Source organism: Vitis vinifera, chromosome 10 (assembly GCF_030704535.1).
Source record: "Vitis vinifera cultivar Pinot Noir 40024 chromosome 10, ASM3070453v1".
Classification (NCBI taxonomy): Eukaryota; Viridiplantae; Streptophyta; class Magnoliopsida; order Vitales; family Vitaceae; genus Vitis; species Vitis vinifera.
Genome location: NC_081814.1, coordinates 11,046,013 through 11,190,191, shown reverse-complemented (window position 1 = coordinate 11,190,191; position 144,179 = coordinate 11,046,013). Strand labels below are relative to the sequence as shown.

Below are 144,179 nucleotides of genomic sequence, written 5' to 3'. Positions count from 1 at the left end.
CTGTTATACAGAAAATACTTCAGAGTTGGGTAACATTGGAAATCGTCATCACCTACATCCTTATACGATTACTTGTCCACTGTGCAACATCCACCAACAGCAATGTGCAGAAGATGAGCATAAAGCTTCAGATGCGTAATGTACATGTCTACATCAATATGCCTCTGGGAATTGGGAAAAAGTGCAGCCTTAACCAAAGACATTAAGTTTATGGTTTTTTTGTTTCTTGTCCCAGAATATATGGCTGGAACTTAGACCATCTAAAAGAAAAATGGAACATTCTATACGGTACTCAAACTAACAACAGAATGTAGCTAATTCTCCACAGGGCACATCTGAATACAAGTAAAATGCATTTTATTAGTGACATCAACAGAAGTGCAGTGTAGCTACATTGCACTAACCTCTCTTCCGCATTTTCCAAGGCATCTATTAGAACCTAGTGTCACCACTGCCCATTGGCAGTGCTTAGCAAGAAATTCAAGAGCAACCTCAGGACTAGCATTTTCGTCATCTCTACAACCATCATAAGAGAAATTAACACCATTTACCACAAATTGCACCAAAAATTTTAAGCTGGATGAGGAGGATTAATTCTCTTTCATCACCGATTGTTTTAGCATGATAGGTTAGGAAAAATCAATTGGCAATCACCTTAACAGCTCTCTTGTTTCATCCTCATTGGCAAAGCAAAGATCTATATCCCCTGAACTCTAGAAGAGGTCCTCTAAAGTTCCGAACCATCTGGCCAAGGTAAAAAAAGAAAAAAAACAATGGTTAAAAGAGACAATTCCTCACCCAATAATTCAGAACAAGTCTATTCCAGTGCATGAGTAGGATATTGCAGTCAAGATTTATTTCCTTAGCAGTGGCTGGAGCATAAAAAAGAACATGTCAAAGTAGCAAATGCAACAAACATATTATCTTCCTAATAATGCATTATAAAATGAAGCCAATAAAATCACTAAAATCCAACAAATGGAATGATAACTAGTATCAGCAATTGAAGGGGCATAATAGCTAAAAATTTTAAATCCTAAATATCAGTAGTAACAAGTAAATCGCATCTCTAGAATGAGCATCCAATCTGACATAATGCATAGTTCTACAGTGACTGCTTCACAAAATGACAGCATCATTATCTTATCTGCCAAATATTATCATCATAACTGGGCAAAGTGGTTTTAATACAGTTACCACAGCCTGATTCTGTCAGAATGAAGATGTAAAAACATGCCGCCTCTATAAATGTCACATAGATGCCACTTAAGCATTATTCATTTGGGAAGCCAAAGTATGGCTCCACTTTCAAACAGGATTATATTATGTAGAAAAACAGGGTGCCTTAAGTATACTTAATTGTTAAACATCACATTATGCACTCAAACCATCTAACAATAAGTACCTTCTAGCTTCTTCATCTCGTACTTTTGCATCAAACTCTTTGCTGTGAGGATACTTAGGCAAGCTTGAAGGATCACAAGGAAGTGGCTTTACTGTAAAGAACTGGGAAACATAAATCAAAACAAGTCAAGAACTACTACAAGAGAGAGAGAGAGGAGAGTGAAGAAAATTTAAACAGCATAAGATCACATGTTGACATTTAAGCATGCATTGAACGACAAAAACGGAAATGTTCACCTTGGTTAATTCCGTGAAAGGCCATTTCTTGCTCTTTTCTGGTATTTAGGAAGCTCCTCCAGTGCTTGATGGTGCGAGAATTACGGGTTAATGAGCTCTTCCCTTCTACACCCAGATTCAGTCCATGACGAGAGTGCGTGCTCTCTTTCAGCCAAAGGAGGAAGAGCAGGGAGCCAGCCACACAGAGAGAGCCCTTCATTTTCTTTTATATATATATATATAAATAAATAAATATATTCATATATATATATCACACACATTATTTGGACCACCACTTGACTTAATGGGCCAGTCAAGTGAATTAGGGTGAGCCCATAAAAAATCAAGCAACAATATGTGTCCAGTCCCATTATGGACCACAATGCAAAAATAAATAACACTGATTTATGACATTATTAAATTGATTATGTAAGTCCACACATAAAAATTCCAACAATCTCCCACTTGGACTACATAATCAAACATTACAACATACACATAATCATAAATCAATGTCCCATAGAATCTCATCAGAAATAAATAATCAAAAGCAATCATATATGCTTCATTGCTTGATTCATAGGGAAATGTACAATAATAGCAATCCTTTCAACAATAACATAGTATTACAATACCAAAAAATGGCTCCCACTAACTTAATACAACCTAGGCTTCCAACAACCCCATTTGAGATACATGTTCCTGAAACACAATTATGGGTAAGCCTTTTGTTAATGGATCCGCCAACATACTTTTTGTGGACATGTGTTCAATATCAATAAGAGACTCTGCCACTTTCTCCTTAACAAAATAGAACTTTACATCAATATGTTTGGAGCGAGAAATACTCCTAGTGTTCTTGGAGAAAGCAACAGCTGCGGAATTATCACAAAATAATTTCCACGGTCTAGAAATGGAGTCAACAACTCCTAAAGCTGAAATAAAATTCTGCATCCACATAGCATGACAACAAGCCTCATAACATGCCACATACTCTCATAACATGCCACATACTCTGCCTCCATAGTTGAGGATGCTGTAAGTGTCTGCTTGACACTTTTCCAAGATACAGCTCCTCCTGCCATCATAAAAATATAGCATGTAGTGGATTTCTTATCATCTATGCAGCCAGCAAAATCAGCATCACAAAACCCAACTACATCAAGTAAGCTGGTGCGCTGATATGTCAACATTAAGTCCTTAGTTCCTTGCAAATACCTAAGGACCTTCTTAGCTGCTTTCCAATGTTGACTCCCAGGATTGCTCAAGTACCTTCCCAACATGCCCACAACAAAAGCAATATCAGGGCGTGTACATACTTGAGCATACATAAGGCTGCCCACCACAGATGAATAAGGAATGGTCTTCATTTCCTCTATCTCATCATCATCATTTTGAGGACACTGAGCCTTTAAAAATTTATCACCCTTCACAATTGGCGCTTTAGAAGATTTACAGTTGTGCATATTGAACCTCTTCAATATCTTTTCAATATAGGCTCTTTGAGACAATTTAAGCACTCCATTAGCCCTATCACGAAGAATCTTTATGCCCAAGACATAAGAAGCCTCACCAAGATCCTTCATGTCAAAATGGGTTGACAACATGTGCTTTGTCTCAAACAACAAGTCAGAATCATTTGATGCGAGTAGTATATCATCAACATATAAAACAAGAAAATATATAACTACTCCCACTGACCCTCAAATATATGCATCTGTCAACTGTATTCTCTTTAAAACCATTTTGGGTGATAATACTATCAAACTTCAGATACCACTAGATCTTTCATCAATAGAGCTCACATCTTCAAAATATACAACCCTGTCTAACTCAATGATCCTGGTGGTATGAGATGGACAATAGAATCTGGAACCCCTTGATCCAATGCAATAACCAACAAAGAAACCACTAATGGTTTTAGGATCAAGTTTCTTTGACTGTGGATTATATGGCCTAACCTCAGCCTTACATCCCCAAACATGGAAATGATGAAGGTTTGGTTTCTTCCCTGACCATAGCTCATAAGGTGTCTTAGGCACAGACTTACTGGGCACTTGATTCAAAATATATACCGCAGTCCTTAAGGCTTCACCCCACAGAAATTCTGGTAAGGAGGAATTAGACAACATGCACCTCACCATATCCAACAATGTGCGATTCCTCCTTTCTGCAACCCCATTCTGTTGAGGAGTGTCTGACATTGCATATCTAGCATCAATGTCGCATTCCAACAGAAACTTAGCGAATGGTCCAGAATTCCGTCCAGTCTCATCATATCTCCCATAATACTCACCATCTCAAACCAATCTCTCTAATCTTTGCCTAGAAATATGACCTAGGCGTTTGTGCCACAATATGGAAGAACTCAAATTTACTTGGCTTATCAACTCTCAAAGCCCAGTCCAAAATGTGCATAGTCATATGCACATTGAAAGACTCAAAACATTCCTCAAAATTATTCCAGTAAGAAGTTTGATGACAGACAATTGCAGAGTAATACCAGGATTGCTAGTAGCTGGAAAATAGCAAAATTCAACAGTATGCATGTTATTACAATATCATGCATTTGCTAATTTCTAGAATTTCTCAATTTAGCAACAGCTTGGAATTTTGAAAATTTCACGGCGGTAAGGACAACCAATTAAATATCACAACCAAGATGCACTAATTTTATTACCGAAAGGGCAAAGAAAATTAGTACGATTCATAATATAAAATTAATTTCCTTCACCTATCCAAGCATCCTACCAAATATTATAATCATCGATAGGATAATCACAATACCCGTATGGACCTTAGTTATCACAATAATAAAACAATCAAAAGAAGGAGATAAAATATCTCAACAAAGACAATTTGACACATATAGGATCACGATAGGCAACCACACATATGTTCACTATTGTCATGAATAAAATTCAAAATATCTTAATTTTCACAATTTGACACACTTGGAATTGCGATAAGCAATCACGCAAGTGTGCTTCATTGCCTCAATAAATTGAAATATTTAACAAAATTGACATAGGACAACATTATTGATATAAGGAAAAATTATACCATAAAGAACAATAATAATAATAATTGTCCCAATAAAGTCAAATTTAACAAAAGCATAATAATTCTAGTATATGCACAATCAATCCAAGAATACCAAGGCAACATACAAAAAAAAAAAAATTTGGTTTTTTTTTTTTTTTTTTTTTTTTTTGACGTCATGATGACGTCATCACGTCACTATTCATCTCCTTCCCCAGCTGAACACGGCCTGGTGCAGGAGAAAAAAAAAATTTCCTTTTTCGGCAAAAAATTTGGGCATTTTCCGACAAAAACACTTAGATTTCCATCCTCAAACATCAAACCTTCAATCTAATCCCAAAATTTGCACAAAAAACCCATAATAGGAAGAACCAAAGCAAGCCCTAATTCTCGAAATCACACCAAACAAGCTCCAAAAATCAAATAAAATGATGGGTTTTGCTCCAAACAATATTCTCTACAAGTTTCCAACAACAATCGGGCTTGAAAACAGAGAATCAACATCAAACGAGAAATAAAATTCCAAAAAAATGGCTTCCACAACAGGAAACGGGAAACGCAAAATTAACCCAAAATTGCAGCTCAAATGTCATCCATGTTGGCTTTGATACCAATTGAAGAAAATTTAAACAACATAAGATCACATGTTGACATTTAAGCATGCAGTGAACGGCAAAAACGGAAACGTTCACCTTGGTTAATTCCGTGAAAGGCCATTTCTTGCTCTTTTCTGGTATTCAGGAAGCTCCTCCAGTGCTTGATGGTGCGAGAATTACGGGTTAATGAGCTCTTCCCTTCTACACCCAGATTCAGTCCATGACGAGAGTGCGTGCTCTCTTTCAGCCAAAGGAGGAAGAGCAGGGAGCCAGCCACACAGAGAGAGCCCTTCCTTTTCTTTTATATATATATATAAATAAATAAATATATTCATATATATATCACACACATTATTTGGACCACCACTTGACTTAATGGGCCAGTCAAGTGAATTAGGGTGAGCCTATAAAAAATCAAGCAACAATATGTGTCCAGTCCCATTATGGACCACAATGCAAAAATAAATAACACTGATTTATGACATTATTAAATTGATTATGTAAGTCCACACATAAAAATTCCAATAGAGAGATCAATTAAAAAAGAAGGAAAGGGCTCCCAAAGGACCCAATTTCTCCAGAATTTCATACCTCACTTTTAAGAGCAGAGGCTGGAGATCCACGATCAGCAGGATCTATGGAAAGAAGTGTTTCCATAGGCCCTAATGCAGGTGTAGGAAAGTCTTTAAATGTTTCTGCAACACAACGCCTATAAGGCTGTTGGGGCTTAAATATGGTTGCATGTGGCAACTTTGATTTTCTCCAATAATCCTCAGATGGAGAGCCACAAAGCTTGAAAATTTTATGCAACTGTTCCACCTACAAAGGAGAAGAACCAAACTTAATGAGGACATGCTAAAGTTGAAGAAGTAGATGGAGATGTTACTTGATTAGTGGCAGGCCCAACAAAATAATTAAATAGAAAGAATGAGGGCATAGATTCAAAATTCTTCAATGAAGATAAGCAAAAATAGAATGAACAGACTCACAATAGAATATAAGAATGAAAATTTTTCCCTTCAATTCGTTAGTTATAATGGGCTAGACTATAATTTAAACCAGCCCACATCCTATAGAGTCTACAGCTGCCAATTCCACCATCTCCACCAATAATAGCACCCCCACTAACAGAAGCATCCTTACCATTATCAACCACCAACCACTGTATTGCCACCATGTCAACCCATAACATGAACTTCCTTCACCACCAGGCAACCACCACCAACCATCATACTACCAGCACCACCAACATTGCACTACCTCTAAGCCCACTTCCCACCTACACACCATCACAACCTTAGTTGTTAAAATCCTACAATGTACCATTCACAACCTATAATTGCAAAGTGAAACTCAACTGGATTATTTGATTCCAGATCTAAATCGTTTTTTTCCAAGAACTACTTCAAACCCCTCCTTAATTTTACAATGATATAAATCCTAACTGCCATCAATAATTCTGACTTTAATTGAAAGCCAAGTGGTATTGTTTTGTACAAAATAATAGACTCTAATTCTTTTTTTTTTTTTTTTTTTAACTTTTTCCTTTTTATAGCAAGAACATGGATTAATTGACAAAACCGCATGTTCATGCTAATAAATTGTAAACTCCAAACACTGAAATCTGTTCCTAGCATCCAATGAGAAATAATTCCAAAGCAACTTCAATGTAAAGTGATGAACCCAATGATAAGCCAAGTCTTTGGAAACTATCTCCGATTTGCACCATAATTTGCCACAATTTTTGCATTTTGGAAACCATTCCAACATGAGAATCTCACTTTCAATCTGAAATTTATAACGGAAATTTTCATAATGATTGAGGCACTATTTCACAGTTTATAAATGTGATATAAAAAAATCTTCTATGCAGATTTTGTACCACTAGAAACTTCAAGGTGTTGCAAGGGAAATTCATCACCCAGCAGGGTAAGTGAGGGCAAGTTTGGGGCTTGGACTTTATCGTTTAAAATCACATAGGTAGCAAACTTCAGCTGGATTGTTGAGCCTCATTTTCAGTGAGACTAAAAAAAATGAGTGATTATTATAACATGTTACCTAACACAAATTAAAATGGAAAGTTTCAGTGTTCAACACTAGTTTGCCATCAAACAGCCATTAAGAGTAAACCTCTTTTCCAACATTTTAGTCATGATCCTGAGATGAATGTCACCATTTTTATTTTTATTTATTTTTTCATATGCCTGAAAGTAAGCAGGTAAAATCAGACTCAATTACTGTTAGTATTTTACATCCAATATTATGTTCAAAACAAAACTCTAATAACAACAAATGCTAGGTGTTTTTTCCAAAGAGAAAAAAATCTATAGATTGCACAATCATGATTCCATGAATAACAGGCAGTACTCTGCACATCTTGTGGGAAATAAATAAGCATAAATGATACCTCTGTTCTTCCTGGCATTATAGGCTTGCCAGCATATAGTTCAGCCAGTATACAACCAGTGCTCCATAAATCCACAGCAGTCCCATAGTAAGTGGCTCCAAGTAAGAGCACACAAGCCTGTTACCATCCAAAGCACTAAGAGCACACAAGCCTCTCAATAAAGTTAATGCCTAAGGCTTTAAACCCAATCCAACATATTAAAGCACATTTTTACAGTCATATTGAAATCATTCCATCATAAATTATTCTTCAACAAAATTGCTTCTGAAAACAATGAAAACAATAAAATAAAATAAAATAAAAACTTCAACCTGATTTGTTGTTGCTAGTGTTCCTCAAAGATTCTTAGGTGTTATTTCAGCAATAAAGACTGGTACCTGTTCATCCAGAGGAAGAGAGAGATGTTTAATGCTTCTTAAGTTGCATAATTATTGGAACTTCATATCCAAGAAGAGAAACTTCTCATAAAAGCATACCACATAAGAAAGAACACCAAATCCATATAAGATGAAGAAATCTCCTAAAATAAAGGGAAAAAGATCCCTACATTGAAACATCCAGAGGGTAAAACATGAAGAAAAGCATATACAAATATATCAAAATTATAATTGAAAATTGGAGATATCCTACAAAAGATAAAGTAGATTGTGAGCCATCCTGCTATACAAATCATGGATGACATCCCCATGGCCTGATTCCACCCACAAATAAAGCAAGTTGTGAGAGAAGGTTTGTGTAGGAAAAATGCTCAAATATGAACAATCTTGACAGAGTATCCTCCATCTTACCCCTTTTCGACCATAGTAATCTGCCCACTTGTGATAGCACCAATCATTACCCCTTTTTGACCAATAGAGTGGGTTAGAATTCGAATGAATAGGGCATAGAAAATAATAACAATAATGTAGTTTCTGAAACGAAAATGATCACAAGTTCTTACCTCAGGTGCCCGGAAGCCCTTGGTTCCAACACAAGGGCCCTCTCTCTTTTGCTTTCCATCTCCTAGGAACAAATTAAATGTGATTGACCCTAGAAGAAAAGATAGATTTATCAACCCAAATCATCCAAGTTATTTAGGCAGTATACCTTTGTTCTTTAATAATCTAGCACCAGCAACAATAATTCCGAGAGGCATTGGAGAAATATAAACACTAATGCCCCAACAAGCAGCCCCAACGTCTTCATTTACTGCAATTAGGTCAGCACTAATGCCTTCTTTGCCAAAAAATACAACTTTGATGCTTAATACCATGGATATAACAATATAAATTATAACATTAAGATAAAAATGAAAAATAAATAAATATCACAACTACAACATATAAAAATAGAAAATCTCCATGGATATGGCAACATTAAAAAAAAAAAACATTAAATATAAAGTCTTCCCAACATATTCATACATATAACCACATTAAGATTAAAAAAGAGCATTAAAATAAAAAGTGTATCTTGGGTCCCAAAATATATCTCCAATACCAACTTCACTTCAAGAAAAGAACCTACAGCAAGAGTGATTCATCATCTTCATCCATGATTGTGAGTTTGCCCCCTGGGTTAACAAGCAAAGAATCACCCAATAAAAGTAAGAATAACAAGAAACAACTTTATTAAAAAATTCAACATAGTTGTTTCATAAGATTGAAAATATTTTAGATTAACTACCTTCCATTTCATTTCCCAACCAACTTTGAGCACACATTAAGGCCTCCAAAGTATTTGGATGGAGTCTACTACGATGTTTTGATACCATCCTACCACCCGTACTGAAGGCTGACTCAGATGCAACTGTAGATACTGGAATGGCATAGATATCTCAAACAATCATTTGTAAAGTCGGATACTTAATACCATTTGTTTTCCACCAACTCAAAACATCAAAATCTGAAATCCTTGGCAAAACAGTTTCTTCTAAGTAGTAGTCTAACTCCGACTTCGCATGACCTTCTTCACTAGTACTATGAACAAATAAGTCAAACTTCGAAAGAGGATCTTGTTCGTCATAGGTCAACTCAAAGAGATTTGAAACTGATGAAGCACCATGAGATGAAGTTTGTTGACCCATCTTAGACTTTGATTGGTACTCAGAAAGCAAATCATAACATAGTTGACAAAATTTTCCAATCTCACTTGAAGCTTCAGACCCATACATTATCGGAAAATAAAATTCTAAAATCTTCATCTTGTATCTTGGGTCCAATACAACTGCTATTGCCATTACAATATGACATCCACTCCAATACTTGTCAAATTTTTCTAACATACTTGATGCCATTGTGCTTACAACTTCATTTGAGCAAATCAACCAATCATACAATGCTTCTTTAATCTCACACACTTTGATGAAAAAGGTATTCGCAGTGGGATAATTTCGCCCTGAGAACAACTTTGTTATATTATAAAACAATTTCAGCCTTTCACATATTTCTCTTGCTAAATTCCATTCTTCCTCTGATGGCACTGTGGTGTAGAGCTTTTCACGTTGCTTCAAACGCGGGAACACATCTTTATAAGTTATAGCTATTGATAGCATCAAGTATGTAGAATTCCATCGTGTTTTACAATCAAGGCATAGCTTCTTGTTGCATGGAAGGTGCAATTGGCGAGCTGCATCTTCAAACTTTTCCACTCTTGATGGTGTTGCTGACCAATATGCAACACTCTCACGAATTTTTTCAATTTCTACTCTAATGACATCTAGACCTTCCTTCACAATCAAGTTCAAGACATGTGCTGCACATCGCATATGAAAGATTTTTCCATTTAATAAAAGTGAACCACTTGAAGATAATTTCTCTAAGAGGATATCAATCATGCCATCATTACTTGAGCAATTATCCACGGTGATTGTAGATAGTTTCCTATCCATATTCCAATCCAATAAAAAATCCAATAACACATCAGAAAGAACTTCTTTTGTATGTGGAGGAGGCACATAAACAAACCTACATTAAACGATATATAAAAACATATTATTAATATAAGTGACATCATTAAATGATAATAAAATAAAATAAAAATTGAAAACTTGAACAAATAACATATCTAACCTTACAATATGATGATGTAGTAACCAAGACTCATCAATGTAATGCACAGTGATAGCCATGTAACCTTTCTTCTGATTAGATGTCCACATATCAGTTGTGATAGCCATTCTAGTTTCAAGCTTTTCCAAGTAGCTACTCATTTTTCCTTTCTCAAACTCATAAATCTTCATTATGTCATCCTTAATTGTATTGTGGGAAACCATCTTAAACAAAGGTTGAAGGCTACTAGCAAAATCTCTAAAGCCTGCATGGTCAACAATTGAAAGAGGGAACTCATGCAATATAATTGCACGTGCAAGCTTCTCTCTTGAGATATCTTGATCAAATGTGAAACCACCAATTTGCACTTTTCCATAGCCTTTTCTCTCTATTGCTAAAAATTGTTGCTTAATATCAACATTTCTCCGTTTGATGCACCTATCTAAATGTACATGCAAATGTTTAGTCCTATTCTTACTATCGGTCTTGAGTTTTGATTTACAATGCTTACAAATAGCATAATCTTGTCCATCTATTATGACTTTCTCAAACTCATTCCAAACAATTGAAGTCAGCTTTCTTTTTTTACATGTCAATGATCCATCAGTAGTTGAAGTACTACCTGTAGCTGGATTAGAACCAGTACTTGGCATGAAAAAATTTTCCTCCCCTTCTGATGTCATTTTGTTGAATCCTTAGGATATTCTGAAATAGTTTGAAACCAATTTAACCACAATAAAATTCTATTTGTATGTTTCTGGAAGCATGAATAATATGTTTCCAGAAGTTGTTTAGAAAAAAAAAAAAAGGGTTTTCATCTATGAAATTAGATCATTCTCTTATAACAACTTGTTTATGCAAAAACATGAATACCAAAATTGAACCCTAAAATAATGAAATTACAACAACTTGTTTCTGCAAAAACGTGAATACCAAAATTGAACCCTAAAATAATGAAAAACCCATAAATCATCATTCTTATTTGTATAAACCCCAAAAATCAGTTTATATGTGGATGAAATTGATTTGGACAGGGTGAAAAATAAAGTCAGAAACATGAACAATAAGAGCCAAAGACGAAAGTTGATTCAACTGAAAAATACATATAAAACGAAAACCAAGAGTGCATATAAATTACAAATCTACTGATAAACAATTGAAAAAACCTCAAACTCATAAACTAAAACCAAAAAAAAATTGAAAAACAAGCCAAATTTTTAACAAAGCTTCAAAAGTTAAGGTTTTCTTACCTGGAAGGAAGAAATCCACAAGAACTCCAATAATCACTTGTTTACAAGATTGAAAATCTGGTTTTTAGAACAAAGATTTTGATTTTAGGGCCACTCGAACTGAGAAGACAAAACCTTTCTTCCGAGAGAGAAAAACCCTAAACCCATAAACTAAAACCAAAAAAATTTGAAAAACAAGCCAAATTTTTAACAAAGCTTAAAAAAATTAGGGTTTTCTTACCTGGAATGAAGGAATCCACAAGAACTCCAATAATCACTTGTTTACGAGATTGCAAATCTGGTTTTTAGAGCAAAGATTTTGCTTTCAAGGCCGTTCGAACTGAGAAGACGAAGTCTTTCTTCCGAGAGAGAAAAACCCTAAAAATCTAGGAAGGATAAATTATATATACAGAGGAGATTTTGGGTATTTTATAATATTTAAGGGCAAATTGGTAATTCTAATTCCGGGGCGGGGCAGGTAACTACAAACCCATACCCGCCCCGAACCCGATTCGGGTTTCACAAAGCTTTCCCATACCCGTCCCATACCCGATTAATTTATCCCATACCCGTCCCAATAGGGGCGGGGCGGGGCGGGTTACCCGATTGACCCGCGAAATTGCCATTCCTATGCGAGAGAGTAAAAGGGAAGAATTCAAAGGGAACAACAGCAGCATCTACGACCACCAGCAATGCAAGTCATAATCACATCCCTAGACTGCCTTCTGAAAATGGCCATCCTGGTGTACACTCTCCTCTTCCTCTTACACCTCTCGTTTTCATCATGCTTCTACATGTTTTAAATTGTGCTTTTCCAAATTGTTTTTATCCAAGTAATCCTTACTTTAAAGAAACATCCTCAATACTTCCTTAAGTAGTAAGATCCAAATTTTAACAAACTCGTTGATGCCATTTTTCTTCTTGGCATGCACTTTCAGTATTTTCTTTGACTTTCAACCATTTTCTTGATTTTCTTGATTTTCCTCAAGCATGAACAAAATTCATGATTCCAAATAATGGGATTTATAGAGTCAACTCATGCAAAATTAATTAGGGCTTTGGAGGGGGGCCCGACATTCATGATATTTCCTCAAACATTTTTTTGTTCGATTGATTGTGCTTCATTTTGTGGTATATATGAGATTATTTTGGATATGTTATTTGGCTAATTTTGTTTCCCATAAAGGAGTACTAGCTTGCTACCCAGGTATGCTCTTCCTCACTTATTTTCGAGAATTATGTGAGCACGTATGCTATTGGTGATTAGATCCATACATGATGTGATTCTTAGGTGTCCAGATACATGCTTGATGTGCTTAGATAAAACACATGTAATGTGTCATATTTCCAAACTAATCTCTTATGTTTTATGATAGCGCTTGAGAAGCTGTTCAGGTACGCACTTCGACTCTCTCTTATGGTTTGTTTTCTTGTTAGGCATGCAATGTTTGAAATCACCTAGCCTACTTATGTATCCATAATTAACTGACTAATGGCCACACTTCCCTTAATTTTGTTAGTAGAGACCTTTATAGGGCTTAGAGGGGTGCTACCTCCTAGAGGTACCTTCCCAATAAGTAACCTGATCCCCGGACCTAGACTCGGATTTCTCAAAGACATGCTTTTTCCAAAACTATGGAGTCACTTTTTAGGGTTTTTCTTTCTTGTTTTATTTTCCCTTTAAAATAAAGATAAAATAGGTGGTGACTCCAACTTTTCTAAAATTAATTTTTCACAAATAAAAAGCGAATCTCGCCGATCGAGTGGGGACGCATGTGAAAAATGCGGGTCCACAGTAGTACCTTAAATTTGAGATGATTATAAGCTACCGATGGAGTAACCAATAAGCACATAACAATGCCATGCTGTAATATGTAATGCAATGAACTAATTGTGGATTAAGTCACAGAAGAGCAATATTTCTCAAAGGTGCATTAAGGTAGTACCTAAGGTACATTAAGGTAGTACCTCAGGGTCATAAAGGTAGTACTTGAAGTGCATTAAGGTAGTACCTTAAATTTGTGATGATTACATAAGTTACTGATGGAGTAACCAATAACAACATAACAATGCCATGTTGTAATGTGTAATGCAATGAACTAATTGTGGATTAAGTCACAGAAGAGCAACATTTCTCGAAAGTGCATTAAGGTAGTACCTAAGGTACATTAAGGTAGTACCTTAGGGTCATTAAGGCAGTACCTGAAGTGCATTAAGGTAGCACCTTAAATTTGTGATGATTACATAAGCTACCGATGGAGTAATCGATAAGCACATAACAATGGCATGCTGCCATATGTAATGCAATAAACTAATTGTGGCTTAAGTCATAGAAAAGCAACATTTCTCGAAAGTGCATTAAGGTAGTACCTGATGTACATTAAGGTAGTACCTCAAGGTCATTAAGGTAGTACCTCATGGTCATTAAGGTAGTACCTGAAGTGCATTAAGGTAGTACCTTAAATTTGTGATGATTACATAAGCTACACGTTGAGTAACCAATAACAACATAATAATGTCATGCTCTAATCTATAATGCAATGAAAGAATTGTGTCTTCATTGACGAAAAATGTACACTCAAAATCCAACAAATATTACAAATTCACAAACACTACCAACAATTTCTACTAACCATCACATAATTTATGCATTTTAATTCTTATTATTATTATTATTGTTATTATTGTTATTATTCTCAATAAATATGATTGAATTGTCAAGTTTTTCGCCAAAAAATGATCTTGCCTAATTATAGTCATCAATAATTACCATCAATATAAAAATCTCAAAAAATACACAGGTATTCCACCCAATTTCTATATATCTCCACAACATTCTTTTCATAATAAAAAATAAATTATCACTTTTATTTTTTCATTTCATGAGTCTCCAATCCACAAAAAAACTGAGATCGAACATCCGATCAGGTGCTCTAAAATCCACATGTGCCTCAAACTATGGCCTCACCAATGCACAAAAAATTTGGAATACAACAACCACTCGAAAATCGCTCTTGTGCTCCATTTTAAACAAAACAAAACAAAATAAAAAACAAAACAACCCTAAATACAAATTAATTACCTTCACATTTTATGTAGGGGTTAGAGCAAAATGCCATCCAATGAGACGAATACGAGATTTCTTCTTCATGAAGCCAATATATCACAATTGTCGTTTCCATTTAGGTTCGCTATCCTAAAATAGAATTTCAATCAAAATGTACCCTCCTCAAGCTGTCTTCTTAACTAGACGATGTTTCGATGAAGTGCTCCATTTGGTTCTATACAATTTCCATAAGCAACAAAAATTTAGATTAACGTTTTCGATTAAAGGTTTACATTTTTAAATGTGTGAAAATTTGCACATTTTGACACCGTCTTCGATCAAGACGGGTGAGGAAATTGTCACCATCGGGTTCAAATGGTTAGGACTTTGAGAGGAGAAGGGACTGAAGATAGAAAACTGTAGATTGGAGTTTACACCGTCTTCGATCCGGAGGGGTGAGAAAAATTGGGACAATCGGGTTCAAATGGTTAGGATTTTGAGATGAGAAGAGGCTGAAGATAGAAAACTATAGATTGGAGTTTGAGATTAAAGGCTTCTGAAATGAAATGAGAGAAATTGTTGAAAAATATACAGGATTCTCAAATCGCCTTAGTGATAGAGTGAAGAAAGATGAGAGGAATGTGTATCAAATGAGAGAAAAAGAAGAAAGAACCGTCGGCTAGGGTGTTTTTGTGGGAAGCTCAAATTTTTATTTTGGAGTTTTCAACCAGTTTAGTTTCAGCCCGTGCTGACATGGCCTACGAATGTTGCTGACCTGGATACCCAAAGAGGCAAACTCGACATAAAAAAAGGCAGTCGACTCAAAGTACATGAAACACATGTAACTTTCCACATTAAAAGCTGTTTTTCATATTTCATAAACATGAGTTCCAAAAACCATATATTTCACAAATTGGCCCGTCAAAACACAAGTTCCCCATTATCAAATTGGTTGGCAGATGGAGGTTTGATTTTGTGGTGACCATTCAATTACATTTTTATTTTTTTCATTATAATTTTGTTTTCGGAGTAGTTGAGAAATTAATTATGTCATTGTCAGGCTTTAGTTCAATGGATCTTGGAGGGCATGTGAGAATGTTTTCAATAAAAACATTCCTAAAAAAAAAAGGTTGTTGGAGTTTTACCTTTGTAAAACAGGTTATGTGATTTTTACTTGCTGTAGTGAAACAAAATTGAGGATCCTTCCTTGAATATTCTAAATTTTTTAATATTTTAATTTTTTAAAAACAGTTTTTAAAATGATTAAAGAGTTCTTATATTTTATATAAAAATTATTGTTATTTTTAAATTTTAAAAATAAAAAATATAAAGTATATTAAAAATGATAAGTAGGCGGTATTTGTATTTTTAACTTAATATTTAATAGAACTTAATTTAATTTAAGATTAAATAGTTCTTAATTAAATAAAGCATTAAGTTGTTTTTTTTTAATATTTTATTTTTATTAAGTGTTAAGTTATTTGTTTTTTATATGCTAGAAATCAACATCTTAATGTATTAAAAAAAATTTTAATTAATTCTTATCTCAAAAAAAAAAAAAATTTAATATATTTCTAAAAAATTTAAGATAATAAAAATTATTTTAAAAGTTGTTGAAGTTAAAGTGGTGAAAAAAGAGAAAAATGCGGTGGCCTATAAAGATGTTGATAGAAGACGAAAATGATAAAGACAAAGATTTATCATGATAACAAGAATTGAGGGTTGAGATTTTTTAATGGATTTAAAAATGTTACCTTTTAAGTATTTTGTCTTTTGTGATTAGTTAAAGATATTAAAAAATAAGTAATAAATTAAATAAAAAGTTAAAAAACAAATAGCCTATTACTAATAAGTTTTAAAAAATAAACACTCTCTTGGATTATTTTCTCCTCAATTCTTAATGGACAAAAATAAAAAAACAATTATAATTTTCTTCTTTCTTTTCTCCTTCCTTTCTTTTTCTTTTTCTTTTTTATTTTTTTTATTTTAAACTTTTTAACAACCAAACATGGTTATAGTTCATTAATCCCTAAGTGGACTTAGTTACTACCTCAAGAAATTCAACTAGGGCTTTTTCAATTGTATTTTTTGTATGATCAGTATTCTTAACTTAATTTTTCATTATGAGGCAATCCCTAAAAGTCAAGATACTTTCCTTAAACAAATTCAAAGCAAATAATATTGGCAAATCACTCTAAATTGTTTTTATTTTTTATTTAAATAAAAAACCTATTATAACCACATTTTTGTTGGGATATGAGTTTCTTTGTCAAGAAACATTTTTTCATGGCTATCACCTAAATAATGATAAAACTTATCTTCTTAGTGTCTCTTTTACCATTAGAAAGTCTGCTCAAGATGAGATTAGAGGTGATGGAATGGAAAGATGCTGCCCTGATAGATGTTCCCCTTGTGCCCAATCAACCTTTTAAAGCCCTAATGTGAAGTGTCTATATGTGCAAAGTTGGTGGATTTTGTCCAAGTTAATTATAATTTCTAATGAGAATAATGCAACAGCGAAAAAATTTCCATACCTTTATTGATTGCCACTTTGTATTTAGTGCCTTTATTCATCAAATACATTTTTTTTTCCGGTCTTTTTTGTAATATGCGAAAGTGAAAGGCGGTTGTATGACTTTATTTTTGGGTCAATTTCAGTGGTGGGTTGTAATTAATGCTGTTGGTGTAGGGGATTAATTTGGAAGGATATCCACCACTCAATTTAAATGCCATAGATACTTTATTTGCCTACATCTAATAATAATATATTTTACAACCATATAGTTCCACATCCATAACTTATTTTTTATAGTAAATATTTTATGATTATATTAACTATTTACAATATTTTAATTATAAATGTTTAACAAATAATAAGAATAAATATCAATTAAAATCAACTTAAATTATTAAATAATAAATAAAAAAAACTACTTATTAAGAAACCTTATTTTAAGTGACAAAAAAAAGAAAAAAAAAGTCACAACAATCATGAGAGATAACAATGTTCCCTCTTGATAATTGAAAACAAAAACTTTAAAAACATTAAACTTATATTTTATTTAATTATAATATAAATAACAATTATATTTATTATCACTCCAATAAACACGAGTTTTTACAATAAATAAAATATGGTATTTTATGGTAAAAAAAAATCATAAAAGCTCATGACTCATGAGCAATTATTTTTAATCATAAAAAACAAAAATAAAATTTTGCCACAACATAATTTGTGACATTTAATGGCAAAACAAATTTGCGATCACATGTCACTTTTTGCTGTAAAACAAATTAATTGATGAAAGTTGATTGTTACAACCATATTTAATGTTAACATGTGATGGAAGTTTACAAAACACATAAATCTAGGGTTTACCAAATGAGTCATCAAAATGGGGGTTTTCATTAAGGTAAGTACAACATTGATAACGAACCAACTCTTTTAGCTATTAAACTTGATCATCTTTTCATTTTATTTTATTTTATAGGTGGGATCTTCAACTTTTATAAGACTTATGCAATTTGAGTAAGAAACATCAATTGTTTTCCTTCTTTTTTTTTTTCCTCAAAAATATCAATCATTATCTAGAAAATGAAGTCCTCATAATGGGGGTTTTCACAAAGGTGAGTAAGACATTGATAGCTAACCAACTCTTTTAGCCATTAAACTTGAACATTTTTTCATTTTATTTTCTCTATGTGGGATATTCTACAATTGAAGTAAGAAACATCAATTTTTTCCTTTTTTTCCTCAAAAATATCAGTTACAATCTAGAAAATGAAATAATCATAATGAGGGTTATGACATTGACATTGATAGCCAACCAACTCTTTTAGCCATTAAACTTAAACAACTTTTCATTTTTTTTTTCTCTAGGTGAGATTTTCAGCTTTTACAAGTCTTCTACAATTTGAGTAAGCAACATCAATTCTTCTTTTTTCTTTTTCCTCAAAAAGATCAATTACCATCTAGAAAATGGAGTCATCGGAATGGGGGTTTTCACGAACGTGAGTAAGATATTGATAGCCAACCAACTCTTTTAGCGATTAAACTTGATCTTCAACTTTTACAAGGCTTCTACAATTTAAGTAAGAAACATCAATTTTTTTCTTTTTTTTTTTCCCCTCAAAAATATCAATCACCATCTAGAAAATGAAGTCATCAAAATAGGGGTTTTCACAAAGGTAAGACATTAAAGCTAACCAACTCTTTTAGCCATTAAACTTTAACATATTTTCATTTTATTTTCTCTATGTGGGATCTTCAACTTTTACAAGGCTTTTGCAATTTGAGTAAGAAATATCAATTCCTTTCCTCTCTTTTTTTCCCCCTCAAAAATATCAATTGTCATCTAGAAATGGAGTCATCCGAATGGGGGTTTTCACAAATGTGAGTATGACATTAGTAGCCAACCAACTTTTCTAGTCATTAAACTTTAACATCTTTTCATTTTACTTTCTCTACGTGGAATCTTCAACTCTTACAAGGCTTCTGCAATTTGAGTAAGAAACATCAATTCCTTTCCTTTTTTTTTTTCCCCCTCAAAAATATCAATTGTCATCTAGAAATGGCGTCATTAGAATGGGGGTTTTCACAAATGTGAGTAAGACATTAGTAGCCAACCAACTCTTCTAGTCATTAAACTTTAACATCTTTTCATTTTACTTTCTCTACGTGGAATCTTCAACTCTTACAAGGCTTCTGCAATTTGAGTAAGAAACATCAATTCTTTTTCTTCTTTTTTTTTCCCTAAAAAATATCAATTACCATATAGAAAATGGAGTCATCAGAATGGGGGTTTTCACAAATGTGAGTAAGACATTAATAGCTAACCAACTCTTGTAGTCATTAAATTTGAACATCTTTTCATTTTATTTTCTCTTCGTGGCATCTTCAACTTTTACACGGCTTCTACTATTGGGAAGATAAAGGGAGAGATCTAGAGTATTCACTTGTCAAGGTTAAAAGATTCATCCATAATACTAACCACCACTCAATAATAATAACCACCCTTAACAATAATAACAACCCAACAAGAATCAAGAATGATAATTAAGAATATTCAACCAAAAAGGACACCAAATATAACATGGAAAAACCCTCCAAATGGAGATAAAAAAACTATGGAAAAAATTTCTTCCACTTCAATAAATGGGGATATAATAATTAAGTCCTTAGATTTCTTCACCTTGAAAACTTATATAAATATCTCAATGCTTAAGGCGAGAATCCATCATTGATCCTAGGAAACATAAACAAAAAGAAATTAGGGAGAAAACATACCATGGGGACTTCCTCAAAAGGTTGATGAAAGAACCTGTAACTTCACCTTAAGCCCCAAAACAATGCCCAGAAAACAACCCTAATTTCCTTTCCTTTTCACAATCAAATCTCTCTTCTCTCATTATACCAAAGACCTAATGTTATATATATATATATTTGAGTTTAGGGAATATCCAAATATAAAATAGCCTAACACATGGGCTCATGGGTTGAACAAACTTAACCCAACAATTTCCCCCTCCAGGACATGAGAGAGGAATATCAATCTATAACTTCATCACATGGAGTTCAAACCTACTATCCCAATGCATAACTGAAGCTTTTGCTTAGGATTAACCTTTGTCAACATGTTTGAGGCATTCTTCTTTATGTGAATCTTCTTCAACTTAGCCACATTTTCTTCAACCACATCCCTCAACCACTTGAACACCCATTTGTTTTCCAATGATTTTCTTCCTTTAGGAAGTTGTACCAACTTATAGTTTCCATTTTTCTACAAGGAATCCCTTTCATCGTGCATAGCTTCTTGAAAACTCTGTGGCTCTCCCTCATCAATTACTAACATGTACTCAGAAGAGGGATATCTAGTAGAGGGACGATGCTCTCTAGTAGACTTCCTAGCCTGGGTTACCAAATCATCCTGATGAAGTGACTGCTCATCATGCTAAATTAGCTCCTATACAGGTATGTCACTAGCACTATCATCTCTTGGTATCTCATTAATTTCCTCATCTTCATTTCTAGGTTGATTTAATGATAGAGGAATAGGTACCAATTGAATGAAGTCATCACTTGTACCTTTAGATTGATTAGTTTTGTCAAAATCTCCCAAGGTTTGATCCTCTTGGAAGACCACATCTTTACTTCTCACCAATTTTTTCTTGGTTGGATCCCACAATTTGAATCCAAACACTTCATCACCATACACAACAAAGAGATGTAGAACTGTCTTATCATCAAGTTTGGATCTCTGTTCTTTGGAAACATGCACAAAAGTTTTTCACCTAAAGACTCTCAAGTGGGAATAGGAAACATTTTTTTCCTAGCCATGTCTTCTCTAAAACCTCAAAGTTCAATGGACTTAATGGAGATCTGTTTATCAAATAGTAAGCAGTTTGAGTAGCTTCACCCCAAAATGCCTTAGACAACTTTGCAATCTTTGGTATACACCTAACCCTCTCAATGATGGTGCGATCCATCCTTTTAGCCACACCATTATGTTGTGGAGTGCCAGGAATTGTTTTCTCATGTTTTATACCATTCTTAGTGCAATAAGTTTCAAACTCCCTTGAGGTGTACTCACTTTCATTATCAGACCTGAGACACTTCAATTTTCTTCTAGTCTCTCTCCTAACCATGGCATGAAATTGTATAAAATACTGAAAGACTTGATCATTTGATCTGACCAAATAAATCCATACCTTCTTGGTAGCATCATCAATAAAAATGACAAAGTACTTGTTGCCTCCAAGAGTTTCCACATCCTTAGGGCCATAAACATCAAAGTGTACCAACTCTAACTTTTTTTAACTTTTTCTTAGATCACTACTAAAGAAAACCCTATGTTGTTTTCTAACCAAAAAATGATCATAAGAAGATAAAGATTCATTTTTAGCTAAGGGAATTAAGAACTTCCTTGCCAAAAGTTGCAATCCTTTCTCACTCATATGTCCCAACCTTTTATGCCACAACTCTAAGGAAGTACCCTCTATAGCATATAACTCATCATTACAAACTTTCCTTTAAGTCTTATACAAAGTGTAGCATGCTTTTCTTTTTGAAACAACCAATGAGCTCTTAGTGAGCTTCCATTTGCCTTTGCCAAAGTGGTTTTCATAACCTTGTTTGTCCAAGATAAGACCTGACATCAAATTAAGGCATAAATCTGGAACATGTCTTACATCTTTCAATGTCATCTTTCACCTCATGTTGGTTTTAAAGCAAACATCACTCATCCCTACAATCTTGGAGTAACTAGAGTTTCTCATTTTAATTGTGCTAAAGTCTCCAACTCTATAATTAGAAAACAACTACAAGTGAAGAGTAGCATGGTAAGAGGTTGTAGTGTCTACAATCCACTTAACTCATTGCTCATCTACATGCAAGCACTTATTTGAGAGCATTAAAACTTCATCATTGTTGGTTGCAAAGGCTATAATATTCTTGTCATTTTTTTTTTCCCGATTTTGCTTATTTTGTTCCACTTTCCAAATTCAACAATTCCTTTTCATATGCCCCTCTTTTCCATAATGAAAACATTTGATTTTATCTCTAGACTAGTACCTTCTCTCAAACTTGTCATGACCTTTCTATCCTCCATTCCTGTTTCTTCCTCTACTTTTTATGATGAGAGGTTGTGCATTTTTTGTTCATAAGCCTTCCTCTTTGTCTCTTCATTGAACAAATTTTCCCTCATAAGCTCCATACACAATGCACCATTCGGAACAAAGTTGCTAATGGTCACAACAAAAGTTTCCCAACTGTCTAACAGTGAACACAACAACAAAGATGTTTGCATCTCATCATCTATAACCATTTTCATAGCAGCCAACTAATTAACAATACTCTGAAAAGCATTCAAGTGATTTTTCATTAGTGTTTATTCCTTTAACTTCATGTTCACTAACTTTGTTAACAAGAAAATTTTATTCCCAACAATTTTTTGTTCAAACACTTATTCCAATTTCTTCCAAAGATAATGGGCATTTGTTTCATTTGCCATATGGTGATGTGAGGATGTGTCAAGCTATTGCCTAATATAGGCAATTGCCTTTTTGTTCATCTTATTGTATTCCAAATCAAAAATTTCTTTGGGTCTGGCTTATTCACCCTCAAGAGTATCTAACAAATATTTGATGGTGAGAAAATATTGCATCATGAACTTCCACATAGCCCAATTTGAATTGTTAAGTTTTATTATGGAGGTTGAGTTTTCTTCTATCTCTGTTCCTTTTAAGAATAAGGGTTCCCACAACTAGGCTCTAATACCACTTGTTGGGAAGACAAAGAGAGAGATTTAGAATATTCACCTATCAAGGTTAAAAGATTCCTCCACAATAATAACCACCACTCAACAATAACAACCACCCTCAACAATAATAACAACCTAACAAGAATCAAGAATGATAATCAATAACTTGTTTTTTCACCTTGAAAACTTATATAAATATCTCAATTCTTGAGGCAGGAATCCATCACCCTAGGAAACATGAACAGAAAAAAATCAGAGAGAAAACATACCATAGGGACTTCCCTAAAAGGTTTATGAAAGAACCTGTAACTTCACCTTAAGCCCCATAATAGTGCCCAAAAAACAACCTTAATTTTCTTTCTTTTTCTCAATCAAATCTCCCTTCTTTCATAATACCAAAGCCTTAATGCTATTTATATATCTATATTTGGGCTTAGGGAATACCCAAATATAAAATAGCCTAACACATGGGCTCATGGGTTGCCGGACAACATTAGGACATCTACAATTTGAGTAAAAAAACATTAATTCTTTTCATTTTTTTCCCTCAAAAATACCAATCACCATTTAGAAAATAGATTCATCAAAATGGGGATTTTCACAAAGGTGAGTAAGACATTGATAGCCAACCAACTCTTTTAGCCATTAAATTTGAACATCTTTTCATTTTATTTTCTCCATGTGGGATCTTCTAACTTTTACAAGGTTTATGAAATTCGAGTAAGAAACATCAATTCTTTTCCTTTTTTTTTTCCTCAAAAGTATCAATTACCATATAGAAAATGGAGTCATTAAAATGGGGGTTTTCACAAAGGTGAGTAAGACATTGATAGCCAACCAATTCTTTTAGCCATTAAACTTGAACATTTTTTTATTTTATTTCCTCTACGTGAGATCTTTAGCTTTTACAAGGCTTTTGTGCACAAAGATATTAAGGTCATGTTTTATTGGCCGAACATAGTATGAGATAGTATAAGAGATGTGATATTATATCATATTCCATGTTTGGTTGGTAATGGGATAAGATAAATTATCTATCACTTATCATATCTTATGTTCAACCAAATATGATATAGGATAAGTAGTGAGATACATTATCCACCATTTATTATTTTTTTTTTTTATCTCTTTTACATTAAATATGTTAATCTCATGTTATGATATAAACTATGCATATCCGATGTATCATAATTTTTTTTTTATCAATTTTAAATTTTTTATACTCATTTTGCAAAATAACTTTTTTTTATTATAAATTAAATTTATAGTTAAAAAGAAAAACTAAAAAAAATTATAAAGTAATATTAATATATAAATTATTAATCATGAATATTGTTAAATATAAGAGAAATTTCAATTTTTAAATAAAAAAAATTGGAATGTGATATAATTTTCATTTTAAACATTTAAAATAATATATATTTCATTTTTTTTTTACTCATTTCAAAAATTAAATATAAATATAATATAACATGATTTATCTCATTGGATATATATGCTACCTTAAAATATCATATTTGTAAGATATATATCTTATCCTATCTTATCCCGCCAACCAAACGTAAACTAAAAGGTTTTTATTTTTAATTTTTAAACATATTTAAAAATAGAAAATTAACACCTATTTATATGTTTTTTTTGTCAAATCAATAATAATAACGTGTTGTCTATAAAATAATATAAATGGTTAAAAAATTGTTATAAAATTATTTTTTTTACTTCTTATTATAGAATTACAAAATAAAAAAAATTATAAATAAAAAACAAAATTAAAAATGGAAAACATAATTAAAAAAACATTTATTTACTTTTATTCAGTTTCAAAGTCTTTTAAGTGAGTTTAAATTAAAGAAACAATAAAAAAATTCATGCAAATATAATGGAAGACTATTAGTACAATATAATATCATAGCTAAATATGACTTTTTGTTCTGAAAAAAAAAAAAAAAGAAGTCATTTTCTATGACTTTTTGCAAAGTTGAATGAAAAACTATTTGTCTGGAACTTAAAGATTTGAATAAAGTAGCTACCTTAAGCATAATTATTTTAGGTGACATTTTCTATCATACCACAAAGTACTACTTTTTAGTACTACATAAAAGAATGTTAATCAGATATTGTCATATGGTCTTTTGTTCTTTGCAATGATATCAATTGTTGTACTTAGAATTTTGGATTTTTTCAAATACTTAAACTTTGTTGAATGACTCAAATTTTATAATATGGATGAAGAGCTCAAATTGAGGGGTGAGCATGCTATGGAATGGGTGACTTGGAATTTTGAGTGTCAAAATTGACTTTCATCCTTTTGAAATAAGCATCACATGGTACTTGAGGAGGAAAGTTGAGGAAAGTTGAGCTAGGTTGTTTTCAACTTCAGATTCATAGCCAATTCAATTATGAGTCACTCCACCCTAACCAATTTGCTTCATTCTACACACTCAATCCCTATACCTATGTCTTTCCAAATTCCATGTTTTAAATTATTATAATGAAACCAATGCACCTTCTTACCTATCATCTTTACAAAAATTAAGAACCCTTCTAAGGTTTTGACTAAATACATCCAGTCTATATCAGTTTAAAATTTCATCAAATATCTCCCCCATCATTTGCATTTAAAATTTTTACACCTCCCTTTTAATTCAAAATAAGGGAGGTATTTGACGAATTTTATTAATAGAAGCTAATTGTATTTAGTCTAAACCTCAGAAGATGAGTGAAATTAATCTATATATATATTTGGATAATCATGTTAATGCTATAATTAGGTTTTAATGTAGTTTAATGTAAGTGTAATCTAAATTTGATTTAAAATTTATGTTATTTTATAGAATAATATTTATTTTGTTTGTTTTCTTGAATCAAATTATAGTTATATTATGTATTATTTCATTTTATAATAATAAAAATATTTTTTTTATTGTTGTTTTATATGCTATTTAGGCTTTGGTATAAAAGTAAGTTCAATCCAACCCAATATTATTCAAAAGAAACGGGGTTGAATTGGTTAAGGTCACGTTAATGGTAGGATTAGTTCAATGCACGTTAGGCCTGGACGAAATCATGACCCTCTTTAGTTCAATGTACCTTGGACGGTTGTTGGAGTTTTACCTTTGTCCAACGATGCTGAGTTTCAATGGTTATATGATTTTTACTTGCTGTAGTGAAATAAAATTGAGGATCCTTCCTTGACTATTCTAACTGTAAATGTGAAGATGGTAAATAAAACTTTGGATGCTTCATGTGGGAAGGTGAACTTTAGATAAGACTTCTTCCTGAACAATTTGTAAGTAAAACATAACATGGAATGGGTATTGTAGTTGCACTGATTTTTTGTTTAACATCTTTTAGAATTTTCCTCAGTTTTTATACTTTTAGTGAATACATGTGTCATCTTCTCAGTAGTGTAGAACAAAATAGTTTACAACAGAAAACATTATCTGAATCCTAGTAACTGAATTCATGTAGAGATAATTTTTTACCTGTGTTCTTGTGAACACGGATTTTGGTTTGTGTTCTTATGGACACGGACTATGATTTGTGTTCTCGATAATACGAATCATAGGTCATATTCATTGGAACACGGCTTTATTCATATTGGTTAGGATATAACTTCCGTTTCGTGTCATAGTGAACACGATTAGACCATGCTCCAAAGAGCACGACTTAAATTCATGAGCGTTCAGTTTGCGCTCATATGTATATGATTCAATATCCGTGTTCATTAGAACACGGGTATTGCCCACTTCAGGTCTTTCTTTGCAAATCATCCTAGTTTTGAATTGCATATTGTATTAATTGAATTTACTACTTTTTTCCAATGCTGTTGGGGATTCTCTCTACTCTGTACTCTGTAGTCTACCACCTATTAGAGAAGAAACTCATCAAGAGATGCAGCGAAAAGAGTTTAGTAGAATTCTGTGAATGAGTGGGGTATTAATGCATAGCCTTTGTCCAGATGCTGAAATGGCGAGGAGGAGCAAGTCCATGGAAATGTGAGCAGAGTTAGTGATATTCTGAGCAAGCCTACGATGCTAAATTCTCAGCATTGGTTTTGTTCTTGTGGTGCCTCCACTACCTTTTGTCTTTTGGTAAGATATTCTAGTTGTTCCATTGATTGGAATTGCAAACAGTGAATGCACTTGGTACCTATGATACTCAACATTCCATTGATGTCGAGTTCAAGACAAAATAGAAATGATTCTGCCATCCCATTTGGTTGCCAAACTGGCAAAAGGATTGGCGTCAGTAACTTCAGTGGTGTACTATTTTCAAGTACGCCGTTTATGCTACAGGGCTTGTTAGAGAAAGCTTGAAAGGCCTGTAGTTGAACTTGAACTTGGTCCAAGTCCCAAATCAGTTGGTTTAGGCCAAGGTTGATGTCATGCCCCAAGCCCCACTCCAAGGCAATCACGATCATTTCACACTTGAAGCTTCAATGCTCAAAGTTTCAACGCTCAAAGTGTAAATTTATTCAAATATTTATTTTATGATTAGAAGTTGCCAATTATCAAATTCTTATTCAAAATAGTATAACTAAAATTCTAAAATCTTCAAATCTCGGCTTTAAAACTAATATATCAACCAAAATATTTTTGTTCAAGCAACTTCAAACATGAACAATAATTAACCGTAAGTAAATTCTAACATTTAACAATGTTAAAAAAAAAAAGTTTAAACAAATATTCTAATAATGTCAAATTCTCATCCTAATTATCATTCCTCACCCAAACTGAGGGTACTTAAAAATGGTTCACAGAAGGAAATAAACTCAAAGCCCAATAAGAAAATGGATTAAACATTTTCAATTATAATTACAAATAAAATATATAATGTGTATTTTTTTTTATAAAAACTTTTGAGTTCAAACATGTTAAAACATTCAAAACTTTTCTATCAAACATTTTCATATTTGTATCAAAACAATTGCATATCAAATTCAAATCAAAAGCATTTCAAAATATTTGTGTTTTAGTTATCAAATAACAAATGGTATCCAATTAAGTAGGCGTTTATAAATGGATGGTTAGCCTCAAATTATTCCTTTTAAAATGGATGAAATCAGCCATTACTAGTACTAGTAACTTCTAACCACACCGCTAAAGGTTGAGATTTAAAATAATTACATTCCCTATCAAGAAATATAAAAATCAACTATTGTATCTCATTGAAAAGAGTCAAAAGGTCGAGTAGGGTCAAACAAACTAGAGTTGAGATTTTGTTTCATTTATTCAAAATATATCTCCACATTTTTCTGACATAAATAAAAGAAAAAGTTCTAATATATATGTTTCATGCAAAATATATATTTGATACATGCATAGAAACAAATGTAACATTTTACATATTTCAAAATAACATATAAAAAGAAAATTATTATTTTTTATTATATCTGCATTAATTTTCCTTACCTCAAAGAATTTACTCCTCATATATATATATATATATATATATATATATATATATAAAACTATTAGTAATCATGCAACTTTTATTTTTATTTCTTTCTCTCTATAATCCCTATATTTTCTTTTTCAAAAAAAATCTCAGTGTATGATTTATTTTTCTTTCTCTATTCTTTTTATTCATTAGGATATTCAAAATTGCCCGAATTCCATCAATAACACAACCTATATTCATAAATTTTCAATACTGTGCTCTAAAAAATCTACATGTAAAAGGGTTTTCTAATAGAGAAGATAAGAAAAATTTAATTTATACTCAGGGTTAGCTTTTAAGAGCAAAAAAACTTTTCTACCCTTGATAAATTAATTTATTTAACTCTTTTATTTTATTTTATTTTATTTCTTTCAAATTTACTACTTTACCCCAAAAAATTAACTTGGGTGCTACAGTTGAAGTGTAGCTTGCATCTTGTTCTCAAAAGAAGTGTCTTCAATAATAACTTCGACTCTACATGAGGATGAAAGTTGTCAAATGACAGAAGATGTTGAAGACTTGCATTTTTATGTTACTATTGAGCTTGTATTGACTTATACATTTAAGATGAGTAGATTCACATATGACGAAACACCTTATTTTGCAAAGAAGAAGAAAGCATATAGAGGAAACCTTTCTACTTGAGCTTAGTGCTTAGAGCTTCTGGGAAGGCTTCAGAACACGTTTACAGTACATTCCAAGAGCCCATGTCAGGAAGATGTTTCTATAGCTCGCATAGTGTAGCATACAGTTATTCATGAAGACTCCAATGATTTCCTGTGATCATTATCTCAAGGTTAAGAGGCATCCAAAAACAAAGAAGGAAATAATGCCTGCGAAAACAATTTTGATCGGTTAATAATTTATAACCAACCAAGATCATAGTCAGAATTACCTCTTGAGGGAAATCCCCATTGTCTAACTGTGAATTAATCAGTAGCTTAGCTGCATTGTGTAGAGGGGTTGGATCTCTCTCAACCTAGTTTAGAAGAAAGAATGAAAAATTTTACTTCCTGTAAATTATTTAGGGAAATTTGGAGTTTCTGTCAAAATATTTTCACTTTCATAAGCACCTATGAGAAGTAACCATTAAATGAATCAAATTCGAGAGTAACCTATCCGGCTTCAATTAGACCCATCAAACACCATGCGGTTTGTACCAAATTTATGTGATCCCCCTCTCTAGGTGTATATACACCTGTACAATGATGATTAAACTGACGAGTAAAATATCCAGCTCATATTTTCCAAGCGATGGCACTGAGTTAGAATGAGAATTACCATGTTTGGGCATGAAAGATAGCTCTCTCCCCAATCACCATTTACCTTCTGCTTTGAAAGCAAAAAATCGACACCTTTACGAACGGTTTTGCTGTTTGAGTATGTTTTCCCAACAACAGCTAACCCTGCTAATGCAAACCATGTAGCATAGGTGAAGCAAACTCCCCAGCCACCAGACGTGATTCGTCCCTAGCAGTGGCAGTGGCAATGGCACCATTTGATTCGAGGTTCGATCCCCGACAACGGCGCCATTTGATTCGTGCCCAATTGGTGTCTCAGCTGATTCGTGTGCAGCTGGTGCTCCTTGATTGAGGGATTAATCAACAAAATTTATAACCTATTACACCATATACTAGGGTAGCAAAGACAAAGCTACTATAGCATAGTGGCTCTAGGATCGTTCACTGGGATGGGTTTTCATTTCACAAATGATATTAATTCAAAGATGAATTGGTGCCTTTTCATTTCAAGGTTAGCTTTAAAAGAAAACACAAAGATGTTTGAATGAACAAGGTTCGGTTTTAAACTAACCAAAAATAGTAACTGATTTTACTTACAAAGAAAAGATGTTTCTTGGAGTTTCAGATCACTAGGCTCAGATTCCTCATGCAAAAAGGGAGTTCCGGTCACTTGTTTATTTTCCTCGCATTAGAGAATTAACATATAGTTAATTCTCTAACCGGTGTTGTACAGATGCTTCCCATTAATGCGTTCAAACATTAAATCCCTCTCACTGATGCACCTTGCAATGGCTCATACCTCTCACCTAGCACTTGCCATTCAAGGTGATCTTTAACCTTGGACTTCCCTTCAAAAGCTCGCAAGAGATAACTAATGGATGTCTCCTTGGAGTCCAAAAGCTTACCAAGTGTTGGCAATTCCATAAAATCCTACCTACAAGTCACCTCCCAGAGGCTCGCAAGGGGTAAACTAGTGCATCTCTATGGTTGGAAATCACTTGCCTTACCAAGTGTTGACCCAGGTGACTCTAAGGTGTTTTAAGTTAACTAATAACATAGAAATCACTAACGGGTTACACTTTCTCTTCATTAAAAACTAAAACAACAAAACTTCCAAATTATGCATGTGGAAACTTACCTGGCTTTCCTCACTCCAAGAGACAAAAAGCTTAGCCTCTCATCCTCTGTGGAAAAATCCTCAGAGTTTGGTTGGCTAGAAAATGAAAATGAAAGAGAAGACAAGAATATATATCAAAAATAGAGCAAGTGCTCTGTTCGTTGATTCTATATATTGGATTACATGATCTCCCCCAGCGTCCCCTAAGAGTGTTTACAAGAGAGTTTATATAGGAAGGTAATTTACCCTTCATTGGATACTTCCTAGCTAAGGAATTACATGAGTGGTTGAATACAAGGAGAAAATGGAAATTATACAAAAATATCTGAAGAAAAGATCTAAAAGAGTCGGTGCAAAAATATCGGGAAGCTTCAGGCACATTTCGCAGGTGAAAATGGTGTCTGCGAGATTTCGCAGACACTCAAGAGGGCTGCAAAATATTTTCGCAACAACAAGTTAAACTCACAGGGCTGTGAAATTGGCTTCCACCTTGAGGTTCTCAGCGTTCCAGCTTGCGGCATGTATCGGGTAGCTTCAGGAGGAATTCCATAGCACTATACAAAAAGGCTGCGAAATTCTCGCAACAAAAGGCTGATTTCGCAACACTTTGGAGTGATCTGCTTGCAATGGCTGTAACTCCTTCGTTTCAACTCCGAATCGCGCACCGTTTGAAGCATTGGATTCTTGACTTCCCGAGCTTTGAAATGGTATATAGAATGTAGAAAATTGACTTCGGGAAGTGCTCCAAAAGTGCAAAAGAAGACTGCAACTGGCTTTCCTCTGTTTTCTTCACTCTGTTTTTCCTCTCTCCAGTGCTCTTTCCTTGCATACTTTGAACGACTTTGGGAAAGGGATATGGGGCTCCAAAGCTTGGTTTCTTCATGAATTTGAGCTTCCAAAAGCTTTTCCATGAACTATATACAATTCTCCCTCATTCTTGGATTGTTTTGGTGATCAAATTACTAACAAAAACACCAAAACTTACACAATTTGATTAGAAATGATTGCAAGGGTCCTTAACATTTTAATTGAGTTGAAAGGCAATAACTACTACTTAAAAGTGTTTAAAAGGATTAATTACAAGCTACAAAATAGCACTTTTTGAGTAGTAATCACTCCCCCCAACCGACATATTGCTAGTCCCTTAGCAATGAAGGAGATAAAAACTAAGTAAACTATAATAATATACATAAAAGGGATCATGCAAATCACTCCAAAAAATTATATGAGTGGCATGATGGACATCCATGGATCAATAAAGATGTGAAACTCAACCTATAATAAGAGTTGTCAAAGCATTCACTTGATCATAGAGTACAAAGAATGGATATTATGCAAGTTTAAGCATCAAAAGAATTTCCACTCTCAAAAGATCCAAATCAAATTCTTCCACTAAAAGCTAAGTGTTAATGTGATTAGCTTCCGAGTATAGTATGGATAACTATCATCTCCCCCCAACCTAAGGCTTTCTTTAAGCTTAGCAAAATTAACCATCTCTTGATAGGCTAGGAACGCACCTCTTATTCACAATTCTTTTCACTTACTAAACTTAACCAATTCACCTATGTAACAAGCAGAGGATCGGTGACTCCCAACCAATAAAGGCTTAGGGCACCAGGCTTTAAAGGCTTTCGCCACCCCTTCGGACCATGCTCAGGTTTCAAGGCAAGTAAAGAAGTTTATTCTATTTTTTTTTTCTTTTTCTTTTTTTTTTTTTTTTTTTTTTACAAAGACTCATTGGTCTTTATGAGGTGTCCCAACACTATTAAAGAGAGGTTAAAGGTGTCAAATTATGATTTCTCAAGCTTAGAGGGTGAGAAAGTTTCACATCTTATAACCGGAATCTAATGTATGTGTGTGCGAATAGCTTAAGGTGGAAGAGATAAGTTTGCATGCAATGAGAGTTTCAACAATTCATCAACTTTTAGAAGAGCATAATACAAACTCTAAGACTCATGTAATCAAGTTGAAACTCGACTTCTCTCATTTAATTTTGAGAGTTAATCCTTAATATCCATGGAGTTTAAAGCAAAAATTTTAAAAATTAAGCAAAAAACAACTAAATTACCAAAATAACTTAGCATTATTAACAATACTTACTTCCTCAACTCTCCCCCCAACCAAGCTGAACATTGTCCTCAATGTGACAAAAGCGATTGAAAAATAGGGAGGAAGTGGTACCTCCTTAGTGACATGGAGTCTGAGTCGTATAGGAGAAACCACATGTTTCAAAGAAAACATAAGAGTTAGTGAGTAGAGGAAATAGAAAAATGCCAAGTTTAAACAAAAATGATGTCTATATATGATGTATCATCAGTAATACATCCAATCTCAGAATATAAGACATCAAAACATGGAATTATCTATACTAATATAATATGTAAAGACAAAAATAAAGAGATGATCAAGTAGTGGTAAGGTCCTGTGGAGCTGATGTATCTATGGTGGCCTCTTGAGTGGGTTGGATCAGGACTTTGGCCTCTGTTCTGGTAGTCTCCTTAGGTGGCATAGTCTCCCCAACTGGAGCTCTCAGTTGGTAGCTATGGGATTTGATGGTTTAAGGAGGTCAAAAATGGAGTGAGAGGCTTGGTGTGTGTGATCCCAGGGTGCTCGGGGCTCTCCTCTTCATATGCATGGTTGCAGGGCTCTATTGGCATTTTAGCAACTTCCCTTGGCTTTGCAAGGTGTTTTTGCAAACCTCCCTCCATTTCACAAGTCAATTTCGCAATTTGCAGGCCATTTCTGAGCTTGGAGGTGATTTCGCAACCATTTCAAAGCTTGGAGATCATTTCGCAGCCATTTCGATGCTCAAAAGTGATTTCCCAGCTCTAAAATGAGTGTACGGGGCTGCAAAATGGTTCTCATGTGCCAAAAAGAGGTTTCGCAGCTCAAAGATGATTTCGCAGCTGTATCACAGCTTCGAAATGAGGGGAACTGTGCTGCAAATGGCACTCGTGTGCCAAAAAGTGGTTTCGCAGCTGCGAAACACCCTTCCAAATGGCGTCTCGGTTGCGAAATTCTCGCTCAGCTTTGCGCGCTTGTCTTCAAATGACCATAACTTCTTCATTTCACCTCCAAATCACATACTGTTTGAAGCGCTGGACTCCTGACTTCCCAAGCTTTGAAACGAGATATCATATGCATAATTTGAGCTCCATGAAGTGCTTCAAAAATGTGTCCAACAGTAGCAAAATTGAGGTGCGACATTTCCGCTCATGGTTTGCACAGTCATCTTCAAACGGCCATAACTTTTCCGTTTCAAATCCAAATCTAGCACCGTTTGAAGCTGTGGACTCATGACTTACCAAGCTTTCAAATGAGATATTGCATGTATAATTTGAACTTTGAGAAGTGATCGAGATGTGTCCAACAATTGCCGAAATGGGGGTGCGGCTGTGAAATTGGGTTTTTTCACATTTTGGGACTTCGCAGCCGTTTCGCAGCTGCGAAATGAGGGTCACTGTGCTGCGAAATGGCACTCGTGTGCCAAAACCTGCTTCGCAATTGCGAAATACCCTGCGGAATGGAGCTTTGACTGCGAAATTGAGAATTTTCACGCTTTGGAGCTTCGCAGCCGTTTCGCAGCTGCGAAATGAGGGTCACTGTGCTGCGGAATGGCACTCGTGTGCCAAAAGTGCTTTCGCAGCCGTGAAATCCTTTGCGGAATGGGACTTTTGTTGCGAAATCAGCCTTTTTCACTTCGCAATGCGTTTCGCAGCTGCGAAACAGATGCTCCTGTGCTGCGAAGTGGCACTCGTGTGCCAAAATGGGTTTCGCAGCTGCGAAATTTTCGCAGAGACTTCTATAGTGTTGCGAAATGGTTTGGCAACAAAATGCCGATTTCGCAGAGGCTGCGAAATCTCGCAGACCCCTGTTTTTCCCCTGTTTTCGCTCCGTTTGACTCCGATTTTGCTCCGATTTTTTTTCTTCAATTTCTTTGCAATTCCTCTTGATTTTGATCATCCAAAAACCTATATTACATCAAAACAAATTAGAATTAAAGCATTGAAATCAAAATTAAAGCATTGAAATCAAAATTAAAACAAGAAATTAACAAAACAAAAAGATATGGACTAGCTAGTCTTTAAAAAGACTAAGTCCATCAAAAAATTTGATCCTGATTTAGCTTGCCCGGATCCCATATGAAGCTTGCATCTCTCACTTGGGGCTTTCTCTGTATGATTTTGCCAAACAAAGCTTGGAGAAAAGGTGGAAGCATGTGTTTCTTCATCAATTCTTTCTTGATGACTATCCTCTGTGGTTCTTCATCTATATAGTCATCTTTCTCTGTACTTTTCCCCTTTTTCTTTCCTTTGATTTCCTCCCTCTTTTCTTTCTCTGTTTCACTCTCTACCTTATGCTCTAGCTTGCATGTGGGCAGATCAACCTCTTTATCACTCCTCAGAGTGATCACTTCTTTGACTTCCTTCTTTTGTGAAGGTTTTCCCTCCTTAGCCTCCATTTCATGGATACTCATAGAATTTTGACTAGGTTGAGAAGGAGAGTTTTCTTTCTCTTGCACTGTGTTGAGGTTGGCAAGCCTTGAGATTGAATCTTGGAGAATATCTAACTTCTGAGATAGATCATTTTGCATTTCATCCATCCTTTTATTCAAAGTACTCTCCACTCTATCAATTCTTTGATCGACTCGAGCATTGGTGGCTTCTTGCTTTTCAATAAAATCTCCCACGACCTTGCAAAGATTCACCATAGTTTGTTCAAGGTTTGAGGCTTGCTGTGGTGCTTGAGCAGGTTGCTGATACTGAGGTGGCTGTGGTTTCCAAGAGAAATTTGGATGGTCCCTCCAATTGAAATTGTAGGTGTTGCAATCACCTAACATTTCCCTCTCGGCTGGAATGGTAGGACACTCATCCACCAAGTGCTCATAAGATAGACAAATGGCACAAGGCATAGCTTGCAATGGTGTCTGAGAAATGGCTTGCACTGGTTGCATATGCTTCATTTCTAGCTCTTCCAATCTCCTTTCCATAGCTGCAATCTCTGCCTTCATGTTCATACCATCATTCAAAATATACATCTCACCCTTAGCTTTAGGTTGAGACGTCATTCTTCCCATATCTCTAGCATTTGGTTCACCCCATTCTCTTGAAACTTCAGCCACATAACTCATGAAGTTCATGGCTTCCTCTGCTATGGTATTCAATATGGCATGCACAACTAGCAATTTGTGAATTAAAAACAGAGAACACAAAAGAAAACAAAAGAAAAACAATTCAAAGAAAGAAGATTAAGGTAAACTAAAAACTAAATAAAAGATATACTAAAACATGAACAATAAAGAAATAAAAAGAGTTAGTAAAAGGAAAAGAAAAGTCACCAAACTTGTGATGAAGATCACAAGTACTCTAGAAAGGTGTTATCACTGTAAAGTGGCACCATCCCCTGCAACGGCGCCATTTGATTCGTCCCTAGCAGTGGCAGTGGCAATGGCACCATTTGATTCGGGGTTCGATCCCCGGCAACGGCGCCATTTGATTCGTCCCTAGCAATGGCAGTGGCAATGGCACCATTTGATTCGAGGTTCGATCCCCGGCAACGGCGCCATTTGATTCGTGCCCAATTGGTGTCTCAACTGATTCGTGTGCAGCTGGTGCTCCTTGATTGAGGGATTAATCAACAAAATTTATAACCTATTACACCATATACTAGGGTAGCAAAGACAAAGCTACTATAGCATAGTGGCTCTAGGATCGTTCACTGGGATGGGTTTTCACTTCACAAATGATATTAATTCAAAGATGAATTGGTGCCTTTTCATTTCAAGGTTAGCTTTAAAAGAAAACACAAAGATGTTTGAATGAACAAGGTTCGGTTTTAAACTAACCAAAAATAGTAACTGATTTTACTTACAAAGAAAAGATGTTTCTTGGAGTTTCAGATCACTAGGCTCAGATTCCTCATGCAAAAAGGGAGTTCCGGTCACTTGTTTATTTTCCTCGCATTAGAGAATTAACATATAGTTAATTCTCTAACCGGTGTTGTACAGATGCTTCCCATTAATGGGTTCAAACATTAAATCCCTCTCACTGATGCACCTTGCAATGGCTCATACCTCTCACCTAGCACTTGCCATTCAAGGTGATCTTTAACCTTGGACTTCCCTTCAAAAGCTCGCAAGAGATAACTAATGGATGTCTCCTTGGAGTCCAAAAGCTTACCAAGTGTTGGCAATTCCAGAAAATCCTACCTACAAGTCACCTCCCAGAGGCTCGCAAGGGGTAAACTAGTGCATCTCTATGGTTGGAAATCACTTGCCTTACCAAGTGTTGGCCCAGGTGACTCTAAGGTGTTTTAAGTTAACTAAAAACATAGAAATCACTAACGGGTTACACTTTCTCTTCATTAAAAACTAAAACAACAAAACTTCCAAATTATGCATGTGGAAACTTACCTGGCTTTCCTCACTCCAAGAGACAAAAAGCTTAGCCTCTCATCCTCTGTGGAAAAATCCTCAGAGTTTGGTTGGCTAGAAAATGAAAATGAAAGAGAAGACAAGAATATATATCAAAAATAGAGCAAGTGCTCTGTTCGTTGATTCTATATATTGGATTACATGATCTCCCCCAGCGTTCCCTGAGAGTGTTTACAAGAGAGTTTATATAGGAAGGTAATTTACCCTTCCTTGGATACTTCCTAGCTAAGGAATTACATGAGTGGTTGAATACAAGGAGAAAATGGAAATTATACAAAAATATCTGAAGAAAAGATCTAAAAGAGTCGGTGCAAAAATATCGGGAAGCTTCAGGCACATTTCGCAGGTGAAAATGGTGTCTGCGAGATTTCGCAGACACTCAAGAGGGCTGCGAAATATTTTCGCAACAACAAGTTAAACTCGCAGGGCTGCGAAATTGGCTTCCACCTTGAGGTTCTCAGCGTTCCAGCTTGCGGCATGTATCGGGTAGCTTCAGGAGGAATTCCATAGCACTGTACAAAAAGGCTGCGAAATTCTCGCAACAAAAGGCTGATTTCGCAACACTTTGGAGTGATCTGCTTGCAATGGCTGTAACTCCTTCGTTTCAACTCCGAATCGCACACCGTTTGAAGCATTGGATTCTTGACTTCCCGAGCTTTGAAATGGTATATAGAATGTAGAAAATGGACTTCGGAAAGTGCTCCAAAAGTGCAAAAGAAGACTGCAATTGGCTTTCCTCTGTTTTCTTCACTCTGTTTTTCCTCTCTCCAGTGCTCTTTCCTTGCATACTTTGAACGACTTTGGGAAAGGGATATGGGGCTCCAAAGCTTGGTTTCTTCATGAATTTGAGCTTCCAAAAGCTTTGCCATGAACTATATACAATTCTCCCTCATTCTTGGATTGTTTTGGTGATCAAATTACTAACAAAAACACCAAAACTTACACAATTTGATTAGAAATGATTGCAAGGGTTCTTAACATGTTAATTGAGTTAAAAGGCAATAACTACTACTCAAAAGTGTTTAAAAGGATTAATTACAAGCTACAAAATAGCACTTTTTGAGTAGTAATCAAGACGTGCAATTATTGTTTTACATGAGAATTTTTACTTCAAACTCAAAACCATCATCCATTTCCATCTCCTCAACTAAGTAGCCAAAAACGAAAGAGATGCATGCCAAGATCCATCCGACCTTGTACATCCTCAACATAACTGGTTTCCTTTTCAATGAAGTTGTCTACTTCTTTCCTTCTATGATTAGGATACAATTTCTTGAACAACAAGAGAGTCTGGATAGCTGATGATGTGCATTCCACATACCTAAACCGCCAAATAGGTAACATTAATGAGTGTATATGATGTGAAAGTGGACATGGAAATGTAAATGGAAATGGACATGGACACAGAAATGTAAATGAATTAGATATATAACAACCTACTCATGCTCGATGACTATGTTGGTGAAAAGTTCTGAAGGATTCAACTTCTGAGAAATAAAAGAAAGTGAATCAAAACCAAGAACTTGTTAGTCCTAGACTCAACTGCATTCACTGAGGCCTCAAAAATTTGGTAATAACTACATCTATTTGTGAATGAAAGAAATTACCTCCAACCATTCTTCAGCTCCTGCTGGCTCCCAAACAGCCACACCACCACTTTTGCCATTTGGAAAATTACAAAAAAGGGACCATGGTTAGCCTTTGTGAATTTACAAAATTGGAATATTAATCTGGCAACAATTTTGAGTGTCACAAGTGAAGCAAAATATGTGTACGTACTTGCAAGGAGAAGAGGAAATTGACGCATCAAATAAGCGCTGAGGTACAGCATTTTCACCAACAAGTTCTTCTGGAAATTGTGATAGTAACAACAAGACCCGTGGGAAAAAAAAGTGGGATATGCATGAGGAACTTCTGTATTAATTACTACAGTATATGATCAGAATAAAGCTATATATCCTACCCTCAATGCTTCTGATGTGCAGTCAGAGACTCGCCAAACATGATCGCGATTAGAGAAAGTCCAGGCTCCTTTTGAAAAGTGACGATACCTACTCCGGTTGTCACCTGATGGATTTTCTTGACACTGAAAGTTAAATTTGGTATGATAATGGTTGTAAGCTTAATGAAGATATGGAGCATGGTAGTGGTAGAGGTTTTGGGAGTGTATAGGTAAGAAACTTGTGATAATTTGACGTAGTCGTGACCGTTCTTGAGAGTAGTCCCGTATTCTTCAATCATACCACTTTCCTGGCTTGAATGCAAAGAGAAGTGTCCCATAGTTGACTCCCAAAACCCTGCAGTTACAGCAACAAGTGAACATTATGGATGGTGAATTTGGAGGTGATAATTGAGTAGAACCAAAATCGTTGGGTGTTGTAACAAACCTGCACTTTCATTCCATCCTCTGCCAACCATAAGTAGTCGGGAATTCAGGCAAGGTGTTGCTTGAAAGCATCTGAATTTGAGTCTGGATTCTCTGCCCAAACAACCATCATGTGGAAAGCCTACAGAAATTGATGTTGCCCCAATATAAGAACAATGTCTAAACCTTTAATTACTTAACCCCAATGCATTCCATCATTTCATCTTCCTAGTGAATGATTTCAATTGCTTTCTTTACAGCCCTCTCTTTAATTTTGGAGAAGGGCCAATGTTTGAGAATTGACTCACCAAAGTGATAAAGCCCACCCCAAAGCACATCTTGTATGAGGGAATGGGAGTAGTAGTAATCCTCTTGCATCCCTTCAATATTTTAGCACAAGGTTAATGGGGGTGGGGGTGGATTTAGCATGCCCCTTCTCACAAAAAAACTGCATTCTAAATATAGCAAAAATGTCTCATTATAAATCCAAAACTAGCAATTGCAAAATCCCAAACCACTTTATCTACAATCAACCAAACTACCAACCTTTGCGCATAAAAGCCGTAGTTTAGCCCAATCAATTTCATGGTATGGTTCAGTGTGCATTTCTTCTCTCAGTTGTAGAACCAGGTCAGTAATGGGTGATTGAAATCTTGTGCTGTGTAAATACGACATAGGCATGTAAACTGTTCGACAGTAGCACCAAATTTTATCTGCAACACAAACATTTCCATTGAAAACAAGTTCATAAAATAAAACAATGCAGCCTAATTGAGATCAAAATACTAGATGCATGGGAAAAAATGAAGGGAAAAGCCAGAACTCTGGTGGCAAAGGGTTGCAGCCAGACCACTCATACAACCCAAACACCTTAAAACACACAAAAGTCAATTAAGCCAATAGCAATGGAAAATCTTTCTTCCAAGCCAATAGAAGATTACCAACTTATGAACTCACCGAGATATAACACTTTCCCCAAGATGGTGAATAGGTTGCACCCCCGCGATCGAGAATCCATTTCCTGCCTGCTGCTAGAGCCTTGTCATCCGGTCCTACTCCTAGTATATGCATGGAGATGTAGCTGACGGTTGTTCCAAGCATTGTGCTGTACCCGTCGATATGGAATCCCCACCCACCATCTTCATTCTAATCATCTAACACATTCCATTACTATTCCAAATAGGAGATGAACATATTGTGAGCCAATTAAAGATGATGAGATGAGTTTGATTAGTACTTGATGGTTAGTAATGTAGCGAAGAAGCTCCAGTACTATGTGTTCCGGTGTTAGGGCAAAATTTAGGGTTCCAGTAAAGTATAGCACCATGATCTGCATATCAATTTGGAATAACACTTTTAGAGTTAGTTAATTCAGAAATTAAATTCAATAATTATTTTTTTTTCTTCAAAAAAGGGGTACTTAGAAAACATACCAAAGGAGGTGTGAAAAACAAAGGACCAGCGTTCTCAACAGGCCAGTGACCATCCTTGGCCTGGATGGCTCTATTCAGCCTCACAGATTTCCTTACTGCAGTTGTCACTACTTCACATGTTACTTCTTCATTTTCTCCTAGCCTCACTGGTGGTATGCTCAAATCTATTTGGTTTTCCTTGATAAGCTGTGATTTTTAAATTAGACATCGGAATGGAGGGATTATGTTGTCAGAATTAAAACTTCCTTGCGAAATTGAAAATGATTTTTCATAAGTAATTTATTTGTAACAAATGCAAACGATTTTTATTTTATTTTTTTTGGTATCATTTTCAATGCAAGCAAGTTAACAAAACAAAAAAAATGCGACACAAGATTTCAGGCACCCAAGAAAACAATTTTCGGTTTTTTAGAACAAAAAATCAAGAAAATATGTTTTTTAATTAAAAAACATTTTCTATTTTCTACTTTCAAATAACATATTTTACTCGTTTTCTACTATTTTCATTTATTATCTAAGGGTTATTTAAAAAAATAATTATACAAACATGTAGAATAATTAAAAATAAGACAATAAACATAAAAATTGTTTTTAAAACGTATTTAAAAAATATTAAAAACAAGTTACAAATATTTTAGATTTTTAAATAAACTTTTATTTTATAAAACATTAAAGATTAGTTTTAAAAAAACTATTTTCAAAAATTATTTTATAGAACTATTTTTACTAACCGTTTTCTGTTTATCGGAGCAAAAAATAGAGAAAAAAAAAGGAAAAATGCTTGGTAAACAGAAAACTGTTTTTAATTTTTAATTTTTAGGAACAAAAAAACTTGTAAGATAACATCTTTTAGTTTTTTTCAAACGTTTTCACTTGTTTTGTAAGAGTTATTTTAAAAATTAATTATATAAACATGTAGAATAATTAAAAATAAAGTACTAAATATAAAATTATTTTTAAATATATTTAAAAGTATTAAAAATAGATTAAAAATATTTCAAGTTACCAAATAGACTTTTATACTACAAAACATTATAGAATAGTTTTTAAAAATTGTCTCTCATAACTATTTTCGAAAGTGGTTACCAAATAAGGCCTAATGTCCTACCATTTTTGAAAATTAACTAATCGAAGATACTACATACGCTTTCACTTTTATCACATTTTTTATTATATACATTCCCGGCAAGTAAAATTATATTTACTAAAAAGTGATTAGTTGTATTAAATATATATAAAAAAAATAGCATTTTACATTTACTAAATTTTCACTTTACAAGGTGGCAAAGATGACAAAGGTTTTGGCCTTTTTTTAAAAAAGAAATATAGATATTTGCTTTTTGGCAAGTAAATATATGTCCTGATCATCAAATTTCCAATATGAGGAGGAGCTTAGTTGTTAGTTGCAAAAAGTGTGGTTTGGCCATATCACTGTCCTAAACCTGAAGTATCTTTTTCCTTGGGTAGTTTTCAAAGAATATCAAAGTATGACCATTAATTACCAGTTGGTGCCCAAAGGCAAGTACGGTCCTCTCACACCCACCCCTTGCTGCATCATCCCATCTAACTGGAAACTCAGTGAATTTAGGCCAAGACCCAGAACAAATTTTAGTTCAAAACCCATATATATATATATATATATATATGTATGTATAAATTTCCGTGAAGGCCCTTTAATTAATATTAAATTTTATTGTGATCACTTCATCAACCTCAGAAGCGAAGTACCATGTTGGAAGATAGTAGAGGAAATTTTTTAATCCAAAGATATCATCATGAATAAAAGAGCGTATACCTGCATCCTCATTAGGAGATCCCCATTAGGTTTGTAGCGAAACCGATTCTTTGTGAAATTTTCCTGGACTTTCCTGACCTCTTCTCGCTCTTCTGGGGTCCCATCTTCAGGGTCGAACTCCCAGATCTGCCTGCCAACAAAGTTGTTGAGGCTGTACAGCCATGGACCATGCCCTTCTGCAATTTTGAGCTTCCACATACTGCATATTTGTTTATATATATAAACATCCTCATCACTTCAGCTCATGCAGTAACATTATTATCCATTAACCATATACTATCAAGTATAGAAATATCGAGATCATTGTTTCCCGTAGTTTAAAACAAGGCCAACTCCAATTTTACAGAGAAGACATGCAGACAATTGCAGAAGCAGAAGAAGAAACGGAAGGAGATGGGATAAAACTGATTTTGCCAGGTTAAAAAAAGAAAAAAAAAGGAAGCCTGCATGTTATAATTCAAAAACAAACCTACCCAGAAAGTTGGTTTTTTCATAGAATTCAAAAACAAACCGATTCTTTGTCTGTGCAAGATGCAGGCGAAGAGAGGTTGAGGAGTTGATGAGAAGCGAGAGAGGTGGTCACTCCTTTATATAGACTCCCAATGTGCAAAGGGAAGGACGAGGCTGAAGATGGTAATTGATAATAAAAATAGTTATAAAATGTTTAATTGTTTTTGGAGAGCATAGTAGCAGTACTTCAGGAAATACTCGAGGGAGGGGCCAATTTCTGACTCACAAAATTAATTTGTCCATAAATCTATGTAAAATTAAAAATAAAATAGAATAAAGAAAAAGAGGACAAGCTTTATGTGAATGATTTTTCACGTGATTTTCGACCAAAATTTTTGTTCCAATAGAAATTTTATTAGAATTATAAAATATTTATAATAGAATGTAAAAAATAAAAATTGAATTGAGAGGAGAGGTAAGCTAGGATCGGTGTTGGCATGCCTCAAAGTCTTGGGTTGTGAGCCTAGGGTTAAAAGGAGGAGGCAATTCTTGACCCATCCTGGCCATTGTCTGCGGTACGTACAACTCTGTATTTTTCAAAGCTGAATGTCAGTTATTATTAAATTGGTTGGTGGCAGATGAAGATTTTATTTTGTGGTGAGTCTGGTGACCATTCAATTACATTTTTATTTTTTTCATTATAATTTTGTTTTCGGAGTAGTTGAGAAATTAATTATGTCATTGACAGGCTTTAGTTCAATGGACCTTGGAGAGCATGTGAGAATGTTTTCAATATTAAAAACGTTCCTAAAAAAAAAACAAGGTTGTTGGAGTTTTACCTTTGTAAAACGGGTTATGTGATTTTTACTTGCAGTAGTGAAACAAAATTGAGGATCCTTCCTTGAATATTCTAAATTTTTTTTTAATATTTTAATTTTTTCAAACAGTTTTTAAAATGATTAAAAAGTTCTTATATTTTATATAAAATTTATTATTATTTTTTAATTTTAAAAATAAAAAATTTAAAGTATATTAAAAATGATAATTAGACGGTATTTATTTTTTTTAACTTAATATTTAATAGAACTTAATTTAATTTAATATTAAATAGTTCTTAATTAAGTTGTTTGTTTTTTTAATATTTTATTTTTATTAAGTGTTAAGTTGTTTGTTTTTTACAGGTTAAAAATCAACATCTCAATGTATTAAGAAAAATAATTTTAAATTAATTCTTATCTCACAAAAAAATAATTTAACATATTTTAAAAATTTTAAGATAATAAAAATTATTTTAAAATTTGTTGAAGTTAAAGCGGTGAAAAAGAGAAAAAGGCGGTGGTCTATAAAGAGGTTGATAGATGAGTAAAAAGATAAAGATAAAGTAGATTTATCATGATAACAAGAATTGAGGGTTGAGATTTTTTAATGGGTTTAAAAATGTTACTTTTTCTATATTGAAAAAGTTAAGTATTTTGTTTTTTGTGATTCAATTAAAAATATTAAAAAATAAGTAATAAGTTAAATAAAAAATTTAAAACAAATACCCTCTTACTAATAAGTTTAAAAAAATCAACACTCTCTTAGATTATTTTCTCATCAATTCTTAATCGACAATCAAATAAAAAACAGTTATAATTTTATTCTTTTTTTTCCCTTTCCTCTCTTTTTATTTTTATTTTTATTTATTTTTAACTTTTTAACAACCAAAAATAGTTATAGTTCATTAATCCTTAAGTGGACTTAATTACTACTTCAAGAAATTCAACTAGGACTTTTTCAATTTCATTTTTTATATGATGAATACTCTTTAACTTAATTTTTCACAATGAGGCCATCCCTAAAAGTCAAGATACTTTCCTTAAACAAATTCAAAGCAAATAATATTGACAAATCACTCTAAATTGTTTTTATTTAAAAAAAAAAACCGGTTATAACCATATTTTTGTTGGGATTTGAGTTTCTTTGTCAAGAAACATTTTTCCAGGGCTATCACCCAAATAATGACAACTTATCTTGTTAGTGTCTCTTTCACCATTAGAAAGTCTGCTCAAGATGAGATTAGAGGTGATGGAATGGAAAGATGTTGCTCTTATAGATGTTCCCCTTCTGTGAAGTGTCTATATGTGCAAAGTTGGTGGATTTTGTTCAAGTCAACTGTAATTTCTAATGAGAATAATGCAACATCAACAAAATTCCCATGCCTTTATTGATTGCCTCTTTGTATTTAGTGCCTTTATTAATCAAATACATATTTTTTGGGTCTTTTTTTATAATATGTGAAAGTGAAAGTGGTTGTATGACTTTATTTTTGGGTCAATTTCAGTGGTGGGTTGCAATTAATGTTGTTGGTGTAGGGGATTGATTTGGAAGGATATCCACCACTCAATTTAAATGCCATAGTGTGGACCCTGTATTTCGATCTATCTCAATGCGTTTCCCACTCGAATGACGAGCTCGATTTTTATTTGAAAAATTGATTTTTATTGATTATTTGAAAATGACTTGGAGTCGCCACTTATTTTTGTTTTATTTTAAAGGGTAAACAAAATAAGAAAGAAAAAACCCTAAGTGTGACTCCTTAGTTTGAAAAAGGTGGTCTGCGAAAAACCGGATCGGGTTCGAAGGTCAGGTTACTTATCGGGAAGGTACGGTAAAGACCGTAGCACCCCTTTAAGTCCCTAGAAAACAGGTCTTCACTAATAAAGTGAAGCAATCATGGTAATTGATGAGTAAATCAATGAATACATAGAGTGATCATGCACACGTGAGAATCAAAATATGCATATAGAAATACCAGAATGAGAAAAGATGCATACCTAAGCGACAAACCACAAGGCGCTGGGGGGGGGGGGGGGGGGGTTCCCTCAAACAAAAGCTTCCGCCTCCTCCTTTCTCTTCTCTGAAATATCTCCTTTCTAAATGGCAGAAAAGCTCCCTAGTAATGGAAAAAGCTCTCTCTCAAAATATCCCCCAGCGGCCAGGCAAGAGACCTCCTTTGCCGTTGAAAATATCTCTCCTTCACAAGCTAATATCCACTCCCCTGTTCCCCTGCTCAGCATGTCTGGAGCCCCAACCACCACTATGGCTATGGTCAGTTGCTCCCCACACGTTTCATGCAACTGATGTTTCCAGAAAACGGTCCTCGCCCCAGCCTTTCTCAAGTTGACACACATAAAACCTTAGAAATGCTCCACCTGATAAGAAATGAGCTGCAGCTAGATGGGGGTCTACAAATATGCCCCTCTTCGGTAAAGTTCACGAATGTAAAAGACATGAACACTAGAGTGAAAAGAAAGTGTGAATAGTGAGTGGAATGAAGTGGACTTTACCGAAGAACCAAGGAGACCCCCATAGGGACACTGGTGAAACACGAACTCGCTCAGACTAACAGATGGACAACGAGGCTATAATCCCAATAAGGAAGGATGTCTCAAAATGCCTCTGCAGCCGCACTAAGGACCCAGACTCCCTCTAAAACGTCTCCGAGAGTGATTCAAAAATCGATGTCAAAGATGAGTAACGGTCGAACCACCCTGGAGTATAGAAAAGACTACGCTCAAAGGAGACTGCCCTAGGCGAGCTATACGAGAATGCCGAGTGTAGGGTGCCCAATAACATGACAAAAATACGTATCGTGAACTCAAAGGACCGTGCCATGAGCAGTGAGAAGGGAAATCTGAAAAAGCAATGATGAATAGGCAATGAGCACAGGGTAACAAAGTGAGGAAAAATGAGGATAAGTGTGAAAAATGGATGATACATGGTGACCCAAAAATGCCTGAATGAGTATGCATAATGACTCTGAATGCCAAAACTGAAGATGTGACTCTGAATGTCATACTGAACAAAGACCCTGGACGTCGAACTGAATTGATAAGATGAATGACCAATCGATATGGGTGCGGTCCCGACTCAAGCTAAACACAAACTGATAGGAAAATGACCGATCGATATAGGTGCGGTCCTAAGAACACAAGCTGACACAGAAAATGATCCGAATAAAGCTATATATCCTACCCTCAATGCTTCGGTTGTGCAGTCAGAGAGTTGCCAACCATGATCGCGATCAGAGAAAGTTCAAGCTCCTTTTGAAAAGTGACGATACCTACTTCGGTAATCACCAGATGGATTTTCTTGACACTGCAATTTAAATTTGGTATGATAATGGTTGTAAGCTTAATGAAGATGCAGAGCATGGTAGTGGCAGAGGTTTTGGGAGTGTATAAGTAAGAAACCTGTGATAATTTAACGAAGTCGTGACCTTTCTTCAGAGTAGTCCCATATTCTTCAACCATACCACTTTCCAGGATGGCTTGAATGCAAAAAGAAGTGTCCCATAGCTGACTCCCAAAACTCTGCAGTTACAGCAACAAGTTAGCATTATGGATGGTGAATTTGGAGGTGATGATTGAGTAGAACCAAAATGGTTGGGTGTTGTAACAAACCTGCACTTTCATTCCATCCTCTGCCAACCATAAGTAGTCGGGAATTCGGGCAAGGTGATGCTTGAAAGCATCTGAATTTGAGTCTGGATTCTCTGCCCAAACAGCCATCATGTGGAAAGCCTGCAAAAATTAATGTTGCCCTAATATAAAAACAATGTCTAAACCTTCAATTATTTGACCCCAATGCATTCCAGCATTCCTTCTAATCTATTCCATCTCTGCTCTCACACTCTCACTTACCTTATGCACACACCCAGGAGTCATATATCTACTATTCTCATCTTCCCAATGAATGATTTCAATTGCTTTCTTTACAGCAGTCTCTCTAATTTTGGAGGCGGGCCAACGTTTCAGAATTGGCTCACCAAAGTGATAAAGCGCACCCCAAAACACATCTTGTATTAGGGAATGGGGGTAGTAGTAATCCTCCTGCATCCATTCAATATTTTAGCCCAAGGTTAATGGGGGTGGGGATGGATTTAGCATGCCCCTTTTCACAAGAAAACTACACTTTAAATATACAAAGAGTCTTATTATAGAACCTAAACTAGCAACTGCAAAATCCCAAACCACTTTCTCTACAATCAACCAACCTTTGCGCATAAAATTCGCGCTTTAGCCCAATCAATTTCATGGTATGGTTCAGTGTGCATTTCTTCCCTCAGTTGTAGAACCAGATCAGTAATGGGTGCCTGAAATCTTGTGCCGTATAAATACGACATAGGCATGTAAACTGTTCGACTGTAGCACCACATTTTATCTGCAACACAAACATTTCCATAGAAAACAAGTTCATAAAATAAAACCATGAAGCCTAAGTGAGATCAAAATACTCAATATATAGTTACTGCATATTGCCTACCTGGATGCATGGGCAAAAATGAAGGGAAAAGCCAGAACTCTGGTGGCAAAGGGTTGCAGCCAGACCACTCATACAACCCAAACACCTTAAAACACACAAAAATCAATTAAGCCAATAGCAATGGAAAATCTTTCTTCCAAACCAACAAAAGATCACCAACTTATGAACTCACCGAGAGATAACACTTCCCCCAAGATGGTGAATAGGTTGCACCGCCGTGATCGAGAATCCATTTCCTTCCTGCTGCCACAGCCTTGTCATCAGGTCCTACTCCTAGTATACGCATGGAGATGTAGTTGAGGGTTGTTCCAAGCATTGTGCTGTGCCCCTCGATATGGAATCCCCACCCACCATCTTCATTCTAATCATCCAACACATTCCATTACTATTCCAAATGGGAGATGAAAATATTGTGAGCCAATTAAAGATGGTGAGATGAGTTTGATTAGTACTTGATGGTTATTAATGTAGTGAAGAACCTCCACTTTGTGTTCCAGTGTTAGGCCAATATTCAGGGTTCCAGTAAAGTATAGCACCATGATCTGCATACCAAGTTGGAATAACACTTTAGGTGTTAGTTAATTCAGAAATTAAACTCAATAATTTTTTTTTTCTCAAAAAAAAGGGGTTCTTAGAAAACATACCAGAGGAGGTGTGAAAAACAAAGGACCAGCGTTCTCAGCAGGTCAGTGACCATCCTTGGCCTGGATGGCTCTATTCAGCCTCACAGCTTTCCTCACTACAGTTGTCACTGCTTCATATGTTACTTCTTCCTTTTCTCCCAACCTCACTGGTGGTATGCTCAAATCTATTTGGTTTTCCTTGATAAGCTGTGATTTTTAATTTGGACATTGGAATGGAGGGATTATGTTGTCAGAATTCAAACTTCCTTGCGAAATTAAAATGATTTTTCAAAAGTAAATTATTTTTAGCAAATGCAAACATTTTTTTTTGTATCATTTTCAATTCAACCAAGTTATAGAAAAAAAAAAAAAAACCAAGAAAATATGGCACAACATTTTAGGCACCCAAGAAAACAGTTTTCGATTTTTTAGAACAAAAAATCAAGAAAATACGTCTTTCAATCAAAAACTATTTTCTATTTTCTATTTTCAGATAATATCTTTTACTCGTTTTCTATTGTTTTCACTTGTTATCTAAGGGCTATTTAAAAAAATAATTATACAAACATGTAGAATAATTAAAAATAAAACAATAAACATAAAAATTGTTTTTAAAACATTTTTAAAAAATATTTAAAAAAAGTTACAAATATTTTAGGTTTTTAAATAAACTTTTGTTTTATGAAACATTAAAGAACAATTTAAAAAAAATTATTTTCAAAAACTGTTTTACATAACTGTTTTGCATAACTATTTTTTCTAGCAGTTTTCTATTTAATAGAACAAAAATAGAAAAAAAAGAAAAAAGAAAAACATTTGGTAAATAGAAAACTATTTTCAATTTTTTGTTTTTAGGAACAAAAAAACTTGTAAGATCACATCTTTTAGTTTTTTTCAAATGTTTTCACTTGTTTTGTAAGAGTTATTTTAAAAAACTAATTATATAAATATGTAGAATGATTAAAAATAAAGTGCTAAATATAAAATTATTTTTAAAACATATTTTAAAGTATTAAAAATAGATTAAAAATATTTCAAGTTACCAAACAAACTTTTGTACTACAAAACATTATAGAACAATTTTTAAAAATTATCTCTCATAACTATTTTCGAAAGTCGTTACGAAAGAAGGCCTAATGTTTTACCATTTTTAAAAATTAACTAATGGAAGATACTACATACACTATCACTTTTATCACATTTTTTATTATAGACATTCCGGCAAGTAAACTTATATTTACTAAAAAGTGATTAGTTGTATTAAATAAAAAAAATAGCATTTTACTATTACTAAATTTTCACTTTACAAGGTGAGAAAGATGACAAAGGTTTTGGCCTTTTTTTAAACAAATATAAATATTTGCTTTTGGGCAACTAAATTATATGTCCTGATCATCAAATTTCCAATATGAGGAGGAGCTTAGTTGTTAGTTGCAAAAAGTGTGGTTTGGCCATATCACTATCCAGGTCTCATTGTCCTAAACCTGAAATATCTTTTTCCTTGGCTAGTTTTCAAAGAATATCAAAGTATGACCATTAATTACCAGTTGATGCCCAAAGGCAAGTACGGTCCTCTCACGCCCACCCCTAGTTGCATCTTCCCATCCAACTGGAAACTCGGTGAATTTAGGCCAAGACCCAGAACAAATTTTAGTTGAAAAACCATATATATATATATATATGTATAAATTTCCATGAAGGCCCTTTAATTAATATTAAATTTTATTGTGATCACTTCATCAACCTCAGAAGCAAAATACCATGTTGGAAGATAGTAGAGGAAAATTTTTTATCCAAAGATATCATCATGAATAAAAGAGCATATACCTGCATCCTCATTAGGAGATCCCCATTAGGTTTGTAGCGAAACCGATTCTTTGTGAAATTTTCCTGGACTTTCCTGACCTCTTCTCGCTCTTCTGGGGTCCCAGCTTCACGGTCGAACTCCCAGATCTGCCTGCCAACAAAGTTGTTGAGGCTGTACAGCCATGGACCATGCCCTCCTGCAATTTTGAGCTTCCACATACTGCATTTTTGTTTATATATATAAACATCATCATCACTTCAGCTCATGCAGTAACATTCTTATCCATTAACCATATACTATCAAGTATAGAAATATCGAGATCATTGTTTCCCATAGTTTAAAACAAGACCAACTCCAATTTTACAGAGAAGGCATGCAGACAATTGCAGAAGCAGAAGAAGAAACGGGAGGAGAAGGGATAAAACTGATTTTTCCAGGTTACAAAATAAAAAATAAAAATAAATAAATAAATAAATAAATAAAAAGGAAGCCTGCATGTTATAATTCAAAAACAAATCTACCCAGAAAGTTTTTGCATAGAATTCTAAAGAAGCGATATAGAGAAAAAAAAAAAAAAAGAGAAAATTTTATAAAATACGAAACCTGAACTTTGTCTGTGGAAGATGTAGGCGAAGAGAGGTTGAGGAGTTGATGAGAAGCGAGAGAGGTGGTCACTCCTTTATATAGACTCCCAATTGGCAAAGGGAAGGACGTGGCTGAAGATAGTAATTGATAATAAAAATAATTATAAAATGTTTAATTGTCTTTGGTGAGCATACAGTCTATACTACTCAGAAAGTACTCGATGAAGAATTTGAAGAAAAATATGAAGAATTTGAAGACAAACTATGGAGGAACACCTCAATTCATTCTATGATTTTTTTTTATTTTTTTTTTACAATGAATGAAAGCATAAATAAATAGCCTACAGATATGAGACAATTCCGAAATGGAATTTCTTTTACATGGAAAGTGAATAAACTCTTACATGGGAAGTGAATAAACTACTCTTACATGGAAAGTGAATAAACTACTCTTACATGGAAAGTGAATAAACTACCTTGGTAGAATTACTCCTAAATCAATTATAATAAAGGCTGTACATTACACTAATTAGGGAAGTAAACAGAGGATGCTGGCTTGATTTCCAACACTCCTCCTCAAGCCGCGTTGTAGATGTTGATCATTCCAAGTTTTTCTGTCAGATCTTCGAAGTTAACTCGAGCAAGAGCTTTTGTGAGAATGTCAGCCGTTTGACAGTTTGTCGGAGTGTAGCTGACTTTGAAAACTCCTTCTTCAATCTTTTCCTTGATAAAGTGTCGATCTATCTCCACGTGCTTAGTTCGATCATGATGAACCGGATTCTTAGCGATACTGATGGCAGCTTGATTGTCGCAGTATAACTCCATGGGATGCTTCAATGGAACCCGTAATTCTTCTAACAGCCTGTTCAACCAGATTCCCTCGCAGATACCTTGTGCCATAGCACGAAATTCTGCCTCAGCACTGCTACGGGCTACCACTGACTGTTTCTTGCTTCGCCATGTAACCAAGTTCCCCAAGACAAATGAACAATAGCCTGAAGTTGATCTCCGATCAGTCACTGAACCTGCCCAATCTGCATCTGAAAAAATCTCAATCTCTTTCTTTGTTGTTCTTTGAAAGAAGAGACCCTTTCCCGGTGTCATCTTGAGGTATCTCAATATTCTGATCACAGCAGTCATGTGTTTTTCGGTTGGATTATTCATGAATTGACTTACCACACTAACGGAGAAGCCGATGTCTGGCCTTGTATGAGAAAGATAGATGAGTTTCCCCACAAGACGTTGATATCTTCCTTTATCAACTGGCGCACTTCCATCACTTTCTTCAAGTTTGTCAGTTGTATCCATAGGTGTTTCTGCCGGCTTGCATCCTAGCATTCTTGTTTCATTCAATAAGTCCAGAACGTATTTGCGTTGTGAGACTGCTATACCTTTCTTTGACCTAGCAATCTCCATTCCGAGAAAGTACTTAAGGTTTCCAAGATCCTTGATCTCAAATTCCTTTGTCAGTAATTTTTTAAGTAAGTCAATTTTCTCTTCATGATCACCTGTCAAAATTATGTCGTCCACATATACAATGATAATTGCCAGTTTCCCTTCTGGGAAGTGTTTCACAAATAATGTGTGATCGGATTGACATTGAACGAATCCGTACCCTTTCACTACCTTAGTGAACCGTTCAAACCAGGCCCTGGGAGATTGTTTGAGGCCATACAAGGATTTTCGGAGTCTGCAAACCTTGTAGAAATTTGATGTCGTCTCAAGTCCAGCAGGAATGTCCATGTAAACTTCTTCCTCTAAGTCACCATTGAGGAAGGCATTCTTCACATCAAGTTGGTGAAGCGACCAATCGAGATTAGCTGCCAAGGATAAAAGTACACGAACAGTATTGAGCTTGGCAACTGGAGCAAAAGTTTCTTGATAGTCAATGCCATAGGATTGGGTGAATCCTTTGGCGACCAACCGAGCCTTATACCTGTCCACATTACCATCTGCCTTGTACTTTACTGTGAAAATCCACTTATACCTAACTGGTTTCTTACCTCTTGGGAGGTCAGTAATTTCCCACGTACCATTCTTTTCCAGTGCCCGAACTTCCTCTTCAACTGCCGCCTTCCACTTAGGATACTTGAAAGCTTCCTGAATATTCTGAGGAACTTATATATCTGTGATGCTAAAAGTGAATGCACGAAACGTGGGTGATAGCTTATCATAAGAAATAAAATTTCCAATGGGATGCTGAGTGCATGATCTAACTCCTTTCCTCCAAGCTATGGGCATATTAAGAATATCATTTTCTAACTCGGAATCAACAGTACCATCAGGAGCGTTGTTACCTGGAAGTTTGCTTGGATTAGGACTCGGTTCTGCCTCATGGGTTTGTTGAGAAAGTGCTCTTTCCTCCGTTTCCTCTTGGATGTGCTCCTTATCCCACAAGTCAACAATGGACTCGGGTTAGTTAAATGACTCTGGAGGAATGTGATTTTCAGTGGTGATGGGTGACTCACTGAATGACTCAAGATCCCAAAATTGATATTCCTGAGTTGAATTCTCCCCCTGAATATCGTTTTTGGGATAGTAAGGCTGGGTTCAAAAAAGGTGACATCCATTGAATTGTAGAATTTTCTTATGACTGGAGAGTAACACTTATACCCTTTTTGATTTGAAGAATACCCAAGAAAGATGCACTTGAGTGACCTAGGATCAAGTTTACTTCTATGTTGTTGATTGATATGAACAAAGACAGAGCACCCGAAAATTTTGGGTGGGACAGTGGAGATGAGACGAGTAGTCGGAAAGGATTTTAGGAGTGTTTGACAAGGTGTTTGGAATTTTAGTACCCTAGACGGCATCCTATTGATGAGGTAGGCTGCCGTAAGGATAGCTTGCCCCCAGAATAATTTTGGAACATTCATGGAGAACATTAGTGATCTAGCCACCTCTAACAAATGCCTATTTTTCCTTTCAGCGATTCCGTTTTGTTGTGGGGTATCAACACATGAACTTAAGTGAACTATCCCTTCTTGTGCTAGAAATTCTCCTAGAATGGAGTTGAAATAATCCTTAGCATTATCAGACTTTAGAATTTGTATTTTTGACTGGAATTGGGTCTGAATCATATTTTTAAAATTTTTGAAAATTTGACTCGTTTCAGATTTTTCTTTCATGAGGAATACCCAAGTTAATCTAGTGTGATCATCTATGAATGAGAAAAACCACCTAGTACCAGTTACATTTTTTATTCTTGACGGACCCCAGATATCGCTATGAATCATTGAGAATGGACTAGACTCTTTATAGGATTGAATGGGAAAATGAGACCGGACTTGCTTTGATAATTGACAGATTTCACACTCAAAGGATTTTGGATTTTTATTAAATAATGAAGGAAATAAATGCTTGAGATACATAACATTTGGATGACCTAAGCGATAGTGCCACAACCTAATTGCACTATCGTTATTTTGACATGAAATCGAAAAAGAATTACTACCAATTGTCATTTGAGGTTGTTCTTGTGGATCGTGGCGCTCCTTAAGGATGTAGAGTCCAGAGCATTCCTCAGCATTGCCAATCGTCTTCCCCGAATCCAAATCCTGAAATTCACAGTGAGTGGAGGAAAAATTAGTAATACACCTCTTTTCCTTAGTGATTTTACTAATTGACAATAGATTACAGTCCAAGTTAGGAACAAGGAGAACAGAGTTGAGAGTAAGATCCCTTGATAGCACAACTGAACCTGTTCCGGCAACCTTTGATAGTGAACCATCTGCTATTCGGACTGTTAAATTATTTGGACATGAGCTATATGTATCAAAAATTGTCGCATCTCCCGTCATATGATCAGATGCTCCTGAGTCCACTATCCAAGGTTTTTTACGTTTCTTACCAGCAGTGAAGGCACTCAAAAAATTACCTTTGTGAGCCAAGGCTCCGAAACCAATGACCTGGTTGGAAGATGAGCCAGTTTGTGATTGTACTGACAAAAGAGGAGACAGTAGTTTCTGAAGCATCTCTATTTGCTCCTTATTAAAAGGGCTAGCTTCAGGTTGTGGCGATTGTTCATCGGTAGCCACATGATTGCCTCGTCCTTCTTTCTCAAGTGGTTGACGTGGCTTCCAATCTACTGGCTTTCCATGAATCTTCCAGCAAGTTTCTCTTGAGTGTCCCGGCTTTCTGCAATGATCACACCAAGGTCTACCTCCTTTAATTTTTTGACGGTTGTCAAAAGGAGCGAATTGAGTCTTAAGAGCCGAGCTTTCTGCCATATTCAGTTGTTGATGGGATCCCATCATGAGATTTTTCCGACTTTCTTCGCGACGGACTTCAGAGAATGCCTCTCTGAGGCTAGGTAGGGGTTTTACTCCCATGATTCTTTCTCTGATTTCATCAAGATTTTTGTTCAAACCTAACAAAAATTTAAACACACGTTTCCCTTCGACAATCTTTTTATACAAAAAACCATCTGTAACACAATTCCAGTTATGAACCTCAAACGTATCAAGTTGACGCCATAGACGAGTAAGAGTATTGAAATATTCAGTTACCGTAAGGTTTCCTTGACGCAAATCATGGAGGATGCCTTCAATCTGGATGATTTCAGATGTGTTTTCCTTGTCTGAGAAAGTTTCTTTTGCAGTGTCCCAGATTTCTTTGGCAGTATCAAATGACAGAAAATTTTCACCAATGTCAGCGGTCATAGAGTTGACTAGCCAGGACATGACCATATTATTTTCTGCTATCCACTTTTTGTAGGTTGATGCTGTGGTTTCTGGTGCCGTCGAAGCTCCGGTGATGTAGTCATCTTTCTCCTTTCCCCGTATAAACATTAATATGGACTGAGACCATTGCAAATAATTTTGCCCATTCAGTTTATGGGCTGTGATTGGAAGATGAGAGGTTTCCATCTGATGAGAGGTTTCCATCTGATGAGAGGATGAAGACGATGAGATGATGATATCAGAAGTAGAGGATGATGAGTTGGTAGCCATTCCAAAGGCTGGACCGTATTTAGGCATAAATTAGAAGAATAGAATTGAGTAAAAAAAAACTGACTAAAGATGAAGACGATGAGACAGGATTAAACCTGCTCTGATACCATGAAGAATTTGAAGAAAAATATGAAGAATTTGAAGACAAACTATGGAGGAACACCTCAATTCATTCTATGATTTTTTTTTTTTTTTTACAATGAATGAAAGCATAAATAAATAGCCTACAGATATGAGACAATTCCGGAATGGAATTTCCCTTACATGGAAAGTGAATAAACTCTTACATGGGAAGTGAATAAACTACTCTTACATGGAAAGTGAATAAACTACTCTTACATGGAAAGTGAATAAACTACCTTGCTAGAATTACTCCTAAATCAATTATAATAAAGGCTGTACATTACACTAATTAGGGAAGTAAACAGAGGATGCTGACTTGATTTCCAACACTCGAGGGAGGGGCCAATTTCTGACTGCGTCGTTAATGCTTCAATTAATTAATAAATGAATCCCGTAGTTGGCAGTTGGCACGTCAACTTATTTATTCCAGCTACGTGGAGAAATGTAGGTCTGGGCTTTGGTAATTCATGCCCCTAATTTGTCCGTAAATCTATGTAAAATTAAAAATAAAATAGAATAAAGAAAAAGAGGACAAGCTTTATGTGAATGATTTTTCACGTGATTTTCGACCAAAACTTTTATTCCAATAGAAATTTTCTTAGAATTATAAAACAGTTATAATAGATTCTAAAAATAAAAAATAAAATTGAATTGAGAGGAGAGTTAAGCTAGGGTCGGTCTTGGCGTGCATCAAAGTCTTGGCTTGTGAGCCTAGGGTTAAAAGGAGGAGGCAATTCTTGATCCATCCTGGCCATTGTCTGCAGTACAACTCTGTATTTTGCAAAGCTGAAGGTCAGTTATTATCAAATTGGTTGGCAGATGAAGATTTGATTTTGTAGTGACCATTCAATTACATTTTTATTTTTTTTTGGAGGCTTTGCAGTCTCGACTTAGCATTAGAGATACTCACCGAGCATCCAGCTAACTGTACGGTATAAATAGGTAAGTTTTCTCCTTGTGATACCCAAACCTACCCTTTTATCTTAAGATCATAGGGATAGGTTTAGATATTAACTTCGGACAAAAATAATTAAGTTTTTTTTTTTCAAAAAATATTTATTAAAAAGTCAAATACTTAAAACAGGGAATAGAAATGGATGCAAAAAGAAGAAAAAAAAACCAACTATAATATAGAATAATGTGCATAGTTGCAATAAATTATTTTTAACGTGAATGATATTTTGTTGCTTCTCAATTACTTAAGAAATAATAATAATAATAACCAATAGTATTTTTTTAGTTAACCTTATGAAGTGATATTTATTTTATAAATAAATAAATAAAAGTTAAAGATAATTAATGGTTTAGTAAAGTTGATAAACTTGAAGAGAAGTGCATGAAGTGATTAGAAATTTTAGGAAAGATTATAAAAGTGAAAAGAATTATGTACTAGATTTTAATTAAGTAAAGGCTTCTTGAAAACTACATTATATTGATCGGGTTTTCAATGTTATTAATTTTTCACAATTTGATTAATGAATCATTAAATATATAATGATAATAATAATAATAATAATTATATTAAAATTTATCTAAATCAAGCTAATAACCCAACCCAATCCGACCTGACCATTGTGCATGCGTGCGGAATTGTCTAATGTCTAAAGTGTGAAGATAGAAATATATAATAGTATGGACAATAGAAAGAGTACTTTCAAGTCATTATCAATCAAGTAAAAATGAGTAATGTGGGTGGAATTAGGGAAGCAGGCTCCAATTTTGGACCAATCAAATGCCAAATTATTCAACCTTGGAAGGCTCAGCTAGCCGGATTAATTATTCATTTGATGGGTCTTTTTGAGGTGAGTTTTTTTAAATTATTAAAGAGTTGTTATATTTTATATAAAAATTATTATTATTTTTTAATTTTAAAAATAAAAAATATAAAGTATATTAAAAATTATAATTATTTGTTTTTCAACTTAATATTTAATAGAACTTAATTTAATTTAAGATTAAATAGTTCTTGATACTATAAAGCATTAAGTTGTTTTTTTTTTTTAATATTTTATTTTTATTAAGGGTTAAGTTGTTTGTTTTTTATATACTAGAAATCAATATCTTAATGTATTAAGAAAAATAATTTTTAATTAATTCTTATCTCACAAAAAAAAAAATTTAACATATTTCTAAAAATTTTAAGATAATAAAAATTATTTTAAAAGTTGTTGAAGTTAAAGTGGTGAAAAAAGAGAAAAAGATGGTGGCCTATAAAGATGTTGATAGAAGAGAAAAATGATAAAAACAAAGATTTATTATGATAACAAGAATTGAGGGTTGAGATTTTTTAATGGATTTAAAAATGTTACTTTTTTAGAAAAAATGAAGTATTTTGTCTTTTGTGATTCAATTTAAAATATTAAAAAATAAGTAATAAGTTAAATAAAAAGTTAAAAACAAATACCCTTTTACTAATAAGTTTTAAAAAATAAACACTCTTTTAGATTATTTTCTCCTCAATTCATAATGGACAATCAAATAAAAAACAATTATAATTTTTTTCTTTCTTTTCCCCTTCCCCTTTTTTTCTTTCTTTTTTTTTTTTTTTTATTTTAAACTTTTTAACAACCAAACATAGTTATAGTTCATTAATTCTTAAGTGGACCTAATTACTAGGGCTTTTTTAATTTTATTTTTTGTATGATGAATACTCTTAACTTAATTTTCCATTGTGAGGCCATCATGAGAAGTCAAGATACTTTCCTTAAATAAGTTCAAAGCAAATAATATTGGTGAATGACTCTAAATTGTTTTTATTTAAAAAAAAAAATGATTTTTGTAACCATATTTTTTGTTAGGATTTGAGTTTCTTTGTCAAGAAATACTTTTCCATGGCTATCACCCAAATAATGAAAAAACTTATGTTGTTAGTCTCTTTACCATTAGAAAGTCTGCTTAGGATGAGGAATGGAAAGATGTTGCCCTCATAGATGTTCCCCTTCTGCCGAGTCAACCTTTTATTCAAGTCAATTATAATTTCTAATGAGAATAATGCAACATCAACAAAATTTCTATACCTTTATTGATTGCCTCTTTGTATTTAGCGCCTTTATTCATCAAATACATTTTTTCTCGGTCTTTTTTGTAGTATGTGAAAGTGAAAGGTGGTTGTATGACTTTATTTTTGGGTCAATTTCAGTGGTGGGTTCTAATTAATATTGTTGGTGTAGGGGATTAATTTGGAAGGATGCGATAGATTTTTTTGTTAAGTTGTTTTCCTCCAAGCAACTTAGAGTGTGTTTAATAGTAATTTTAGGAAGTATTTTTAGTTTTTTTAATATTTGAAAGATAAAAATTTTCAAGTGTTATAAAAGGTAAAAATACTTCCTAAAATCACTACTAAATGCAATCTTACTTTCGGATTTTAAATTATTTATTTATTTATTTAGCAATTTATTACTTGTTTCTTAAATTTTGTACTGAAAGAAAAAAAATTTAAAAATTTAATTTTTTTTATGGTAAAAGTAATCAGTTAGTTTTTCTTTAATTCTTAATACTGAGTAGAAAGAAATATTAAGAAAACAAACGATATGAGACTGAATATTATTAAGCACTATTTAGCTTTAAATTCTATATAGAATTAAGTCAAAAAAACAAATACCACCCCATTAGTGTTTGATAAATCAACTTAGGGTGATTTAATATCTTAATTTAAGTTATTAAATAGATTAGATATATTTAATAAAATAATTTAACATCATAACTTAAAATATTAAGTCCGAATAAATAACTTGTTCTTAATTTTAAATCATTTTTACTTTATTTGCCTACATCAATAATAATATATTTTACAACCATATAGTTCCACATCCATAACTTATTTTTTATAGTAAATATTTTGTGGTTATATTAACTATTTACAATATTTTAACTATGAATGTTTAATAAATAATGAGAATAAATATCAATTAAAATCAACTTAAATTATTAAATAATAAATAAAAAAAACTAGTTATTAAGAAACCTTGTTATAAGTGATATAAAAAGAAAAAAAAGTCACAACAATCATGAGAGACGACAATGTTCACGCTAGATATTTGAAAACAAAAACTTTAAAAAACATTAAACTTATATCTTATTTAATTATAATATAAATAACAATTATATTTATTATCACTCCAATAAACATGATTTTTTACAATAAATAAAATATAGTATTTTATGGTAAAAAAAAAATCATGATAGCTCATGACTCATGAGCAATTATTTTTAATCATAAAAAACAAAAATAAAATTTTACCACAAAACAAAATTTGTGACATTTAACCGCAAAACAAATTTGCGATCACGTCACTTTTTGCCATAAAACAAATTAATTGTTGAAAGTTAATTGTTACAACTATATTTAATGTTAACATGTGATGGAAGTTTACAAAACACAAAAATCTAGGGTCTAACAAATGAGTCATCATAATGGGGGTTTTCATTAAAGTGAGTAAGACATTGATAGCCAACCAACTCTTTCAGCCATTAAACTTGATCATCTTTTCATTTTATATTCTTTAAGTGGGATCTTCAACTTTTACAAGACTCAATTTGAGTAAGAAACATCAATTTTTTTTCTCCTCAAAAATATCAATTATTATCTAGAAAATGAAGTCCTCATAATGGGGTTTTTCACAAAGGAGAGTAAGACATTAATAGCTAATTAACCAACTCTTTTAACCATTAAACTTGAACATCCTTTCATTTTATTTTCTCTATGTGGGATCTTCAGTTTTTACAAGGCTTCTACAATTGAAGTAAGAAACAACAATTTTTTTTCCCTTTTTTCCTCAATAATCATAATGAAGGTTAAGACATTGACATTGATAGCCAACTAACACTTTTATCCATTAAGATTAAACAACTTTTCATTTTTTTTTTTCTGTATGTGAGATTTTCAGCTTTTACAAGGCTTCTGCAATTTGAGTAAACATCAATTCTTTTACTTTTTTTTTCCTCAAAAAGATCAATTACCATCTAGAAAATGGAGTCATTAGAATGGGGGTTTTCACAAAGGTGAGTAAGATATTGATAGCCAACCAACTCTTTTAGCGATTAAACTTGATCTTCAACTTTTACAAGGCTTTTGCAATTTGAGTAAGAAACATCAATATTTTTCCCTTTTTTTCCCTCAAAAATATCAATCACCATCTAGAAAATGAAGTCCTCAGAATAGGGGTTTTCACAAAGGTGAGTAAGACATTAATAGTTAACCAACTCTTTTAGCCATTAAACTTGAACATCTTTTCATTTTATTTTCTCTATGTGGGATCTTCAACTTTTACAAGGCTTTTGCAATTTGAGTAAGAAATGTCAATTCTTTTTTTTTTTTCCTCAAAAATATCAATTGTCATCTAGAAATGGAGTCATCAGAATGGGGGTTTTCACAAATATGAGTAAGACATTAATAGCTAACTAACTCTTCTAGTCATTAAACTTGAACATTTTTTCATTTTATTTTCTCTACGTGGAATCTTCAACTTTTACAAGGCTTCCGCAATTTGAGTAAGAAACATCAATTATTTTCTTCTTCTTTCTTCCCCTCAAAAATATCAATTACCATATAGAAAATGGAGCCATTAGAATGGGGATTTTCACAAATGTGAGTAAGACATTAATAGCTAACCAACTCTTGTAGTCATTAAATTTGAACATCTTTTCATTTTATTTTCTCTTCGTGGAATCTTCAACTTTTACAAGGCTTCTACCATTGGGAAGATAAAGGAAGAGATCTAGAGTATTCGCCTATCAAGGTTAAATTTTTTTTTAAAAAAAAAAAAAAATGAAGAAGTTTGCATGTTATAATTCAAAAACTGATTTTGCTGGTCACAGTTTCGATGATTTTGTTGAGACAAACCTTCAAGAGAGCATGACTTTTGAGCTTTAACTGTTCCGGTACCTATGACTCCTCAGTAGATCATTATGTTGAGGCGATGATAGTTTCTCTAGTGAACTATTTTGTTTGAGACCTACTAGTGGATTGTTCCTTTGAGGAGACAATAGATTCCTCCAGCAAGGTATCTCGAGTTAGAGGCATCCAGATTATCATGACGTTTCGTCAGGCCTCATGATTTTTTTAGATGGGTTGTGAGAACTTTTTTTTTTTTTATAGTTGATTTGACCATTTCGACTCATTAGCGGAGTATCTTTTGAGACTCATGGAGTCTATTTTAGACCCTTTTAGTGGATTGAGAGTAATGGCGACACGCCACATTGGGGTATATTTCCCCTCATTTTTTCCTCGCAGCTTAGCATTCAGAGCCACCATCTCTTCATAGTTATAGTGTTTAGAGCCACCATTTATCCATAATTATGGTGTTTAAAGTCGTATTCTTGACGTTCAGAGCTGTTGTTCATAGTTATGGCATTCAGAGCTACATTCCTAACATTTAAAGTTGTCATTTTCTTTTAGTTCGACATTCAAAGTCGTATTCTTCAATTTAGGCATTCAGAGCCACTAGGCGTTCATACCCACTAGGCATTCAAATCCACTAGGTGTTCAGAACTATTAGGCGTTCAGAGCCACTTTCCTTCATAGGCATTCAAAGTCATAGGCCTGTAGAGCCATTTCCTTTCATAAGCATTTAGAGCCACCATTGCTCTCACATTAGCATTCCCAATCACCCACTTTTAGTTTAGGTATTCAGAGCCATTACCCCCATAGGCGCTCAGAGCCACGTTCTTCAGTTTAGGCGTTCAGAGCCACCTTCCTTGATTAGGCATTCTAAGCCACAATTTTACATGTTCATAGCCACTCTCTTCTCCAGTTTAGGCGTTCAGAACCACCATCCTCAGTTAGGCATCCAGAGCCACCCACTTTCACAGTTTAGGCATTCAGAGTCATAGTTTTAGGCATTTAGAGCCACCTCTTTCAGTCCAGACGTTCATAGCCACAGTTTTAGGCATTCAAAGCGACCATTTTTCAATTTTAGGCATTCAGAGCCATTTTTTTCAATTTAGGCGTTCATAGCCACAGTCATATGCCTTTAGAGCCATTTCCCTTCATAGGCCTTTAGAGTCATTCTCCCCATAGGCGTTCAAAGCCACCACTTTCTTTCATAGGCGTTCAAAACCACCATCTCAGATAGGCATTCAAAGCCATATTTTTAGGTGCTTCGAGCCACCATTTTCATAGACGTTTAGAGTTATTTCTTTCATAGGCGTTTAGAGCCACAAACCTTCAGAGCCATTCTTCCCATAGGCATTTAGAGTCATAGTTTAGTTGTTCAAAATCTTTCTTCTCAGTCTTGGCATTCAAAGCCACATTTCAGGTGTTCAGAGTCATGATTTTCTAAGGTTTGTCCTTTTCCATTGTGTGTGATATAACTCTTTGAGCCCATAGTGATTACTACTCAAAAAGTGCTATTTGATAGCCTATAATTAATCCTTTTAAACACTTTTGAGTAGTAGTTTAGGCCTTTTAACTCAATTGGCATGTTAAGGATCCTTTAAAGCAATTTTGATCACTTTGTGTAAGTTTTGGTGTTTTTGTTAGTATTTTGATCACCAAAGCAAGTCAAGACTGAGGAGAGCTATGAGGAATCTTGGGCAAAGCTTAGAATTCATTTGCCAAGAGTGAATCCGGATTGCAAGGAGAAAAAGCAAAGAGAATCTGCCATAAAGCATATTCTTGATGACAGTCGTAGTAGCCACTTTTGGAGCACTTTATGAAGTCCAAATAATGCATGCTATATACCATTTCAAATCTCAGGAAGTCAACAATCCAATGCTTCAAACGGTGTGCAATTTGGAGTTGAAATGAAGAAGTTGCAGCCATTACAAGCCAATCACTCCGAGCTGAAGGAAGCATTTTGCAAAGTGTTGCGAAATCACCCTTTTGTTGCGAAGTGATTTCGCAGCATTTTTGTACAGTAAGGTGTTTCTCCTTCTGACGATGCACGAACCATGCCGCGAGAAGGGAGCTGGGAACCTCAAGGTGGAAGCCAACTTCGCAGCCCTGTGAAGATAGCTTGGTGTTGCGAAAATATTTCGCAGCCCTCTTGGGTGTCTGCGAAATCTCGCAGACACCATTTTTCTCCTGCGAAATGGTTCCTGAAGCCTCCCGAAGTTTGCTACCGACATTGGGAGATATTTTCCATTAGATTTTTGTTGTCTAAATCCCAAAATACTCCTTGTAAACCTCCAATTACATGATTCCTTAGTTTTTAAGTTAGTAAAAAGACTAAATATCTTTGTAACAATTAGTTTTATATTATGTTGATATATATACCTCTCGAGAGCCTGTTCTCAGAGAGGAGTTCCTTCTGTAAACGTTTGGGTAAGCAAGTAAAGTCTATTTTCTTTCTACTACCTTACCTTCTCACTTTGTATTTTCATTTTATTTCTAAGTTATGAATTCTCTGAGGAGTTTTCCCCAGAGAATGAGTAACTAAACCTCTAATTCCTTGGAGCTAAGGTTGCCGGGGAAGGTTCCAAATGCAAGAATGCAAAGCTTTGTGGTTTTAGCTAGTAATGAAGAGGAAGTGAAATCCTTTAGTGATTTCTATGTTTTTAGTTAACTTAAAACACCTTGGAGTCACCTGGGCCAACACTTGGTAAGGCAAGTGATTTCCAACCATGGAAATGCACTAGTTTACCCCTTGCGAGCCTCTGGTAGGTGACTTCAGGGTAGGATTTTCTAGAATAGCCAACACTTGGTAAGCTTTTGGACTCCTAGGAGACATCCATTAGTTATCTCTTGCGAGCTTTTGACGGGTAATCCAAGGTTAAAGATCACCTTGAATGGTGAAGGCTTAGTGAGAGACTTAAACCATTGCAAAGTGCATCAGTGAGAGAATTAAAGGGAAATCTAATTGAAGGAGTCTCTGTACAACACCGGTTGGAGAAGGAACTATATGTTAATTCTCTAATGCGAGGAAAAGAAACAAGTGACCGGAACTCTCCTTTTTGTATGAGGAACCTAAGCCTGGTGATCTGAAACTCCAAGAAACATCTTTCTTTGTAGGTAAAATCAGTTACTATCTTTGGTTAGTTTAAAACCAAACCTTTTTCATTCAAACATCTTTATGTTTTCTTTTAAAGCTAACCTTGAAATGAAAAGGCACCAATTCAGCTTTGAATTAATATCATTTGCAAAGTGAAAACCCATCCCAGTGAACGATCCTAGAGCCACTATGCTATAGTAGCTTTGTCTTTGCTACCCTAGTATATGGTGTAATAGGTTATAAATTTTGTTGATTAATCCCTCAATCAAGGAGCACCAGCTGGACACGAATCAGCTGAGACACCAATTAGGCATGAATCAAATGGCGCCGTTGCCGGGGAATGAGTGTCAAGTTCATTGTGATACCATTGTTGAGCACTTGTGATTTTCATCACAAGTTGGTAAAGTTTCTTTCACTTTACTAATTTTCATTCTTTCTTTAGTTATTCATAATCTAAGTTTATCTTTTTAAAATTTAGTCTAGTTTAATTTTGTTGTTGTAGCCCTGTTTCTCTTGTTGTCCTCTGTTTTTATTTAAGTTGCAGATAGATACTAGTTGTGTATGCCTAAGTGGATACGAGACATTGGAGGTAGGCTTGTTAAGTGTGATACACCTTAGAGAAGAGAATTGGAAGTAATCTTGAATATCATGGAGGCTACACCTGAAGATCAGCATAGTCACCAAGGTCGTCAAGACAATCTCAATGAATTCAGATCTATGAGGGACCGTATGCATCCACCTTGTATGAGTGCACCATCATGTATAGTGCCCCCTACAGAGCAGCTAGTGATCAGACCGTATCTTGTTCCACTTCTACCAACTTTCCATGGGATGGAAAGTGAGAATCTGTATGCACACATCAAGGAATTTGAAGATGTTTGTAATACATTCCAAGAGGGAGGAACTTTAATTGATTTGATGAGGCTTAAGTTATTTCCTTTTACTTTAAAGGATAAGGCCAAAATTTGGCTTAATTCTTTAAGGCCAAGGAGTATCCGCTCTTGGACTGATTTACAAGCTGAATTCCTCAAGAATTTTTTTCCTACTCATAGAACAAATGGCTTGAAAAGGCAAATTTCAAACTTCTCAGCTAAAGAGAATGAGAAATTCTATGAGTGTTGGGAAAGATACATGGAAGCTATAAATGCTTGTCCTCACCATGGCTTTGATACTTGGCTATTGGTGAGCTATTTTTATGATGGTATGTCATCCTCAATGAAGCAACTCCTCGAGACAATGTGTGGAGGAGATTTCATGAGAAAAAATCCAGAGGAAGCTATGGATTTCTTGAGCTATGTAGCTGATGTTTCAAGGGGATGGGATGAACCAACTAAAGGAGAAGTGGGAAAGATGAAGTCTCAGTTGAATGCTTACAATGCAAAGGCTGGGATGTATAATTTGAAAGAAGATGATGACATGAAAGCAAAGTTGGCAGCTATGACAAGAAGATTGGAGGAGCTGGAGCTGAAAAGAATACATGAAGTGCAAGCTGTTGCTGAAGCACCTGTGCAAGTGAAGCTGTGTCCCAATTGTCAATCATTTGGACATTTGGTGGAGGAATGCCCTGCAATTCCAACTGAAAGGGAAATGTTTAGAGATCAAGCAAATGTTGTTGGACAATTCAGGCCCAATAACAATGCTCCTTATGGAAATACCTACAATTCTAGTTGGAGGAATCATCCAAATTTCTCATGGAAGGCCAGAGCAACTCAGTACCAACAGCCGGATCCACCATCTCAGCAATCTTCAAGTATTGAACAAGCAATAGCCAATCTCAGCAAGGTAATGGGAGATTTTATTGAAAAGCAAGAAGCCACCAATGCTCGACTCGATCAAAGAATTGATAGAGTAGAGAGTATGTTGAATAAAAGGATGGATGGAATGCAAAATGATATGAACCAAAAGTTTGACAACATCCAATATTCAATTTCAAGGCTTACAAATTTGAATACACTGCAAGAAAAGGGAAGATTTCCTTCTCAACCTCACCAAAATCCCAAAGGTGTCCATGAAGTGGAAAGCCAGGAGGGAGAATCATCACAGGTGAAAGATGTGAAGGCCTTAATCACTCTAAGGAGTGGTAAAAAAATTGAGCAGCCAACACCCAAGCCACATGTTGAGAAAGAAGAAGAGATAAAGAAAGGGGAGGAAATGGAAGATAAAGAGAATGAGATCAGTGAAGAAAAGAAGGACTCTGATTCAATAAGGAAAGCAATTCCAGAGAAGGAGCTTCTGAAGGAAGAAATGCTGAAGAAATCAACTTCTCCACCTTTTCCTCAAGCATTACATGGGAAAAAGGGGATTAGAAATGCAGCTGAGATCCTTGAAGTATTGAGGCAAGTGAAAGTCAATATTCCACTGCTGGATATGATCAAACAAGTTCCAACGTATGCAAAATTCTTAAAGGACTTGTGTACTATCAAAAGAGGGTTGACTGTAAACAAGAAAGCTTTCTTGACTGAGCAAGTAAGTGCAATCTTACAATGTAAGTCCCCTTTGAAGTACAAAGACCCTGGAAGTCCTACCATTTCAGTCATGATTGGAGGAAAGGTAGTGGAGAAAGCCTTGCTAGACTTGGGAGCAAGTGTGAATTTGCTTCCATACTCTGTCTACAAGCAATTAGGACTTGGAGAGTTGAAGCCAACAGCAATCACTTTATCTCTGGCAGATAGATCAGTGAAAATTCCAAGAGGGGTAATTGAGGATGTATTGGTTCAAGTGGATAATTTCTACTATCTAGCAGATTTTATTGTTCTTGATACAGATCCTACTGTAAAGGAAGCTAATTTAGTTTCTATCATCCTTGGAAGGCCATTTCTTGCTACTTCAAATGCAATCATCAACTGTAGAAATGGGCTTATGCAACTCACTTTTGGTAACATGACACTGGATCTCAATATTTTCTATATGTCTAAAAAGCAAATCACTCAGGAAGAAGAAGAAGGTCCAGAAGAGCTATGTATAATTGATACTTTGGTGGAGGAGCACTGCAATCAACATATGCAAGAAAAGTTGAATGAAAGTCTTGAGGATATTGAGGAAGGTTTTTCTGAACCTCCTATTGGGCTTGCTACTCTACAAAGTTGGAAAAAGATAGAAGGAATTCTACCTTTGTTCAATAAGGAAGAGGAGACAGCTGTTGAAAAAGAAATTCCAAAACTCAATCTGAAGCCTTTACCTGTGGAGCTGAAATATACATATCTTGAAGCAAATAATCAATGTCCTGTTGTGATATCTTCATCTCTGACCAGTCATCAAGAGAATTGTTTAATGGAAGTTCTCAGGAGGTGTAAGAAGGCAATAGGATGGCAAATATCTGATTTGAAAGGCATTAGTCCTTTAGTTTGTATTCATCATATATATATATGGAGGAGGAAGCAAAGCCAATTCGACAATTTCAAAGAAGGTTGAATCCTCATCTACAAGAGGTGGTGTGAGCTGAGGTGCTGAAGCTACTTCAAGCAGGAATCATTTACCCTATATCTGATAGCCCTTGGGTGAGTCCTACTCAAGTGGTACCAAAGAAGTTAGGGATCACAGTGGTTCAAAATGAAAAAGGGGAAGAAATTACTACACGCCTCACTTTAGGTTGGAGGGTGTGTATTGATTATAGAAAGCTGAATGCTGTCACCAGGAAGGATCATTTTCCATTGCCATTTATTGATCAAGTGCTGGAGAGAGTCTCTGGACATCCATTCTATTGTTTCTTGGATGGGTATTCAGGGTATTTTCAGATTGAAATTGATTTGGCAGATCAGGAAAAGACCACTTTTACATGTCCATTTGGAACATTTGCTTATAGAAGAATGCCTTTTGGTTTATGCAATGCACCTGCTACATTTCAAAGATGTATGTTGAGTATTTTCAGTGATATGGTGGAGAGAATTATGGAGGTTTTCATGGATGACATCACCGTATATGGAGGTACATTTGAGGAATGCTTGGTTAATTTGGAAGCAGTTCTTCATAGATGCATTGAAAAAGACCTGGTGCTCAACTGGGAGAAATGCCATTTTATGGTACGTCAAGGAATTGTCCTTGGTCATATCATCTCTGAAAGAGGCATTGAAGTTGATAAAGCAAAGGTGGAGCTTATTGTCAAATTACCATCTCCAACAACTGTAAAAGGAGTAAGGCAGTTCCTTGGCCATGCAGGGTTCTATAGAAGGTTTATAAAAGGTTTTTCAAGTCTTTCAAAACCTCTTTGTGAGCTGTTAGCTAAGGATGCTAAGTTTATATGGGATGAAAGGTGTCAGAATAGCTTTGATCAACTGAAGAAGTTTTTAACAACAACTCCAATAGTGAGAGCCCCTAACTGGCAATTACCTTTTGAACTGATGTGCGATGCCAGTGACTTTGCTATAGGAGCTGTGCTTGGCCAAAGAGAAGATGGGAAGCCCTATGTGATTTACTATGCAAATAAAACACTAAATGAAGCTCAGAGGAACTACACAACTACAGAGAAAGAATTGTTAGCTGTGGTATTTGCTTTGGACAAATTTCGAGCTTATTTAGTGGGGTCTTTCATTATTGTCTTTACTGACCATTCAGCCTTGAAGTATTTATTGACAAAGCAAGATGCAAAAGCAAGGTTGATTAGATGGATTCTTTTGTTACAAGAATTCGATCTTCAAATCAAAGATAAGAAAGGAGTGGAGAATGTAGTAGCTGACCACTTGTCAAGGTTAGTTATAGCACATAATTCCCATCCCTTGCCTATCAATGATGATTTTCCTGAAGAATCACTCATGTTCCTAGTGAAAACTCCTTGGTATGCTCATATTGCTAATTATTTAGTAACTGGTGAAATTCCAAGTGAGTGGAATGCACAGGACAAGAAGTACTTCTTTGCCAAAATTCATGCTTATTATTGGGAAGAGCCCTTTCTCTTTAAGTATTGTGCAGATCAGATTATTAGGAAGTGTGTCCCTGAAGATGAGCAGCAAGGGATTCTATCTCATTGTCATGAGAATGCATGTGGATGCCACTTTGCCTCTCAGAAAACAGCCATGAAGGTATTGCAATCAGGGTTTACTTGGCCATCTCTTTTCAAAGATGCCCACATCATGTGTAGAAATTGTGATAGATGCCAAAGGCTTGGAAAGCTAACAAAAAGAAATCAAATGCCTATGAACCCCATTCTAATAGTAGAGTTATTTGATGTTTGGGGCATTGACTTCATGGGACCTTTCCCAATGTCTTTTGGTAATTCTTACATCTTGGTGGGGGTGGATTATGTTTCTAAATGGGTTGAGGCAATCCCCTGTAAACAAAATGATCATAGGGTGGTTCTCAAGTTTCTTAAAGAGAACATTTTCTCAAGATTTGGGGTGCCCAAGGCCATAATCAGTGATGGAGGTGCTCATTTTTGCAACAAACCTTTTGAAGCTCTGTTATCCAAGTATGGAGTGAAGCATAAGGTGGCTACACCTTATCATCCTCAGACTTCTGGGCAAGTTGAACTAGCTAACAGGGAAATAAAGAACATCTTGATGAAAGTGGTGAATTCCAATAGAAAGGATTGGTCTATTAGGCTTCATGATTCATTGTGGGCATATAGAACAGCTTATAAGACTATTCTTGGGATGTCTCCCTATCGTCTTGTCTATGGTAAAGCATGCCATCTCCCTGTGGAAGTTGAATACAAAGCTTGGTGGGCAATAAAGAAGCTGAATATGGATTTGATCAAGGCAGGAGAAAAGAGATTTCTAGACCTTAATGAGATGGAGGAATTAAGAAATAATGCTTATATCAATTCCAAAGTTGCAAAACAGAGGATGAAGAAGTGGCATGATCAACTCATCTCCAACAAGGAATTTCAGGAAGGGCAAAGAGTTTTGATGTACGACACAAGACTCCATATCTTTCCTGGGAAGCTCAAGTCGAGGTGGATAGGCCCGTTTATTATTCACCGAGTATGGTCCAATGGAGTGGTGGAATTATTGAATTCCAATGGCAAGGATAGCTTTAAAGTCAATGGATATCGTCTCAAGCCATTCATGGAGCCATTCAAACCAGAAAAGGAGGCAATCAACCTCCTTGAGCCTCAAAAAGCCTAAGTGAAAAAGGGTTTGCTGGATGTGGTTTTACCACAGTCCAAAATTTTTGTAAATTTTGTAAATTTTCAAGTTGTTTCTATACTTTTGATCTTAGTTTTTGATCTTAAATCATGTTTTTAGGTGTGTTTTAATCGTTTTGAATGATCCCAGGTGGAAGAAATTTCAAGGAGATTGAAAGAAAAAAAATCGGGTCGAAATCGGAGCCAAAACAGAGCAAAAACAGGGGAAAAACAGAGCTCTGCGAAATTTCGCAGAGTGAAGGAAACTTCTGCGAAATGAGCATTTTGTTGCCAAACCATTCCGCAACACTGTAGAAGTCTCTGCGAGGGTATTTCGCAGCTGCGAAACCCATTGCGAAGTGGAAAAGCGTGATTTCGCACCAAAAGTCCCATTTTGCAGGGTATTTCGCAATTGCGAAAGTGGTTTTGGCACACGAGTGCCACTTCGCAGCACAGTAACATCAATTTCGCAGCTGCGAAACTCACTGCGAAGTTGTTGCGAAAATGACATTTTGCTGCGAAATTGGCGTTTTGTTGCGAAACTTAAACTAACCCTTAGGCTTCCGTTTTTCCTATTTATACCGGTCATTTGAGCTGCGAAAAGGGTTTCAAAAATCAGAGCACCATTCTCGCAGCCTGTTCGTCTTCTTCACCAAGCCACGCCGTCCGAGCCTCCGGTCATCTTCTCCGATCAGGAACGCCGGCCAAAGTTCGATAGCCCAAAATGGCGCGAACACGAGGGGCTAAGTCTTCATCTCCTTCGAACCGCAAGAAGAGTCTGCGAAAGGAGTCAGTTCCAGAACCTGCTCCAAAGCCTTCGCCGTCGAGACCAATTCCACCTCCGGTGAAACCAGCGCCGCCAAAGCCTCCGGCAAGACGATACCTTACCAGGTCAGGAGGTCGGCCATTGCAGAAGAGACCCAGGGTGGAGAGCTCAGAACCCATCGATTTGACTGAGCAATCTCTAGAGCCTTCACCAATTCCATCACCGGTTCAAAATCCAGTGCCGTCGCCGGTTCCCTCGCCAAATCCCCTGCCAGTTCCATCGCCGGTACCATCTCCGGCGCTGCAAGAAAAATCTCAGGAGCCTCAAGTGCCACTTCCCGAGCCCCAAATTCAAGCGGAAACACCTCTAGAAGAAGTGATTAGGAGGTCAATGCTACCTCAGCCCCCAATTGAGGGAAACTTGGATTGTAGAACACGGGCATTCCATTCCGAGCTTTGCTTCGACTTAGCAACATTCAGAGTGAGGCCGGAGCTTGCCCAATCATTCCAGCTGCTGAGGAGGTATCATATGGAGCAATTGCTAGCTCCAAGAGACTTTTTCTATCCCCGGATAGCCACGGATTTCTACCAATCCATGACAACCAAAGAGGTAAGAAATCCAACCTTGATTCATTTCACAATCGATAGGAGACATGGTATATTGGGAGCACGACATATTGCTGAAGCCCTGCAAATTCCTTTTGAGCCAACCCAATTCGATAATTTTAGAGCTTGGGCAAATCCTACTGAGCTAGAGATGGTGCGCACCCTTTCCAGAGGAGCTGGAAATCGATCACATCTGCTGAGGGGGGAGCTTCCCCCAGTTATGTTTTTGATTGATGCCTTTTTGCGCCATAATATCTATCCATTGCAGCATTGGACCCAAAGAAGGGGAGTTCTACTGGAAGCTCTTTATAAGATGTCAGAAGGATTTTTCTTTGGGCCTCATCATCTGATCATGGCAGCCCTTCTCTATTTTGAAAAGAAGGTTCACAAGAAGAAGCTTCAAAGAGCAGATTGCATTCCCCTCCTCTTCCCACGGCTGCTATGCCAAATTTTGGAGCATCTGGGATACCCCTCTGAGCCTCAGCTGGAGAGAAAGCGAATATGCCATGAGCCATTTACTCTTGATAAATGGAATAATATGACGGCCTACAAAGTTGATCAGCCTGGGCAGCCTCAACCAGCTGCAAGGAGAGCCTCCCCAAGACGTATACCTGAGGGTATAACAGTTGCTGCTCCTGCTATTCCTAGAGCTCCACCAGCTGCACCTGCTCCATCACAGCCATCCACATCAGCTGAGCCGAGGATGACCATTCCTATATCTGAATATCGAGAGTTGTGCCGTGCATTGGAGACTCTTACAGCTTCTCAGAGCAATCTTGCTCAGGAGATGGCAGCCATCAGAGCTTGCCAAGAGCAGATGTTAGCCTCTCAGGCTCAACAAGCTGCCATCTTAAGGCAGCTCCAAGTCCATTTCGATCTGCCACAAGCTGTAGAGCCCTCCACTGATACTCCACCAGAGCCACACTCTCAGCCTTCAGAGTCTCATCCTCCAGAGCCCGGAGCCCCAGCTGATCCACCTACTGAGGAGGCAGATCCTTCTGCCTAGCACCACCACCCCACTAATCAGACATTATATATATTTTCTGTTTATGTTTTTATGCATTTTGTTTTTTTTAAGTTGAAAAGAAATCCCAGTATTTTGGTACTATATATGGGATTCCTTGTGATTACTTGTCTTTTGCACTGTACTCGAATGAACTCAAAGTAACACAAGTTGAATATTTCTTGTTAAAAGTTAGCATTAAGTTATTCTTATTTCCTTTTCTCACATATTCTATTCTTTTTGAAACATGTGGTTCTCCCCAATCAATATTCGAATTTGATATCAGCAAGGAGGTACCACTTCCTCCCTTTTATTACAGTCACTCAAATCACATTGAGGACAATGCTCAGTTCGGTTGGGGGGTATGAGGAAGGAAGTATGCTAAACCTTTTTGGTATTGCAATTATATTGGTTAATTAGTTGTAGTTTTTATTTTTTACTCTTTTTATTCTACTCTCCATGAATTTTGAGGAAAAATTTTCAAATTAAACCAAGAGAAATTGAACTGTTGCTTTTTCACTTGACTTAGAGTATGGATTATGCTTACTAAAGTGGTTCAATTGTTGAAACTTCTACTGAAATTGAATTGAGTTCTTCCACTTTAAGCTATCCACACACTGTGCACAATAGATTCCGATTATAAGATGAAAAACTATTTCCCTCTTGACTTAGGATAATTTTGGGACTTGGTATATTTGACCTCATTTGATAAAAATTGAAACACCCTGCAAAAGGCCAAGGAGCCTTTGAAATAAAGAAAGTTGTTTGCTTGCCTTGAAACCCGAGCAAGGTCTGAGGGGTATATGGTGAAAATCTTTGAAGCCTGGTGCCCTAAGCCTTAATTGGTTGGGAGTCACCGACCTCAATGCTCGTTATAAGGGTGAATAGGTAGAGTTAGCATATGGTAGATGCTTGGGTATTAGAATCTCATTCTTAAAAGTCCGGGGAAAAATCCGAGGAGTTAGTGGTTGAAAGATCCTTAAAACTTGGTGCCCTAAACCTTAATTGGTTGGGAGTCATCGATGGACCCCCATTACATGGACAAGTCAGAAAGAGTACCCCATAAAGCTGCCTTGAAAAAAAAAAAAAAGATGATGAAAGTGTGTTCTTTTCTTATTGATTTTGGTCAGTTTGCTAAAGTGTTGAAAAGAGATAGGTTGGGGGGAGAGACTAGTTTAGCATATTATTCTCGGAACCTAAGGAGCCAATACACATAGATTTTTGTGGAAGATTGAAGTTTAGTTCTTTGAAAGGGGAAATGATTTTAAAACTTCAGTTTGCATAATGCACTCCCTTGATTGACAGTGTTTAGCATAGTTTGTTATGACTCTTGTTGAGATTTGGGTTTGTATTTCTTTAATGCTTCATGTGAGAATTAGATCATCATGCCACTTGAGAATTATTTTCCTTTAGCATGATGTTGTAAATTTTAGATTAGTTTGCTATTTATTTTCATTTTTCTCTCCTATATTGCTAAGGGACTAGCATTATATCGGTTGGGGGGAGTGATTACTACTCAAAAAGTGCTATTTGATAGCCTATAATTAATCCTTTTAAACACTTTTGAGTAGTAGTTTAGGCCTTTTAACTCAATTGGCATGTTAAGGATCCTTTAAAGCAATTTTGATCACTTTGTGTAAGTTTTGGTGTTTTTGTTAGTATTTTGATCACCAAGGCAAGTCAAGACTGAGGAGAACTATGAGGAATCTTGGGCAAAGCTTAGAATTCATTTGCCAAGAGTGAATCCGGATTGCAAGGAGAAAAAGCAAAGAGAATCTGCCATAAAGCATATTCTTGATGACAGTCGTAGCAGCCACTTTTGGAGTACTTTCTGAAGTCCAAATGATGCATGCTATATACCATTTCAAATCTCAAGAAGTCAACAATCCAATGCTTCAAACGGTGTGCAATTTGGAGTTGAAACGAAGAAGTTGCAGCCATTACAAGCCAATCACTCCGAGCTGAAAGAAGCATTTTGCAAAGTGTTGCGAAATCACCCTTTTGTTGCGAAGTGATTTCGCAGCATTTTTGTACAGTAAGGTGTTTCTCCTTCTGACGATGCACGAACCATGCCGCGAGAAGGGAGCTGGGAAGCTCAAGGTGGAAGCCAACTTCGCAGCCCTGTGAAGATAGCTTGGTGTTGCGAAAATATTTCGCAACCCTCTTGGGTGTCTGCGAAATCTCGCAGACACCATTTTTCTCCTGCGAAATGGTTCCTGAAGCCTCCCGAAGTTTGCTACCGACATTGGGAGATATTTTCCATTAGATTTTTGTTGTCTAAATCCCAAAATACTCCTTGTAAACCACCAATTACATGATTCCTTAGTTTTTAAGTTAGTAAAAAGACTAAATATCTTTGTAACAATTAGTTTTATATTATGTTGATATATATACCTCTCGAGAGCCTGTTCTCAGAGAGGAGTTCCTTCTGTAAACGTTTGGGTAAGCAAGTAAAGTCTATTTTCTTTCTACTACCTTACCTTCTCACTTTGTATTTTCATTTTATTTCTAAGTTATGAATTCTCTGAGGAGTTTTCCCCAGAGAATGAGTAACTAAACCTCTAATTCCTTGGAGCTAAGGTTGCCGGGGAAAGTTCCAAATGCAAGAATGCAAAGCTTTGTGGTTTTAGCTAGTAATGAAGAGGAAGTGAAATCCTTTAGTGATTTCTATGTTTTTAGTTAACTTAAAACACCTTGGAGTCACCTGGGCCAACACTTGGTAAGGCAAGTGATTTCCAACCATGGAAATGCACTAGTTTACCCCTTGCGAGCCTCTGGTAGGTGACTTCAGGGTAGGATTTTCTAGAATAGCCAACACTTGGTAAGCTTTTGGACTCCTAGGAGACATCCATTAGTTATCTCTTGCGAGCTTTTGACGGGTAATCCAAGGTTAAAGATCACCTTGAATGGTGAAGGCTTAGTGAGAGGCTTAAACCATTGCAAAGTGCATCAGTGAGAGAATTAAAGTGAAATCTAATTGAAGGAGTCTCTGTACAACACCGGTTGGAGAAGGAACTATATGTTAATTCTCTAATGCGAGGAAAAGAAACAAGTGACCGGAACTCTCCTTTTTGTATGAGGAACCTAAGCCTGGTGATCTGAAACTCCAAGAAACATCTTTCTTTGTAGGTAAAATCAGTTACTATCTTTGGTTAGTTTAAAACCAAACCTTTTTCATTCAAACATCTTTATGTTTTCTTTTAAAGCTAACCTTGAAATGAAAAGGCACCAATTCAGCTTTGAATTAATATCATTTGCAAAGTGAAAACCCATCCCAGTGAACGATCCTAGAGCCACTATGCTATAGTAGCTTTGTCTTTGCTACCCTAGTATATGGTGTAATAGGTTATAAATTTTGTTGATTAATCCCTCAATCAAGGAGCACCAGCTGGACACGAATCAGCTGAGACACCAATTAGGCATGAATCAAATGGCGCCGTTGCCGGGGAATGAGTGTCAAGTTCATTGTGATACCATTGTTGAGCACTTGTGATTTTCATCACAAGTTGGTAAAGTTTCTTTCACTTTACTAATTTTCATTCTTTCTTTAGTTATTCATAATCTAAGTTTATCTTTTTAAAATTTAGTCTAGTTTAATTTTGTTGTTGTAGCCCTGTTTCTCTTGTTGTCCTCTGTTTTTATTTAAGTTGCAGATAGATACTAGTTGTGTATGCCTAAGTGGATACGAGACATTGGAGGTAGGCTTGTTAAGTGTGATACACCTTAGAGAAGAGAATTGGAAGTAATCTTGAATATCATGGAGGCTACACCTGAAGATCAGCATAGTCACCAAGGTCGTCAAGACAATCTCAATGAATTCAGATCTATGAGGGACCGTATGCATCCACCTTGTATGAGTGCACCATCATGTATAGTGCCCCCTACAGAGCAGCTAGTGATCAGACCGTATCTTGTTCCACTTCTACCAACTTTCCATGGGATGGAAAGTGAGAATCTGTATGCACACATCAAGGAATTTGAAGATGTTTGTAATACATTCCAAGAGGGAGGAACTTTAATTGATTTGATGAGGCTTAAGTTATTTCCTTTTACTTTAAAGGATAAGGCCAAAATTTGGCTTAATTCTTTAAGGCCAAGGAGTATCCGCTCTTGGACTGATTTACAAGCTGAATTCCTCAAGAATTTTTTTCCTACTCATAGAACAAATGGCTTGAAAAGGCAAATTTCAAACTTCTCAGCTAAAGAGAATGAGAAATTCTATGAGTGTTGGGAAAGATACATGGAAGCTATAAATGCTTGTCCTCACCATGGCTTTGATACTTGGCTATTGGTGAGCTATTTTTATGATGGTATGTCATCCTCAATGAAGCAACTCCTCGAGACAATGTGTGGAGGAGATTTCATGAGAAAAAATCCAGAGGAAGCTATGGATTTCTTGAGCTATGTAGCTGATGTTTCAAGGGGATGGGATGAACCAACTAAAGGAGAAGTGGGAAAGATGAAGTCTCAGTTGAATGCTTACAATGCAAAGGCTGGGATGTATAATTTGAAAGAAGATGATGACATGAAAGCAAAGTTGGCAGCTATGACAAGAAGATTGGAGGAGCTGGAGCTGAAAAGAATACATGAAGTGCAAGCTGTTGCTGAAGCACCTGTGCAAGTGAAGCTGTGTCCCAATTGTCAATCATTTGGACATTTGGTGGAGGAATGCCCTGCAATTCCAACTGAAAGGGAAATGTTTAGAGATCAAGCAAATGTTGTTGGACAATTCAGGCCCAATAACAATGCTCCTTATGGAAATACCTACAATTCTAGTTGGAGGAATCATCCAAATTTCTCATGGAAGGCCAGAGCAACTCAGTACCAACAGCCGGATCCACCATCTCAGCAATCTTCAAGTATTGAACAAGCAATAGCCAATCTCAGCAAGGTAATGGGAGATTTTATTGAAAAGCAAGAAGCCACCAATGCTCGACTCGATCAAAGAATTGATAGAGTAGAGAGTATGTTGAATAAAAGGATGGATGGAATGCAAAATGATATGAACCAAAAGTTTGACAACATCCAATATTCAATTTCAAGGCTTACAAATTTGAATACACTGCAAGAAAAGGGAAGATTTCCTTCTCAACCTCACCAAAATCCCAAAGGTGTCCATGAAGTGGAAAGCCAGGAGGGAGAATCATCACAGGTGAAAGATGTGAAGGCCTTAATCACTCTAAGGAGTGGTAAAAAAATTGAGCAGCCAACACCCAAGCCACATGTTGAGAAAGAAGAAGAGATAAAGAAAGGGGAGGAAATGGAAGATAAAGAGAATGAGATCAGTGAAGAAAAGAAGGACTCTGATTCAATAAGGAAAGCAATTCCAGAGAAGGAGCTTCTGAAGGAAGAAATGCTGAAGAAATCAACTTCTCCACCTTTTCCTCAAGCATTACATGGGAAAAAGGGGATTAGAAATGCAGCTGAGATCCTTGAAGTATTGAGGCAAGTGAAAGTCAATATTCCACTGCTGGATATGATCAAACAAGTTCCAACGTATGCAAAATTCTTAAAGGACTTGTGTACTATCAAAAGAGGGTTGACTGTAAACAAGAAAGCTTTCTTGACTGAGCAAGTAAGTGCAATCTTACAATGTAAGTCCCCTTTGAAGTACAAAGACCCTGGAAGTCCTACCATTTCAGTCATGATTGGAGGAAAGGTAGTGGAGAAAGCCTTGCTAGACTTGGGAGCAAGTGTGAATTTGCTTCCATACTCTGTCTACAAGCAATTAGGACTTGGAGAGTTGAAGCCAACAGCAATCACTTTATCTCTGGCAGATAGATCAGTGAAAATTCCAAGAGGGGTAATTGAGGATGTATTGGTTCAAGTGGATAATTTCTACTATCTAGCAGATTTTATTGTTCTTGATACAGATCCTACTGTAAAGGAAGCTAATTTAGTTTCTATCATCCTTGGAAGGCCATTTCTTGCTACTTCAAATGCAATCATCAACTGTAGAAATGGGCTTATGCAACTCACTTTTGGTAACATGACACTGGATCTCAATATTTTCTATATGTCTAAAAAGCAAATCACTCAGGAAGAAGAAGAAGGTCCAGAAGAGCTATGTATAATTGATACTTTGGTGGAGGAGCACTGCAATCAACATATGCAAGAAAAGTTGAATGAAAGTCTTGAGGATATTGAGGAAGGTTTTTCTGAACCTCCTATTGGGCTTGCTACTCTACAAAGTTGGAAAAAGATAGAAGGAATTCTACCTTTGTTCAATAAGGAAGAGGAGACAGCTGTTGAAAAAGAAATTCCAAAACTCAATCTGAAGCCTTTACCTGTGGAGCTGAAATATACATATCTTGAAGCAAATAATCAATGTCCTGTTGTGATATCTTCATCTCTGACCAGTCATCAAGAGAATTGTTTAATGGAAGTTCTCAGGAGGTGTAAGAAGGCAATAGGATGGCAAATATCTGATTTGAAAGGCATTAGTCCTTTAGTTTGTATTCATCATATATATATATGGAGGAGGAAGCAAAGCCAATTCGACAATTTCAAAGAAGGTTGAATCCTCATCTACAAGAGGTGGTGTGAGCTGAGGTGCTGAAGCTACTTCAAGCAGGAATCATTTACCCTATATCTGATAGCCCTTGGGTGAGTCCTACTCAAGTGGTACCAAAGAAGTTAGGGATCACAGTGGTTCAAAATGAAAAAGGGGAAGAAATTACTACACGCCTCACTTTAGGTTGGAGGGTGTGTATTGATTATAGAAAGCTGAATGCTGTCACCAGGAAGGATCATTTTCCATTGCCATTTATTGATCAAGTGCTGGAGAGAGTCTCTGGACATCCATTCTATTGTTTCTTGGATGGGTATTCAGGGTATTTTCAGATTGAAATTGATTTGGCAGATCAGGAAAAGACCACTTTTACATGTCCATTTGGAACATTTGCTTATAGAAGAATGCCTTTTGGTTTATGCAATGCACCTGCTACATTTCAAAGATGTATGTTGAGTATTTTCAGTGATATGGTGGAGAGAATTATGGAGGTTTTCATGGATGACATCACCGTATATGGAGGTACATTTGAGGAATGCTTGGTTAATTTGGAAGCAGTTCTTCATAGATGCATTGAAAAAGACCTGGTGCTCAACTGGGAGAAATGCCATTTTATGGTACGTCAAGGAATTGTCCTTGGTCATATCATCTCTGAAAGAGGCATTGAAGTTGATAAAGCAAAGGTGGAGCTTATTGTCAAATTACCATCTCCAACAACTGTAAAAGGAGTAAGGCAGTTCCTTGGCCATGCAGGGTTCTATAGAAGGTTTATAAAAGGTTTTTCAAGTCTTTCAAAACCTCTTTGTGAGCTGTTAGCTAAGGATGCTAAGTTTATATGGGATGAAAGGTGTCAGAATAGCTTTGATCAACTGAAGAAGTTTTTAACAACAACTCCAATAGTGAGAGCCCCTAACTGGCAATTACCTTTTGAACTGATGTGCGATGCCAGTGACTTTGCTATAGGAGCTGTGCTTGGCCAAAGAGAAGATGGGAAGCCCTATGTGATTTACTATGCAAATAAAACACTAAATGAAGCTCAGAGGAACTACACAACTACAGAGAAAGAATTGTTAGCTGTGGTATTTGCTTTGGACAAATTTCGAGCTTATTTAGTGGGGTCTTTCATTATTGTCTTTACTGACCATTCAGCCTTGAAGTATTTATTGACAAAGCAAGATGCAAAAGCAAGGTTGATTAGATGGATTCTTTTGTTACAAGAATTCGATCTTCAAATCAAAGATAAGAAAGGAGTGGAGAATGTAGTAGCTGACCACTTGTCAAGGTTAGTTATAGCACATAATTCCCATCCCTTGCCTATCAATGATGATTTTCCTGAAGAATCACTCATGTTCCTAGTGAAAACTCCTTGGTATGCTCATATTGCTAATTATTTAGTAACTGGTGAAATTCCAAGTGAGTGGAATGCACAGGACAAGAAGTACTTCTTTGCCAAAATTCATGCTTATTATTGGGAAGAGCCCTTTCTCTTTAAGTATTGTGCAGATCAGATTATTAGGAAGTGTGTCCCTGAAGATGAGCAGCAAGGGATTCTATCTCATTGTCATGAGAATGCATGTGGATGCCACTTTGCCTCTCAGAAAACAGCCATGAAGGTATTGCAATCAGGGTTTACTTGGCCATCTCTTTTCAAAGATGCCCACATCATGTGTAGAAATTGTGATAGATGCCAAAGGCTTGGAAAGCTAACAAAAAGAAATCAAATGCCTATGAACCCCATTCTAATAGTAGAGTTATTTGATGTTTGGGGCATTGACTTCATGGGACCTTTCCCAATGTCTTTTGGTAATTCTTACATCTTGGTGGGGGTGGATTATGTTTCTAAATGGGTTGAGGCAATCCCCTGTAAACAAAATGATCATAGGGTGGTTCTCAAGTTTCTTAAAGAGAACATTTTCTCAAGATTTGGGGTGCCCAAGGCCATAATCAGTGATGGAGGTGCTCATTTTTGCAACAAACCTTTTGAAGCTCTGTTATCCAAGTATGGAGTGAAGCATAAGGTGGCTACACCTTATCATCCTCAGACTTCTGGGCAAGTTGAACTAGCTAACAGGGAAATAAAGAACATCTTGATGAAAGTGGTGAATTCCAATAGAAAGGATTGGTCTATTAGGCTTCATGATTCATTGTGGGCATATAGAACAGCTTATAAGACTATTCTTGGGATGTCTCCCTATCGTCTTGTCTATGGTAAAGCATGCCATCTCCCTGTGGAAGTTGAATACAAAGCTTGGTGGGCAATAAAGAAGCTGAATATGGATTTGATCAAGGCAGGAGAAAAGAGATTTCTAGACCTTAATGAGATGGAGGAATTAAGAAATAATGCTTATATCAATTCCAAAGTTGCAAAACAGAGGATGAAGAAGTGGCATGATCAACTCATCTCCAACAAGGAATTTCAGGAAGGGCAAAGAGTTTTGATGTACGACACAAGACTCCATATCTTTCCTGGGAAGCTCAAGTCGAGGTGGATAGGCCCGTTTATTATTCACCGAGTATGGTCCAATGGAGTGGTGGAATTATTGAATTCCAATGGCAAGGATAGCTTTAAAGTCAATGGATATCGTCTCAAGCCATTCATGGAGCCATTCAAACCAGAAAATGAGGCAATCAACCTCCTTGAGCCTCAAAAAGCCTAAGTGAAAAAGGGTTTGCTGGATGTGGTTTTACCACAGTCCAAAATTTTTGTAAATTTTGTAAATTTTCAAGTTGTTTCTATACTTTTGATCTTAGTTTTTGATCTTAAATCATGTTTTTAGGTGTGTTTTAATCGTTTTGAATGATCCCAGGTGGAAGAAATTTCAAGGAGATTGAAAGAAAAAAAATCGGGTCGAAATCGGAGCCAAAACAGAGCAAAAACAGGGGAAAAACAGAGCTCTGCGAAATTTCGCAGAGTGAAGGAAACTTCTGCGAAATGAGCATTTTGTTGCCAAACCATTCCGCAACACTGTAGAAGTCTCTGCGAGGGTATTTCGCAGCTGCGAAAGTGAATTTGGCACACGAGTGCCACTTCGCAGTACAATAGCATACATTTCGCAGCTGCGAAACCCATTGCGAAGTGGAAAAGCGTGATTTCGCACCAAAAGTCCCATTTTGCAGGGTATTTCGCAATTGCGAAAGTGGTTTTGGCACACGAGTGCCACTTCGCAGCACAGTAACATCAATTTCGCAGCTGCGAAACTCACTGCGAAGTTGTTGCGAAAATGACATTTTGCTGCGAAATTGGCGTTTTGTTGCGAAACTTAAACTAACCCTTAGGCTTCCGTTTTTCCTATTTATACCGGTCATTTGAGCTGCGAAAAGGGTTTCAAAAATCAGAGCACCATTCTCGCAGCCTGTTCGTCTTCTTCACCAAGCCACGCCGTCCGAGCCTCCGGTCATCTTCTCCGATCAGCAACGCCGGCCAAAGTTCGATAGCCCAAAATGGCGCGAACACGAGGGGCTAAGTCTTCATCTCCTTCGAACCGCAAGAAGAGTCTGCGAAAGGAGTCAGTTCCAGAACCTGCTCCAAAGCCTTCGCCGTCGAGACCAATTCCACCTCCGGTGAAACCAGCGCCGCCAAAGCCTCCGGCAAGACGATACCTTACCAGGTCAGGAGGTCGGCCATTGCAGAAGAGACCCAGGGTGGAGAGCTCAGAACCCATCGATTTGACTGAGCAATCTCTAGAGCCTTCACCAATTCCATCACCGGTTCAAAATCCAGTGCCGTCGCCGGTTCCCTCGCTAAATCCCCTGCCAGTTCCATCGCCGGTACCATCTCCGGCGCTGCAAGAAAAATCTCAGGAGCCTCAAGTGCCACTTCCCGAGCCCCAAATTCAAGCGGAAACACCTCTAGAAGAAGTGATTAGGAGGTCAATGCTACCTCAGCCCCCAATTGAGGGAAACTTGGATTGTAGAACACGGGCATTCCATTCCGAGCTTTGCTTCGACTTAGCAACATTCAGAGTGAGGCCGGAGCTTGCCCAATCATTCCAGCTGCTGAGGAGGTATCATATGGAGCAATTGCTAGCTCCAAGAGACTTTTTCTATCCCCGGATAGCCACGGATTTCTACCAATCCATGACAACCAAAGAGGTAAGAAATCCAACCTTGATTCATTTCACAATCGATAGGAGACATGGTATATTGGGAGCACGACATATTGCTGAAGCCCTGCAAATTCCTTTTGAGCCAACCCAATTCGATAATTTTAGAGCTTGGGCAAATCCTACTGAGCTAGAGATGGTGCGCACCCTTTCCAGAGGAGCTGGAAATCGATCACATCTGCTGAGGGGGGAGCTTCCCCCAGTTATGTTTTTGATTGATGCCTTTTTGCGCCATAATATCTATCCATTGCAGCATTGGACCCAAAGAAGGGGAGTTCTACTGGAAGCTCTTTATAAGATGTCAGAAGGATTTTTCTTTGGGCCTCATCATCTGATCATGGCAGCCCTTCTCTATTTTGAAAAGAAGGTTCACAAGAAGAAGCTTCAAAGAGCAGATTGCATTCCCCTCCTCTTCCCACGGCTGCTATGCCAAATTTTGGAGCATCTGGGATACCCCTCTGAGCCTCAGCTGGAGAGAAAGCGAATATGCCATGAGCCATTTACTCTTGATAAATGGAATAATATGACGGCCTACAAAGTTGATCAGCCTGGGCAGCCTCAACCAGCTGCAAGGAGAGCCTCCCCAAGACGTATACCTGAGGGTATAACAGTTGCTGCTCCTGCTATTCCTAGAGCTCCACCAGCTGCACCTGCTCCATCACAGCCATCCACATCAGCTGAGCCGAGGATGACCATTCCTATATCTGAATATCGAGAGTTGTGCCGTGCATTGGAGACTCTTACAGCTTCTCAGAGCAATCTTGCTCAGGAGATGGCAGCCATCAGAGCTTGCCAAGAGCAGATGTTAGCCTCTCAGGCTCAACAAGCTGCCATCTTAAGGCAGCTCCAAGTCCATTTCGATCTGCCACAAGCTGTAGAGCCCTCCACTGATACTCCACCAGAGCCACACTCTCAGCCTTCAGAGTCTCATCCTCCAGAGCCCGGAGCCCCAGCTGATCCACCTACTGAGGAGGCAGATCCTTCTGCCTAGCACCACCACCCCACTAATCAGACATTATATATATTTTCTGTTTATGTTTTTATGCATTTTGTTTTTTTTAAGTTGAAAAGAAATCCCAGTATTTTGGTACTATATATGGGATTCCTTGTGATTACTTGTCTTTTGCACTGTACTCGAATGAACTCAAAGTAACACAAGTTGAATATTTCTTGTTAAAAGTTAGCATTAAGTTATTCTTATTTCCTTTTCTCACATATTCTATTCTTTTTGAAACATGTGGTTCTCCCCAATCAATATTCGAATTTGATATCAGCAAGGAGGTACCACTTCCTCCCTTTTATTACAGTCACTCAAATCACATTGAGGACAATGCTCAGTTCGGTTGGGGGGTATGAGGAAGGAAGTATGCTAAACCTTTTTGGTATTGCAATTATATTGGTTAATTAGTTGTAGTTTTTATTTTTTACTCTTTTTATTCTACTCTCCATGAATTTTGAGGAAAAATTTTCAAATTAAACCAAGAGAAATTGAACTGTTGCTTTTTCACTTGACTTAGAGTATGGATTATGCTTACTAAAGTGGTTCAATTGTTGAAACTTCTACTGAAATTGAATTGAGTTCTTCCACTTTAAGCTATCCACACACTGTGCACAATAGATTCCGATTATAAGATGAAAAGCTATTTCCCTCTTGACTTAGGATAATTTTGGGACTTGGTATATTTGACCTCATTTGATAAAAATTGAAACACCCTGCAAAAGGCCAAGGAGCCTTTGAAATAAAGAAAGTTGTTTGCTTGCCTTGAAACCCGAGCAAGGTCTGAGGGGTATATGGTGAAAATCTTTGAAGCCTGGTGCCCTAAGCCTTAATTGGTTGGGAGTCACCGACCTCAATGCTCGTTATAAGGGTGAATAGGTAGAGTTAGCATATGGTAGATGCTTGGGTATTAGAATCTCATTCTTAAAAGTCCGGGGAAAAATCCGAGGAGTTAGTGGTTGAAAGATCCTTAAAACTTGGTGCCCTAAACCTTAATTGGTTGGGAGTCATCGATGGACCCCCATTACATGGACAAGTCAGAAAGAGTACCCCATAAAGCTGCCTTGAAAAAAAAAAAAAAGATGATGAAAGTGTGTTCTTTTCTTATTGATTTTGGTCAGTTTGCTAAAGTGTTGAAAAGAGATAGGTTGGGGGGAGAGACTAGTTTAGCATATTATTCTCGGAACCTAAGGAGCCAATACACATAGATTTTTGTGGAAGATTGAAGTTTAGTTCTTTGAAAGGGGAAATGATTTTAAAACTTCAGTTTGCATAATGCACTCCCTTGATTGACAGTGTTTAGCATAGTTTGTTATGACTCTTGTTGAGATTTGGGTTTGTATTTCTTTAATGCTTCATGTGAGAATTAGATCATCATGCCACTTGAGAATTATTTTCCTTTAGCATGATGTTGTAAATTTTAGATTAGTTTGCTATTTATTTTCATTTTTCTCTCCTATATTGCTAAGGGACTAGCATTATATCGGTTGGGGGGAGTGATTACTACTCAAAAAGTGCTATTTGATAGCCTATAATTAATCCTTTTAAACACTTTTGAGTAGTAGTTTAGGCCTTTTAACTCAATTGGCATGTTAAGGATCCTTTAAAGCAATTTTGATCACTTTGTGTAAGTTTTGGTGTTTTTGTTAGTATTTTGATCACCAAGGCAAGTCAAGACTGAGGAGAACTATGAGGAATCTTGGGCAAAGCTTAGAATTCATTTGCCAAGAGTGAATCCGGATTGCAAGGAGAAAAAGCAAAGAGAATCTGCCATAAAGCATATTCTTGATGACAGTCGTAGCAGCCACTTTTGGAGTACTTTCTGAAGTCCAAATGATGCATGCTATATACCATTTCAAATCTCAAGAAGTCAACAATCCAATGCTTCAAACGGTGTGCAATTTGGAGTTGAAACGAAGAAGTTGCAGCCATTACAAGCCAATCACTCCGAGCTGAAAGAAGCATTTTGCAAAGTGTTGCGAAATCACCCTTTTGTTGCGAAGTGATTTCGCAGCATTTTTGTACAGTAAGGTGTTTCTCCTTCTGACGATGCACGAACCATGCCGCGAGAAGGGAGCTGGGAAGCTCAAGGTGGAAGCCAACTTCGCAGCCCTGTGAAGATAGCTTGGTGTTGCGAAAATATTTCGCAACCCTCTTGGGTGTCTGCGAAATCTCGCAGACACCATTTTTCTCCTGCGAAATGGTTCCTGAAGCCTCCCGAAGTTTGCTACCGACATTGGGAGATATTTTCCATTAGATTTTTGTTGTCTAAATCCCAAAATACTCCTTGTAAACCACCAATTACATGATTCCTTAGTTTTTAAGTTAGTAAAAAGACTAAATATCTTTGTAACAATTAGTTTTATATTATGTTGATATATATACCTCTCGAGAGCCTGTTCTCAGAGAGGAGTTCCTTCTGTAAACGTTTGGGTAAGCAAGTAAAGTCTATTTTCTTTCTACTACCTTACCTTCTCACTTTGTATTTTCATTTTATTTCTAAGTTATGAATTCTCTGAGGAGTTTTCCCCAGAGAATGAGTAACTAAACCTCTAATTCCTTGGAGCTAAGGTTGCCGGGGAAAGTTCCAAATGCAAGAATGCAAAGCTTTGTGGTTTTAGCTAGTAATGAAGAGGAAGTGAAATCCTTTAGTGATTTCTATGTTTTTAGTTAACTTAAAACACCTTGGAGTCACCTGGGCCAACACTTGGTAAGGCAAGTGATTTCCAACCATGGAAATGCACTAGTTTACCCCTTGCGAGCCTCTGGTAGGTGACTTCAGGGTAGGATTTTCTAGAATAGCCAACACTTGGTAAGCTTTTGGACTCCTAGGAGACATCCATTAGTTATCTCTTGCGAGCTTTTGACGGGTAATCCAAGGTTAAAGATCACCTTGAATGGTGAAGGCTTAGTGAGAGGCTTAAACCATTGCAAAGTGCATCAGTGAGAGAATTAAAGTGAAATCTAATTGAAGGAGTCTCTGTACAACACCGGTTGGAGAAGGAACTATATGTTAATTCTCTAATGCGAGGAAAAGAAACAAGTGACCGGAACTCTCCTTTTTGTATGAGGAACCTAAGCCTGGTGATCTGAAACTCCAAGAAACATCTTTCTTTGTAGGTAAAATCAGTTACTATCTTTGGTTAGTTTAAAACCAAACCTTTTTCATTCAAACATCTTTATGTTTTCTTTTAAAGCTAACCTTGAAATGAAAAGGCACCAATTCAGCTTTGAATTAATATCATTTGCAAAGTGAAAACCCATCCCAGTGAACGATCCTAGAGCCACTATGCTATAGTAGCTTTGTCTTTGCTACCCTAGTATATGGTGTAATAGGTTATAAATTTTGTTGATTAATCCCTCAATCAAGGAGCGCCAGTTGGACACGAATCAGCTGAGACACCAATTAGGCATGAATCACATAGCATGTGTCTTGATTATATTGTTGGATACTCTACGCTATGTGTCCTCGTATGGTACATGTATGGTTTTTCCCTTTATGCTCATCCCTATGCTCCTAGATGGTTCAAATGCTACTCAACTTTGACATAGATTTGCGAGTCACATTTGGAGACATCTTAGAGGGAGTCTAAATCCATAGCACAACTTTAGAGGAACTCTGAGAGCTACCATTTTCTTAGGATTTTAGAGCCTCTTTTGTTCCTTTGTTTGTTTGAGCGAGTTTGTGTTCTACTTGTGTGCCTTTAGGGGTCTTTCTTTTTTTTCGGTAGAGTTCACTTCATTCCACTCACTATTCACACTTTCTTTTCACTATAGTGTTCATATTCCTTACGCTGATGAACTCTATCGAAGAGGGGCATATTTGTAGACCCTTCTTTTGGACCAAGGGACATTTTTTTTAATTACTTTTATTGAATACATTTTATGGGATTTTTGTCACCACTTTCTTGCCACCCGGGAAGCTTGGTTCTTTTTGGGGCAAAATGGTGAAACATCATCTCTATAGAGGAGAGTGGGGGACGAGTTCCATAGGTGAGCGGGCTGCATGGAACGCATGGCCAAAGACACTACTACCTCGACATGGTGGTGGTTAGGATGGAGACATCTCTGAGCAAGGAGCAGTAAAGATGGTGGAGGCTTGGAGGGGAAGAAAACAAGCTCAAGGAAGTAAGATAGGTGGCGATTAAAAAGAGAGTTGGGATGAGCAGATGGAAGACTTTGGCTATGTTTGAAGAAACTAGGGAATCAAGTGCAGGAAGCTAAACAAACCTTTGCTTGAGGAGAGCATTACCAAGTAAGGTTGTTTTGGGTTCATTGATTATTACTGATCATCATACTACTCTTATCTCTTTTTCATGTGATTATTTTGCATTGTCTATGAGGTTGCTTTGGTATGATCATTGTGGTTCTCCATACGTCACTTTTCAATCTTCCAAATTTGTGTACTAATGCTAAAGTTTGTTTTTTACTCTTATTATGGTTTGTGTATGGATTACTTGTGGCATGGTCTCATTTATTGTTTACATGGCTTTGTTTGAATATATGTGTAAATTTGGATTCATCTCTATTGTGTGATGTTTTGAGATTAATTGTTTACGTTATAAACCCATTCTTTGGGTTCATCACAATCGAGCCCCGCGCCGCCGCCCCCCCCCCCCCCCCCCTCATTGAGAAAACAGGATATGGTCAGTTCTTTTTGTTATTTTCCTCTTATTTCTTTTTGGGGTTTTGTTCTTGATTTTGCGCGTCTCGAGTGAGTAGTCTTTGGCTCATACACCCATATGTCCTATCTTGATTTATGCATCTTTGTTCCTTTTTGTTATCAGATGCGTTAGAGAAAGTGGGTAAAACTCAGTCTATTTCATCGTTGTTGGCTAGACAGAGTGGTTCTCTTTCTGGCAAGCTCGAATTTCATGGCTAAGGATTCCAGTTCTCAGAATATAAAGCAAATGGTTCAAGAAGGCAACTCTAGATAAGGGTCATACCGAATGAAAGAATATTGATTGGCATTACTAATATTCAAATCCTGCATGTAGAAGCTACTGGTCAAGATGACACGTGATTACATGGTGGTCACATCATTCTGGATTGTTTTCTAAACAAAAGGGGAAGACACATAGGAAAAGAGTAGTTGAACTACCCCTTGCAAAACTGAATTAAATTCAAGAAGGAAGTGACGCACTTCAAGGTTGATCTGTCTTTCGCTGGTTCGCCTAAAGCGAGAAACCTCAAGTTCCAAAATGGGTAACAACATCTTTTCTTACTATCAACTGGTTGCTATAGGTGGATCAAAAATTGAATTCAAAGCTTACAGAATAGTTGAAGAAGGATGACGTTAGTAGTCAACAAGCGTCTCTAACCATTGATGATGATAAGCAGAACAAATTACATGGGTCTTTGGTGGGATAATCTTCATTCTCGTCCACTGCACTGCCAGAGTCCCTGGTGGGCACATCAACCCTGCTGTGACATTTGGGTTGTTCTTGGCCAGGAAGGTGTCTTTTATCTGGGCTTTGGCCTATATGGTGGCTCAGTGTTTAGGAGCCATTTGCGATGTTGGGTTTGTGAAAGCCTTCATGAAATCCTTCTACAATTCACTTGGTGGTGGCGCCAACTCCGTTGTTGTCTACTACTCCAAAGACACAGCTCTTGGTGTTGAAATAACACTTTCGTGCTCATGTACACTTTTCGCTCAGCCTCTAACCCTAAGAGAAGCGTCAGAGACTCCCATGTCCCTGTTTTGGCTCCACTGCCCATTGGGTTTGCTGTCTTCATGGACCATCATGCCCACCAACCACAATCAACTTAGTTCAACCGTTAACCCATTTTTAGTTCATTTCTTACCACCTTCTCACAAGCATGCATGGCCACCTTCTTAAGCCTAAGAAGAGGAGCAGAAACTTCAACTTCAACCTGCTTGGTCAGAATGGCTCATTCATTCACCACCCGGTGCATTACCATGTCTTTCAATCATATCCCATGCAAAATGTACTTCACTATCAAAGCTACCCAAGAGTAGCTCATTTGTTCAGCCACCATATATACCATTGGAAGATTCTAAATTTAGCACTGGTTATGGAATGGGTCTTGGGCAACTTTACTACAATTTGCATGTAGTGCATTGTCCTCCTTCTTGGCTCTAACACATGGCAAACATCATTATTGGTTTGGACGAAGAATAAGCTACACTTGAATCATGTTCATGCAGTGGTGTAACTCCAACTATCAATGGAATATCTCAGTTTTGGTGATGGTAGCAAGTTGAAAGCTGAAGGTGTAAAAGCTTGTAGATCAAAGACACTTGTGTTCTGTTCCGGCAACCACCGTACCTAACATTTTCACTTTGCAATCCCGAGTGGTCATTTACCTTATCTAAAATTCTATTCATGGAGAAGAATAAACTAGGTTAATAGTATTGAAAGAGCTTATGGGGATGGAAGGAAAACTTGTCGGAAAGAAGCGTGTTTTGCTCAAACCAAAACTGGTTGTATTCTAGGAATGGAGTTGGATCGCGGTGACAGTCCTCATGTAGTGGGAAGGGGGTTGCAACTTGCCTCCATATTCTCACTGAAAATAGCTCTCAATGCCCACAACGCCATGACCTTACAGTCCCGTCATCTCAGATGGTTTCTTTCTTATTGTTAATGTATATTATGGGTATATTATATGGGTATATTATGTTATGGGCTTTAGGCCCAGTTAGGTTACTTGTACCGCGCACATATGCCTCCTATATAAAGGCACTGATGTATATTCTTTCTCCAATGAAATACAATACAATTGTTCAGTATTTCTAACATGGTATCAGAGCCACTGCTCTGATCCTTTCTTAGTAGTCTGTCTTCATTAGTGTGACTTCCTTTCTTTTTAACGCTTCCGCCAATCACAACTGCCGCCACAGCCTTTTGCCGTTGAACCTCCGACGTCATCCAGGCGTCGTCCTTGGGTTCCGGACCTGCAGCCACCGTCCTTAAGGAGTTTCACACCGCACAAGATCATTGTTTTTCGCATCACCGCTGCGAATATTGCTCCGATTTCAATTTTGACGGTACCATTGAGATCGTCCAGCATCGATCTACACATTCGTGGAAACCTCGTCGCCATCGGAGCCCGTACGTCATTCTCTCTGCCACGTCAGCGCCACGTCAGCCCTAGCTACGTCACCACTGCTGACGCGTCAGTGCCACGTTAACCCTAGCTGACATCATCTCCACGTCATCTGTTGACCAGTGTTGACCATTGACTTTGACCGTTGACCACACGTGGACCAGCGTTGGCCGTTGACTTTGACCGGCGTTGGCCGTTGACTTTCCCAGTGTTGACCGTTGACTTTTCCAGGGTTGACCAGGTTCTCCTTACCCAGTTTTTCGCGTAGATTTCACTTTTGCAGTCTGTTTTTGCATATTGTGTCTCTAAATGGATAAAAAGGATATTTTTCTTTCTCGCCCCATCAATACTGTATTGGAGGGAAATAAAAATTACTTATCTTGGTCTCAAGCTATGCGCAGTTTTCTTAAGGGTCGCATGCTCTGGCATTATTGTACTGGTGTAATGACTATTCTTGTCAAGGGAGCAAGTGAAGGAGATGCTGTTTTTCTTAATCGCATGATTGAATGGGATAGTCATAACCACATGATCCTCACATGGATTTGGAACACTTCCATTCCCTTTATTTCCAATATGATGGGCAGCTTTGATGATGCAAAATCTGCATGGGATATGTTGGTCAAAAGGTACTCCACTACTCATGGATCCCTGAAATATCAGTTAGTGGTTGAATTACATCAACTCAGGCAAGAACCAGGGCAATCCATCAATGACTATTATGATCAGCTTCGCTTTATTTGGGACCAAATTGACCTTTCTGATCCAACTTGGACATGCTCAAAAGATGCTCAGCAATATGCTTCCATTAGAGATGAATTTCGCCTCTATGAATTCTTGATGTCACTTCACAAGGACTTTGAGCCCATTCGTGGTCAGCTACTCAATCGCAGTCCTGCTCCCTCTCTTGATACTGCTGTAAATGAGTTGGTTAGAGAAGAAGCTCGTCTTGCAACCCTTCAAGCCCAGAATAAGTTCAATGTTTTGGCTATTACTCCATCTACTCCACTCATAGAGCAACCCCAGCAATCAGGTGATTCTTATGGCTCTAGCAATCGTCGCAAGCAGACCAACAAAAAGTTCTGCAACTATTGCAAGCGTCCTGGCCACACCATTGAGACTTGTTACCGTCGTAACAAATCTACTACTGCTGTTGCTAATATTGAGCCTACTTCGCCAATGGCTTCCACCTCAATTGAGTCCAAGTCTTCTGGATCTACTATCAACCTCTCCTCCACTGAACTACAGGAGATCATAGCTCAGGCTGTTCGTATGGCTGGTAATGCATCTCTTTCCACTGCCTTATCTGTTCTACCTGGTAAGTCTCAAACTTGGCTTTTTGATTCTGCCTGCTGCAATCACATGACACCTCACTCATCCCTATTCTCCAAACTTGACCCTGCACCACATCCTCTAAATATTCATATAGCTGATGGTTCCACCATGCATGGGAATAGTCTAGGTTTTGTTTCAACCTCTAATCTTTCTGTTCCTAGAGTCTTCCATGTTCCTGACCTATCCTATAATTTGTGCTCTGTGGGACAATTAGCTGAACTAGGTTATCGCCTTATTTTTTACTATTCTGGGTGTATTGTGCAGGATCCGAGGACGGGGCAGGAGCTTGGGACCGGTCCTAGAGTTGGGCGTATGTTTCCCGTGAGCAATCTTCATTTTCCACCTGTTGCTCCTGTTTCTATTGCTACTGCAGCTGCTGCAGTTTCTTCCTTACCTTCTCTTGCACTTTGGCATTCTCGTCTTGGTCATGCATCATCTTCTCGGGTACAACAGTTAGTGTCTAGGGGTCTGTTGGGTTCTGTGTCTAAAGACATTTTTTATTGTACTTCTTGTCAGTTAGGAAAACAGCCAGCTTTGCCTTTTAATAACAGTGAATCCATTTCTAATAGTATTTTTGAGTTAATTCATTCTGATGTTTGGGGACCTTCTCCTGTTGCTAGTATTGGTGGATCTCAATACTTTGTTGTTTTTATTGATGATTATTCTCGTTATAGTTGGATTTTCCCTATGAAATCTCGTTTCGAAATTTCATCAATATATAGCAATTTTGCAAAAATGATTGAAACACAATTCTCCAAACGTATCAAAACTTTTCGATCTGATAATGCTCTTGAATATACTCAACATGCGTTTCAAGCTCTGTTACATTCCTATGGCACTGTACATCATCTAACTTGTCCAGGTACCTCTCAAAAAAATGGTCGAGCCGAAAGAAAACTTCGTCATATTCTTGACACTGTTCGTGCTCTGCTTCTTTCTGCCAAAATTCCTGCCCCATTTTGGGGTGAAGCGGCTCTTCATGCTATTCATGCAATTAACCGTATTCCAAGTGTTGTCATCCATAATCAGACTCCGTATGAGCGTCTCTTTGGGTCACCCCCTGTCTATCATCACCTTCGCTCATTTGGATCTGCTTGTTTTGTTCTTCTTCAGTCTCATGAGCACAACAAACTTGAGCCTCGCTCTAGACTCTGTTGTTTCCTTGGTTATGGTGAAACTCAAAAGGGGTATAGGTGTTATGATCCTGTCTCTCATCGTCTTCGTGTTTCTCGTAATGTTGTCTTTTGGGAACATCGATTGTTTGTTGAACTCTCTCACTTTCGTTCTTCCTTGACTAACTCCTCTGTTTTAGAAATCTTTCTAGATGAGTCTCTTGTTCCTTCTACAAATACTTTTGATCCTCCTTTGGACTTCTCTCTAGATATTTTTGATGCTTCTCCTAGACAGGTTGCAGATGAACAGATTGATGACGAGCTACCCCACTTTGAGACTGGGTCTCCTACTCTTACTCTGCCTGAAGATCCTCCACAAGACATTCCACCTCGCCACTCAACCCGGGTAAGATCCATTCCTCCACACCTACTTGACTATCATTGTTACACTGCCCTTGCTACACTTCACGAGCCTCAAACCTATCGTGAGGCCTTTACTGACCCTTTATGGCAGATTGCTATGAAAGAGGAACTTGATGCATTAACCAAAAACCATACTTGGGACCTGGTTCCTCTCCCTCCTGGATAGTCTGTGGTTGGTTGTAAGTGGATCTATAAGATCAAGACTCGCTCTTATGGATCCGTTGAGCGCTACAAGGCTCGTCTTGTTGCCAAAGGCTTTACACAGGAATATAGGATTGATTATGAAGAGACTTTTGCTCCAGTTGCTCGTATCTCATCTGTTCGTGCTCTCTTAGCTGTTGCTGCTGCACGTCAATGGGACCTTTTTCAGATGGATGTTAAAAATGCCTTCCTTAATGGGGATCTGAGTGAAGCAGTCTATATGCAACCTCCTCCTGGTCTCTCTGTTGAATCAAACAAGGTTTGTCATCTTCGACGTGCACTTTATGGTCTTAAACAAGCCCCACGAGCTTGGTTTGCCAAGTTCAACTCCACTATTTTTCGCTTGGGTTACACTGCCAGTCCGTATGATTCTGCCTTATTTCTTCGTCGTACTGATAAAGGCACTATTTTGCTTCTTCTATATGTGGATGATATGATCATAACTGGTAATGACCTTAGTGGCATTCAAGAACTCAAGGATTTTCTCAGTCAGCAGTTTGAGATGAAAGATCTTGGACATCTCAGCTATTTCCTGGGTCTTGAAATTACTCATTCCACAAATGGTCTTTATATTACTCAAGCCAAGTATGCTTCTGATCTGCTGTCTCAAGTCGGACTCACTGACAGTAAGAATGTTGACACTCCAGTCGAACTTAATGCGCATCTGACACCCTCCGGGGGGAAACCATTGTCCAATCCTTCTCTTTACAGACGATTGGTTGGCAACTTAGTTTATCTCACAGTTACTCGTCCAGACATCTCCTATGCTGTTCATCAGGTGAGCCAGTATTTGTCTGCTCCACGATCAACTCACTATGCTGCTGTTCTGTGCATTCTTCGATACTTAAAGGGTACCATTTTTCATGGCCTTTTCTACTAAGCTCAATCTCCTCTTGTACTCCGTGCATTTTCTGATGCTGATTGGGCAGGAGATCCTACTGATCGCAGGTCCACTACAGGTTACTGCTTCCTTCTTGGTTCTTCTTTGATTTCTTGGAGAAGTAAGAAACAAACTTTTGTGGCCCGCTCCAGTACTGAAGCAGAATATCGTGCCCTTGCTGATACCACATCTGAGCTCCTTTGGCTAAGATGGCTTCTTAAGGATTTGGGTGTGTCCACCTCCTCTGCTACTCCCCTTTATTGTGACAACCAGAGTGCCATTCATATTGCTCACAATGATGTCTTTCATGAACGGACTAAACACATCGAGATTGATTGTCATTTTATCCGTTATCATCTTGTCCATGGTGCTCTTAAGCTTTTCTTCATCTCCTCCAAAGATCAGCTTGCAGATATCTTCACCAAGTCACTTCCTACAAGACGCACTCGTGATTTAATTGACAACCTCAAGTTGGTCTCACATCCACCTTGAGTTTGAGGGGGGCTGTTAATGTATATTATGGGTATATTATATGGGTATATTATGTTATGGGCTTTAGGCCCAGTTAGGTTACTTGTACCGCACACATATGCCTCCTATATAAAGGCACTGATGTATATTCTTTCTCCAATGAAATACAATACAATTGTTCAGTATTTCTAACACTTATCAACACCAATAAGGATTCTACTCCCATGCTCAGAAAGTGAGAGACTAGAGATTAGATTGGAAAATTTGAAAGACATAAGGATGTAGTGTGAGGTTATTTTGCTTGGATAACCCATTCCTATTGGTCTTTAGCTCAAGACTAATCTAGACCACTTCTTAATTGCAACTCCACCAGCCTATGTGCATGAAAATGAAGATGCATAACTTCATTCCCGTATGTGGCAACTATCAGCTTGGAGGAAATGCACAACCAACTCATTCAACAAGCTCCATTTTTTTGTCCAACCAAATATGAGCCCTCAAAGACCGCCTAGCTTCAGTCTCAATTGCACCCCGGGCCCCACTCCTATATGGCCATGCATGGCTACCCTCTAGTGCACCACCCAGAGGCCAAGTGTCATTCTCTTAATTTTTCATCTTTTGATGTCAAAATTTAAAATTCAAAACTCCAATCTTCAAATTTAATTTTCATAACTTTAATTTTCAAATTCAATTTTCAAAATTCCAATTTTCAAATTTATTTTTTAAAACTCCAATTTCAAAGTAATTTTCAAAACTCTAATTTTCAAAATTTTAATTTTCAAAATTCCAATTTTCAAAACTTGAATTTTCAAACAATTTTCAAAACTCTAGTTTTTCAAATAATTTTAATCCCATAACGGTTTTTGAATAATTTTAAGTCCTTGTTTTTCCTTCTTTCCTTAGAGTTTTAGGTTGTCAAAAATCCAATTTTAATAAAATATTTGTTGTCATTTTCTCATCGGCATGCATTTTTACAAATTTTCTTCTATTTTCAAATAATTTTCGATTTTCACATTTTTTTTTTAAATAAGCATGAATGAGTTTCTTTCATAATTCCAAAATAATGGAATTTGTGGGATTAATTCATGCAAAATCAATTGGGCTTTGGTGAGGGCCCAACATCCATGATGTTTTCTTTAAAAATGATCTGAGTGAAATGAATAATTGTCATTGATGATTTCTTGCTCTATTTTGTGACATATACAATATATTTTGTATTATTTATTGTACACTAACCGCGTTTTATGATAGCGCATTATTATTTGCTACTAAGATATGATGTCACTTCCACTTTGCTTATTCTCATGCATGATTCGTTTTATTATTTGATCATTTCATTGGTATCCATTGATTCCCTTATCAATTTTCACACTTGTCTCACCTTATTTAGTAGAGACCCGTTTTTAGGGACTTCGAAGGGTGTTACAACTTACCATCGTACATTTCCAACAGGTAACCTGACCCCCGGACCCAGACTCGATTTTTCACAAACCTATTTTTCCTTTAGGAGTCACACTTGGAGTTTTTCTTTCTTATTTTGTTTTTCTCTTTAAAAAAAAATTAATAAGTGGTGACTCCAAGTCTTTTTCTAAAAATCAAATTTTCACAAATAAATAAAAAACGAGTCATGCCATCGAGTGGGAACATATTGAGCAAAACGTGGATCCACACTCATCCTAACTGTCACTCCTTACCCGAATTGAAGGTACCTAAAAAATGGTTAATGAAGAGGTATAAACTCAAAGCCCAATAAGGAAAAATCAATACAGTTTCACTATTATATCTCATTGACTAAGGTCAAACAAACCAGAATCAAACACTTTGTTTTATTTATTCAAAACTTATTAAAACATAAATCTCTACATTTTTCTGACATAAACAAAAGAAAAGGTTCTAATATATAACAAAAACAACATTTTACATATTTCAAAATAACATATAAAAAAATTATTTTTCTTTCATAATATCTGCATTAATTTCCCTTACCTTAAAGAATTGCTCAAAAACCTTGGACAAAAATAATCTTAAAGAATCTACTCCTCACCTATATATATTAATATATATATATATATATATATTAAAAAAAAACAATTACTATTGATTATTTATCTAAAATTATAGGTTTGACAATTCTAAAATGAAAATTATCTATGTTGATATTTTTATCACCTATATTATTTTTAACTTCTAATCAATAACAATTTAATAATTGGGTTTCCAAATTTTCATAAAAGTTGTAATACTTACAAAAAATTACGAATTTTTATCGAAAATAATAAAATTATTATTATTATTAATTAAATCTCTCAAAAATATGTTCTTTCTATTTATTACATTAAACTATTATTACTATGATATCATTTATTAACTTAAAACTAAATATTATTATTTTTATTAATTTTCAATTCCAATATCCAACCAACCCATTACACCTTATCGTCGGCACACACAAAATCTAAAAAAATTAAAAACAAAGATTCTTCCCAACATGATTATTATTATTATAATGATAATAGTTTTTGTTTCCGGACGCTAACTTCCCATTTTTTCTTCTACACTACCACTCCACGTCCCTCGTGTAATTTATTGAATTTTTTTTTTCTACTTCACACATCAAGCAATCATGCAACTTTTATTTTTATTTATTTACTTCTATAATCCTTATGTTTTCTTTTACCAAAAAAAAAAAAAAAAAACCACCCACTTTATTTTTCCTTTTTTTATTTTTATTCATTTGAATGTTCAAAATTCCTCGAATTTCATCAATAAGACAATTTACATTCATAAATTTTTAATATTATGATCTAAATATCCCCGAGTAAAAAAAAAATTTGAATAAAGAAAACAAGAAAAATCTTATTTATACCTAAGGCTTAATGAAAAAACTTTTCTATCCTTGATAAATTAATTTATTTAATTATTTTATTTTATTTATTCTAAATTAGTATTTTACCCCAAAAATTAATTTGGGGTGTTACGCTTGAAGTGTAGATTGCATCTTGTTCTCAAAAGAAGTGTCCTCCATGGTAACTTGGTCAATACATGAGGATGAAAGTTGTTAAATGACAGAAGATGTTGAAGACTTCCATTTTTATATTACTATTGAGCTTGTATAGACTTATACATTTAAGATGAGCACATTCACATATGACAAAACACCTTATTTTGGTTTAAAGAAAGAAAAACAAGAGAGCATATGGAGGAAAACTTTCTAATTGAGCTTAATGCTTAGAGCCTCTGGAGAGGCTTCAGAACACGTCTACGGTACATTCCAAGAGCCCATGTCGGGAAAATGTTTCTATAGCTCACATAGTGTAGCATACAGTTATTCATGTAGACTCCAGTGATTTCATGTGATCATTATTTCAAGGTTAAGATGCATCCAAATACAAAGAAGGAAATAATGCCTGTGAAAATAGTTTTGATCGATTAATAACTTATAACCAACCAAGATCTTAGTGAGAATTACCGTTTGACACCTTTACCAACGGTTTGGCTATTTGATTATGTTTTCCCAATAGCAGCTAACCCTGATAATGCAAACCATGTAGCATAGGTGAAGCAAACTCCCCAGCCACCATACTTGCCAATATAGTTTCACATGAGAATTTTTACTTCAAACTCAGAACCATCGTCTATTTCCATCTCCTCAACTAAGTAGCCAAAATCGAAAGAGATGCATACCAAGATCCATCCGGCCTCTGTACATTCTCAACATAATGGGTTGCCTTTTCTATGAAGTTGTTTACTTCTTTCCTTCTATGATTAGGATACAATTTCTTGAACAACAGGAGAGTTTGGATAGGTGATGATGTGCATTCCACATACCTAAACCGCCAAATAGGTAACATTAATGAGTGTATATGATGTGAAAGTGGACATGGAAATGTAAATGGACATGGACACGAACACAGAAATGGAAATGAATTAGATGAATAACAACTTACTCATGCTCGGTGACTATGTTGGTAAAAAGTTCTGAAGGATTCAACCTCTGAGAAATAAAAGAAAATGAATCAAAACCAAGAATCTGTTAGTCGTAGACTCAACTGCATTCGCTGAGGCCTCAAAACTTTGGTAACAACTACATCTATTTGTGATTGAAAGAAATTACCTCCAACCATTCTTCAGCTCCTTCTGGCTCCCAAACAGCCACACCACCACTTTTGCCCATTGGAAAATTACAAAAAAAGGGGGCCATGGTTTGAGACTTTGTGAATTTACAAAATATGAATATTAATCTGGCAGCAATTTTGAGTGTCACAAGTGAAGCAAAATATGTGTACATACTTGCAAGGAGAAGAGGAAATTGACGGCATCAAATAAGCACTGAGGTTCGGCCTTTTCCCCGACAAGTTCTTCTGGAAATTGTGATAATAACAGCAAGACCTGTGGAGAAAAAAATATATATGCATGAGGAACTTCTATATTAATTACTACAATATATGATCGGAATAAAGCTATATATCCTACCCTCAACGCTTCCGATGTGCAGTCAGAGACTTGCCAACCATTATCGCGATCAGAGAAAGTCCAGGCTCCTTTTGAAAAGTGACGATACCTACTCCGATAGTCACCTGATGGATTTTCTTAACACTGCAATTTAAATTTGGTATGATAATGGTTGTAAGCTTAATGGAGATACAAAGCATGGTAGTGGTAGAGGTTTTGGGAGTGAATAGGTAAGAAACCTGTGATAATTTAACGTAGTCGTGACCTTTCTTGAGAGTAGTCCCGTATTCTTCAACCATACCACTTTCCAGGATGACTTGAATGCAAAGAGAAGTGTCCCATAGCTGACTCCCAAAACCCTGCAGTTACAGCAACAAGTGAACATTATGGATGGTGAATTTGGAGGTGATAATTGAGTAGAACCAAAATGGTTGGGTGTTGTAACAAACCTGCACTTTCATTCCATCCTCTGCCATCCATAAGTAGTCGGGAATTCGGGCAAGGTGATGCTTGAAAGCATCTGAATTTGAGTCTGGATTCTCTGCCCTAACAACTATCATGTGGAAAGCCTGCAGAAATTGATGTTGCCCCAATATAAGAACAATGTCTAAACCTTCAATTACTTGACCCCAATGCATTCCAGCATTCCTTCTAATCTGTTCCTTCTCTCCTCTCACACTCTCACTCACCTTCTCCACACACCCTTGAGTTATATATCTACTATTCTCATCTTCCCAGTGAATGATATCAATTGCTTTCTTTACAGCCCTCTCTCTAATTTTGAAGACGCCAATGTCTCAGAATCGGCTCACCAAAGTGATAAAGCCCACCCCAAAGCACATCTTGTATGAGGGAATGGGGGTAGTAGTAATCCTCCTGCATCCGTTCGATATTTTAGCACAACGTTAATGGGGGTGGGGATGGATTTAGCATGCCCATTTCACAAAAAAATTGCACTAAAAATATACAGAGTCTCATTATAAAACCAAAACTAGCAACTACAAAATCCCAAACCACTTTCTCTACAATCAACCAACCTTTGCGCATAAAAGCCGCGCTTTAGCCCAATGGATTTCATGGTATGGTTCAGTGTGCATTTCTTCCCTCAATTGTAGAACCAGATCAGTAATGGGTGCCTGAAATCTTGTCATATAAATACGACATAGGCATGTAAATTGTTCGACAGTAGCACCACATTTTATCTGCAACACAAACATTACCATAGAAAACAAGTTCATAAAATAAAACCATGAAGTCTAATTGAGATCAAAATACTAAATCTACAGGTACTGCATATTGCTTACCTGGATGCATGGGCAAAAATGAAAGGAAAAGCCAGTACTCTGGTGGCAAAGGGTTGCAGCCAGACCACTCATATAGTCCTAACACCTTAAAACAGACAAAAACCAATTAAGCCAATAGCAATGGAAAATCTTTCTTCCAAACCAACAGAAGATCACCAACTTATGAACTCACTGAGAGAAAACACTTCCCCCAAGATTGTGAATAGGTTGCACCACCGCAATCGAGAATCCATTTCCTTCCTGCTGCCACAGCCTTGTCATCAGGTCCTACTCCTAGTATACGCATGGAGATGTAGCTAAGGGTTGTTCCAAGCATTGTGTTGTGCCCCTCGATATGGAATCCCCACCCACCATCTTCATTCTAATTATCCAACACATTCCATTACTATTCCAAATAGGAGATGAACATATTGTGAGCCAATTAAAGATGATGAGAGGAGTTTGATTAGTACTTGATGGTTAGTAATGTAGCGAAGAAGCTCCAATTTGTGTTCTGGTGTTAGGGCTATATTCAGGGTTCCAATAAAGTATAGCACCATGATCTGCATATCAATTTGGAATAACACTTTAAGAGTTAGTTAATTCAGAAATTAAATTCAATAATCATTTTTTTTCTCTTCAAAAAATGGGTACTTAGAAAACATGCCAAAGGAGGTGTGAAAAACAAAGGACCAGCGTTCTCAGCAGGCCAGTGACCATCCTTGGCCTGGATGGCTCTAGTTAGTCTCACAGCTTTCCTCACTACAGTTGTCACTGCTTCATATGTTACTTCTTCCTTTTCTCCCAGCCTCATTGGTGGTATGCTCAAATCTATTTGGTTTTCCTTGATAAGCTGTGATTTTTAAATTGGACATTGGAACGAAGGGATTATGTTGTCAGAATTCAAACTTGTGAAATGAAAATGATTTTTCAAAAGTAATTTATTTGTAACAAATGCAAACATATAATTTTTTTTTTGTACCATTTTCAATTCAAGCAAGTTAAAAAATAATTAATTAATTAATTAAATAAAATAAAAAACCAAGAAAATACGGCACAAGATTCTAGGCACCCAAGAAAACCGTTTTCCATTTTTTAGAACAAAAAATCAAGAACGTATCTATTTTTTATTTTCTACTTTCAAATAACATATTTTACTTGTTTTATACTATTTTCACTTGTTATCTAAGGACTATTTTAAAAAATAATTATACAAGCATGTAGAATAATTAAAAATAAAACAATAAATATAAAAATTGTTTTTAAAAAATATTAAAAACAAGTTACAAATATTTTAGGTTTTTAAATAAACTTTTATTCTATAAAACATTAAAGAACAATTAAAAAAAAACTATTTTAAAAAATTGTTTTACAGAATTGTTTTTAATAATAGTTTTCTCTTTACTATAACAAAAAATAGAAAATAAGAAAAAAAACGTTTGGCAAATAGAAAGCTGTTTTCAATTTTTTGTTCTTAAGAACAAAAAACATAGTATTGTAAGATAACATCTTGTAGGTTTTTTTCAAATGTTTTCACTTGTTTTGTAAGGGTTATTTTAAAAATTAATTATATAAATATGTAAAATGATTAAAATTATTTTTAAAACATATTTAAAGGTATTAAAAATAGGTTAAAAATATTTCAAGTCACCAAACAAATTTTTATACTACAAAACATTATAAAATAGTTTTTAAAAAGGGAAAATTGTCCCTCATAATTGTTTTCAAAAATAGTTACTACACTGGACCTAATGTTTTACCATTTTTTAAAATTAACTAATGGAAGATACTACATACACTATCACTTTTATCACATTTTTTTATTATATACATTCCCGGTAAGTAAAATTATAATTACTAAAAAGTGATTAGTTGTATTAAATATAAAAAAAAAGTTAGCATTTTACAATGACTAAATATTAACTTTACAAGGTGGCAAAGATGACAAAGGTTTTCACCTTTTTTTTTTTATATAAAGAAATATAAATATTTGCTTTTGGGAACTAAATTATATATCCTGATCATCAAATTTCCAATATGAGGAGAAGCTTAGTTGTTAGTTGCAAAAAGTGTGGGTAAGATATATATATATATATATATATATATATATATATGTATGTATAAATTTCTATGAAGGCCCTTTAATTAACATTAAATTTTATTGTGATCACTTCATCAACCTCAGAAGCAAAATACCATGCTGGAAGATAGTAGAGGAAAATTTTTGATCCAAAGATATCATCATGAATAAAAGAGCGTATACCTGCATCCTCATTAGGAGATTCCCATTAGGTTTGTAGCGAAACCGATTCTTTGTGAAATTTTCCTGGACTTTCCTGACCTCTTCTCGCTCTTCTGGGGTCCCAGCTTCAGGGTCTAATTCCCAGATCTGCCTGCCAACAAAGTTGTTGAGGCTGTACAGCCATGGACCATGCCCTTCTGCAATTTTGAGCTTCCACATACTGCATATTTGTTTATATATATAAACATCCTCATCACTTCAGCTAACGCAGTAACCACATACTATCAAGTATAGAAATATCGAGATCATTGTTTCCCGTAGTTTAAAACAAGACCAACTCCAATTTTACAGAGAAGACATGCAGACAATTGCAGAAGCAGAAGAAGAAACGGAAGGAGATGGGATAAAACTGATTTTTCCAGGTTAAGAAAAAAAAAAAAAAAGGGAAGCCTGCATGTTATAATTCAAAAACAAACCTACCCAGAAAGTTGGTTTTTGCATAGAATTCTAAAGAAGCTATATATATATACATCATTTTGATAGAAAAAAAAAAAGAAGAAGAAAACTTTACAAAGTACAAACCTGAACTTTGTCTGTGGAAGATGTAGGCGAAGAGAGGTTGAGGAGTTGATGAGAAGCGAGAGAGGTGGTCACTCCTTTATATAGACTTCGAATGAGCAAAGGGAAGGACGTGGCTGAAGAAAAATAATTATAAAATGTTTAATTGTTTTTGGTGAGCATACAGTCTATATACTCGAGGGAGGGGCCAATTTCTGACTCACAAAAATAATTTGTCCATAAATCTATGTAAAATTAAAAATAAAATAGAATAAAGAAAAAGAGGACAAGCTTTATGTGAATGTTTTTTCACGTGATTTTCCACCAAAACTTTTGTTCCAATAGAAATTTTATTGGAATTATAAAATATTTATAATAGAATCTAAAATAATAAAAAAAAATTGAATTGAGAGGAGAGGTAAGCTAGGGTCGGTCTCGGCGTGCATCAAAGTCTTGGGTTGTGAGCCTAGGGTTAAAAGGAGGAGGCAATTCTTGACCCATCCTGGCCATTGTCTGCGGTACAACTCTGTATTTTGCAAAGCTGAAAGTCAGGTTAAATGGACCTTGGAGGGCATGTGACAATGTTTTCAATATTAAAAACGTTCCTATAAAAAACAAGTTTTTGGAATTTTACCTTTGTAAAACGGGTTATATGATTTTTACTTGCTATAGTGAAACAAAATCGAGGATCCTTCCTTGAATATTCTAACTCTAAATTTTTTTAATATTTTAATTTTTTAAACAGTTTTTAAAACGATTGAAGAGTTTTTATATTTTATATAATTTTTAAAAATAAAAATAAAAAAATATAAAGTATATTAAAAATGATAATTAGACAGTATTTGTTTTTTAAATTTAATATTTAATAGAACTTAATTTAATTTAAGATTAAAAAGTTTTTAATTAAGTTGTTTGTTTTTTTAATATCTTATTTTTATTCAGTGTTAAGTTATTTGTTTTTTATATGCTAGAAATCAACATTTGAGAAAAATAATTTTTAAATTAATTCTTATCTCAACAAAAAAATAATTTAACATGTTTCTAAAAATTTTAAGATAATAAAGTTGTTGAAGTTAAAGTGGTGAAAAGGAGAAAAAGGCGGTAGTTAGATGAGGAAAATGATAAAGACAAGAAGATTTATTATGATAATAAGAATTGAGGGTTGAGATTTTTTAATGGATTTAAAAAAAGTTACTTTTTCTTTAGAAAAAGTTAAGTATTTTGTCTTTTGTGATTCAGTTAAAAATATTAAAAAATAAAAAATAAGTAATAAGTAATAAGTTAAATAAAAAGTTAAAAACAAATACCCTCTTATTAATAAATTTAAAAAATAAACACTCTTAGATTATTTTCTCCTCAATTCTTAATCGACAATCAAATAAAAATTAATTATAATTATTTTTTTCTTTCTTTTCCCTTTCCTCTCTTTTTCTTTTTATTTTTTTATTTTATTTTTTATTTTAAACTTTTTAACAACCAAACATAGTTATCATTAATCCTTAAATGGATTTAATTACTACTTCAAGAAATTCAACTAGGGCTTTTTCAATTTCATTTTTTGTATGATGAATACTCTTAACTTAATTTTCCATTATGAGGCCATCCCTAGAAGTCAAGATACTTTCCTTAAACAAATCCAAAGCGAATAATATTGATAAATCACTCTAAATTGATTTTATATATATATATATATATATATAAAAACTGTTATAACCATATTTTTGTTGGGATTTGAGTTTCTTTGTCAAAAAATATTTTTCCATGGCTATCACCCAAATAATGACAATACTTATCTTGTTAGTGTCTCTTTTACCATTAGAAAGTCTGCCCAAGATGGGATTAGAGGTGATGAAATGGAAAGATGTTGCTCTTATAGATGTTCCCCTTCTGCGAAGCGTCTATTTGTGCAAAGTTGGTGGATTTTGTTCAAGTCAATTATAATTTCTAATGAGAATAATGCAACATCAACAAACTTCCCATTCCTTTATTGATTGCCTTTTTGTAATTAGTGCCTTTATTCATCAAATACATATTTTTTGGGACTTTTTTGTAATATGTGAAAGTGAAAGGTAGTTTGTATGACTTTATTTTTGGGTCATTTTCAGTGGTGTGTTCTAATTAATACTGTTGGTGTTGGGGATTAATTTGGAAGGATATCCACCACTCAACTTAAATGCATTTTTTTTTCAAGTTCTTTTCCTCCACCAACTTAGGGTATGTTTGCAAGTAATTTCGAGAAGTGTTTCTAACATTTCTAATACTTGAAAAATAAAAAATTTCAAGTGTTAGAAAGACTAAAAACACTTTCTACAATCACTGTCAAATACACTCTTAGAATTTGTTTCGTAGTAATTTTAGGAAGCGCTTTTAGTTTTTTTGAATACTTGAAAGATAAAAATTTCCAAGTGTTACACAGCTAAAAACACTTCCTACAATCACTACCAAATGCATTCTTACTTTTAGATTTTAAATATATATATATATATTTTTAATAATTTATTACTTGTTTCTTAAATTTTGTACCAAATGAAAAAATATATATATTTAATTTTTTTAAATGGTAAAAGTAATTAATTCATTTTTCTTTAATTCTTAATACTTAGTAGAAATGAAATATTAAAAAAAAAAAAAACAAACAAACAAACAATGTGATGCTTAATATTATTAAGCACTATTTAGTTTTAAGTTTTATCTAGAATTAAGTTAAAAAAAAAAAAAGAAAACAAATACAACCTCATTAGTGTTTGATAAATCAACTTAGGATGATTTAATATCTTAATTTAAGTTATTAAATAGATTAGATATATTTAATAAAATAATTTAATATCATAACTTAAAATATTAAGTCCAAATAAATAACTTATTCTTAATTTTAAATATTTTTAACTTTATTTGCCTACATCTAATAATAATATATTTTACAACCATATAGTTCCACATCCATAACTTATTTTTTATGGTAAATATTTTGTGGTTATATTAACTATTTACAATATTTTAACTATGAATGTTTAATAAATAATGAGAATAAATATCAATTGAAATCAACTTAAATTATTAAATAATAAATAAATAAAAACTACTTATTAAGAAACCTTGTTTTAAGTGACAAAAAAAGAAAAAAAAAAGTCACAACAATCATGAGAGATGGCAATGTTCCCTCTAGATAATTGAAAACAAAAACTTTAAAAAACATTAAACTTATATTTTATTTAATTATAATATAAATAACAATTATATTTATTATCACTCCAATAAACATGAGTTTTTACAATAAATAAATTTATAAATAAAATATAGTATTTTATGGTTAAAAAAAATTCATAAAAGCTCATGCCTCCTGAGCAATTATTTTTAATAATAAAAAACAAAAATAAAATTTTACCACAAAACAAAATTTGTGACATTTAACCGCAAAACAAATTTGCGATCACATGTCACTTTTTGCCGTAAAACAAATTAATTGTTGAAAGTTAATTGTTACAACCATATTTAATGTTAACATGTGATGGAAGTTTACAAAACACAGAAATCTAGGGTTTACCAAATGAGTCATCAAAATGGGAGCTTTCATTAAGGTAAGTAAAACATTGATAATGAACCAACTCTTTTAGCCATTAAACTTGATCATCTTTTCATTTTTTTTAAGGTAGGATCTTCAACTTTTACAAGACTTATGCAATTTGAGTAAGAAACATCAATTGTTTTCCTCTCTTCTTTTTTTCCTCAAAAATGTCAATCATTATCTAGAAAATGAAGTCCTCATAATGGGGGGTTTTTACAAAGGTGAGTAAGACATTGATAGCTAATCAACTCTTTTAGCCATTAAACTTGAACATCTTTTCATTTTATTTTCTCTATGTGGGATCTTCAGCTTTTATAAGGCTTCTATAATTGAAGTAAGAAACATCAATTTTTTCCCCTTTTTCCTCAAAAATATCAGTTACAATCTAGAAAATGGAATAATCATAATGAGGGTTACAACATTGACATTGATAGCCAACCAACTCTTTTAGCCATTAAACTTAAGCAACTTTTTTTTTTCTTTTTTTTTTTCTCTATGTGAGATTTTCGGCTTTTACAAGGCTTTTGCAATTTGAGTAAGAAACATCGATTCTTCTACTCTCTTTTTTCCTCAAAAAGATCAATTACCATCTAGAAAATGGAGTCATCAGAATGGGGGTTTTCACAAAGGTGAGTAAGATATTTATAGCCAACCAACTCTTTTAGCGATTAAACTTGATCTTCAACTTTTACAAGGTTTCTGCAATTTAAGTAAGAAACATCAATTTTTTTTCCCTCAAAAATATCACTCACCATCTAGAAAATGAAGTCCTCAAAATAAGGGTTTTCACATAGGTGAGTAAGACATTAATAGCTAACCAACTCTTTTAGCCATTAAACATGAACATCTTTTCATTTTATTTTCTCTATGTGGGATCTTCAACTTTTACAAGGCTTTTGCAATTTGAGTAAGAAATATCAATTCTTTTTTCTTTTTTTTTTTTGCCTCAAAAATATCAGTTGTCATCTAGAAATGCAGTCATCAGAATTGGGGTTTTCACAAATGTGAGTAAGACATTAGTAGCCAACCAACTCTTCTAGTCATTAAACTTGAACATCTTTTCATTTTATTTTCTCTACGTGGAATCTTCAACTCTTACAAGGCTTCTGCAATTTGAGTAAGAAACATCAATTCTTTTCATTCTTTTTTTTCCCTAAAAAATATATCAATTACCATATAGAAAATGGAGTCATAAGAATGGGGATTTTCACAAATGTGAGTAAGACATTAATAGCCAACCAACTCTTGTAGTCATTAAATTTGAACATCTTTTCACTTTATTTTCTCTTCGTGGCATGTTCAACTTTTACACAGCTTCTAGTATTGGGAAGATAAAGGGAGAGATCTAGAGTATTCACCTGTCAAGGTTAAAAGATTCATCCATAATACTAACCACCACTCAATAATAATAATCACCCTCAACATTAATAACAACCCAACAAGAATCAAGAATGATAATCAAGAACATTCAACCAAAAAGAAGGACACCAAATATAACGTGGAAAAACCCTCTAAATGGAGATAAAAAACCGCGGAGAAAATTTCTTCCACTTCAATAAATGGGGATATAATAATTAAGTCCTTAGATTTCTTCACCTTGAAAACTTATATAAATATCTCAATGCTTAAGGCGAGAATCCATCATCCTAGGAAACATAAACAGAAAGAAATTAGGGAGAAAACATACCATAGGGACTTCCTTAAAAGGTTGATGAAAGAACGTGTAACTTCACCTTAAGCCCCAAAACATTGCCTAGAAAACAACCCTAATTTCCTTTTCTTTTCACAATCAAATCTCTATTCTCTCATAATACAAAAGACCTAATGTTATATATATATATATGAGCTTAGGGAATATCCAAATATAAAATAGCCTAACACATGGGCTCATGGGTTGAAAAAACTTAGCCCAACAATTTCCCCCTCCAACACATGAGAGAGGAATATCAATCTATAACTCCATCACATGGAGTTCAAACCTACTGTCCCAATGCATAACTAAAGCTTTTTCTTAGGAACAACCTTTGTCAACATGTTTGAGGCATTCTTCTCTATGTGAATCTTCTTCAACTTAGCCGCATTTTCTTCAACCACATCCCTCAACCACTTGAACACCCATTTGTTTTCCAATGATTTTCTTCCTTTAGGAAGTTGTACCAACTCATAGTTTCCATTTTTCTATAAGGAATCTGATTACTACTCAAAAAGGGCTATTTGATAGCTTGTAATTAACTCTTTTAAACACTTTTGAGTAGTAATTATTGCCCTTTAACCCAATTAACATATTAAGGACCTTTGCAATCACTTCTAATCACTTTGTGTAAGTTTTGGTGTTTTTGTTAGTAATTTGATCACCAAAGCAATCCAAGATGGAGGAGAGTTATTTGGAATCCATGGTAAAGCAATAGAAAGCTCAGGAACATGAAGAATCAGAGATTTGAAGCCTTAAAGTCCTTTGCCATAACCAATCCGGATTGCAAGGAGGAGAAGTAAAGAGAGAATCCACCTTGAAGCATTCTTGATGACAGTCATTTCAGCCACTTTTGGAGTACTTCCTGAAGTCCAATTTATGCATACTTTATGTCGCTTCGAAGATCGGGAAGTCAACAATCCAATGCTTCAAACGGTTCGCAAATCGGAGTTGAAATGAAGAAGTTAGAGCCAATGGAAGCAGATCACTCCAAGCTGAAGGCCAATTTCGCAGGGCTGCGAAATCAGCCTTTGGCTGCGAAATCAGCCTTCGGCTGCGAAATGATTTCGCAGCCATCTTGTTCATCTGCGAAATTTTGCAGCCGTTTTGTGCGCCTGCGAAATTCTCCTGAGTGCTTCCAGATATTTGCGGCCAACGTTTTTTGTTATTTTGCCTCAGATATTTGTTGTCTAAATCCCAATTCTCTCCTTGTAATCCACCAATTAGATGATTCCTTAGTTGTTAAGCAAGGATACAAGGGTAAACAACCTGATATGTATTGTTTTGTAATTTTCATTTTTAAGCAGTCGGGGGAACTTTCCCCAGGAGACCAACTTTTTGTAAAGTTTACATTTAGTGAAATACGAAGTATCTTTTGCTTTCTTTTTCTCTCTACTATTTTCTATTTTCTTAGTAGCCAAACATCCTTGGAGGATGAAATCCCCAAGGATGAGAGGCTAAAACCTTTTAGTTTCTTGAAGTAATGGATGCCATGTGAAGCTCCCGTGTCAGGATGGAGATTTCCAAGCCATGAATGTAAGTAGCTGAGCGTCATAAATGTTTTCATTCAAAGTAAAGCTTTTAATCCCTCTGACTTGCTTTGAATGGCCAATACTTGATAACCTTTTGGTCTCAGTGGATTCTTATTGTTAGATCCACTGACGTTCATTAGTTATCTCCTACGAGCCATTGTATTGCAAGTCGAGGAGATGACCTATTCATTAAAAGAGCATTTATGAGGTTCAACTACCCCTTTTTGTAAGTTTTCAAGGACTAAAACTTAGTTGTTAAACACATACCGGTTCGGGAAGTAAGCATCACCTGAGTTGCTTCCCCAACTCGAGGTGAAAAGTTCCAAAATCTCCATTTTTACACCGTGAGTTAAGCATGGCTATCCAAAGCTTTGAGAAACTTCTTTTTCCATCTTTTAACCTATTTTCATGTTAGTTTAGTACAACACCTTCATCTTTTTATGTTTTCATCTTAACCTAATTTTTATTAAGAAAAGTTCACTCCATCCTCCGAACTTCACCAGTTAAAGTAAAAACCCTTCCCAGTGTTCGATCCTAGAGCCACTATGCTATAGTAGCTTTGCTACTTTAGTGTAAGGACCTTAGGTATAAATTTTGTTGATACCCTTACATGCCAAGCTACCAAGAGTCGGGTTATCAAATGGCGCCGTTGCCGGGGAAGGTGCTACTTCACTGTGAATATATCAGCCGGAGGTAACTTGTGAGACTTCTCATGAGTAAGGTGAATTCTATCTCAATTTTCATTTACTAACCTTTTATTTTAGTTTTAGAACATTTTTAACTTAGTATAGATAAGTTTCTTTTGGCTTTTAACTTTCATTTTTAGTTTATTTTTCATACTCTGTTTTTCCTTCCGCATGCTCTGTTTTTTCTTCTTTTTCTTTGTTTTGTTTGTTTACTTTGTTCCAGCTGAATCCGTGCATGCCCTATTGGATTAGAGACCAAGAGGGAAGGTTAGTGCGGATAGAGACTCCACGAGCTATTGAATTAGAGATTATTTTAGAAGTCATGGAGAATCAGCCAGAGGATCAACATTCACAACACGGGCAGGGGAATGATCCGAACTTGTATAGGTCCATGAGGGACAGGATGCACCCTCCGAGGATGAGTGCACCATCTTGCATCATTCCTCCTACAGAGCAATTGATTATCAGGCCACACATCGTGCCTCTGCTTCCTACTTTCCATGGGATGGAAAGTGAAAATCCATATGCACACATAAAGGAATTCGAAGATGTGTGCAATACTTTTCAAGAAGGGGGAACAGCCATTGAGCTTATGAGGTTGAAGCTCTTTCCATTCACATTAAAGGACAAAGCCAAGATATGGCTCAATTCCTTGAGGCCGAGAAGCATAAGAACATGGACAGAACTTCAAGCTGATTTTTTGAAGAAGTTTTTCCCTACTCACAGAACAAATGGATTGAAGAGAAAAATCTCCAACTTCTCAGCACGTGAGAATGAAAAATTTTATGAATGCTGGGAGAGGTACATGGAAGCCATCAATGCATGTCCTCACCACGGCTTTGATACATGGCTTTTGGTGGGCTATTTTTATGATGGCATGTCATCTTCAATGAAGCAGATATTGGAGACAATGTGTGGGGGCGATTTCATGAGTAAGAACCCTGAGGAGGCTATGGATTTCCTAAGTTATGTCTCAGAGGTTTCCCGTGGATGGGATGAGCCCACTAACAAGGAAATAGGGAAGAGACCAGTTCAGCAAATGTCAAAAGGGGGGATGTACAATCTGAGTGAAGACATGGAGATGAAAGCCAAGGTAGCTGCCATGGCTAGAAAAATAGAGGAAATGGAGTTGAGAAAAGTTCACGAAGTCCAAGCTATTTCAGAACCTCAACAACCAGCCAATCCTTGCTCCATATGTCAGTCGTTTGAACATATGGTGGAAGAATGTCCCACCATTCCGGCAGTAAGAGAAATGTTTGGGGAACAAGCTAACTTGATTGGCCAATGGAAGCCAAATTCAAATGCTCCCTATGGCAACACGTACAACTCTAGCTGGAGGAACCACCCAAACTTTGCATGGAAGCCAAGGCCAAACCCATATCAGTCACCAGCCCAATCAAGCCAACAGAGTCAAGGTCAATCCTCAGTTGAGCAAGCACTCGTAAGCCTTAGCAAGGTTATGGGTGACTTTGTGAGTGAGCAAAAATCCATCAACTCTCAACTAAATCAGAAGATTGACAACGTTGAGAGTACATTGAACAAGAAGATAGATGGGATGTATAATGAGTTGTCTCAGAAAATTGACAACATCCAATATTCCATCTCAAGGCTCACAAATTTGAACACTGTCAATGAGAAAGGGAAGTTTCCCTCTCAGCCTCACCAAAATCCTAAGGGGATACATGAAGTGGAATCCAAAGACGAGGATTCTTCAAAGGTGAGGGACGTGCAAGCTATTATCACTTTGAGAAGTGGTAAGGAAGTGCATCAGCCGGAGCATGATCAGAGGAAAGCCAAAGAAGACAAGGCTGATAGAAATGAAGAAAAGAAGAATGAACGAAAGGGAAAGGAAGTTCAGATGAAAGAAAGCATCATTCCTAGCATGGATGGGGAACCTCAAATTCTTTTAAAGGAAGGCATGATGAAGAAGCACATGCCTCCTCCATTTCCTCAAGCCTTGCGTGGGAAGAAACCGATCAAGAATGCTTCTGAGATTCTTGATGTTCTAAGACAAGTGAAGGTGAATATTCCTTTACTTGATATGATCAAGCAAGTACCCACATATGCAAAATTTTTGAAGGACTTGTGCACTGTGAAAAGAGGACTCAATGTTACAAAGCAAGCTTTCCTAACCGAGCAAGTGAGTGCTATAATCCAATGCAAGTCTCCAATCAAATACAAAGATCCGGGGTGTCCTACAATCTCAGTTAATATTGGAGGAACCCAAGTGGAGAAGGCATTGCTTGATTTGGGGGCAAGTGTTAACTTGCTTCCATACTCTGTATACAAGGAGCTGGGGTTGGGAGAACTCAAGTCAACATCGATCACCCTATCCTTAGCTGACCGATCAGTGAAAATCCCCAGAGGGGTAATAGAGGATGTATTGGTTCAAGTTGACAAATTCTACTATCCAGTAGATTTTGTGGTGCTTGATACGGATCCCATTGTCAAAGGGATCAACTATGTTCCAATCATCCTTGGAAGACCTTTCCTTGCAACATCCAATGCAATCATCAATTGTAGGAATGGGGTCATGCAACTCACTTTTGGGAATATGACATTGGAACTCAACATCTTCCATCTATGTCAAAAGCACATCCATCCTGAAGAAGATGAGGGCCCAGAAGAAGTTTGTATGATAGATACCCTGGTAGAGGAGCATTGTAATCAGAGTATGCTTGATCAGTTTGAAGAGAATCCAGATGAAAGCCATGAAGATCTTGATGACGGGTTAGCTGAACCCATGGGAATGAATGTCGTTATGTCAAACTGGAGACAAAAGCCAGTGATCCTCCCTTTGTTCAAGGATGAGGAAGAGATGAAAGAAGCTAAGGATGAAATTCTTAAGCTTGAATTGAAGACCCTTCCTGCCGAGTTGAAGTATGCTTACTTGGAGGAAGGCAATAAAGCCCCGGTGGTAATTTCTTCTTCTTTAACCGTTTCACAAGAGGACAATCTTCTTAGAATCCTTAGAAAGCACAAGAAGGCCATCGGATGGCAAATTTCTGATTTGAAGGGGATAAGCCCATTGATTTGCACGCACCATATTTATATGGAGGAGGGAGCTAAGCCAACTCGTCAGCCACAGAGAAGATTGAATCCTCATATGCAAGAGGTAGTAAGGGCTGAAGTGTTGAAGCTTCTTCAAGCGGGTATCATTTACCCCATTTCGGATAGCGCTTGGGTGAGTCCAACCCAAGTTGTTCCAAAGAAGTCCGGGATAACCGTAGTCAAGGGGGAAAATGGAGATGAAGTGTCCACACGCCTCACAACTGGTTGGAGGGTGTGCATTGACTACAGGAAGCTAAACGCAGTAACAAGAAAGGATCACTTCCCTTTACCTTTCATGGATCAAGTCCTTGAGAGAGTATCTGGGCATCCTTTTTATTGCTTCTTGGATGGTTATTCCGGGTATTTCCAAATAGAGATTGATGTGGAGGACCAGGAGAAGACTACCTTCACTTGTCCATTCGGCACCTATGCTTATAGGCGGATGCCTTTTGGATTATGCAACGCTCCTGCTACCTTCCAAAGATGCATGCTTAGCATCTTCAGTGACATGGTTGAACGAATCATGGAAGTCTTCATGGATGACATAACTGTGTATGGGACTTCTTTTGAGGATTGTTTGTCACATCTTGAAGATGTTTTGAAAAGATGCATAGAGAAAGACCTCGTACTCAATTGGGAGAAGTGCCATTTTATGGTAAATCAAGGTATTGTTCTTGGGCACGTAATCTCAAAGAAGGGTATAGAGGTAGATAGAGCTAAGGTGGAACTAATTGTGAAGTTGCCACCTCCCACCAATGTAAAAGGAATAAGGCAATTCCTTGGGCATGCCGGGTTCTATAGGAGGTTTATAAAGGATTTTTCCAAGATTGCCAAACCTCTTTGTGAATTATTGGTGAAGGATGCCAAGTTTGAGTGGGATGATAAATGTCAAAGGAGTTTTGAGCTTCTTAAGCAATTCTTAACATCAGCACCCATTGTGAGAGCACCAAATTGGGAGTTGCCATTTGAAGTGATGTGTGACTCAAGTGATTATGCCATTGGAGCTGTTTTGGGACAAAGAGAAGATGGTAAACCTTATGTGATCTACTATGCCAGTAAGTCTTTGAATGATGCTCAAAGGAATTACACCACTACTGAGAAGGAATTACTTGCTGTGGTGTATGCTTCGGATAAGTTCAGAGCCTATTTGATAGGGTCTTCCATTGTGGTATTCACGGATCATTCAGCTTTGAAGTATTTGCTAACCAAGCAAGATGCCAAGGCTAGGTTGATTAGGTGGATACTTTTGCTTCAAGAGTTCAACCTCCAGATCAGAGATAAGAAAGGTGTTGAGAATGTGGTAGCTGACCACTTGTCAAGGCTCAACATTGCTCATGACACCCATGGACTTCCCATAAATGATGATTTCCCTGAGGAATCCTTGATGCTTGTGGAGGAAGTGCCATGGTTTGCACACATTGCCAATTACTTGGTCACGGGAGAAATACCAAGTGAATGGAGCTCTCAGGACAAGAAGAATTTCTTTGCCAAGGTCCATGCATATTATTGGGAGGAGCCTTATCTCTTCAAGTATTGTGCGGACCAAATTATAAGGAAGTGTGTGCCTGAACAAGAGAAGCATGGGATCCTATCTCATTGCCATGAGAATGCATGTGGAGGCCACTTTGCCTCTCAAAAGACGGCAATGAGAGTTCTTCAATCGGGTTTTTGGTGGCCCTCACTTTTTAAGGATGCCCATGAGGTAAGTAAAGGATGTGATAAGTGCCAAAGACTAGGCAAGCTTTCAAGGAGAAACATGATGCCTTTGAACCCCATCTTGATAGTGGATCTTTTTTATGTTTGGGGCATAGACTTCATGGGACCTTTCCCTATGTCTTTTGGCCACTCCTACATCTTGGTAGGAGTTGATTATGTTTCAAAGTGGGTTGAAGCTATACCCTGTAGAACCAATGATCACAAAGTGGTTCTCAAATTCCTAAAAGAAAACATCTTCTCGAGGTTTGGAGTGCCTAAAGCAATCATCAGTGATGGAGGCACTCACTTTTGCAACAAGCCCTTTGAAGCTCTTTTGGCCAAGTACGGAGTCAAGCATAAGGTAGCTACACCTTATCATCCTCAGACGAGTGGCCAAGTAGAGCTAGCCAACCGGGAAATTAAGAACATCTTGATGAAGGTGGTGAACACCAATAGGAAAGATTGGTCTGTTAAGCTCCTTGATTCCCTATGGGCGTATAGGACAGCTTATAAGACTATCCTTGGGATGTCACCGTACCGTCTTGTTTATGGCAAAGCTTGCCATCTTCCCGTTGAGATTGAGTTCAAGGCATGGTGGGCCATTAAAAAGCTCAACATGGATTTAACTAAGGCTGGGCTAAAGAGGAGTTTGGATTTGAATGAGCTTGAGGAATTGAGAAATGATGCCTATCTCAACTCAAAAATAGCTAAGGAAAAGCTAAAGAGATGGCATGATCAGTTGGTGACCAAGAAAGAATTTTTCAAGGGACAAAGAGTCTTGCTATATGACTCTAAGCTTCACCTATTTCCGGGAAAGCTCAAATCAAGGTGGGTAGGGCCTTTTGTCATCCACCAAGTACACTCACATGGAGTAATTGAGTTACTCAACTCAAATAGTGCAAAGACCTTCAAGGTCAATGGCCATCGTCTCAAGCCATTCATTGAGCCATTCAAGCAAGACAAGGAGGAAATCAACCTCCTTGAGCCACAGAAAGCATAATCAGAAAAGGGTTAGATGGGCTTGGTTTCACCAAAGTCCATATTTTTGCTTAAGTTTATTAATTTGAAAGCTTTATTAATTCTTTTGATTTTAATTTTGGTTTAAAGTTTTGTTAATTATATGTAACTTCATCTTTTTGAATGATCTTTTGTAGGAGGAATTGCGAAGAAAATGAAAGAAGGTCCCAGGGAGCAAAAAGGAGCTCAAAACCAAGAAATTTCAATGGTCTGCGAAATTTCGCAGCCCAAAATAGCCCCCTGCGAAAATGGCCATCGGCTGCGAAATAATTTCGCAGCCCCTTGGTGTCTGCTGCGAAATCGAGGTTTGGCTGCGAAAATGGCCCTCCGCTGCGAAATAAATTTCGCAGCCCAACACCCTCCTCTGCGAAAATTTTCGCAGCTGCGAAACCACCTCTTGGCACTCGTGTGCCATTTCGCAGCACAGTAACTCCATTTCGCAGCTGCGAAATGGCTGCGAAATCCCCAAAGAGTTAAATTTTCAATTTTCGCAGCGATAGCCTCATTTCGCAGGGTGTTTCGCAGCTGCGAAACACCCCTTTGGCACTCGTGTGCCATTTCGCAACACAGTAACCCAATTTCGCAGCTGCGAAATGGGCTGCGAAATGGGCTGCGAAAAGGGCCCTCCTCTACGAAAATGCCCTTTCTCTGCGAAATCCGCCCTCGGCTGCGAAAATTTAAGTGACCCTTGGTATCCAAATTTTAACGGTATAAATTCCAAATTTCTAATATAACCGGTCATTTGAACTTTAAATAGTACCAGAGAAGACCCAAAAACAGAGCAACCTTCCATCTTCTCCCTCTCGCCTGAACCTCGGCCGCGCGCACCTCCGCTCATCTCCGCCGGCCCGCCATGGCAAGAACCCGAGGAGCTAAGTCCTCCTCCCCGTCAAGCCGTAAGGAGGTTTCATCAAAGACCCCTGTCCAAGGCTCCACATCCGAGCATCCGCGACCACCGCGCGTCCCACCTCCAGTTGAGGGCGCACCAATGAGCCCTCCGGTCAGGCGCTATCATACACGGGCGAGTAGCCAGCCACCCAAGAAGAAAGCTAAGGTCTCGGAGCCAACGTTAATCGATTTATCAGAGCCAGAAGAGCCAGCTACCGAGCCTCAGCCGTCTCCGCCATCTCGGCCATCTCAGCCGTCTCAGCCAGCTTTAGAGTCTCCGCCATCTCGGCCAGCTTTAGGGTCTCGGCCGTCTCGGCCGTCTCGGCCATCTCAGCCGTCTCAGCCAGCTTCTGAGCCTCAGTCGTCTCAGCCGCCGCCTTCAGATTCTCAGATCCCCTCCGGCATGACTCCTGAGATGATTATCAAGCGGCCCATGCTCACTCAGCCGCCCATAGAGGGTAATTTAGACTGCAGGGCTAGGCCTTTCCACTCTGAGCTCTGTTTTGACGTGGCCGCGTTCAGACTTCAGCCCCAGCTCAGGGACTCCTTCCATCTGCTCCGGAGGTATCATATGGAACAATTGCTTACTCCAAGGGATTTCTTTTATCCCCGTGTGGCAATGGATTTTTATCAATCCATGACCACACACCATGTCCGCGATCCTACTGTCATCCACTTCACCATAGACGGACGTCATGGTATTCTGGGAGCTAGGCACATAGCAGAGGCATTGCGCATTCCCTACGAGCCAGCTAGGCCAGAGGATTATCGAGTCTGGACTAATCCTTCCCCGAGCGACATAGTTCGTATTCTGTCCAGAGGGGCATCCACAGGCCAGTATCTACAGAGGAAGGAGCTCCCTCCTAGCATGTTTTTCATAGATGCTCTCCTCCGCCACAATATCTTTCCACTACAGCACTGGGTGCAGAGGCGAGGAGCTTTGCTGGAGGCATTATATCGGATATCTGAGGGATTCTTCTTTGGCCCTCATCATCTCATTATGGCCGCACTTCTGTATTTTGAAGAGAAGGTCCATCAGAAGAAGCTGCTCAGAGCTGATGCCATTCCTCTGCTATTCCCCAGATTGTTATGTCAGATTTTGGAACACTTGGGCTACCCAACTGAGCCTCAATTTGAGCGCAAACGGATTTGTCGAGAGTTATTCACTCTTGACAAATGGACGAATATGACAGCCTATAGTGCAGAGCCAGGAGCCCCAGCTGGAGTAGAGCATCCAGGGATTCCACATGCAGAGCAGCCACAGGAGCCACAGCCCATAGATACACCAGCTGACACGAGAGCACCTGCCCCTGTAGTGCCCTCTGCAGAGCCCATACCTGAGGTTGCACCCTCTGCTTCTCCTGCCACACCACAGCCTTCCCCTGTTTTTTCATCCACATCACAGCCCTCCTCTTCAGCAGAGCCGAGGACTACCATATCCATTTCCGAGTACAGAGCTCTATGTCACACTTTGCAGACATTGACCACTTCACAGAGCACTCTTACTCAGGAGATGGCAGCTCTTCGTGCTCATCAGGAGCAAATTATTGCTACTCAGACTCAGCATACTGCCATTCTGAGGCAGATTCAGAGCCATCTGGGTATTCCATCAGCTCCTCAGCACCAGATGCCTGCCCCCTTAGAGCCCACAGAGCCGACTCCAGGAGACACACAGACATCCACCTGAGTCATTATCTTCACATCATCAGCACCCATCTACTTGATCATTTCCATAGTTTACTTTATGTATTTTCTTTATGCACTTTCTTATTATAGTAGCACTTGCAATCCCATGCTTTTGTTATGATATATTTTGGGATTGGTTGTATTACTTGTTATCATCTTTAATGTACTTTCATGAAGTAATACAACTCTATCATTTTTTTGCATACTCTTGGTATTATTTTATTTTTATTCCTCTACTCATATCTATTTTCTTTTTGAAACATGTGGTTTCTCCTTGTCTACTCAAATTACATCCACTCAGGAGGCACCACTCCCTCCCTGTAATTTCAATCGCTCATACCACATTGAGGACAATGCTCAGCTTGGTTGGGGGGAGACAGTTGAGGAAGGAAGTTTTTTTATTATTATTATTGTTAATACTAAATTTTTTGGTAATTTAGGTTACTTTTGTTTAATTTTAAAAATTTTTCTCTATGGTTGTTAAAGATAATTTCTCAAAAATAAAATAGGATAAGTCGAGTTTTAACTTAATTATTTAAGTCTTTGAGTTTGTTTTATGCTTTCAAAGTTGATAATCTATTAAAACTCTCTTTGTTTTCGAACTTATTTCTTCCATTTCAAGCTTTACACACACAGTGCACATTAGATCCCGGGTATATGATGTAAAACTTTCTCGCCTTCTAAGCTTAGGAAAATTTTGACTTGGTTCATTACTTAACCTCTTTTTAATAGTGTTGGGACACCTCAAAAAGGCCAATGAGTCTTAGAAAAAGAAAAAGAGAAAAAAAAAAAAAAAAAAAAAAAAAAAAAAAAAAAAAGAATAAGCTTCTATTCTTTCCTTGAAGCCTAAGCATGATCCGAAGGGGTGGCAAAAGCCTTTAAAACCCGATGCCCTAAACCTTGATTGGTTGGGAGTCATCGATCCTCTGCTTGCTACATAGGTGAATTGGTTAAAGTTTAGTGAGTAAAAAGAATTGTGAATAAGAAGGTGCGTTCCTAACCTATTAAGAGTTGGTTAATTTTGCCTTTGTTCGAGAAAAGCTTAGGTTGGAGGGTGAGGATAGTTGTATATACTATATCCGGAGCCTAATCTCGTTAACACTTAGCTCATTATGGAAGAGTTTGATTTGGAGCCTTGAGAGTAGAGATTCTTTTGACACTTAATTGCATAATCTCCACTCTTTGTACTTTTTGTTTAAGTTTTTAGCTTTGACAACTCCTATTGCATTTTGAATCTTCATATCTTTAGTTCACCATGTGAGATGTGTTTTGATATCGGTCATGCCACTCAATTATTTTTTTGGAATGATTTGCATGACCTCTTTTTTGTTTACTACTTTGTTTGCTTAGTTTTTCTCTCCTTATTTGCTAAGGGACTAGCAATATGTCGGTTGGGGGGAGTGATTACTACTCAAAAAGGGCTATTTGATAGCTTGTAATTAACTCTTTTAAACACTTTTGAGTAGTAATTATTGCCCTTTAACCCAATTAACATATTAAGGACCTTTGCAATCACTTCTAATCACTTTGTGTAAGTTTTGGTGTTTTTGTTAGTAATTTGATCACCAAAGCAATCCAAGATGGAGGAGAGTTATTTGGAATCCATGGTAAAGCAATAGAAAGCTCAGGAACATGAAGAATCAGAGATTTGAAGCCTTAAAGTCCTTTGCCATAACCAATCCGGATTGCAAGGAGGAGAAGTAAAGAGAGAATCCACCTTGAAGCATTCTTGATGACAGTCATTTCAGCCACTTTTGGAGTACTTCCTGAAGTCCAATTTATGCATACTTTATGTCGCTTCGAATATCGGGAAGTCAACAATCCAATGCTTCAAACGGTTCGCAAATCGGAGTTGAAATGAAGAAGTTAGAGCCAATGGAAGCAGATCACTCCAAGCTGAAGGCCAATTTCGCAGGGCTGCGAAATCAGCCTTTGGCTGCGAAATCAGCCTTCGGCTGCGAAATGATTTCGCAGCCATCTTGTTCATCTGCGAAATTTTGCAGCCGTTTTGTGCGCCTGCGAAATTCTCCTGAGTGCTTCCAGATATTTGCGGCCAACGTTTTTTGTTATTTTGCCTCAGATATTTGTTGTCTAAATCCCAATTCTCTCCTTGTAATCCACCAATTAGATGATTCCTTAGTTGTTAAGCAAGGATACAAGGGTAAACAACCTGATATGTATTGTTTTGTAATTTTCATTTTTAAGCAGTCGGGGGAACTTTCCCCAGGAGACCAACTTTTTGTAAAGTTTACATTTAGTGAAATACGAAGTATCTTTTGCTTTCTTTTTCTCTCTACTATTTTCTATTTTCTTAGTAGCCAAACATCCTTGGAGGATGAAATCCCCAAGGATGAGAGGCTAAAACCTTTTAGTTTCTTGAAGTAATGGATGCCATGTGAAGCTCCCGTGTCAGGATGGAGATTTCCAAGCCATGAATGTAAGTAGCTGAGCGTCATAAATGTTTTCATTCAAAGTAAAGCTTTTAATCCCTCTGACTTGCTTTGAATGGCCAATACTTGATAACCTTTTGGTCTCAGTGGATTCTTATTGTTAGATCCACTGACGTTCATTAGTTATCTCCTACGAGCCATTGTATTGCAAGTCGAGGAGATGACCTATTCATTAAAAGAGCATTTATGAGGTTCAACTACCCTTTTTGTAAGTTTTCAAGGACTAAAACTTAGTTGTTAAACACATACCGGTTCGGGAAGTAAGCATCACCTGAGTTGCTTCCCCAACTCGAGGTGAAAAGTTCCAAAATCTCCATTTTTACACTGTGAGTTAAGCATGGCTATCCAAAGCTTTGAGAAACTTCTTTTTCCATCTTTTAACCTATTTTCATGTTAGTTTAGTACAACACCTTCATCTTTTTATGTTTTCATCTTAACCTAATTTTTATTAAGAAAAGTTCACTCCATCCTCCGAACTTCACCAGTTAAAGTAAAAACCCTTCCCAGTGTTCGATCCTAGAGCCACTATGCTATAGTAGCTTTGCTACTTTAGTGTAAGGACCTTAGGTATAAATTTTGTTGATACCCTTACATGCCAAGCTACCAAGAGTCGGGTTATCAGAATCCCTCTCATCTTGCATAGCTTCTTGAAAACTTTATGGCTCTCCCTCATCAATTACTAACATGTACTCAAAAAAGGGATATCTAGTAGAGGGACGATGCTCTCTAGTAGACCTCCTAGCCTGGGTTACCAAATCATCCTGATGAAATGACTGCTCTTCCTACTCATCATGCTAAATTAGCTCCTATACAGGTATGTCACTAGCACTATCATCTCTTGGTAGCTCATTAATTTCCTCATCTTCATTTCTAGGTTGCTTTAATGATAGAGGAATAGGTACCAACTGAATGAACTCATCACTTGTACCTTTAGATTGATTAGTTTTGTCAAAATCTCCTAAGGTTTGATCCCACAATTTGAATCCAAACACTTTACCACCATACACAACAAAGACATGTAGAACTGTCTTATCATCAAGTTTGGATCTCTGTTCTTTGGAAACATGCACAAAAGTTTTTCACCCAAAGGCTTTTAAGTGGGAATAAGAAACATTTTTTCCTATCCATGCCTTCTCTAAAACCTCAAAGTTCAATGGACTTGATGGAGATTTGTTTATCAAATAGTATGCAATTTGAGCAGCTTCACCCCAAAACGCCTTAGACAACTTTGTAATCTTCAGTATACACCTAACCCTATCAATGATGGTGCGATCCATCCTTTTAACGACACCATTATGTTGTGGAGTGCCAGGAATTGTTTTCTCATGCTTTATACCATTCTTAGTGTAATAAGTTTCAAACTCCCTTGAGGTGTACTCACTTTCATTATCAGACGTGAGACACTTCAATTTTCTTCCAGTCTCTCTCTCAACCATGGCATGAAATTGTAGAAAATACTAAAAGACTTGATCATTTGATCTGAGCAAATAAATCCATACCTTCTTGGTAGCATCATCAATAAAAAGGACAAAGTACTTGTTGCCTCCAAGAGTTTCCACATCCATAGGGCCACAAACATCAATGTACCAACTCTAACTTTTTTAACTTCTTCGTAGATCGCTACTAGAGAAAACCCTATGTTGTTTTCTAACCAAAAAATGATCACAAGAAGATAAAGATTCATTTTTAGCTAAGGGAATTAAGAACTTCCTTGTCAAAACTTGCAATCCTTTCTCACTCATATGCCCCAACCTTTTATGTCACAACTCTAAGGAAGTACCCTTTATAGCATAACTCATCATTACAAACTTCCTTTAGGTCTTATACAAAGTGTAGCATGCTTTTCTTTTTGCAACAACCAATGAGCTCTTAGTAAGCTTCCATTTGCCTTTGCCAAAGTGGTTTTCATAACCTTGTTTGTCCAAGATAAGACCTAACATCATATTAAGGCGTAAATCCGGAACATGTCTTACATATTTCAATGTCATCTTGCACCTCATGTTGGTTTCAAAGCAAACATCACTCATCCCTACAATCTTGAAGTAACTAGAGTTTTTCATCTTAATTGTGCTAAAGTCTCCAACTATATAATTAGAAAACAACTCCAAGTGAAGAGTACCATGGTAAGAGGCTATAGTGTCTACAATCCACTCAACTCATTGCTCGTCTACTTGCAAACACTCATTTGAGAGCATTAAAACTTCATCATTGTTGGATACAGAGGCTATGATATTCTTCTCATCTTTTTTTTCCTGATTTTGCTTATTTTGTTCCATTTTCCAAATTCGACAATTCCTTTTCATATGCTCCTCTTTTCCATGATGAAAACATTTGATTTTATCTCTGGACTAGGACCTTCTCTCAAACTTGTCATGACCTTTCTATCCTCCATTCTTGTTTCTTCCTCTACTTTTTATGATGAGGGTCTGTGCATTTTCTGTTCATAAGCCTTCCTTTTTGTCTCTTCATTGAACAAATTTCCCTTCATAAGCTCCATAGACAATGCACCATTCGAAAATGGTCACAACAAAAGTTTCCTAACTGTCTGGCAGTGAACACAACAACAAAGATGCTTGCATCTCATCATCTATAACCATTTTCATAGCAATCAACTAATTAACAATACTCTGAAAAGCATTCAAGTGATTTGTCATTAGTGTTCCTTCCTTTAACTTCATGTTCACTAACTTTTTTAACAAGAAAAGTTTATTCCCAACAATTTTTTGTTCAAACACTTATTCCAAATTCTTCCAAAGATTATGGGAATTTGTTTCATTTGCCACATGGTGATGTGAGGATGTGTCAAGCCATTGCCTAATATAAGCAATTGCCTTTTTGTTCATCTTATCATATTCCAAATCAAAAATTTCTTTGGGTCTATCTTATTCACCCTTAAGAGTATCTAACAAATCTTTGATGGTGAGAAAATCTTCCATCATGGACTTCCATATAGCCCAATTTGAATTGTTAAGTTTTATTATGGAGGTTGAGTTTTCTTCTATCTCTATTCCTTTAAAGAATAAGGGTTCCCACAACCAGGCTCTAATACCACTTGTTGGGAAGATAAAGAGAGAGATCAGAGTATTCACTTGTCAAGGTTAAAAGATTCCTCCATAATAATAACCACCACTCCACAATAACAACCACCCTCAACAATAATAACAACCTAACAAGAATCAAGAATGATAATCAAGAACATGTTTTTTCACCTTGAAAACTTATATAAATATCTCAATGCTTGAGGCGGGAATCCATCACCCTAGGAAACATGAACAAAAAGAAATCGGAGAGAAAACATACCACAGGGACTTCCCTAAAAGGTTTATGAAAGAACATGAAACTTCACCTTAAGCCCCAGAATAGTGCCCAAAAAACAACCTTAATTTTCTTTCTTTTTCTCAATCAAGTCTCCTTTCTCTCATAATACCAAAGATTAAATGCTATTTATATATCTATATTTGGGCTTAGGGAATACCCAAATATAAAATAGCCTAACACATGGGCTCATGGGCTAGACAACATTAGGACATCTACAATTTGAGTAAAAAACATTAATTCTTTTCATTTTTTTCTTCAAAAATACCAATCACCGTTTAGAAAATGGATTCATCAAAATGGGGATTCTCACAAAGGTGAGTAAAACATTGATAGCCAACCAACTCTTTTAGCCATTAAATTTGAACATCTTTTCATTTTATTTTCTCTATGTGGGATCTTCTAACTTTTTTACAAGGTTTATGCAATTTGAGTAAGAAACATCAATTCTTTTCCTCTCTTTTTTCCTCAAAAATATCAATTACCATCTAGAAAATGGAGTCATTAAAATGGGGGTTTTCACAAAGGTGAGTAAGACATTGATAGCCAACCAAATCTTTTAGCCATTAAACTTGAACATTTTTTCATTTTATTTCCTCTACGTGAGATCTTTAGCTTTTACAAGGCTTTTGTGCGCAAAGATATTAAGGTCATGTTTTATTGGTTGAACATAGTATGAGATAGTATAAGGGATGTGATATTATATCATATTCAATGTTTAGTTGGTAATGGGATAAGATAAATTATCTATCACTTATCATATCTTATGTTCAACCAAATATAATATAGGATAAGTAGTGAGATATATTATCCACCATCTATTTTTTATTTTTTATTTTTATCTCTTTTACAATTAAATATGTTAATCTCATGCAAAGATATAAACTATGCATATCCGATGTATCATAAATTTATTTATTTTTTATCAATTTTTAATTTTTTTATACTCATTTTGCAAAATAATTTTTTTTTTATAAATTAAATTTATGGTTAAAAAATAAAATTAACAAAAAATTATAAACTAATATTAATATATAAATTATTAATCATGAATATTGTTAAATATAAGAGAAATTTCAATTTTTAAATTAAAAATATTGGAATGTGATATAATTTTCATTTTAAACATTTAAAATAATATATATTTCATATTATTATTTTTTACTCATTTCAAAAATTAAATGTAAATATAATATAACATAATATATCTCGTTTGATATGCTACCTTAAAATATCATGTTTGTAGGATATATATCTTATCATATCTTATCCCGCCAACCAAACGTAAGCTAAAAGGTTTTTATTTTTAATTTTTAAACACATTTAAAAATAGAAAATTAACACCTATTTATATGTTTTTTTGTCAAATCAATAATAATAACATGTTGTCTATAAAATACTATAAATGGTTAAAAAATGTTACAAAATTATTTTTTTACTTCTTATTATAGAATTACAAAAAAAAAATTATAAATAAAAAACAAAATTAAAAATGGAAAACATAATTAAAAAAACATTTATTTACTTTTATTCAATTTCAAAGTCTTTTGAGTGAGTTCAAATTAAAGAAACAATAAAAAAAAAATCATGCAAATTTAATGGAAGACTATTAGTACAATATAATATCATAGCTAAATATGACTTTTTGCAAAGTTGAATGAAAAACTATTTGTCAACTTAAAGATTTGAATAAAGTAGCTACCTTAAGCATAATTATTTTAGGTGACATTAATCGGAAATTGTCATATGGTCTTTTGATATCAATTGTTGTACTTAGAATTTTGATTTTGTCAAATACTTAAACTTTTTTTAATGACTCAAATTTAATAATATGGATGAAGAGCTCAAATTGAGGGGTGAGCATGCTATGGAATGGGTGACTTAGAATTTTGAGTGTCAAAATTGACTTTCATCCTTTTGAAATAAGCACCACATGGTATTTGAGGAGGAAAGTTGAGCCACGTTGTTTTCAACTTTAGATTCATAGCCAATTCAATTATGAGTCACTCCACCCTAACCAATTTGCTCCATTCTACACACTCATTAATCCCTATACATATGTCTTTCCAAATTCCATGTTTTAAATTATTATAATGAAACCAATGCACCTTCTTACCTACCATCTCTCGTTTACAAAAATTAAGAATATATATAAAGGTTAATTTCATTAACCCTTCTAAGGTTTAGGCTAAATTCTTTTGGTCTCTATCAGTTTAAAATTTCATCAAATGTCTCACCCATCATTTTCATTTGATATTTTTACTCACCTCCCTTCTAATTCAAAATAAGGGAGGTGTTTGACGAATTTTATTAATAGAAGCTAATTGTATTTAGTTTAAACCTCGTAAGATGAGTGAAGTTAACCTATATATATATATATATATATATATATTTGGGTAATCATGTTAGTGCTATAATTAGGTTTTAATGTAGTTTAATTCAAGTGTAATCTAAATTTGATTCAAAATTGTATAATATTTATAAAAAAAATATTTTATAGAATAATATTTATTTTGTTTGTTTTCTTGAATCACTTAGGAATGGCAACGGGGCAGGTTCGGGATAGGTCGCCCCCATCCCAACCCCGCCCCGTTTATTAAAAATAATTCTCATCCCCGTCCCGTTTAAAAAATTAAACAGGGTGGGGCGGGTATGAGAATTTTTCATACCCGCTCCGCCCCGCCCCGTTTAGCTTTTTTTTTTTAATTTTTTTAATTACATTAAAATAAATATATTTTATAAATAATAAAATTATTATATTTTTTATAAATCATTTTATTAAATTTTTTATTATTATCTATATATTAAAAATAGTAAAATAAAATTTTAAATTAAATTAATTTTAAAATTTAAATTTAATTTAATTGTATATGTAAACGGGACGGGGCGGGGCGGGATGGGGCAATACCCGAACCCGCACCGGGTTTAAAAAAAAAATCTCATACTCATTTAAAACTCGTTTATTAAATTTAAACCCCGTCCCATTAGGGGCGGGTACCCAAAAAAAACCGGTCCCATTGCCATCCCTAGTTGCACTAATTTTTTGTTTAACATCTTTTAGAATTTTTCTCAATTTTTATACTTTTAGTGAATACATGTGTCATCTTCTCAGTAGAGTAGTGTAGAACAAAACAGTTTACAACAGAAAATATTATCTGAATCCTAGTAACTGAATTCATGTAGAGATAATTTTTTACTTGTGTTCTTGTGAACACAGATTTTGGTTTGTGTTCTTATGGACACGGACTATGGTTTGTGTTCTCAATAATACGAATCATAGGTTGTATTCATTGGAACACGGCTTTATTCATATTTGTTAGGACATAACTTCCGTTTCGTGTCATAGTGCACACGATTAGACCATGCTCCAAAGAGCACGACTTAAATTCATGAACGTTCAGTTTGCGCTCATAAGTATATGATTGAATATCCGTGTTCATTAGAACACGGGTATTGCCCACTTCATCATAGTTTTGAATTGCATATTGTATTAATTGAATTTACTACTTTTTCCCAATGCTGTTGGGGATTCTCTCTACTCTGTACTCTGTAGTCTACCATCTATTAGAGAAGAAACTCATCAAGAGATGCAGCGAAAAGAGTTTAGTAGAATTCTGTGAATGAGTGGGGTATTAATGCATAGCCTTTGTCCAGATGCTGAAATGGCGAGGAGGAGCAAGTCCATGGAAATGTGAGCAGAGTTAGTGATATTCTGAGCAAGCCTACGATGCTAAATTCTCAGCATTGGTTTTGTCAAAAAAAAACCAATTACTGTCAATAATTAATAGTAAGTAAATTCTAACATTTAACAATGTTAAAAAAAAAAATTAAAACAAATATTCTAATAATGTCAACTATTATTGACAAAAAAACTAGTACTAGTAACTTCTAACCAAACCTCTAAAAATTGAGATTTAAAATAATTATATTCCCTATCAAGAAATGTAAAAATAAACTATTATATTACACTGACAAAGGCCAAAAAATCAATTGTTGTATCTCATTGACAAGAGTCAAAAGGTTGAGTAGGGTCAAACAAACTAGAGTCGAGATTTTGTTTCATTTATTCAAAATATATCTCAACATTTTTTCTCACATACATAAAAGAAAAAGTTCTAATATATGTTTCATGCAAAGTATATATTTGATGCATGCATAGAAACAAAAGTAACATTTTACATATTTGAAAATAACATATAAAAAGAAAATTATTATTTTTTATTATATCTGTATTAATTTCCCCTACCTCAAAGAATCTACTCCTCACCTAGCATATATATATATATAACTATTAGTAATCATGCAACTTTTATTTTTATTTATTTCTTTCTATAATTCCTATATTTTCTTTTTCAAAAAAAATCTCATAGTGTATGATTTATTTTTCTTTCTTCATTCTTTTTATTCATTTGGATATTCGAAATTTCCTAAATTCTATCAATAAGATAACCAATATTCATAAATTTTCAATACCGTGCTCTAAAAAATCTACATGTAAAAGGGTTTTCTAATAGAGAAGATAAGAAAAATTAAATTTATACTCAGGACTTTTAAGAGCAAAAAAACTTTTCTACCCTTGATAAATTAATTTATTTAACTCTTTTATTTTATTTTATTTCTTTCAAATTTACTACTTTACCCCAAAAAATTAACTTGGGTGCTACAGTTGAAGTGTAGCTTGCATCTTGTTCTCAAAAGAAGTGTCTTCAATAATAACTTCGACTATACATGAGAATGAAAGTTGTCAAATGACAGAAGATGTTGAAGACTTGCATTTTTATATTACTATTGAGCTTGTATTGACTTATACATTTAAGATGAGTACATTCACATACGACGAAACACCTTATTTTGGTTTAAACAAAGAAGAAGAAAGCATAAAGAGGAAACCATTTTACTTGAGCTTAGTGCTTAGAGCTTCTAGGAAGGCTTCAGAACACATCTTTGGTACATTCCAAGAGCCCATGTCAGGAAGATGTTTCTATAGCTCGCATAGTGTAGCATATAGTTATTCATGAAGACTCCAATGATTTCCCGTGATCATTATTTCAAGGTTAAGATGCATCCAAAAACAAAGAAGGAAATAATGCCTGTGAAAACAGTTTTGATCGGTTAATAACTTATAACCAACCAAGATCATAGTCAGAATTACCTCTTGAGGGAAATCCCCATTGTCCAATTATGAATTAATCAGTAGCTTAGCTGCATTGTGTAGAGGGGTTGGATCTCTCTCAACCTAGTTTAGAAGAAAGAATGAAAAATTTTACTTCCTGTAAATTATTTAGGGAAATTTGGAGTTTCTGTCAAAATATTTTTCTCTTTCATAAGCACTTATGAGAAGTAACCATTAAATGAATCAAATTCAAGAGTAACCTATCCGGCTTCAATTAGACCCATCAAACACCATGCGGTTTGTACCAAATTTGTGCGATCCCCCTCTAGGTGTACATACACCTGTACAATGATGACTAAACTGACGAGTAAAATATCCAGCTCATATTTTCCAAGCGATGGCATTGAGTTACAATGAGAATTACCATGTCTGGGCATGAAAGATAGATCTCTCCCCAATCACCTACGAACGGTTTTGCTGTTTGAGTATGTTTTCCCAACAACAGCTAACCCTGATAATGCAAACCATGTAGCATAGGTGAAGCAAACTCCCCAGCCACCAGACCTGCAATTATTGTTTTACATGATAATTTTTACTTCAAACTCAAAACCATCATCCATTTCCATCTCCTCAACTAAGTAGCCAAAAACGAAATAGATGCATACCAAGATCCATCCGGCCTCTATACATCCTCAACATAACTGGTTGCCTTTTAAATGAAGTTGTCTACTTCTTTCCTTCTATGATTAGGATACCATTTCTTGAACAACAGGAGAGTTTGGATAGCTGATGATGTGCATTCCACATACCTAAACCGCCAAATAGGTAACATTAATGAGTGTATATGATGTGAAAGTGGACATGGAAATGGAAATGGACATGGACACTGAAATGGAAATGAATTAGATATATAACAACCTACTCATGCTCAGTGACTATGTTGGTGAAAAGTTCTGAAGGATTCAACTTCTGAAAAATAAAAGAAAGTGAATCAAAACCAAGAATCTGTTAGTCCTAGACTCAACTGCATTCACTGAGGCCTCAAAAATTTGGTAACAACATCTATTTGTGAATGAAAGAAATTACCTCCAACCATTCTTCAGCTCCTGCTGCCACACCACCACTTTTGCCCTTTGGAAAATAACAAAAAAAGGGCCATGGTTAGACTTTGTGAATTTAAAAAATTGGAATATTAATCTAGCAACAATTTTGAGTGTCACAAGTGAAGCAAAATATGTGTACGTACTTGCAAGGAGAAGAGGAAATTGACGGCATCAAATAAGCACTGAGGTTCAGCCTTTTCACCAACAAGTTCTTCTGGAAATTGTGATAGTAACAACACGACCTGTGGGGAAAAAAAAAAGGGATATGCATGAGGAACTTCTATATTAATTACTGTAGTATATGATCAGAATAAAGCTGTATATCCTACCCTCAATGCTTCAGATGTGCAGTCAGAGACTTGCCAATCATGATCGCGATCAGAGAAAGTCCAGGCTCCTTTTGAAAAGTGACAATACCTACTCCGATAGTCACCTGATGGATTTTCTTAACACTGCAATTTAAATTTGGTATGATAATGGTTGTAAGCTTAATGGAGATACAAAGCATGGTAGTGGTAGAGGTTTTGGGAGTGAATAGGTAAGAAACCTGTGATAATTTAACGTAGTCGTGACCTTTCTTGAGAGTAGTCCCGTATTCTTCAACCATACCACTTTCCAGGATGACTTGAATGCAAAGAGAAGTGTCCCATAGCTGACTCCCAAAACCCTGCAGTTACAGCAACAAGTGAACATTATGGATGGTGAATTTGGAGGTGATAATTGAGTAGAACCAAAATGGTTGGGTGTTGTAACAAACCTGCACTTTCATTCCATCCTCTGCCATCCATAAGTAGCCAGGAATTCGGGCAAGGTGATGCTTGAAAGCATCTGAATTTGAGTCTGGATTCTCTGCCCAAACACCCATCATGTGGAAAGACTGCAGAAATTGATGTTGCCCCAATATAAGAACAATGTCTAAACCTTCAATTACTTGACCCCAACGCATTCCAACATTCCTTCTAATCTATTATGTCTCTCTTCTCACACTCTCACTCACCTTTTCCACACACCCTTGAGTTATATATCTACAGTTCTCATCTTCCTAGTGAATGATTTCAATTGCTTTCTTTACAGCCCTGTCTCTAATTTTGGAGACAGGCCAATGTTTCAGAATCAGCTCACCAAAGTGATAAAGCCCACCCCAAAGCACATCTTGTATGAGGGAATGGGAGTAGTAGTAATCTTCTTGCATCCGTTCAATATTTTAGCACAAGGTTAATGGGGGTGGGGGTGGATTTAGCATGCCCCTTCTCACAAAAAAATTGCACTCCAAATATAGCAAAAATGTCTCATTATAAAACCAAAACTAGCAACTGCAAAATCCCAAACCACTTTCTCTACAATCAACCAAACTACCAACCTTTGCGCATAAAAGCCACGGTTTAGCCCAATCGATTTCACGGTATGGTTCAGTGTGCATTTCTTCCCTCAGTTGTAGAACCAGATGAGTAATGGGTGGCTGAAATCTTGTGTCGTGTAAATACGACATAGGCATGTAAACTGTTCGACAATAGCACCAAATTTTATCCGCAACACAAACATTTCAATTGAAAACAAGTTCATAAAATAAAACCATGAAGCCTAATTGAGATCAAAATACTAAATATACAGGTACTGCATATTGCTTACCTAGATGCATAGGCAAAAATGAAGGGAAAAGCCAAAACTTTGGTGGCAAAGGGTTGCAGCCAGACCACTCATACAACCCAAACACCTTAAAACACACAAAAATCAATTAAGCCAATAGCAATGGAAAATCTTTCTTCCAAGCCTACATAAAATCACCAACTTATGAACTCACCAAGAGATAACACTTCCCCCAAGATGGTGAATAGGTTGCACCCCCGCAATCGAGAATCCATTTCCTTCCTGCTGCCAGAGCCTTGTCATCCGGTCCTACTCCTAGTATACGCATGGAGATGTAGCTGAGGGTTGTTCCAAGCATTGTGCTGTACCCCTCGATATGGAATCCCCACCCACCATCTTCATTCTAATCATCCAACACATTCCATTACTATTCCAAATAGGAGATGAAGATATTGTGAGCCAATTAAAGATGATGAGATGAGTTTGATTAGTACTTGATGGTTAGTAATGTAGCGAAGAAGCTCCAGTACTATGTGTTTCGGTGTTAGGGCAATATTCAGGGTTCCAATTAAGTATAGCACCATGATCTGCATATCAATTTGGAATAACACTTTAAGAGTTAGTTAATTCATAAATTAAATTCAATAATCATTTTTTTTTCTTCAAAAAATGGGTACTTAGAAAACATACCAAAGGAGGTGCGAAAAACAAAGGACCAGCGTTCTTAGCAGGCCAGTGACCATCCTTGGCCTGGATGGCTCTATTCAGCCTCACAACTTTCCTCACTGCAGTTATCACTGCTTCATATGTTACTTCTTCCTTTTCTCCCAGCCTCACTGGTGGTATGCTCAAATCTATTTGGTTTTCCTTAATAAGCTGTGATTTTTAAATTGGACATTGGAATTGAGGGATTATGTAGTCACAATTCAAACTTCCTTGCAATGATTTTTCAAAAGTAAATTATTTTTAACAAATGCAAACATTTTTTTCTTGTATCATTTTCAATTCAAGCAAGTTAACGTAATAAATTTAAAACAAATACCCTCTTACTAATAAGTTTAAAAAAATAAACACTCTTTTAGATTATTTTCTCACCAATTCTTAATCGATAATCAAATAAAAAACAATTATAATTTTTTTTTCTTTTCCCTTACCTCTCTTTTTATTTTTTAAAAACTTTTTAACAACCAAAAATAGTTATAGTTCATTAATCCTTAAGTGGACTTAATTACTACTTCAAGAAATTCAACTAGGGCTTTTTCAATTTCATTTTTTGTATGATGAATACTCTTAACTTAATTTTTCATTATGAGATCATCCCTAGAAGTCAAGATACTTTCCTTAAACAAATTCAAAGCAAATAATATTGACAAATCACTCTAAATTGTTTTTATTTAAAAAAAAACAAGGTTGTTGGAGTTTTACCTTTGTAAAACGGGTTATGTGATTTTTACTTGCTGTAGTGAAACAAAATTGAGGATCCTTCCTTGAATATTCTAACTCTAAATTTTTTTAATTTTTTAATTTTTTAAATAGTTTTTAAAATGATTAAAGAGTTCTTATATTTTATATAAAAATTATTATTATTTTTTAATTTTAAAAATAAAAAATATAAAGTATATTAAAAATGATAATTAGGCGGTATTTGTTTTTTTAAACTTAATATTTAATAGAACTTAATTTAATTTAATATTAAATAGTTCTTAATTAAGCTGTTTGTTTTTTTAATATTTTATTTTTATTAAGTGTTAAGTTGTTTGTTTTTTACATGTTAGAAATCAACATCTCAATGTATTAAGAAAAATAATTTTTAAATTAATTCTTATCTCATAAAACAAAATAATTTAATATATTTCTAAAAATTTTAAGATAATAAAAATTATTTTAAAATTTGTTGAAGTTAAAGTGGTGAAAAAGAGAAAAAGGTGGTGGTCCGTAAAGAGGTTAATAGAAGAATAAAAAGATAAAAGATAAGAAGATTTATTATGATAATAAGAATTGATGGTTGAGATTTTTTAATGGATTTAAAAATGTTACTTTTTCTATATAGAAAAAGTTAAGTATTTTGTCTTTTATGATTTAATTAAAAATATTAAAAAATAAGTAATAAGTAATAAATTAAATAAAAAATTAAAAACAAATATCCTTTTACTAATAAGTTTAAAAAAATAAACACTCTCTTAGATTATTTTCTCATCAATTCTTAATCGACAATCAAATAAAAAACAATTATAATTTTTTTCTTTCTTTTTCCTTACCTCTCTTTTTATTTTTATTTTTAAAAAACTTTTTAACAACCAAAAATAGTTATAGTTCATTAATCCTTAAGTGGACTTAATTACTACTTCAAGAAATTCAACTAGGGCTTTTTCAATTTCATTTTTTGTATGATGAATACTCTTAACTTAATTTTTTATTATGAGACCATCCCTAGAAGTCAAGATACTTTCCTTAAACAAATTCAAAGCAAATAATATTGACAAATCACTCTAAATTGTTTTTATTTAAAAATAAATAAATTGTTATAACCATATTTTTGTTGGGATTTGAGTTTCTTTGTCAAGAAACATTTTTCCATGGCTATCACCCAAATAATGACAAAACCTATCTTGTTAGTGTCTCTTTCACCATTAGAAAGTCTGCTTAAGATGAGATTAGAGGTGATGGAATAGAAAGATGTCACTCGTATAGATGTTCCCCTTCTGTGAAGTGCCTATATGTGCACAGTTGGTGAATTTTGTTCAAGTCAATTGTAATTTCTAATGAGAATAATGCAACATCAACAAAATTCCCATACCTTTATTGATTGTCTTTGTATTTAGTGCCTTTACTCATCAAATGCATATTTTTTGGGTCTTTTTTGTAATATGTGAAAGTGAAAGGTGGTTGTATGACTTTATTTTTGGGTCAATCTCAGTGGTGGGTTGTAATCAATGATGAAAATATCGGTAATTACGGATATATCGGTATTTCGATTTTACGAATATATCGGATATATCGGCGGATATTTTGGAAAAAAATATCGATAAGCCTAAAATTGATCAAAATTTATAAAAATATAAGAAAATCTTTATAAAAATGTAATTAGAAGTATAATGATATTTTAAAATTGTTTTATTAAATAATTTGATATATATATAATATAATTTATCATATTTAATAATAATATCGTATGCATCGATAAAAATATGAATTTTATAAGTGTACAATTATTATTAAATTACATCAAATATTATTTTATAATAATATTATAATACATATAATTTTAAAATATATTTAATATTAAATTTATGATTCATTTAATTTAATTATATTAAATGATATAAAATAAACGATAATATATCTATAATTTTTTTAATATTTAATTAATCTATTAATAATATTAAAAATATTATGAAAAAAATTATGATGATAATTTTTATATTTTTTTATAATAATTATAATTAATTTGTTTTCAAAAATATTCTTTTGTGCTTACTTTTAATATATATATATATATATATATATATATATATATATATTACACACGTTTGGTCAAAATTAACAAAGGGGAATGGAGGTCTTATACATGGGCAAAGTGGGGAATGGAGCCCAGGTAGGAGACTAGCTGGGGAAGGGGAACTTGGGCAAACTGATAGGCCTGGGTAGAGGGGCAGGTGGAACCGTGGAGGTCTCATATATAGGCAAAGTGGGGAATGGAGCTCAAGCAGGAGATTGGCTGGGGAAAGGGAGCCTGGGCAGAGGGGTAGGCAGTCTGGGCAGAGGAGGGCGTTTTCTTTTTGCAGAAATATCATCGAAAAATCGGCAATAAATTGAAGAAATATCGGCGATAAATTGAAGAAATATCGGCAATTTTTTTTTGTGTCAACAGATTAATGAAAAAAATCGGCGATTTATCGCCTCCAATCGATATATCGCCTATATATCGACGATTTTTTAGTGATATTACCGAAATTTCTCCTCTTCGATATATCACCATGATTTATCATGTCGAAACCTTCCGATACACGATATCGGCGATATATCGCCAATATATCCCAATATTTTCCTCCCTGGTTGTAATTAATGCTATTGGTGTAGGGGATTAATTTGAAAGGATATTCATCACCCAATTTATATGCTATAGATACTCAATTTAAATGCGAATAAATTTTTTTTTTAAAGTTGTTTTTCTCTATAGAGTGTATTTGGTAGTAAATTTAGAAAGTGTTTTTAGTTTTTTTAATATTTGAAGGATAAAATTTTTTAGGTGTTATAACAATTATAAACACTTACTAGAATTACTACCAAATGCATGCTTACTTTCAAATTTTAAATAGTTTTTTTTTATAGTAATTTATTACTTGTTTCTTAAATTTTGTATTGAATGATAAAAAATATTAAAATATTTAATTTTTTTTAATGATAAAAGTAATTAATTAGTTTTTCTTTAATTCTTAACACTTAGTAGAAATGAAATATTAAGAAAAAAAACAATGTGATGCTTAATATTATTAGGTACTATTTATGTAATACCCCAAACCCAATTTAAGGGTAAAATTATAATTTAGAAATTATTAATTAATTAAAGTAATTTAATAAGGGTAAAAAGGTCTTTTCGCATTTAAAACCCCTAGATATAAATTAGATTTTTCCTATCTTCTTCATTCAGAAAACCCTTTTACAATATTAGAAATATCAGAGAGCATAGAGCTGAAGATTTGGAGGTTTAGGGTTTGAAAATCAAATTTTCAAGTAAAATTTTTAATCATTTAATTAACATTTTATATTCGTTAATTAGTTTTGAACACTTTAGACAATCTTGGAATATCTCAATTTTTGTTAGAGTTCTTTTAATTAATTTCTAGGTAAAAAATATTAAAAATTTATGAACATAGTTTGATTTATTAATGGAAATCGATAAATTTTGATTACTCAAATTAATAAATGTAGATAAAATAAAATAAAATTATATAGTTTCGGATGGGAAAATTACATAAACTTTGTGAGTATGGAGGTTAAAAGTTTTAACTTTAGAAAAAAAAAATGATAAAAGATGCGTAGGAAGGATTTGGCATGTTGAAAAAAAAAAAGGCCTACAAGTTGACCTAGAAAAGGAAGTAAATAGTATTGTGGAAAACAATGAGGAAGAAAAGGATGTTGATGGCTTGGAAGAGAAATAGGTTAAGGTGTTGTTGGGTATTGAAATTAAAAATACTAATAATAATAATAAAAGAAATAATAATAATGAATGGAGTTAGGGTGGAGTTGTTGGGAAAAAAAAAAAAAAAAAAAGAATTGTATGTGGTATTTGTTAAGTTTCAGTAGGAGATTTAAATAATATTGATGATAGTTTAATGCAAATAAATATTCTTAAAAGATTTAATTTAGATAAGTTAGAAAAGATAAATAAATTATTATTTAGGAAGTTGAAAATAATATTGGATGGTAATGATTTTAATATGAGAAATTAATTAGGATCCCTAATACTAAATAAAATATTTTTTTAAGATTGTCAAATTTATATATTTAGATAAATAATCAATAATCAATATCTTGTATGATGTTATGTTAGGTGAGGAGGAATTTCTTCAGAGTTAAATACTTCAAGATTTTGAGTGCTTTTTTCAAGATAAGAGAAATTAATGCAAACTTTTATAAAAGAAAATAATTTTTTTTTTATATTGTATTTTGAAATGTGTAAAAATATTATTTTTATCTTTTCACATGGATCAAATATGTGTTTTGTATGGAAAGTATATTTGAGAATCTTCTTTTTTTTATGAAAAATGAATAATTTTGGAGATATGATATTTTGTTTTACAAATTTGAATTAATGAAATAAAGTGTTCGACTCTGGTTCCTATGGCCCTAGTCAATGGGTCATAATTGTTGACATTTCTATGGCCCTAGTTAACGGGTTATAGTTGTTGACATTTTTTACCCTAATCAACGAGTTATAATAGTTGATATTATATGACCCTAGTCAACGGGTTATAATAGTTGACTTTATGACTCTAGTCAACATGTTATAATTGTTGACATTTGGTTTTGTTCACCTTAAATGGAACAAATTTGAAACCAGTTATTCAATTGTGAAGTCCCACCCAATTGGGCATCATTTGTTATTTGATAACCAGAGTAAAGATATTTTGAATGCATTTGATTTGGTTTTGATGAGAAATTGTTTTGAAATGGATATAAGAAAATTTTGTTGAAAAGTTTGAATGTATTAGTATTTTGAACTCAAAATTTTTTTATGAAAATAAGTATATGTTATATCTCTTATTTGAAAGCATGATTGAAAATGTTTGATCCATGAAACTGTATTGATGTTCGTTATTGAGCTTTAAGTTCATGTCCCATCGTTGATAATTTTTTAGGTACTCTCAGTTCGGGCAAGGATTGATGGCTAGGCTAAGGAATTTTCCATTATTAGGATTTTGGTTCAAACTTTATTTTGGACATTGTTTGGATGTTAAAATTTAATTTTCATTTAAATTATTTGAATTTAGAGTTATTTGGACAATAACACTCTAGTTGATGTGTTAGTTTTTAAAGTTGAGAATTGGGGATCATAGAATTTATTTGTTTTACTACTCTGAACAGGAAATTGATAATTGAAAATTTCCAGTTATAAGATGAATATTGTGTTGTTTCTACTTCGAGCCTTTAGGGTTGAGGTGTGAAATGACCGTCATGCCCTTAGAGTGGGTTTTGGGGCGTGACAGAGTGGTATCAGAGCACTAGGTTATGATCTTGTTGGGAACATGTTTTAGTTACTTTGGGGATAGATGAGTGATCCATTAGTTTAAGTTTCAGTTTCGTCTTGTATAAATTCATATTCTTCTTTATAAATCTAAATTGTCTAATTGGTTTTCTAGTGACTTATTTAGTTATACCTAATGCTTTATAGGACAACATGTCACAAAGAAGACCAACATCTTCCCAAAATAGTTAGGCTAATAATGATGTACCTCATCCACTTGAGGGTTTGCCTTCCATGAATGTAGAAGGGCTTTATAGGTATCTTGAGACTTTAGCTGGTTTGGTTGAGCGTTAGGCTAGAGCTATTGAGACTCAAGCTCTTAGAGAGCCCTCATCTTCTAGGGGTAGCTCATTTGATGACTTTAAGAAGTTAGGTCCTTCTTATTTTTTTGGTACTGCAGACCCAACGGAAGCAGAAGCTTGGATTCTTAAGATAGAGAAATTCTTTGATGTTATAGATTGCTTTGAGGAGCAAAAGACCTCTTATGCAGCATTTATGTTAGATAAAGAAGTAGATCATTGGTGGCGTATGACCAAAAGGCTTTCAAATGATCAGAGAGCTATAGTTTGGAGACAATTTAAGGAGGCATTTTACAAAAAAAATACTTTCCCGATAGTGTTGGACGATAAAAAGTAGGAGAGTTTGTTCGTTTGGAACAGGGGGATATGACCAATATGAAGCTAAATTTACAAAGTAGTCATGTTTTGCTCCACAATTGATTGCTACAAAGGAGGAAAAGGCATTAAAGTTTCAGGATCGATTGAAACCATATCTAAAGAACAAAATATCTATTTTGAAACTTAGTGTCTATTCAGAGGTTGTAGATAGAGCACTTATAGTGGAAAAGGATAATAAGGAGCTTCAGCATTACAAAAAGCAACAAAGTAAAGGAGTAGGAGTGATAGTGCCCATGATAACCAAGCACCAAAAATGTTTGTTTCAATTGAGAGTCAGATTAAAGGGGAAGTAGTGCAAAATTTAAATGTGACTTGTTCTATTTGTGGTAAGAAACATTGGGATAAACCTTGCTATAAAGAGTTTGGAGCTTGCTTTGGTTGTAGGAAGCATGGACATATGATTCGGGATTGTCTAGAGAATAAGAAGTTTATAATTGGGAAACCTAAGGAGGATAATAAGGAGGATAAACAGAAACCTAGAGTCCAAGGGCGAATGTTTGCTATGACTCATCAAGATGCTCAAGCCACTTCTAATGTGGTGATAGGTACTATTCGAATTTACACTTTATTGCTAGAGTCTTGATTGACCTAAACTCAACACACTCTTTGTTTCAATATCTTTTGTTGGTTTGTTGGTTATACTTGTTGGTAGCCTAAACTTTGATTTGATTGTTGCTATTCATATGGGACATTCGGATAATATAATGTTTGGAGGTTGTCTTATGATGACTAATTATATGGAGATGTTAGTTGACTTAGTACGGATTTTGATGTGATTTTGGAAATGGATTGGTTAGTTTCTTTCTATGTTCTTATTAATTATTTTGGTAAAAGGGTGATTTCCATATTCCTGGTCAATAATAAGTTTAGTTTTAAGGGAAAACATGTGGTTAGACCGTTGTGCATGATCTTAGCTTTATGGGCTAGTTCCTTGCTTAGGATAGGTTGTTAAGGGTTTTATGCCTATGTGGTGTGAGATGGAAAAGATACTATGTTCTATTATTGTCTGGTTGATAAAGGTCTAGTGAAACAATCTTAGTATTCGAGAGGTCACTTAGGAAGTAGATGAAGAGATAAGAGAAAAACATTTTCATTTATTTCAAGACTTATGTATGTCAAGTTTAGAGGACTAAACTTCTATTAAAAAAGGGAGAATGTAATGCCCCAAACCCAATTTAGGGGTAAAATCATAATTTAAAAATTATTAATTAATTAAAGTAATTTAATAAGGGTAAAAAAGTTTTTTCGTATTTAAAACCCCTAGATATAAATTAGATTTTTCTTATCTTCTCCATTTAGAAAACCCTTTTACATAGAGATCAGAAAGATCAGAGAGCATAGGGCTGAAGATTTGGAGGTTTAAGTTTTGAAGATCAAATTTTCAGGTAAGATTTTTAATCCTTAAATTAATATCTTATATTCATTAATTAGTTTTGAACACTTTAGATATTTTTTGGAATATCTCAATTTTGATTAAAGTTC

The 144,179-nt window shown here is 35.6% G+C and overlaps 1 long non-coding RNA gene and 3 pseudogenes across 1 annotated transcript; 1 reads left to right on the top strand and 3 right to left on the bottom strand.

The window, feature by feature from the left end:
• Positions 1 to 29,168: 29,168 nt before the first annotated feature.
• Positions 29,169 to 30,121, bottom strand: LOC104877336 (uncharacterized). The gene is made up of 3 exons (XR_786758.3): positions 29,785 to 30,121; positions 29,565 to 29,648; positions 29,169 to 29,446 (listed from the first exon to the last, which is right to left on the bottom strand). It is a non-coding gene; the product is annotated as an uncharacterized LOC104877336 (long non-coding RNA).
• An 8,442-nt stretch (positions 30,122 to 38,563) lies between these two features.
• LOC100254905 (beta-amyrin synthase-like) lies at positions 38,564 to 43,359 on the bottom strand (annotated as a pseudogene).
• Positions 43,360 to 47,143: 3,784 nt separating this feature from the next.
• Positions 47,144 to 139,251, bottom strand: LOC100246298 (beta-amyrin synthase 1-like; annotated as a pseudogene).
• Positions 91,074 to 91,642, top strand: LOC100242920 (aquaporin PIP2-7-like; annotated as a pseudogene).
• Positions 139,252 to 144,179: the final 4,928 nt, after the last annotated feature.